Genomic DNA, 144,179 nt, shown 5'->3' with positions numbered 1-144,179 from the left:
GCTTATTTCCATAGGAAACCATTTAAGTATCTCATATAACATTGAATGACAGACAAATAGAACACAGTACTATGCAGTAGATATGTAAAGAAAAGAAAAATGAGAGAACAAAAAAAAGAGTCTAAACAGTAAGTAAGTAAGTAAGTAAGTATATACAAAGAAGGGGCAGGGGAGGGTAGGGTTGGGCTAGGTTATTTTTTTTTACCAGTTGCGAACGGCTGCTGCCTGTAAGTGTTTTTTCAGGGCAATTTTAAAGGATGCTAGTGATCCACACTCCTTTATGGCCTTCGGTAAGGCTTTCCACATTATGGTGGTATAGCAGAAAAAATAGTTTGACCCTTTGTTGGTTTTGACTCTGGGTTGAAAGTGATCTGTGGCGCTGCCTCTGGTGTTGTAATTATGGACATCCTTAATGTTTATAAAGTATTTTGACAGGTACTTGGGTATCATAGTGGTGTACGGGTAATTTCCCTTAGCTTGCCACAATTGTGTGCATTGCAATGCAATGATCAAAAGTGATCACATATTACACCCACATTCAGGGAAGAACATTTATGTCAAAAGTATTATCACTTGTAAAACTACGTTTTTGGTATAGCCTACTTGTTAAAATGTACTTGCAGCCTGTGCTATGTAGGGAAAACCAAAGGAGAACTTAAGATCAGGATTTCCGAACATAAAAGTAATATTAGGAACAGTGATGTGAAATCGCCTGTAGCAAGGCATTTCAACTCTGTGGGACATAAAATCTGTGACTTAAGGTTCCAGCGTATAGAGGTGGTTCACCCCCTTAAAAGAGGAGGGGATCGGAATAAAGTCCAATCCTCTTACATAGAGAGGCCTGGTGGATCCATACACTTCAAACTGAGCACCCGAAAGGCCTCAATGAAGAGCTGTTCAATTCCTAAATTACATTTTGATACTAGTGCTTCTATATGTCACTCTTGATAAAATGGAGCCTCTCTATGTAGTGTGGGATATATAAAAAACACTACAGTGTTTTTAAGTTTTAATGTTACATTTTCTATGTTTCTACTTGTACATTTTTTAACAGTCTGGGTCTGTCTTTATATAGGGGTCTTGTACCTGCACAGACTAGGGTTATGTGTCTGAAAGAAATGTAACAAATGTATGCCAATATGTATTTTGCTATTTGTCTCTTGTTTATTGTGACCCCGGGGTATGTAAAAACATGTATAAAGAAAAAATGAAGTAATGTGAACGAGCTGTATAATGAAGTGACTGATCTTTGTTTCACTCAGACTGACGTGGCACCAAGGTCCCCTTTATAAGAGACACAATGATGTTATGACTTCAGTTACACGCTGAGGAAAGGCCTGTTGGGCTGAAACGTCCATTTGTTTGCGGCTGCTGGGGGGAAAACCTTCAATAAAACAAGAAGAATTCATTCTAAAGTGAGTGCTGACGTCCTTGTTCCAAGCACACAGTAGCATAGCAACAGGGATTAAACATACACTATTGGGTCCTTGAGGGTTTTCCAAGGTCAGCTAAATGATTGGTAACTCTGAGAGTGTACACATTGAACCCAATCGACCCATCAGGGTCCGTTTGGTTCCATGTGTAACATTGAACCCAATCGACCCATCAGGGTCCGTTTGGTTCCATGTGTACACTCTCAGAGTTACGGGGGTCCATGACCTAATGTATATTATACCGGGGTCCTTGTGGTGAAAAGTTTGATAATTATTGACTTAAACCATTACAACTGCAGCTTGTTAACTGTTATTTTAACCATGCAGCTTATGCACTGTATAATTCACACCACCCATTCTGAACAACGAGGCTTTGTGAGTTTGAGAATTTGTGTTTGTGGGAGCAGCCTATTGTACAACAAAAATCACACCCAGTCTGAGGTGAGCGGTGCTATTTATGAGTTAATTTCATTGAGTGTCCAGGGAAGCTTGGCCGCTGTGACCCTGGGCGTACAACACACTGGACAAACAAGATGTTGGAGCTTAGCCCCCTCTAGGAGCACTACTCAAAAATGCCTAAAAAACATGAACATATCGCCCTAATGAGCCTAAACTGCAGTCACAGTAACAGTCATCTCCAAATTTGGACATGGTTTCAGATTCAGTCTGATCCAATTAAACTTATAATTACATTATAATAATAACATTTAAGTTGAAATACCTAAACTGAATGATACAAACATGTGTACTAAGTTGGCCAACAAAAGAAATCTGAAAAAAGACACACACTCATACTCTTACAGAGCCACACCCACATATTAAAACATGCTGCTAGTGACATTGCCACTTGGGTTCCCGTCATCACCATCACAGAGTCTGTAGGTTCAAATCCCCAGTGGAGCCTCTTGCATTACCAACACAAAGTGCAGTGTTTGGAGATTGTGATCTTTGAGGATGTTGAACGTGATGAGTACAGGATGTGTGTCCTCCCAGTGGGGGCCCCTCACTGGAAAGCTGAGCTAGTAGGGCCGGCAGAGTTTTGTAATTGGTAAAACGACTAAATTGGAGAAAAAGGGCAACTCTAAATAAATAAAAAATCACACCTAGTGTGAAGTGAGTGGTGCTATTTATGAGTTAATTTCATTAAGCGTCCCTCAAAGCTGGGCCAATGTGACCCTGGGCTGGGCGCTCAACAAACTGTCACAGGATAGGGGGTCAAATATCAGTATTGATACGATGGAAAAACACACAAAGCTACGTATTGGAGAGATAATCAGAATCGAGCGTGTCACATCATTATTACAAAGTAACATATATGGGTGAAATTATTAATTGGGTAGGAGGCTCATCATTGCAGTTAAAAGATTGAGAATTAGAGCATAGAAGAGATAATGTGCGTACAAATGTGTCTAATAAATTATAAAGAGTCATGAAATGTATGTCAACGTGAGTCCACTTTAAACACAGATCGGCTCAGTCTGTGCACACCTGCAGTTCTCACTCTCGATCACTTTGAGTGGGTGTAGTTAAATCCCCATGGTTTTCCCATGGGGATTTAACTGGAAAGCATACGTCAAACATCTTATTGGAACGGTTAGCACCACTCAAAAACACAGTTCAGTTCAGCCTGTGCAGTGGCAACATGCTCAGCTTGTATTCAGCAGTCTATAACTTCTGCTACTGTATAGAATCTGTTCAGGAGTCTGGAGGTGGTCTCGCTCCTGATGCTCCTGTATCATTTGCCTGGCCGTGGACGCAGCGGCGGTGTGACGAAAGGTTTAAAGCTTAAATCTTTGCTGCTGTATAACACTGTCCTCATATTGACTCTCCAGTCTCTTCAGAACCAGCGTTTACTGCTTTTCAAACGATCTGAGGCACCTCTCCTGTCCTCACCCTCGAGGCTCATCCAGAAATCCATCCAGAAGTTGGTACTGGAGTTGTCCGTTCGCCTTGGCCAAAGCCTCGGATCCTCCGGCCGGTTCCTGCCTCTCCTTCTCCCCACGTTCCTCCTGCTCTGAGCTGAGAGAGTCTTTGCTACTCGGCTCCCTGAGCTCCAGTTGGTTCTCCTGGACTCGCCCTCTCATGGCGAAAACCTCCATCTCTCTGTCCAGCTCCTCCCGTTCCTTCTCCCAGCTCTCCTGCTCTGTGCACAGGGTCTCCTCATTGCGCAGGTCCTCCCGGAGGCTGTCCAGCTGTCTCTGGAGCCGCCCGTTCCTCTCGGCCAGGGCCTCCACCTCGCCGGCCAGCTCCTGCCTCTCCTTCTCCCACCTCTTCTGCTCCATGCACAGAGCCGTCTTGGTCCTCAGCTCCTTGAGGTCCATCTTGTCCCGGAGCTGACCGTTCTTCTTGGCAAGGGTCTCGATCTCTCCGACCAGCTCGCCTTGTCGCTCCTCCCCCCGCTCCTCCAGCTCGGCGCACAGGCTCTCCTGGCCCCTCAGCTGCTCCCGGACGAGCTCCAGCTGGCCCCGGAGCTGCTGGTTCTCCTCGGCCAGGGTCTGGTTCTCGCCGGCCAGCCTTTTGAGCCCAGCGATCTCCTGGTCCTTGTCTTCCTGCAGGCGCCGCAGCTCGTCCAGGGTGCCGTTCATGGTCTGGAACTTGTCGGCCGACGTCTGCAGCTCGCGGATCAGCTGGGTCTTCTGCACGTCCCAGATCTGCTTCATGGCGAAGATCTTCTCCCTGGCGCTCTCCAGGTGGAGCTTGATGACCATGCAGGACTCTTCCTTGTTCACCACCATCTTTTAAAGACAACAGGAAGAGGGATCTCTCTCTCTCGCACGCTGAGCGCTGTCTGAGCTTCTGAGCGTGAAGCGGCGAGGTCGTTATAAATGCCTCGTGTGTGACGTAACACAGACGTATAGGAACAAACTTTGTCTCAAACCTTCACATTTCAAGGTCTCCCCTTAAAGGAGTAGTTCACCCCCAAAATGACTTTGTTTTTATTGATTATTCACACCATGGACACTTGAGATCAATAATATATATATATATATTTTTTTGTATTTGTCACATTCCTAAGTAGTAAATTTACCCCCATTGCTTCTGCATGAGGATACAAATGCATTTGGATCCCCATCCAGGATCAATGGGGGTACATTTATTGTAATGTTTGTCTTAGGAATGCGAAAAAACACCAAAAGTCTCCATGGTGTGAGTAATCAATAAAAACAAATTCATTTTGGGGGTGAACTACTCCTTAAACTCTGACACTTATATTATATTATGTGCAGCCGTTATAAAATAACAGGTAACCACATGCCTCTTGTGGCTTATTGCACCATTAACCACTTCAAGCCATTTTGCCCATTTGACAATAGCCAATCCACAAGCTCACAATGCTCACATCACAATGGTCACTACCAGATCTCCAGACAGAGGGAAAAAACCCCACCAGAGCTTAAAAAGCTTCCTGGAACTGATGCCAACATGATGGTGCACATAATGCATGCTCATCTCCAGATCACGTTGTGGAAGCTGCAGATCAGAGGGAGCCACCTCACAGAGACATCACTACGTTTGGGTGGGAGTTTACTAAAGCAGTGGTTCTCAACCTGTGGATCGGGACCTCAAGGGGGGTCCCCAAATTATTTTGGGGCGTCCCTAGATGATTAATTTAACATTGTTTTCTCACTCAACAGCAAACAAACCAAGGTTTAAACTTTAAGTGTATAGAGGGTATCTGCACATTTCTAATAATACCTTTACCATGAAATTATGAGAAGAGATCTGTTATTTTCACAATAGAACCGTGTTATACAAAATGTAACTCTTAGTGCTCATCAGGGTGTGGGGTGGATCCCCAGTTAAAATGTGATCGTTTTATTTTGGGGTCATGGCCTGAAAAGGTTGAGGACCACTGTACTAAAGGATGGGCTGTCATGCCCACTGTTTCCACCGAGGCAAGTGGCTCAGTTCAAGGTTCAAGTTTTTGGTCTCCCTCAGGAGAGATTTGTCTTGGAGACAGAGCCACATCTACATTGTACATAGACAAATTACAAATAACCAAAAACAGAAAAAGACATACTGCACCCACACCTCACGTACATTGCCTCTACTCAATCTATCGTTTAACATTTTAATAGACATAGGAACAAATGAGTGCTTATATCTATTGTAATGGCATTCTGGAGTTCTATATCTTCTGCCAGATGGCAGTAGTACTTACTCTCTGTTCAATACATGCAGGGGGTCAGACACTATGTTTCGAGCTTGTCTTAAAGGAGTAGTTCACCCCCAAAATGACTTTTTTCCATTGATTAGTCACGCCATGGAGACTAGAGTTCAATAATATTTTTAGTTTTTTGTCGCATTCCTAAGAAAAAAATTGATAACAATAAATTTACCCCCATTCGTTCCGGATGGGGACCCGTTTCGAAACGGGTCCCCATCCGGAATCAATGGGGGTAAATATACTCGAATCAAATTTGTGTCTTAGGAATGCGACAAAAACCCAAAAATATTATTGAACTCTAGTCTCCATGGCATGAGTAATCAATAGAAAAAAAGTCATTTTGGGGGTGAACTACTCCTTTAACACTCCTTGTTCATAGATGGCCTGGGGTGCGATCGGGGGGGTGGCCATACCCATGATCTTCCCTGCCGTATTCGCTAGCCTAGCTATTTGAGACTTATACTTAACAGTCAGGTTACCAAACCAGCTAGACATACCATATCTCAGAATGGATTCTATACTAGCCCTGTAGGGGGTCCGCTCACTATCCCGACGGGCCGCTGTTCTGACTAGCGTCGGCAGGTTAGTTACTCTTCACGGTTACTGAGGTTAAGTTTAGGGTTAGGGTTAGAGTTAGGGTTCGTTTTAGTGTCGTAATACCGGAGAAGGTCAACATAATATTCACACTGACTCCGAAAAGCCTAAATCCTCGAAGAAAGTGTAGGCGCTGATGTATCTTAGAACATATGGTTGTAACATGCATGTGCCAGCACAGATCCTGATCAATCTGCACTCCTAGATACTTATAGGAGGCGACCTGTTTGATGTTATGGTCATGAACACTGATCATACTGTGGTCTCCTATGGACCTGGGGTCTACTATGACCTCCTCTGTCTTGTTTATGTTTATTGTGGGCTTGCCTGAAAGGCGAGCACACGTATGTTATTGTTGCAGAGGAAACCATTACAGTACTTTTACTCCTCTAGTAATTTAAAAAACTTTAGTTATTAGCTCATTTCCCGCGATCCCCGTCGAAACCGTTGATTTCCCGCTGTACCACGCTGCGATGTCCGTAGATCCCGGAAATTTAATTAGCTTTAATCATTATGAAACAATTAAAAGTATGATCGCAGTATATAGCCGTTTCGGAGTCTTAGGCCCGCCTCCTAAGGGTCGATTCACACTCTAATAGTGAGCCTAACTAATTTCGGTTCGGCACTGGCCAGACCCAAATATGGGTCATCGTTCCCGGTTCGGGGGGGGGCGTCAACCGACTAAACTCGGCTCCACGGTGCTGTCGAAATGTTGTGACCTCCCGACTTAATTTCGGTACTCAGCGGTGTCTTCTCATTCATTCAGCCCGGCTTTACGTTCATATTCTCGGCTGTGAATCCAAGGAAACAGCGGTCGTTTGGGAGGGAGACACGCCGACTTCCAAATGATTGTGGACGCCGTGTATTGAGTGTTTCATAGCGAATACAGACAGTGCAGCTGGGTCTCGCTCTGGCTGCAGAGTGATGGCAGGCAGGCAGGCGCGCGCGCACGACACACACACACACACACACACACACACACACACACACACACACACACACACACACACACACACACACACACACACACAGCTTTGGTACATGTCTTGCTACTCGGCGACCGTTTTAAAGAGAAAAGAAAAGCATAGACACAACTTTGCTAATGTTCCGAGTTGCAAGAGAGGCGGCCGCGGCACGTCTATAATGTGAGCTTGTAGATTAAATGTTTTCGACAGAGCTCGAGCGTTTGTGAGAGTGAGTGAGAGAGAGAGAAGCAGAGCTGCCAACCCTCACGCAATGAGCGTGAGACTCACGCAAATGACCCTCTTCTCACGCTCTCACGCCACACATCGTATTTCTCACGCAGTCATATCACCAGCCGTCACAAAGTGGAAAACAACTGTGTCAACTCAAGTGTCACTGAGACATCCACTTCGGCCGCGATTTGAGCATTGAAGTAATGATTAGATGCGTCGCTGTGTGTGCGTGAGCGTCTGGTGTGAGGAACGCTGTGTGCACGTTCCTGCGCACATCATTCTCTACAGTAAGATCGACAGGCGACAGGACTCAGGAGGATCTACATTCTACAACATTAATTCAACACGTCCAAAATGCCCATTGCTTACTAGCAGGCAGTTTAAATGAGGAGGGACTTTTGGATGGATGCGTGTGCAAAAAGAACAGATCTTCAAGCAAAAGACGTGTTACTTGCAGCTTAATGTAAACATTTATCCATAATTTTCTCATCCTAGTAAAGCCAGATAAAAGTATCAAACTCCCTGTAAAATGCAACAGAATACAGGAAATAACATCTACTCTTTAAAAAAGACCCCCCACCAAAATGATCCACAGTAGGCTATTAACTACGTTTCTGCCTCAAAATTACATATCGAGGGTTAGATTTGGAGAATTAAATAACAACCACCCAGTGCAACATACTGCACCTGGTTGGTGTAATAGTGACTCCAAGGGTCGATAAAATTATAATAATAACCTAAATTATTGTAATATTTGTTGAACATATAGGCCTATATATTCTTTTTTTATATTTCTTTTGAGGCACCAAAGCCCCCCCCCCTCGCAAAAAAAGAAAAATCTCACTCTTAGGTTTTCCTGAAAGTTGGCAGCCCTGGAGAGAAGAGACCTATGGAAGAGACCCCGTGTCCCCGTCACTGGTGCTGCTGCCTGCTGGAGCTGCCTGCTACTCAATGGACGTGCAGCGCGAGGGCCAGTCAGATATGTATCCGCCCTGCAACGCTCATGTATCCGCCACACGTTGTCATGCCACGGACCTCCAATATTTACAAGCGACTTCGGCACTAGCCGTTAAGAAAGTATGTATGAACTCCCCCCGAACCTAAATAATTTCGGGTCGGGGGGCCCTCCCGAACTGAAATTAGTTAGGCTCCTTATTAGAGTGTGAAACGACCCTAACTGTATCCTGCCGTATTTCCGGTTCTGACCGGATCTAGGTTTCCGTATCCTGTCCTAGGCCCAATCGTAGCTTCCGTCCCAGGAGCAGCACGGTCATTTCATCGTCTTTTTTCACACGTTTTTTTATTTATTTGATAGCTGTTTGATTCTTGTGCCCGCCTGGAATATGATCCGCGCACATATCGTCTGCTATGTGCGCGAACGTGTCCACGTGTTACCATAGCGCACAGCTGGCCGTTTCCAATGTTTTCTTATGTAAATACTGGCGGAAACAGCAGGATACTGCCTGGCAACGGATTTGTCTATTCCAATGGATTTTTTTTCTTTCGAAAGCTGTCATCTTGTCTACCGGTCTACTACATGAGTCGCGCACAGATCACACTATGCGTGCACGTGCCCACGTTAAAAGGTAAGGAGAATTTGGCAGGAAAACACTACAGTATATACTGTACATTTCGGCCATTTGAAAATAGATGATCTACAAGCTCACAATGCGCCGCCATGCAACGCATTCCGTACATTTACTTGTAACAGAGTATTTATACATTGCAGTATAGATACTTATACTTAAGTGCACAATGTGAGTACTTTTTCCACCACTGCTCACGTCTACAATGATGATCAGGAAATGGACGTCCAGTTAGCTTTTCACCGAGACAAGAGACTTTCTCTGTCTCCCCGTCCTCTCCTCATGCACCCGCCACAACTCTAATTCCAAAGTTATTTCCCGAAATGGCCGCAGTTGATAAACCTCAAATATAACTATGTATTTTCGAAGAAATATGACTCAAATATATGTTTAAAACACTTTTATTTCATGGTGCTTACACTTCAAGGTTAATGTTGACAATGTTAATGTTAACTTAACAATAATGTTAGTGTTAATGTTGTTTAACAGCCCAGTGGGAGCAGATGGTCATTTTAAAAGTTACATTTAGGAATAATGAGCATGTGTTGCAGTTACCTTTGATGTCTATGTGGCTGATCTTGTTGCTATGCAGATAGAAAACTCCTTCAAGGATTTGTCGGGTAAATCTCCTCGTCTCCTTCTCTGTCAGAGACCCATAGGTTTTTATGTGCTCCAGTACAGAACCTGGAGAACAAAAGACTGTAGAATGAGCAAAGAAGAAAGAGAGACAGGGGGAGAGTCAGAGAGAGGTACCAAGGTGAAAATGTCTAATTGCGACCGTCAGGTCGCACTTACTATCAAAACCTCCACCGGCTGTCCGTCCGTCCGTCAGTCACACGTCACACTTTTGCCCTGCTCATATCTCCGCAACCGTTGCCCCGATCCATGCCAAATTTTGCACACACACTCCTTGCCTGCCAAACCACAACCTCCACCCAATTCTCACATGGCCCTCTTCTAGTGCCACCATGAGGCCGATTCTTGCAAAACACATTTTTGGACACTGCTCCTACAATTTTTGCCCTAAAATCACGCAAATCGGTACACAGTATGTCTACACTCATCTCATCAACATGGATCTGTCCCATTTAGCGCCACCTTCAGGACGATTTTTTAAACCACATTTTTGGACACTACAGATTTGGCCCTAAAATCACGCAAATCGCTACACAGTATGTCTACACTCATGTCATCAACATGGATCTGTCTCATATAGCGCCACCATCAGGCCGACTTTTTCAAACACATTTTTGGACACTGCTCCTACAAATTTTGCCCAAACATCACGCAAATCGGTACACACTTGCTCTACACTCATGTCATCAACATGGATCTGTCCCATTTAGCGCCACCTTCAGGCCGATTTTTTAAAACACATTTTTTGACACTACTCCTACAGATTTTGCCCTAAAATCACGCAAATCGCTACACAGTATGTCTACACTCATGTCATCAACATGGATCTGTCCCATATAGCGCCACCATCAGGCCGATTTTTCAAACATATTTTTGGACACTGCTCCTACAGATTTTGCCCTAAAATCACGCACATTTGTACACAGTATGTCTACACTCATCTCATCAACATGGATCTTGTCCCATATACTGTAGCGCCACCGTCAGGCCGTTTTTTTCAAACACATTTTTGGACACTACTCCTACAGATGTTGGACTAAAATCACGCTGTGTCCTGACGGTCGCTAATCTCCCGATTAGGGACTTACTGGTGTTTGTTGTGTTTCATGGTGATAGCTCTAATCTAGGAGTACTTTAAAATGTCTAATGTTTGTTGTGTATGTTTCATGGTGAGAGCTCTAATCTAGGAGTACTTTAGGGCACCTTGTGTTTAAGGCTCTGCAGGTAAGCTGTTTACAGGAAATAAAATGCCATGTGCATGAGCAACATGGCTTATGCTACCTGTGCTAACATTTGAAATATTAGCACAAATAATATCACTAAGTCACAGAACACAGATAGAGACGCACTGTCCAGCTCTGTCAACACAGAAAGAGAGATACACATCAACAAAACACTACTGTTACTAAGAACCAATAATAAATACTGATGTCATGATCTGAGCTGTTGTACTGGCATGGATCACATTTGTCTAAAGACACACGTTCACGGTTCATTATAAAGGGTGTTATAATGAACATCACAAAATGTTTACTTTTGTACTTGAAACACAGTGTTCATTACGTACCCCAGGTATATACTATATTATATACTATGTATTTCATAAACACCATCACGCACCCCAGACATACAGTAAACTCAACAAAGATGATGAGTTGGTTTCATTCGGGGAAATCGCGCTCTTTCGAACGCCCATCATTTCGACCGGAGGGTTAGCGACTCACTCCACGGAGGTTAGGTTTAGGGTGAGGGTTAGAGTCGGGTGTCGAAAAGATGACATGTAGTAACAGCGACACGCTCCCGTTTTGTACCTCGTCCCGCAGACAGCCGTAGTTCTGGACGATGCTCTCATGATGCAGGGCTTTCCACAACTCTAGCTCACACTGGAGAGCAGCCAGCATCTACAGACAGACCGACAGACAGACAGGCAGGCAGGCAAACCAAACAACAGGAGGCAGAGAGAGACAGACAGACAGTCAAAGAAAGAGGGTTGGAATGACACTGTATTTGGAGAGTGATGTATATATTTATAATTCACCTTGTCCTAAATTCTAGACAACCATAATACTACACACACATTATACAGTATGTAGCCAGGTGTTTATTAAAACAATAAGCCACGTGAGGCGAGTGGTTACCGGGGTAGTATACACCGGCTGAGAGGCGTTGGGAAACACGAGGCACAGCCGAGTGTTTCCGACATGTACCAGACACGTACCAATTAAAACTGTTCAATTTCACTAATAATACACAATAAGGTCTGCTCTGCAAGAAAGTATTTCCCGGCCAGGCTGCAGAAACAACATAGGTGCAGATAATTGGTGCACTGTGGAACACTGTGGAAAGAAATAACGCACCTGGGTTTGATATAAACTGATTCAAGGTGTGGGTTATAGTCTCATATACCACAGCAACCAACCAATCAGAATCAAGGAATGGAACTAGCCGTTTTAGAATGTTTTCTAGACGGTCTCTCTTCCTCACAGTTTTCTTCCTCCCAGTAAGCTGTGGTGTTCCTCAAGGTAGCATACTGAACGACATGGCATCTGCTTGCGACTGCAACCTGTTCCTGTTCGCGGATGATTCTGCTCTCCTAGTCTCGGGCAAGGACCACTTGCAGGTTGAAAAGACACTTAACTCTGAACTAAGCAAGATCTGCACATGGCTTAACGACAACAAATTATCAATTCACTTGGGAAAAACTGAGTCCATCCTCTTTGGAGGATGGACAAGGTCATAACGCGAAAAAACGAAAAATCTTACTTAGGATGTATCCTTGAAGCTAATCTTTCCAGCGAAAAGATGACTTCTAAAGTAATAAATAAAATCAACCAATGAACTCGTTTCCTACAGAGGATCGCCCCAATGGTCAATTTCAACACACTGAAGACCATAGCTGTTGCAATAATCCAGCCCCTCTTTGACTACGGAGTCCACGTATGGTATCGTGACGCCCCACAAGCCCTAAAAACTAAACTCCAAACAGCCCAAGATAAACTAATTAGGGTCCTGCTTAACCTTCCCTATCAGACTCACCTCACCGCTACTCACCAGTTAAGAGTGGGATGGCTCAGAGTTGATGACAGAGTACAGCAACTTGCAATGGGCCTGGTGTACAAGATACACTACACCACTATGATACCCAAGTACCTGTCTAAATACTTTATAAACGTCAAGGATGTCCATAATTACAACACCAGAGGCAGTGCCACAGATCACTTTCAACCTTGCCTGGTTAATAAACCAGACCGAACACAACAACACCCCCTGGCGGTAGTCGTGTTGTAGTACGGTCTGGCACCGATCCATTGAGATTCTATTTCCTCAAACAGTTTCAAGGGTTGGCCAATCAGGGTTGTATGCTTGGGGCACGTGGCTTCTGTAAGCTTGGGGCACGTGGTTTGGGGCAAACCCAAGAAATGAAAACTCTTCCTGAAATCCCAGACTCTCTTCCCAAAACGAAGTGTGTGATAGAGGCTGGCAACGCCAGGCAACTTTCAACCCAGAGTCAAAACCAACAAAGGGTCAAACTCGTTCTTCTCCTTTACCACCAAAATGTGGAAAGCCTTACCGAAGGCCATAAAGGAGTGTGGATCCCTAGCATCCTTTAAAATTGCCCTGAAAAACCACCTACAGGCAGCAGCCGTTCGCAACTGGTAAAGAAAACAATCCTAGCCCAGCCCTACCCTCCCCTGCCCCTTCTTTGTATATACTTACTGTTTGTTTAGACTTACTGTTTTCTTTTTTTTGGTTCTTTCATTTCATTTTCTTTACATATCTACTGCATAGTACTGTGTTCTATTCGTCTGTCATTCAATGTTATATGATATACTTTAATGGTTTCCTGTGGAAATAAGCTTAGTCTTTTCTAGGATCTCCTTTTAGTAGACCTTGTACCAGTGAACTGTACCGTTATGAAACTGTACCTTTTCCTATGTAAACTTCTAATAAAGTCTTCAATCAATCAATCAATCAATCAAAGAACACCTGTTTGGCAGCCATCTGGCGACCTGTGTCTTTGTCATAGCAGAGGTAGACCTCCCCAAACCACTCTGTCCCCAAACCTTCCCTTTTCCCAGTTCACAGCACCTGTGGAGCTGTGGAAACACTGACTCTGTCAAATCCACCTCTACTTAAAACTAACAAGAGGGGGAGGCATTATAGAGACTCCCAAGGGAAGACAGACACAAAATGTGGTACACTTTCTAACCACCTGCCCACTATACCAAGACATCCGAGACACATACTTCCCACAGATTACAAACACCCAAAGTGGGTTTGAAAACATGACCAACGACAAAAAACTCCCACATCTACTGGGAGAAATACAACAATGTGCAAACTCAGCAGCAAGATGTGTGAACTGTTGTGATAAAAGAAGGCTAGAGAATGGAATACAACCACCCTAAGGACTAACCAATGAACGGCATCCAGACCTACTGCACATACAGTATAAACAGAGCTGCACCTGCTACCTTTAAATGACAACAATTTTTTAGATTGTAATTAAAGAAAAGAAAATGTGAGTGTTAAAATGTTATACTGCTTTCTATCGTTTAGGGTTAGGGTTCTATCTAAAATATGTATAAAAAAAAAGAAAAAAAGAAAGAAAAAGAAAGTTAATTGTCCTTTAAAGAGGTTTTAAATTTGAGTTTGTTTCTTCTTTTCCTTTATTTGTATACAAATCATATTGAGAAAAAAAATTAAAATAAATGCTGTTATTTGTTCCCCCCCAAAAAAACGTCATAGGCCTACCCTGTATATACTAAGACACTATGTGACTCTGTTTACACAATACATAGGCCTACCCTGTATAGGCCTATACTAAAAGACACATTGTGACTCTGTTTACACAATGCTGTACCCCCTCCAACTGTAGGCCTATGTTCCTCTTTTTCAGCTGTTTTTACTATGTTTTGAAACTTGCTTTGGCGGAAGCGCGACTTGAACCCGAGGCTCCCCTCGCCATACAGACAGCCCGTTGAGCAACTTGGCAGAGCCGCAGCCATGCAGTCTCATCTCTTTTCAGCCTCAGCCCTCTTCGTTCGAAGATGAGCGCTACGCGAGGTAAAGTTTTCCCCCTGAGCCCGGTTGGCAGAACTGTTGTCTCTTGGCTGTAGATAGCAGCTACTAACTATGGACATAAACAATACTTTCTACTGGACTGGACGCTTCAAACCATAGACTATAGAAACAAGACGTCAGAACTCAGAACAGATCGCATCTCAACTTTGAGAGCAGAATGAAAGCGTAGCCCTGAAACATGACGGCCGTGATATGACATGCCCGTCGTGCTTCCACCTCAACCTAGTTTCTAGCGAGGTAAACAAAGTGCCCCGGCAGGCTAAACAAACGTTCAGATTGCAAAAATAAAGGGCTAATACAGTCTAGTTTGTGTCAGAATAGATGCCGCTCAACCAGAATTACATGCCACTCCCGTATTGTTAAATAAAAAAGCATTTTCATCCGATTCCTGTCTGTTTCCCCGATGTATTTTCGGACCGTTTATTTTCTCAGCGTCCATAGAAGGGGTTGGTGGGCGTGTGGAAAACCAGGAAATACAAAGATAAACAGGAAAAAACAATCTTTTTATTAAACAATACGGGACCGGCATGTAAATCTGGTTGAGCGGCATCTATTCTGACACAAATTAGCCTTGGTTAAGCACTTTATCTTTAAAATCTTAAGGTTTGTTAAGCCTGCCGGGGCTCTTTGTCTACCTCGCTAGAAGCATGGTTGAGGTGGAAACATGACGGTCATATGGCCGTCATGTTGTGCCACTTGGCAGAGCAGAGCAGCAGCCTCATCCCCTTTCTCTGCAAGATGAGCCGCGCTATGCGAAGTTAAGTTTTCCCCCTGAGCCCGGTTGAAAGAACTGTTGTCTCTTGGCTGTAGACAGCAGCTACTAACTATGGACATAAACAATACTTTCTACTGGACTGGACGCTTCAAACCATAGACTATAGAAACGTTAAAAGACGTCAGAACAGATCATCTCAACTTGAAAGAGCACAATGAAAGTGGGAAGAGACTCTTGTTGTCAGTCAGATGAATCGTGTCTCCTTTTGTTTCGAACTGGGCTGTGAATATAGCCTGTGTTGAACGCAGCTTTAATGTGCCTGTTTTAACACCATAACATGCGGTTGATATCACATTATTAACTTAATTACATGTTTAACCTACTTGTTTGTTTCCAGCGAAGTAGCCTATAATGCATGGAGCAGCAGACATGGATTCCAGGGTGTTTAAGCAGGCAGGCAGGCAGGCAGCCAGCCAGGCAGCCAGGCAGGCAGGCATAGGTACTGTAGGCTATTTCTTCAAGTGTAGACTCGAGTCTAGATAGATAGATACCTTGGCTTTATTATCCCAAGGGGGAAACTCAGTTGCCCAATGGTAGCACAGCAGTATACAGTTATAAAGTTACAGAGAAGTAAGAAAAAGGTAGGAAGAGACAAGAACAGTACTGTAACAGTAAAGAGGTGGTGCATCAAGAGAGGGGGACGAATAATATATAAATATAGGCCTATATATATACATAAAGTGTCTTAGGGCACAACTATCAATAGTACAGTGTCCACGGAGATCCAGAGTCCAAAGAGACCATAGCAATCAAGTTAGTGCAACAAGTATCTCACTGTCATTGTTAAACAAAGCAAAATACTGATAAAGTAAAAAAATCAGTGTGTCTAAAGAGCAACTTGTCAGTTTATACTAATGCCCTAACCAAGTTTACATTTTTGTTCAATAATGAATGTAGACAACAGGCCAAATGGGAATTTCATGAAGGGAGAAAAATACATTAAAATATAGCCAGTTTGAATGATTTAAAACTCATTCAAGTGATTTGTTTTGCTCAGTAACCAGAGGTCTCCCTGTCTCCCCAACAGAAGAAAATACATTGTCAGCGAGGTTGCCAATTTCATCCCATCGTTTCTACATCTTCAGTTGTATTTTATATTGTTCCTTTTAACTGGAACAATATTTTATATTGTTTGTCACTTTCAATGTCACTTGTGTGTTGTATCATGTAGTTCATAGATGAAATTGGCATCCAGACCTGAACATGTATGGTGTGTATGTATAAAACGTATGTATGTATAAAATGAATGAATGAATTTTATTTGTATAGTGCTTTTCTAAATATAGTTACTAAGTGCTTTACAGACATTGAAAAACAAGAGCAAACATTAGTAAAATGAAGCAAATAAAATAAAACAAAAGATTAAAACAAACAATTAAAACACCATACACTTAAGAATAACACTTTACATACAGATGTGTTTTTAAAAGCGACTTAAAAGAGGGCACTGACTCTGCTAGCCTAAGATCCAAGGGCAGGGCGTTCCAGAGCAGCAAAAGCCCGCCCCCCCGGGTGACACAGGAGGTGTTGGGGGGATCCAGGAGGGACTTATCCGAGGATCTGAGGGTGCGTGCGGGTTTATAAGGGTTCAGTAAGTCAGCAATGTAGCTGGGAGCCAGACCATGTAGGGCCTTAAAAGTAATCAATAAAATCTTAAAATCTATTCTGTAGCTCACAGGCAGCCAGGATGGGAGTAATATGTTCATGTTTCTTTGTTAGTCAGTAATCGAGCTGCCGAGTTCTGTACCATCTGGAGACGGGATAGTGTTTTTTTGTTGATGCCGGAGTAGAGAGAGTTACAGTAATCTGATCGTGATGAAATGAAAGCATATAGCTGTTTCCAGGTCTGCAGTGGAGAGAAATGATTTTATTTTAGCAATGTTTCTTATCTGAAAACATTGCTGAAAATGTACCGGTATGTATAAAACGATGGTTTAGTGATGAGTCATCACTTTTCACGGTTTTGTGGAGGCCATTTTTAGCACAAGGAATGTTTTTTTGTGTAAAACAAATGCTTGCAATGGATTCTGAATCATGACAAACCCCTAGTTAGACCCCTCACATCCTACTTAAAGCAGATTTTTTGCTGAGTATTTTCTTCCTGTAGTACAGTGTCGATGGGAGCCCAACTTGATTTGGCCGCTGTGGCGACTCGCCGACTCAGGCGCCCAAGCTAAATCATTAGAGCATGCCCTGGCCTACATTTGTGCAACATTTAGGGCCCCAGACTAGACCCTGAGCCATCCTAGACTAAACTTAACCCTGTCTTCTACCCTGATCCATCCTAGACTAAACTTAACCCTGTCTTCTACCCTGATCCATCCTAGACTAAACTTAACCGTCTTAGGTGGGTCATGGGCTTAAGGCAGAGAGCTAGTTGTATCCATTTGTTTTGGGAGTTCTAAAGCTTCGTTTTTTAGTGCTCTTGACTTTGATCCAGCTCAACTTCAATGAGCTAAACAGACAGTTTTTCAGTCTCTGAATCTTCATCTTCCAGGATCCAGCAGTACTTTGTGGAACACCTCAGAACTATAAGTGAGCTTCTTCTCAGATCCAACACACATCTCTGCTAAGATCCCCTACACTGTAGAGGACAGTCACAGTGATGCCTGCATCAATAATCCTACATCCTTCTATTGTAAAGATTACTGCTTAAAGCTCACTGGAAGGAAGAAAGAAATAAATAACGTAATTTCCTACTTAGGATGTATCCTTGAAGCTAATCTTTCCAATTTCAATACACTGAAGACCATAGCTGGTGCAATAATTCAGCCCCTCTTTGACTACGGAGTCCACGTATGGTATCGTGATGCCCCAAAAGCCCTGACAACTAAGCTCCAAACAGCCCAAAACAAACTAATTAGGGTCCTGCTTAACTTTCCCTATCAAACTCACCTCACCGCTACTCACCAGTTAAGAGTGGGGTGGCTCAGAGTAGATGACAGAGTACAGCAACTTGCAATGGGCCTGGTGTACAAGATACACTACACCACTAAGATACCCAAGTACCCAAGTACCTGACAAAATACTTTATAAACGTTAAGGACGTCCAGTCGTCCACAATTACAACACCAGAGACAGTGCCACAGATCATGTTCAACCCAGCGTCAACTCAAACAAAGGGTCAAACTCGTTCTTCTGCTATACCACAAAATGTGGAAAGCCTTTTTGTTGATTTGATTTTGTTCCTCGTCCCGCAGACAGCCGTAGTTCTGGACGATGCTCTCATGATGCAGGGCTTTCCAGATCTCTACCTCACCCTCCAGAGCAGCCAGCATCTACACACAGACAGACAGACAAAGAAAGAGGGTTGGAATGACACTGTAGAGTGATGTATATTTCTAATTCACCTTGTCCTAAATTCTAGATGACCACATACTGTAGACAGGTAATACTACACATTATACAGTATGTAGCCAGGTATTTATTTTAAACAGACGTGGGTTGTTTTCTGGACGGTTTCTCTCACCTCACTGCTTTCCTCACAGTTAGGATCAAAGAACACCTGTTTGGCAGCCATCTGGCGACCTGTGTCTTTGTTATAGCAGAGGTAGACCTCCCCAAACCACTCTGTCCCCAAACCTTCCCTTTTCCTAGTTCACAGCACCTGTGGAGCTGTGGAAACACTGTCAAATCCACCTCTACTTAAAACTAACAAGAGGGGGAGGCATTATAGAGACCAGGATTACTGAATGTTTTTATTTTGTAAGGGTACCTACCCTAGGGGAGGCGGGGAGAACATGCAAACCCCACACAGAAAGGCCCAACCCCACCTAGGGTGTGGGCACTGATGACGCGGAGGAGGGAACACGCCCCCAGCACCCACAACCTCCCCGATGGGAATCGGACCCAGATGTTATGTCTTCATATACAGTACTGTGCAAATATTAAATTAAATATTACAAATATTGTCAGATTTGGAATTGTGTTTATTTCTTTCAGACACATTTCTACATAAATGTAAATAAAACATATTATTATAACCATAACCATAACCATGAAACACGAGTTAAATGCTGCACTTTGTCGAAAAATATTTTTTTGTGGGACCCATTACATTGAAAACCTAACACTAACATCACCGATAACAACTGAATGACAGACAGAACACAGTACTATGCAGAAGATACGTTTTTATTAACACCCAAGGGGCCAAACTCGTTCAGTAACGAGATAAGGCCACTGGAGGTCGCTGTGCCAAAAGGAGTTGTCTCGTTCAGGAACGAGACAAAGGGTTAACTGTGCAGCGTGCTGCTGCGCACATGTTGTGTTGTCTGTGAAAGACCCTGGTCCATACGTCATAACGTGGCTCGCAGAGAGACAAAATGGATGGTCTAGGCTGCATTGATTTCTATTCTATGCTGAAACATAAAAAGGGCTTTATCTATGAATAAGGTGCAAAGAACGCCAGGGAAGCAGAGATCTTCCTGTTTTCACGGCGACACTTTACCGCGATGGTCAGCCCCGGTTTGGATTTTAGTTTCGCGAGCGTTTGTAAACAAATGGATTATCCTCCTCAATCGTCAGGGGACACTCACGTGCACACGCACGAAGCTTCCGAGGCTCTTCAAAATTAAAGTGTAAGTGAACGACGGCAGCAGCAACAGCTATAAATGTTAGAAACCTTGGCTTCTCATGTGTTAAAGGATAGGCTTTGTTTTCATTTACCAGCCTAATGTTTGAGAAACTGCTTTACAAAGACAAATGAGTCTTATTATCATCAGAGTAATCAAGGGTCTCTCCAGTCCTCCCCACAGCGGGGTCCTGGTGGCGCTCAGAGCGCTGCTCTTACGGAAAGCAGCGTCTATGAAGCCACACACCATGCACAGGCTGTGTGGAGGACCCCCAGAACCACAACACCACACACAGTCCCACACAGGCTGTCTGGAGGACCCCCAGAACCACAACACCACACACAGGCTGTATGGAGGACCCCCAGAACCACAACACCACGCACAGGCTGTATGGAGGACCCCCAGAACCACAACACCACACACAGGCTGTATGGAGGACCCCCAGAACCACAACACCACGCACAGGCTGTATGGAGGACCCCCAGAACCACAACACCACACAGCCCCACACAGGCTGTGTGGAGGACCCCCAGAACCACAACACCACGCACAGCCCCACACAGGCTGTCTGGAGGACCCCCAGAACCACAACACCACGCACAGCCCCGCACAGGCTGTCTGGAGGACCCCCAGAACCACAACACCACGCACAGCCCCACACAGGCTGTCTGGAGGACCCCCAGAACCACAACACCACACACAGCCCCGCACAGGCTGTATGGAGGACCCCCAGAACCACAACACCACGCACAGCCCCACACAGGCTGTCTGGAGGACCCCCAGAACCACAACACCACACACAGCCCCGCACAGGCTGTATGGAGGACCCCCAGAACCACAACACCACGCACAGCCCCACACAGGCTGTCTGGAGGACCCCCAGAACCACAACACCACGCACAGCCCCACACAGGCTGTCTGGAGGACCCCCAGAACCACAACACCACGCACAGCCCCACACAGGCTGTCTGGAGGACCCCCAGAACCACAACACCACGCACAGCCCCACACAGGCTGTCTGGAGGACCCCCAGAACCACAACACCACGCACAGCCCCACACAGGCTGTATGGAGGACCCCCAGAACCACAACACCCTGCTGGTTGAACACCAGGTACCTGTAGGGGTCCATGAGTCTGGTCTACACCTGCAAAACATGCATTACATTATAAACTACACTCTTTACTAACTGATGTCTACATGTTGTTGATGTCACATCACCAGTAAGACTCCCTAATCCAGGGTTGTCAACATTGGACTGTCAGAATCCAGGAGATTTATTTTTGGGGGGTGCGCGGAACTCCCCAACCGGGGTCTGGGGGGTCCTCTCCCCAAAACGTATTAATAGATATATTGTCCTGTGTTGTGTTGAATTTTGTGCATGTTTGATACATTTATCAGGCTTACTTTACTAGCATGTGTACAATTTCAGCCTAATATGCCAAATGTAGGTGTACAGATCTGATGACAGAAGCAAAGTAAGACATCTTTAATAATGATGTCTCATCTGTAAGTCATTACTTAAGTGAATATCTATATGATCTTGCATGCATTGCCCCCACCCCTAAACCGGGTCCCCCCCCAGAACATTTTTAACATAGTAGATTTAATCTCCTGTGTTCTGGTGAATTTTGTGCATGTTTGATACTTTTATCAGGCTTGCTTTACTAGCATGGGTACAATTTCAGCCTTAAAATGCCAAATGTTGGTGTACAGATTTGATGACTGAAGCAAAAGGACATCTTTAATAATGATTTCTCATCTTTAAGTCATTACTTAAGTGAATATCTGTATGATCTTTCTTGCATGCATTGCCCCCACCTCTAAAGCGGGGGGTCTGGGGGTCCTCCCCCAGAACTTTTTTAACATAGTAGATGTAATTTCCTGTGTTCTGGTGAATTTTGGGAGTTTGATACAAAATCCAGGAGAAATCCAGGAGATTTGCCAATCCAGGAGACTCCCAGGAGAGGGGTTCAAAATCCAGGAGACTCCTGGGAAATCCAGGAGAGTTGACAAGCCTGCCCTAATCGGGAGATAAGCGACTGTCAGGTGAGGTTGCATACACAAACTTTAGAACTTCTAAAGTTTAGAAGGCAGTCGTAGCCAATTAGGAGGGAATATGGGAAATGGGACAGATCCATGTAGATGACTTTAAAGATACTGTGTACCACTTTGCGTGATTTTAGGGCACAATCTGTAGGAGCAGTGTCCAAAAATGTGTTTTGCAAAAATGGGCCTCATGGTTGTGCTAGAAGAGGGCCATGTGAGAAATCAGGGCTGGAGGTTGTGGTTTGCCAACCAAGGAGTGTGTGTGAAAGTTTGACATGGATAAGGGGCAACAGTGGCGGAGATATGAATAGGGCAAAAGTGTGATGTGGTGTGGTGTGGTGTGACGTGACGGACAGACAGACAGACAGACTGACTGACGGTCGCAATCAAGAGGCGATCAAGAAATGATTACAGTACCATTCATATAAAGCCATGTATTGCCCATTAATGAATGGTTTTAATGAAGGCAAAATATGTTTAACTTTTGTCATCTTCAATTAATCTTAGATGGTGGTCAGCCACCAACTCACAGTCACTCACAACTGGCCAATAAAAAAAGACAGAATTTGTTGTCTCAAAATATAAAAAAATGCTCAATAGTGGGCTTGATAAAAGCCTGGACCAATAAGCAGGGTCGATAAGGTGCTCATTATCAATAAAATTTAAGTTCATTGTTTTGACTGTACTTCAGTGCCGTTTACATTTCTGACTAATACATTATTCATTCATCAAAAGCCTTGGTAGTGGTAATGGTGAAGACAGATCGTTACCTGCAGCTGAGCCTTCCTCAGTCGTCTGTAGAACTCATCATCCTCTCTGCCCCAGCCCCAGAAACGGTTTGACATGCCGTTACACACACACACACACACACACACACACACACACACACACACACACACACACACACACACACACACACACACACACACACACACACACACACACGGAATTGTTAGCCTCATAGCATAATTGCCACACACACACACACACACACACACACACACACACACACACACACACACACACACACACACACACACACACACACACACACACACACACACACACACACACACGGAATTGTTAGCCTCATAGCATAATTGCCAAAGTATTTTGTCTTTTTTTCCCACATTGACATTTCTGCCCAACTTTACTCTCCTAACACTGCTGCTTCATTGAGCCTTATTGGCTAACGTCCTCAGCCTATCAGAATGCTTGTTACATTCCAAAATAACTTCCTGCCTAAGTAGTAGTCAAAGAGTTGACTTAACATGCTTTTGGAATGTAACAGGCATTCTGATAAGCTGGGGCATTAGGCAATAAGTCACAGTGAAGCAGCAGTGTTAGGACAGGTGAGTTAGGGCACACCTATTAGGGCACACCTATGTTTTAATTCTACCTACTGTATGAGGGTGGGTTCTGACAATGCTTTTCAATGGGAATGGAGTGTTCTTTTTCGCAGAAATCCACAAATGGTAACAAACCACACTGTTCCATTGAGAAGCATGGGCAGAACCCACCCTCATCTATCATGTATGTGCATCCATTCTGTTCTCAACCAGAACACAGACCTCCTCTCTCCATATGTATACCTGTACCCATTTAGGCCTAGGATTATTAGGCTGCTTTAACTATTGAAAAATAGCAGATATACAAGCTCACAGCACGGCACCGAGTGCTGCGCTGCGAGCTTGTAGATCTGCTATTTTTGAAAAATCTTGAAAATTAGGATTTTGACCCGATTCTATAACTGTCTTTTGAATCCTTCTAAGACTTTTTGAAAATAACCTATATTTCTATGTCAGCAATCTGGCCAGCCATCGTCAAAGAAAAGGTCCTTTTCACTTATAGTCTGTTCTTGAGAGACTATGTCAGTGGCTCTCAAACCTTTTCATGTGAAGGAACCCCAAAATGATATGTATTTGGCCACGGACCCCCCATCTCAAAATATTTAGTTCCAGGGACCCCCCCAGAAGCAAAATTTGAGTTACAAACGTTCGCTTTGAAAATACATAGAGTCAAAGATTTGCACACATTTTCACGACTTTTTCAAAAATAGCAGATCTACAAGCTCGCTATTTTTCACTGGTTAAAGCATTCAATAATTCTAGGCCTGAATGGGTTAACGAATGCCCTGAAGATCTACAAGCCCAGTGAATTAATGCCCAATTGATCTATAAGCTCAGTAAATGAATGCCCTGATGATCTACAAGCTCATGATGAGAACTGGGATCTAACTAACCATGCTGAACCGTCTCTTGATGAGTACTAGGATGTAATGAATGATTACTGACCACGCTGAAGTGTAATGAATGACTTTTCTTTATACCACGATCAGTGTTGATTTCGTTGACTAAAACTATGACGAAAAAATGTTTGTCGACTAAAACGTTAGGGAGGGACTAGTGAAGAAGGTTGCTCTCAGGTGTTGCGTGTTGAAAATAGCAGATATACAAGCTCACAATGTGTCGCGCTGCGATGCGTTATGAGCTTGTAGATCTGCTATTTTCAGCACACAACCAAGTGTAAAATCAGTCATTACGATGCCATCAAGGCCTGCCAAAATGCATTTCAGTCAACTAAATCAACTGTAGATTTAGTCGCCTAAAATCTTATGTTATTTAGTCGACTAAAATTAGACTAAAACTAATACTTTTCAGGTGACTAAATTATGACTAAAACTAAATTACATTTTATTCAAAAGACATTGACTAAAAACTAAATCAAAATGTGCTGTCAAAAACAACACTGACCATGATTCTGTAACAGAGCGTGGAGAGAACATGTTATTCCAACCAGTTCCTTTCCCCTCCATCAGGCACCCGGATGGGCAGTATAAACCAGGATTACTGCATGTTTTTTGTGAGGGTACCTACCCTAGGAGACACGGGGAGAACATGCAAACTCCGCACAGAAAGGCCCTTTCGCCAACCCCACCCAGGGTGTGGGTGATGATGACGTGGAGGAGAGAACACGCCCCCAGCACCCACAGTGTCCCCCAGCGGGAATCGAACCCAGGACCTTCTAGCTGTGAGGTGACAGCACTACCGACTGTGCCACTGTGCCCCCTTAAATTGAATGATTACTAACCATGCTGAAGTGCTTCTTGGTGAGCAGTAGGATGTATTTCTAACTAATAGGGGTGTAACGAAACATTTTAACAGATACATGGACGATATTGGTTCCTTCATGGCGATACGATGCGATTCGATTCAATGATTTAAAATTGATATAGTAACTATTTAGCAAAGAAATTAAATCTGTGTAAAACGTGTAAGGCACAAATACTTATTTGCATTACAAAACAATTCGATACCGATTACCACATTTTAAAACAATACGATACGATACAAAGCCAAAACGGTAAGATATTTTGCTTTTGCAAACGATATAGTAGATCATTGCAAATTCAAATTGATTTTCGATTCAGTTACTACATAGTTACACCCCTACTAACTGACCATGCTGAAGTGCTTCTAGGTGATCAGTAGGATGTATTGATAACTAACCATACTGAAGTGTAGTGATCAGTAGGATGTATTGATAACTAACCATACTGAAGTGTAGTGATCAGTAGGATGTATTGATAACTAACCATACTGAAGTGCTTCTTGGTGATCAGTAGGATGTATTGATAACTAACCATACTGAAGTGTAGTGATCAGTAGAATGTATTGATAACTAACCATACTGAAGTGTAGTGATCAGTAGGATGTATTGATAACTAACCGTACTGAAGTGTAGTGATCAGTAGGATGTATTGATAACTAACCATACTGAAGTGTAGTGATCAGTAGGATGTATTGATAACTAACCATACTGAAGTGTAGTGATCAGTAGGATGTATTGATAACTAACCATGCTGAAGTGTAGTGATCAGTAGGATGTATTGATAACTAACCATACTGAAGTGTAGTGATCAGTAGGATGTATTGATAACTAACCATACTGAAGTGTAGTGATCAGTAGGATGTATTGATAACTAACCATACTGAAGTGTAGTGATCAGTAGGATGTATTGATAACCATACTGAAGTGTAGTGATCAGTAGGATGTATTGATAACTAACCATACTGAAGTGTAGTGATCAGTAGGATGTATTGATAACTAACCATACTGAAGTGTAGTGATCAGCAGGATGTATTGATAACTAACCATACTGAAGTGTAGTGATCAGCAGGATGTATTGATAACTAACCATACTGAAGTGTAGTGATCAGCAGGATGTATTGATAACTAACCATACTGTAGTGTAGTGATCAGTAGGATGTATTGATAACTAACCATACTGAAGTGCAGTGATCAGTAGGATGTATTGATAACTAACCATACTGAAGTGCTTCTTGGTGATCAGTAGGATGTATTGATAACTAACCATACTGTAGTGTAGTGATCAGTAGGATGTATTGATAACTAACCATACTGAAGTGCTTCTTGGTGATCAGTAGGATGTATTGATAACTAACCATACTGAAGTGTAGTGATCAGCAGGATGTATTGATAACTAACCATACTGAAGTGCAGTGATCAGTAGGATGTATTGATAACTAACCATACTGAAGTGCTTCTTGGTGATCAGTAGGATGTATTGATAACTAACCATACTGTAGTGTAGTGATCAGTAGGATGTATTGATAACTAACCATACTGAAGTGCAGTGATCAGTAGGATGTATTGATAACTAACCATACTGAAGTGCTTCTTGGTGATCAGTAGGATGTATTGATAACTAACCATACTGTAGTGTAGTGATCAGTAGGATGTATTGATAACTAACCATACTGAAGTGCTTCTTGGTGATCAGTAGGATGTATTGATAACTAACCATACTGTAGTGTAGTGATCAGTAGGATTTATTGATAACTAACCATACTGAAGTGCTTCTTGGTGATCAGTAGGATGTATTGATAACTAACCATGCTGAAGTGCTTCTTGGTGATCAGTAGGATGTATTGATAACTAACCATACTGAAGTGCTTCTTGGTGAGCAGTAGGATGCCTCCTACGTAGGTCTTGTAGTGGTAGAGGGGGTGCAGGTCAGGTGAGGCTACATGGAAGGGTCCCTTGCTGGGGAAGCCGTAGTCCAGAGCCTCGTTGAGGGGCAGCAGGTCCACATCATGCATGGCTACGTAGTCTGTGTCGTTGTGAGACTCCAGGAAGCCCACGTTGACCAGAGAGGCACGGTTAAACCTGACACAGAGACACCAAACAACAGCACAAATTAAACCAACCTGACAAATGTCTTCTAAATCCTAACAATTTTCTGAAACACTCGTGTAGCTATAATATCGGTGGTTTTATGAATTAGGCTGCAAGCTCCCATCTCAAAATATTATGTACCAGTAAGACGGCGAGAAGTGACAGAAATAACAGAGACTGGCACAATGTCCATATATGGGCATTCCCAGATATGGACTTAATTAATATTGATGACATCAAGGATGGTGGCCATTTATGGAGCGTGACATGAGGCGTGACGCACGCACATGATCTGCAGGTTTTTATACCAGTAAGACTCCCTAATCGGGAGATAAGCGACCGTTGGTCGCTTATCTCCACAAATAGGCCAAAAGTTTGTTTTACCAATTATCAAGACATACGGGCAGTTGACAGTTTGCCATGGTTACTCATTGAAGTTGAATCTCCATATATGGAGATAACCTACGCATCACACTAAGTCTGACCTCACCAGCCCATATTTGGGCATGAGCAACTTATGTCTCCATATATGGAGATATGATGACATCACACAGTCCTCAGCCGATGATGTGGCGTGATGTCATACAATACACAAACGAGCCCTACAGTATAAAGGGGCAATTCTTGCCAGGAAAGAAGCATTTCTTCGACTCAGACCTTATCGCCAGGGTTGGCTTATAGCAGCTGTCGGTAGATAATGCCGGTCTTATATAAGGGTCATTTGTGTACGGTGTGATTTGCCATGGTTACTCATTGAAGTTGAATCTCCATATATGGAGATAACCTACGCATCACACTAAGTCTGACCTCACCAGCCCATATTTGGGCATGAGCAACTTATGTCTCCATATATGGAGATATGATGACATCACACAGTCCTCAGCCGATGATGTGGCGTGATGTCATACAATACACAAACGAGCCCAGATATGAGCAGGGCAAAGGTGTGACGTGTGACGTGACGGACGGCCGGTGGAGGTTTTGATACTAAACTGCGACCTTACGGTCGCAATTAATGAGCTATGAGCTTGTAAATCTGCTATTTTTGAAAAGCCAATATTCAATAGCCATAGCCACTTTTCCAGGTCATCACAAACCTTAGTTTTATGTTTGGGCGGTTGGGCTGTTTTTATCCCAAGAAGTAGTTTTCTGTGCTAAATAAATGTTTGCAATGGATCCAGTATCATGAAAAACACCTAGCATGTAAAATGCAGATTTTTTCCCCCCTGCATAAGGTTAATGGTACGCCAACTTTCAGCAGCTGTGACGGATTCCCCCAGGGAAACTGAATGTGAATCTCTGTGAGATGTGTTACTAGACACCTTTACAAACACATTGGCGCAGAAACGTTTTGGTAAGGTATTTATTCTCAGATTTTCCTTTTTATATCGCTTGTCCACTGGTTTATTGTTTATTTGGATCCTCATTAGGTACTACCGTAGCAGCAGCTACCTGGTGTCCATGTTTTGTAAATTACATTACAAAACATTTGATTAACACGTTTTACAGTACAATATGAGAAGACAGTTAAAATACAACCAAATGCAAAAATTAGTGTGTGATGAGGTACCTGTAATGGTCCACCTGGTTGAGTGTGTGATGAGGGTACCTGTAATGGTCCACCTGGTTGAGTGTGTGGTGAGGGTACCTGTAATGGTCCACCTGGTTGATGACGTAGATCCTGTGTCTGATGCGTTTCCTGTTGAGGAAGGCGTGGATGAACGGTACGAACACCAGCAGCTCGTCAAAACGCTCCCTGAACGGAACGATGAGCGCCAGCCTGTGAGGACCCCAGGAGGGGTCGTCCACAGAGGACGCCCGATTCTCAGAGGAGGAAGGACAAGGCTGAGGAGGAGATCAAGATGAAAGAGTTAAAATCTGTATAGGCAGGAAAACATGTTAATCTGGGAAAAACCAAGTGAAATAATTATTTGGTACATGAATACAGAATGTCCTTCCATATTACACTTGATGTCTGTGAATTCATTTTATCGCCTATCAGAACGGACCTCTAGTACTTCTGTTTTTTATCTCCTTAGGTTTCTAGGTTTTTTAGTTGCATGGTCTACCTATGTTATTGTTTATATATATATATATATATATATATATATATATATATATATTGATATTCCTATGCATTTGTTATATTGTTGTTGATGTACTGACATATTATCTTGCTTATTATATTGATGTATTACCTGCTTATTGTAAGTCGCTTTGGATTTAAAGTGTCTGCTAAATGACTAAACTGTAAACTGTCCTCAAGTACTGCTGGTTTTATCTCCTTCCAGGGCCTCTAGTACTGATGGTTTTATCTCCTACCAGGACCTCTAGTACTGCTGGTTTTATCTCCTACCAGGACCTCTAGTACTGATGGTTTTATCTCCTAGTAGGACCTCTAGTACTGATGGTTTTATCTCCTACCAGGACCTCTAGTACTGCTGGTTTTATCTCCTAGTAGGACCTCTAGTACTGATGGTTTTATCTCCTACCAGGACCTCTAGTACTGATGGTTTTATCTCCTACCAGGACCTCTAGTACTGATGGTTTTATCTCCTACCAGGACCTCTAGTACTGCTGCTTTTATCTCCTACCAGGACCTCTAGTACTGATGGTTTTATCTCCTACCAGGACCTCTAGTACTGATGGTTTTATCTCCTACCAGGACCTCTAGTACTGCTGGTTTTATCTCCTAGTAGGACCTCTAGTACTGATGGTTTTATCTCCTACCAGGACCTCTAGTACTGATGGTTTTATCTCCTACCAGGACCTCTAGTACTGATGGTTTTATCTCCTACCAGGACCTCTAGTACTGATGGTTTTATCTCCTACCAGGACCTCTAGTACTGATGGTTTTAAGTCCTACCAGGACCTCTAGTACTGATGGTTTTATGTCCTACCAGGACCTCTAGTACTGATGGTTGTATCTCCTACCAGGACCTCTAGTACTGCTGCTTTTATCTCCTACCAGGACCTGCTGGTGCTACAGTACCTGTTGTGGTTGTATCTCCTACCAGGACCTGCTGGTGCTACAGTACCTGTGGTGCAGGTCTCTGCTGGTTTCCATCCATGTCTCCAGAGCAGCTGATCTGCAGCCAGAGCAGAGAGCAGAGCAGCAGGAACACACACACAGCAAACATCTGGTAGATGCTGCATCTCCTCAACATGAACCTGTGGAATACACACACCCAGCAAACATCTCAACATGAACCTGCAGAACACAACAGAAACACAACACAGCTTATCTCGACAGGTGCACTGAAATGTTGTTTGTGGAGCTTGGATGCTGATAGTAACGGAGAGGCGAAATGCACACCAAATTTTTGGGGCACATCATTAACGTCAAATTTTCAAACATCCTCAAAAACCTTCAGAAATAGTGAAAATAGCAAGACCTACAACAAGCTCGCAAACGTGTCTCGATGTGACAAGTTGTCAGCTTGTTGATCAGCTATTTGCTTCTTCTTCTTTTAAGACTTTTTTCAGGGTCCATGACATGTCAGTGTTATGTCACACTGACTTTGATTGATTGAAGACTTTATTAGAATTGCAGTAGATATAGTAAAAAAAGTAAATAAAAATAAAATAAACAGTGCAGAAAATATATACAGTACGTAAATACAAAGAGTGGTCAGGAGAGGCGGGGCTAGGTTTGTTATTGCCAGTTGCGAATGGCTGCCGCCTGTAAGTGGTTTTTCAGGGCGATTTTAAAGGATGCTAGGGAACCACACTCCTTTAAGGCCCTCCGTAGGGTGTTCCACATTTTGGAGTTTGACCCTTTGTTTGAGTTGACATTGGGTTGAAAGTGATCTGTGGCGCTGCCTCCGGTGTTGTAATTGTGGACGTCCTTAACCTTTATAAAGTATTTTACCAGGTACATGGGTATCTTAGTGGTGTAGTGTATCTTGTACACCAGGCCCATTGCACGTTGCTGTACTCTGTCATCTACTCTGAGCCACCCCACTCTTAACTGGTGAGTAGCGGTGAGGTGAGTCTGATAGGGAAGTAAGGTTGACACTGACCCTTCTCCCCTCTTTGGGTTAAGGGGACTTTTTTCTGCCATGCATTTCTATGGCAAAGAGTCAAGACTCTTTTTTTGTTTGTGTTAGTTATCCTTTTGATTATGGTGGGTCAGATGTACAAACATTACATGTTACATATCATGATCAATAAAGAAAGATATCAAACTCAAGCAGATGAGTTTCCGTCAGGCCATGCAGCAACCAGCTTCAAACAGGGTTAGGGTCAGGCTCTGTGTAATCTAGTTCAGATGACTAAAATTAAAATTCAAAAGACTACGACTAAAACAACATCAAAATAAAAACATCAACACTGAACAGTTGTCTGGCTATGTGAGACTAAGCTCTGTGCATAACTGTAGTTCCCCCCTTTTCCAGAAGGTGGCACAAACATATTGTTGCGGTGGGGTGAGAGCCTCATCAAGTTCAACAGCAGCACAGATCTAAAGGCTTGTAAATCTGCTATTTTAGCTACTTTTGTGTGACAGGGGTTAATAGCTGAACCAGGCAGGTTTAAGATTTTAAGAGGTGATTTGACACAAACACACTACATTCCCAAACCTCCGACTCACTTCTCCTCCAGATGAAGAACTTTTGAAGAGTCATTTCTTGAGAGACAACAAAACCAACACATTAGTTGAATTGTTTAGGTCAGGGGGGCTTCAACAGGGGGTCCTCAGAGTTATTACACGGGGACCCCTAGGGGGTACTCAGAGTTACTACAGGGGGGCTGCCAAATCTTTGTGTGATAGAAACTTTTTTTCTCTTTTACATTGACCACTTGAACCCTAGCATCACTATTCTTGGGGAAACGTTTGCAGAGAAATAGCAGATCTACAAGCTCTCAACGTGTCATTTCACTATTTTTGTTCACAAACAGTCTGGCAGAGACACCTGTCTGTCTTACATAGAGACTGATACTGTCTGTCTTACATAGAGACTGATACTGTCTGTATTACATAGAGACTGATACTGTCTGTATTACATAGAGACTGATACTGTCTGTATATTGTTATATTGCTGTTAATGTACTGACCTATTATCTTGTTTATTATTGCGATGTTGTATCTGCTTATTGTAAGTCGCTTTGGATTAAAAGCGTCTGCTAAATGCCTAAACTGTAAACTGTAAACTGTATTACATAGAGACTGATACTGTCTGTCTTACAGACACAGACAGACAGAACTAACATTTGCTTTATCTGTATTTCTAGTTTCTACATTGACGCTGTCATTTGATTTGAACTGGGTGCACTAAATGACATCTTATCTTATTATTTTGACAGAATATTGTTTCCCTAGTTCTACGCTGTCTCTCTGCATTCTATGAACATGTGTTTATGTGAGCGATCCGCGAAATAAATGGTGGCGGGTGTGTCTTTGTACATTGATACTCCTAGTAGTTGCAGTCATTCAGCACTGACCTGCTGTCCTCTTTGAAGTTGAGGATGGGCTTCCTTCTGAATGAATGCATCATCTTCACATGGAGTCACTGCTCTGCTCTGGAGGAAAACAACATGGAGTCACAGCTGAGATCTGGAGGAAAACAACAATAAAACAAGCTCAAAATAAAACTCTGTGCTTCTTCAAAAGGAAAGATAAATGTCTCTTCTCACGAGATTCCAACTGTGTTCATCCTCACATTTTTCTATTACATTATTTTATGATAGTTTTGACTTTAGAGAAAACTGCTGCGCCCTTGTTTGTCCTTTGTCTTGGTTTAACTGCAGGTGCAGAGGTCTGGAGGAAATGAAGGAAGGCTGGTAGAGGACTCGCACACTACATATATACTTAAGGAATACTCCTTAGACTGAGACTTAAATATAGTTTCTTTTATTTTTAGCCCATAGTGCTCATGGTGCTCAGTGCTTTACAGCACTGACGAAGGCCCCAGGACCGAAACGTTTGCTTTTTTTTATTTTTGCACTGAGCACCATGAGCACTATGGGCTAAAAATAAAATAAATTATATTTAAGTCTCAGTCTAAGGAGTATTCCTTAAGTATATATGTAGTGTGCGAGTCCTCTACCAGCCTTCCATGATAGTTTTGACAAAATGTCCACTATTCTAACTTTTATCTCTTCACATTACAATTGATTGAAGTGCAATTGATCTTGTTTGGTTAAAAAGGTAAAAGCACTATTCTGATAGTAATCAATGCTAGCATAGCCAGTTTGTTCAGTAACAGGGGTCTCTTTAATAATAAACACAAAATACATTTTCAGGTGGGTTGCCAATTTTAGCCAATCAGGAGAGACTACCGATTTTATCAGGTTATTTTTTCTAAATAATGTTTTAGTTCCAATTATGTCTGTTTATTTCTTTGTGTCATCACTTCAAATTTCACTTTAATCTGCATGCTGCCTGCGTTCTCTATTGTGATTGGATAAAATTGGTATCCTCACCTGTTTATTTAAGAGCTGGAGAGACATCACTGTGATGTCAGGGGAACCAATCTAACAGAATGGGTTTGCGGCTCTGACATCACGCTGTGGCTTCACTGTGATGTCACACTAACAGAATCCCTTTTATGCCCATATATGGAGATCCCTGATGTCATCAATATTAAGCCCATATCTAACAGGACTTCATATGGGAATTCCCATATATGGAGGCCACATCGGCCACACTAACAGAATCCATATATGGCCAAGACAGCCCATATCTGTGTGGCTGGTTCTACACACATGGATGCATGGGTAGCCTTACATTAAGACGCACCTGCAGTGGCTTCCGCATTCTGACTTGTCATCAATGCAGAAGCCACTACAGGGCGACTTAATGTAAGGCTAGATGTGTTGACATAATGCCCTCCATTGGATTTATTGATGGACTTTTATTGTGAAGAATTTGTGAACGCTGGACAGGAAGTGATTGTTGCCACTATTTAAGGCTGTCTTAATAAACCACCACCAGTTGTGTGTCGACTGGTTCCAGCAGAAGCTGATGCCTCCCTGTGTCTGTTCATTTGATGTATCCTCCGTATATCTTTTCTACCTCAGTATTTTTGGTATATATGCAGAACGCTGTAGTGCTTATCTGTTAACAGGTTATGGGCCACAGGTAGTACCACAAATATTTTCGAGGTGAAAAGTTTGTAGCCGTGCTAGGCTAACAGCATGGCCAGGTGGGCTGCTTCGAGTAGCCGTTGGACCCGGCTTGTTTTTGACGGAGATGAGGAGAAGTATGAACTTTGGGAGAAGAGATTTTTGGGGCATTTGTTGCTTCGAGGTTTGAAGAAAACCATCCTAAATCAACCCGAGACGGGTGAAGACAAGAAGGAAAATGCCTTGGCCTACGCTGAGCTGATTCAAGTTTTGGATGACAAAAGTGTGTCGCTTGTTATGCGGGAAGCGGCTGACGATGGACGCAGGGCGCTCAGAATCCTCCGAGAGTACTATGCAGGCAAAGAGCCGGTGCCTTTCCCCGAGTCCAGGACCAGGACCAAGTTCAGAGGTGAGGACATTGGGAGGAGGCATGCGGTGGCAGCGGAGGAGGGCGACTGCGCCATGGCGATTCAGACGCGGCCAAATGTGAAGAGGGCGGCTACAGGTGACCGGCGGCGGTGTTACCGGTGCAGTGTGAGAGGCCATATCGCAAAGATGTGTGATCGCCAGCAGCAGTGGTGCAGCCACTGCCACAGTTCCACACACCGGTATGCAGCCTGCAGAAGGAGACAGCAGCGGCGCCAGCGAGACGACATCCAGAGAGTCTCGGAGGGGTACAGCGGCAGCAGCCGCACCCGGGGCAGCGGGAGCGACGGCGGCAGCAGGAGCGACGGCGGCAGCAGTCGTGAGTACTCATTCCGAGTGAGTGACTGTGATGTCGGGCCAGTCGGGCTTCAACGAGGACATTGTGTTAAGAAGACGGGTCTGATGGTTGACACGAGAGTGACGTCTCACATCATGACAGACATTAAAAAGTTTAAGAGTTTCGAAAAGAGTTTCCAGCCAAAGGCTCATTGCATGGAACTGGCTGATGGTACGAGATGCATTGGAGTGGCTGAGTGCAGAGGTGATGCGCAGGTGACCATGATCGACAGCAGGGGGCAACGCCACACAGCCACTTTGAGGCAGGCCCTGTACATTCCTACATACCCACAAGACATGTTCTCTGTGCAGGCAGCAATCACCAGAGGTGCCTCGGTCACTTTCACGAAAGGTAAAAGTGTTTTGAAGTGCGGAGATGGAACGAAGTTCAACATCTATATGTGTGACAGACTATATTATTTGAACACGGTGAACAATGAGTGTGATGATGACCATGATGATGACTGGTGTAATGGTTGCTACAAAAATATGCAGAAGTGTGTGACCACACAACAGACACAGACAGACATGCCTGTTGATGATTTTGAGGTGCCGATGCAGACAAACAGGTCCAGGCAAAATCATTTAATTTACAAGACTGTAGTAGCTACACCTCAGACATGCCAGATGAAGTCAGGTGAAGCTAAAAGTAAAACCAGACGTTACCCACCTAGAGTGAGGAGGAAACCAGCTTATCCTTATCAGAATGACTATGCAACCGTAGACTACTGTTATGGGTTGGTGTCTAAGAGACGGTCTAGTATTGCAATAAATGAAGAAATTGAATCACTGAACGAGAAAGATGTGTTTGTAACCCGACTACCTGAGAGCAGGAAAGCAGTGGGGGGTAGCAACAGGATTGGGCACACTTGTTTGGGGAGAAAAAGAAAAAAAAAAGTGTTTGTTTGATTTGAGGTGACTTGATTATTTGAAAGTAACATGTATTTGATGATTGCAGTTAAAATGAAAACATGATGGATGTTAAAATGATGCGTATAGTTACGTTTGAATTGTATATTTATTGTGATTTTTAAAGAAAAGATGAATAGAAAAAAAAATGAATTTTTAAAGATGTTATGTTTGAATAGACATGCTTGCATTATTGGATATTTATTTATTGTGATACGAAAGAAAAACCCAATGTGAGGTCAAGTGGGGGTGTTGACATAATGCCCTCCATTGGATTTATTGATGGACTTTTATTGTGAAGAATTTGTGAACGCTGGACAGGAAGTGATTGTTGCCACTATTTAAGGCTGTCTTAATAAACCACCACCAGTTGTGTGTCGACTGGTTCCAGCAGAAGCTGATGCCTCCCTGTGTCTGTTCATTTGATGTATCCTCCGCTCCGTATATCTTTTCTACCTCAGTATTTTTGGTATATATGCAGAACGCTGTAGTGCTTATCTGTTAACAAGATGCATGGGCATAAAAGGCTATGATGTCAGATGTCATAGACATCATAGGACTTTCACATAACGAATAACTGAGTAAGCATGTTATGGATCTGGGTATCAGGGGTCTCAATATATGGGTAACTGGTCCGATATCACTGGCCAGATGGGAAAGAATTGTCTCGCATGTAACCCTTTAGGGCGAGGTCGCATGTCGCCCTGAGGCGTCTTACTAGTATTAATTAATAGATGATAATACATAATGCCATCCAACATGTCGGGTAGGTTCCTGTGTGTCCACGTAGCGTGATTGGAAATGACACCCGGGCTCCAGGGAAACCCCGCCGCGTCCACGTAGCATGTTGAGCTCTGCAGATTATTGATGAAACCAACCTTAAATCCTCGTAAATTCCTCCCGCGACGACATTTCTGCTCCGTCTGTTTCACACACAGTTAGAGCTGTCCATCCTCTGACAGAACATGGTTTAATTAAACTGAAATAAAAGTGTTATTTTATTCATTTCTCTCTGGAAAAAAACCTAGAAGTGATTTTTATTTTTTTCATCTCTTGCTGCGGTCCGTCCATCAAATGGCTCCGGGTAGGAAAGGTGTTTGAGCAAAGATGGTTCCGGGACGAGTTCACAACGGTGCGTCGCTGCTTTTGATTGATTGAAGACTTTATTGTCAGTTTGCATAGGAAAAGGTACAGTTTCATGACGGTACAGTTCACAGGTACAAGGTCTACTAAAAGGAGATCCATGAAAAGACTAAGCGTATTTCCTGTTGCTGTTGTTGTCCGGGTGGAAACATCATGTGTGACGTCAGTGGTGTCCGTGTAAAGTAACAAACTAAGTACATTTACTCAAGTACTGTGCTTACAGTACTTTTTGAAGTACTTCTACTGGAATATTTCCAATTTTCAATATGTTTACTTCTACTCCACTTGTTTATAGGCTATGAGATACTTTCCAAGTGCTTACTAGGATCTCCTTTTAGTTGACCTTGTACCAGTGAACTGTACCGTCATGAAAATGTACCTTTTCCTATAAAAACTTCTAATAAAGTCTTCAAACATATACATCTCAAAGGCAAATATTATAGCCTACTTTTACTCCACTATAGACCACTACAATTATTTGACAACTTTAGTTTTGTGATGACACAATGCAATATCACTTGGACAGTTCATTCTGTCTTCCTGAGGCCTCCTGCGATCTCTGTAGCCGCTGTCTGAGACATCTACTGTCTGGTGCGACATGGTCAGGCGGTGTTTCTCAATAAGTTTCCATATGTTTTTCTAATGTTTCTCAGAAAGACTGTTGCCACTTGTTTTTCTAGACATCTGCAGTTTACCAAATGTCTATGTGATGTGCGGTAGGCCTATTTGGTTACCTGAAGTTCACCAAAGTGTCATTTGATTGTAAAAAGCATCTGCCTTGTGACTGTCATTGTTGGGTGAGAGGCGTGCATGAGTGCATACTGTATTGCAGAATGCAAGCATCTCACTTCCTGCCATCTTATACTTAGGAGCCGTACGTGGCCCAGATATGTTTCCTGCACTGTGGTTGCACGCCTCTCCATCTCCTATTCAATCTACCTTGTATTTGTGAACCACAGCAAGCATTTACGCAGACAGTTTAACCAATGATGTTTCATAATATGTAACCTCCTTTTTAACCTTAACCCATGTGACTGCTACTGGGCTGCACCTTATAATATCTTGTCTGAGGGTAATAAAGCAGAACATATTGAACTCAAACACCGGTTTGTTGTTTCAGTCTGTTCTCCAACAATGCATTGTCTGTTTTCCTGCTGCAAATGACTTGTCACTCTTGTTTTCATAATTTCTCTCATCCACATTACCATATCAAACTCAAGGCATATAGCAGCGATTTTGCAACATTTATTAACTACCGGTAGTTAATAAATGTACATTTATAACCCTAACCCTGTACATTTTGATATTATAAAACATATATTAACCACTTCATGCCATTTTGCCTTTGACTTCATGCCAGTTTCTATACTGCAGTATTGATACTTTTACTTAATAAAAAAAGTGAGTAATGTTCCACCACTGCTCAAAAGAGAAATGTGATGATGTCTCCCCTCAAGCTACAGTGAAAATAATTGATCTAATTAGACTAAATGTTCAGTAATTCACCACATTCGATAGAAATACAAACAAATCAGCAATGTCCAAACAGTCGCTTATAGTTGTAAAAAATATATACGTTTATTATAAACATGGTTACAAGCAAATGCAAAATGTGGTTCATTTAGTCACACACAGGAGATTGAATAGTGAACGTAATCTGTTTGTTTATTTCTCGTAGAGCGAGGTGTAAAGAAACAGACGTGTTAAGGTGAGATTGCCATACTTAAAGACAGTCACCAAACGTTTAGTGCTGCAGGATATTACACTTTAAAGTTTACATTCTGTGTTAACTGAATATCTGGCTTTTCACCTATGAAAATCACTACTCCACACAGTTAGTAAAACCTAAAGCATAAAATAAAACAATTAAAACAGAACAGGGGGAGATTCCCTCTAGTCAAAGAGAAGAGGAAAGTGTGCCCAGTTGAATTTGCTTTTGTGGCGAGAGAGATAGAGATAGAGAGGGGAGAGAGAGAGAGAGAGAGAGAGAGAGAGAGAGATAGAGATAGAGAGGGGAGAGAGAGAGAGAGAGAGAGAGAGAGAGAGAGAGACAGAGACAGAGAGAGAGAGGGAGAAAAGGAGAGAAGGCAAAAAAACAAGTAACAGAGTTAAGAATCTATAAAACAAAATTAAAACTGAGTGAGGCTCTGAATTCTTATAGGCCTAGTTCATTTTAGCTGCCTTTCTTAATATGACAAAACATTCAGTCTCACCAGTCACCAACCTTTGATGTGTTCTGGTAAAGCTCAAAACAAAGAGTATAAAAATAAGGATGTTACAAAAAGGTAAAAAAGGATTAAACAATGCAATATATTCTAAGTTATTAACTGTAACTGTAACATAAACTCCTTTGGGCTGGCGTCCTGCCAGCAAGACGTCGTTCGGAGAGCTCGAGTCTGTTGTCCATGCGGGGCTTAAATCCCCCCCAGTTCATAGTTTGTGTTTGGGTGCTTGGAGTTTCTAAAAAGACATATTTAGCCACTTGTACGCATGCCTCCACCCACTGAAAGCAGTACATGAAAACATTTTAACACTCATCTTTTCTTTTCTCGAATTATAATCTAAAATATGAACCCTTGTTGTAAAATATTTCTGTCAGCTCCTTTGATCCTCTAGCATACTTTTAAGACAATCGCAGCTCAAATCAAAACACCTCATAGCTAGTTCTGAACTGTGTCACTGTAATAGCAATCTGGCTAGCCATCCTCAACGAAAAGGTTGATCCTTTTCACTTGAGCTCAGTTGTAACTCGAGCTCAGTTAGGCTGTTCTTGAGAGACTACTGTCTGTAATAGAGACAGGGTGAAGAAAAGGGATGAGAGAGTAAAACAGGTGTCCTAATTTCTTTGGTGGGTTTCTGGTCTGGCTGATTTGGCCAGGGATGTCAGGGGCCCCAAAGAAAAAGAATAAAACCATGCATAATAAAAGGGCCACTGGATGTAAGACCTGATGGGTCTAAGGAAACTCGCCTGGACAAAAGAAAACATATCACACAGGTTAGGATAAAAGGGGGCTAGGCCCAACATCTAGAAGAAAAAGGGAGGCTTTTTTCCCCTGGCATTTTCTCCTGTAGCACAGGATTTCATAAACTCTGATTTCATAAACTAGTTTTTACACGGAACCGTCTCTTTTGACTCCGGGGGCTTCTTCTCTTTTTCTTGATGTTCCTTTTCCTGGTATAAATAAAAACAAACATTTCTGTTCAATACACTGTTTATTTTTATTTTTTTATCAACTGAAAATTAAATGTATATATGAAATTATCCGCTGTTGTATGTTTGCTATGCAATGTTTTTGTCCTCAGCCAGTGATACATTTGCATAAAAGTTACAACTATTCTAAACTGCTTTATTTTTTTTATATATAATAAATTGCAAACAATTTTTAATACCTTTTCACAAGTAATATGGAATATAATATAGAATATAGAATATAGAAAGCTAGTTTATATACAGGTTGTGCATTATACGGTTATACAGTATAGGCCCAAATATTGGTGATTAACAGAGGATAATTATCTATGCAGAACGACTGCACTTTCTACCTGATGACCAATGACCCTAACATGACATATGGGGGCAGGTGATATAGACCAATGATCCTAACATAACATATGGGGGCAGGTGATATAGACCAATGACCCTAACATGACATATGGGGGCAGGTGATATAGACCAATGACCCTAACATGACATATGGGGGCAGGTGATATAGACCAATGACCCTAACATGACATATGGGGGCAGGTGATATAGACCAATGACCCTAGCATGACATACTGTATGGGGGCAGGTGATATAGACCAATGACCCTAGCATGACATATGGGGGCAGGTGATATAGACCAATGACCCTAACATGACATATGGGGGCAGGTGATATAGACCATTGACCCTAGCATGACATATGGGGGCAGGTGATATAGACCAATGATCCCAACATGACATATGGATGGCAGGTGATATAGACCAATGATCCTAACATGGCATATGGATGGCAGGTGATATAGACCAATGATCCTAACATGACATATGGGGGCAGGTGATATAGACCAATGATCCTAACATGACATATGGGGGCAGGTGATATAGACCAATGATCCTAACATGACATATGGAGGGCAGGTGATATAGACCAATGATCCTAACATGACATATGGATGGCAGGTGATATAGCCTACATTCCCAGCCCCCAGCAGTCGATGCAACTGTTGTGGTGACTGATGGTGACATATGAAGTTATGATATGAGCCTAATCTTTTATATATATACTTTTTTGTTATTATCATTTAAGTTATGGCTGCCATTGGTTGCTTGCTGTTGCGTGGATTCAGAAGGTCGCTGGTCAGTGTTGTGATTTGATGACATGTCATGTGTACTACTGTACTGTACTGTCCTGTACTGTACTGTTCTGTAGCTGGCAAGCTGGCTGTCTGTAAGTGCATCATCTGTATTAGACCCGGCATCAGGACTCAATGGCTTAAGGGGCCGTCCGTGAGCTTAAATTTGTTTTATCAGAATTCAGATTATGAAAATAAATCTTAATTCAGGCGTGGTTATCTGTTGTTGTGAGGCGAGGGGGGCGGAGTAATGCGTGCATATCATTATATTCTGAAGGAGCCACAGAGTGAGCTGTCCGCACTTGCTGTTAGCATTTCGGAAACCATAATTAAAACACTGCAGGTGGAAAAATGATAAAGATTCCGCCACTCCAGGTATATTTTACCAGTAAAAAAGTGCAAGTCTTTTACAAACAAGCTGTCTGAGCTGTTCTTGTAGATCTGTTATTTTTTTACTTTTACAAGTACATTTTGAATTCAGGGTAGTTTTCTTGTAACAGAGTGTTTCTACATTGCAGTATTGATACATCCAAGTCCAACATGTAACCAGTGTTTCCACCACTGAGTCGAACTGAACAGCCAGCCCCACAGTCGGGGAGGGAAAGGAGCAGCAGCTTCCAGCCGCAAAACAGCGTTCTCTCACGGGCCACGGCATGTAAACACGTGGTGTCGGCTCGGAACGAGACAACAAGCCATGGCTAAATTACTCAAATTGAATATATCCAACTAAAACCATTGAAAATACAATACAGTCCGACTAGTGAGAGAGAACCAGGAAACAGACAATCACTACACAGTGTGACTGTGGCTGCTTGAACCACTGAGCTTCTCTCTGGTCAGAAACATGTCATTGCTCCCTATCACAAGTGACTCATTTATATAATATACATTTATAGAAAAGCAGATTTTGGGTTTCATGACTCTTTAATGTTGCGAACATTATGCAAATGTGTGTTTCATCTTTTAGAGTATTTGCCAGTTTCACGGATGCTGGGGCCGGGGGGTCCGCGTGATGGGGCCTAGCCCCAGCAGTCCCCCTCATGCCCTTGTGCCATCGGGGCTGATTTGTATGCTTTTCTATGATTCCTCAACTGAGTTAGAATCACGCTAAGACACCCTACCCGACCCCAAAAAAGGGCAAAGTTGGAGCACGAAAGCTGATAGTTAGTGTACTGTACCACTGATCTAGGGTTAGGGTCTCTCTCTCTCTCTCTCTCTCTCTCTCTCTCTCTCTCTCTCTCTTTCTCTCTAAAGGAGTGTTTTAATAAGTGTTTATTTGTAAACATGTCTACGCCTCTGTTCACCTACTTGTGTCCGACTCCTCAAACGTCAGAGCTAGATCAGTCCTGTTGATCTTGGTCCATGTCGTGGAGGTTACTGGGGTACTTCTGCATGATCAGCTCAGTGACCGTTGGGGCAGTAGCTCCATCCAGAGGGCCCGCCTGGATCGGATCGATGCCTTCCAGAACCTGCTGCAGATGGGCCTTCAACTTGACTAAGTCATCAAACGTTAGAACCTTCATAGCGTTCAAGATCCCGTCCAAGGTTGATTCCTGGTACATACAGAGGATAATAATGATAATATCTCAGCTTCATTATCTTAAGCACTTTAACTCTGGGTTCCACATTTTGGGAATGTCAACATTTAAAAAACAATATATAAAAAATGTAAAACATCGAAAATAAATTCCAAGCTTGGTTAATGATTTTGGTTGTTAACGCCCTACCGAAGGCCTTAAAGGAGTGTGGTTCCCTAGCATCCTATAAAATCACCCTGAAAAACCACTTACAGGCGGCAACCATTCGCAACTGGCAATAACAAACCTAGCCCAGCCTCCCCTGACCCTTCTTTGTATTTACCTACTGTATATATTGTTTGCACTGTTTATTTTATTTGTATTTACTTTTTTTTTTTTTTTACTAATTTATATCTACTGCATAGTACTGTGTTCTATCTGTCTGTCATTCAATGTTATATGAGATACTTCAATGGTTTCCTATGAAAATAAGCTTAGTTTTTTCTAGGATCTCCTTTTAGTTGACCTTCGTCATCAAACTGTACCTTTTTCTATGCAAACTTCTAATAGTCTTCAATCAATCAATCAAAAGAGACTGAACACAAGCATAATGCCTCATTCACACTACAGATATATAGTTGAACGTTTTGCTTGGTAATTCAATGTAATCTCAATGGAAACCAGCTTTAAAGGCTGGGCGTGTCGGCTGTCCTTGGAAACCAGCCTTTAAAGCTGGTTTCCATTGAGATTACATTGAATTACCAAGCAAAATGTTCAACTATATATCTGTAGTGTGAATGAGGCATTAGAGTAAGTTATGTAGCCTACACCAGGGAAAACATGCAATGGTTCTAACATATTTGGACCAACAGGATCTATGAACAACATGCAGCCATATTGGAGAGAATTGGTCCTCTTCCTTACTTCCTACACAGGTGTTACCAATGATACTAATGAAGGCTCTGTTCCATTCTGCTCAAACAGAGTTAGTGTTACCAATGATGCTAATGAAGGCTCTGTTCCATTCTGCTCAAACAGAGGCAGTGTTACCAATGATGCTAATGAAGGCTCTGTTCCATTCTGCTCAAACAGAGTCAGTGTTACCAATGATACTAATGAAGGAAGGCTCTGTTCCATTCTGCTCAGAGTCAGTGTTACCAATGATGCTAATGAAGGCTCTGTTCCATTCTGCTCAAACAGAGTCAGTGTTACCAATGAAGAAAGGCTCTGTTCCATTCTGCTCAAACAGAGTCAGTGTTACCAATGATGCTAATAGTATAGCATGTTATAGTGATCAGATCAGACAGAAAGGGTTTTAGGGTAGATTTGATACATTTTTATGTATATGAAACACACAGACAGTAAACCTATGACTGTGACATGAAGCACTAACCTGCTCTGAGGGATCTCTTGTTTTTACAGCTGTTGAAAGAGATGAGATTTCTGCATTATATAAACAGTATAGACTGTTTAGTATAGTACACACACACACACACACACACACACACACACACACACACACACACACACACACACACACACACACACACACACACACACACACACTCTCTCCCGGAAGCGTCCGCTGCGATGAATCTACCACAAATGCCGACAAGGAGACCAAATGGTAGATTTGCGGGAGAACGGTTTCTATTTACTGTACTGCTCAGGGCTCAGATCTGGTCTAGAGCCCGCCTACTGGCCCGGTCATTTGCACACATTAACCCATTTAGGCCTGACCTAGGTTTTCTGAAAAACATCAAATATTATTACAAAATTACAAAAACAAATATGTTGCTAATACGGAACATGTACTGTACAACACAAAAGTGTGTTCCCGGCCTGATGTAGACCTAGGGTGGCCACCAGCAAGACCTCAGAAAGGAGGACACTTTTCCGGGGCGCGCTATATGGGACCCCCAAAATGATATGCCAATTTAGTCACGGACCCCCTTCTCAAAATATTTTGGGCCAGCCAGGGACCCACATATTATTCCAGATTTGTACACTTTTTGAAAAAACTAGATCAAGCTCATAGCTTGTAGATCGGCTATTTCAAATAGCCTATAGTGTAAAATAGGTTTAAAGTGGGTTAAACTAAGACTGGGCAGCCTACCTCCCTTATTTATGCACCCAAAGACCCTTCATGAATTATGTTATTTTATTTATGTATTTTTAAATTGTCCAATTAGAAATCGAATCCACGTGAGACGTGACTGGCATATTAAATTAATATAACAGAGAGAGGGGAAGAGAAGGGGAGACTTGTGGATATATGGTTACTGCTGCAGCTGCAGTTATTTTGTTAACAATTGGGGAACAGGCTAGGGATCCGACGGGTGGGAAAGAAGACGAGAGGAAAACCTTCAGCACATTGAGTCATTGCCTGTCACTCTATCAGTCAGTCAAAGCATGTCATTGCGTTCTACCTTCCCAGCTTCCCTTTGCTGACATCAACCCGTTACACACAGCAGTGCAAAGTGCATAATAATCATCAATTCTGTGCTTCTTTATTAACTTATTGACCTTTCTCCATTGTTGGCTAAATTTCGTTTCATTTCGGCGTCTTTGGGCAAACCTTGACGTCGGTTTGCATCTAACAAGCGTGGGAGGAGCGACTCTAGCGTCCAGTGTAACCGTTGGGAACGAGCACTAAACAAAATGCACTCACGCGACACGCTGCGGTGCGGTGTCGCGCTGTGACCGTGAGCTTGTATATCTGCTATTTTCCTATAGCCTACCAATGAATAGGCTGGCTGCAAGCTGTTTTAGACCAAAGAAACGTGAGAATTACCGTGATATGCAAATGTAAGCCAGCAGGCTGGCTGGCTGATAGTGGCACTGCACTGGCTGCGCAGAGTCAGACCTGTATTCCAAAAGCCGGACAATAATGCGTCCGGCCACAGGTTGAGCTGGGAGGAGGACAGCAGGGTCAAAAACCGGACTGTCCGGACAAAATCCGGACGTATGGCCACCCTATGTAGACCCGATTTGCAACCGCCTTGTTTAGTTCTCATTGGCTGTAGGAAGGGTGGGCGTCTATGGTGACTAGGTCTGACGTGCAACAGTGCAAGGAGGAAAAAGTCGGACCGAGGATACAGTCGGTCTAATCTTCTTAATTTAGATAAATATAATAAATATAACATCCACGCATGTATAGTTCCGGTAAAAAGAAAATAAGGATAATTGCCCGGCTGTTGCATAGTGTGCAACAGCAAGCTTCTACTGCCCACAAAAGGCACGTTTACAGATGTGACGTTATGGTTGTAGCTGGTCTCTATCTCTAACTATGTGTTTCTCCAGGTAAGACACATATTGTATTTTCCTATTATTATTAAGCTTATTTCTGTCACCACGCAGAACTGTTTTTAACCAAAAAAATAATAAAATAAACATGCATGCGAATCTGCGATGCATGCATGCATGCACTAACACAAACATGCACTCGTCTCCGACACAGACACACACACCGGTTCCTATCACATTTGGAAAACATAACGCTTATAACGTTTTGGAACAAGTGAGTAACACATTTGTGGGGGAAAAACTAAAAAGAAAACGTTTTTAGACTAATCTTTTTTGAGTCGCGGTAAGCATGAGTCCATAATCAAGTCGATCATCGATTTTATTTCACATGCCTAATATGTATAGCTTTGACTTAAAGAATAAAACAGAATAAACACTTACCTGGTTTCAGGTCCCATGAAAGGTCAACCCTGGGGGTAGAGGAGAGACAAAGTCAGGTCTGCATATTGTATTTAATGATATTTAATGAATAATGATATAACTAGAAAGGTGCAATTCGGGGATACTGCAAATGTCTACTGTTTCTGATTAATTCTGTCTTTTCACTTATATTACATATTGTGATTGTAATTCATGGGTTTATATAACTCCTGTCTGATCGGACATTATATTGTCCAATCAGAAAAGGGACAGAAAATGTCCACTGAACTCAATGAACAAAAAAAGGTTTACAAAAACAGGTTTACTTTAGGTGACATAAACGTTCTTGGACAAGCTCCACTCCGTCTCCTAGAGGATTGGAGGTCAAATCCAACACTTTCAGATGGGAGTTGGACTCCAGAGCTGAGACCAGATGAGAACAGCCTTCCTTTGTGATACTGCATCCTGACAGCCTACACGCACGCACGCACTCACACGCGGACACGCGCGCACACGCACACACACGCACACACACACACACACACACACACACACACACACACACACACACACACACACACACACACACACACACACACACACACACACACACAATACGATATTGTGACGACATTTGGCTTGTGATGACAATGACATCACAATACACAATATCTGTGATAATCAATATAATTGCAAGACATTTCAACTATGATACATCACAATATCTGTGTAAGTTAAGAAGGAAAAGACCTATAAAATGGAACAAAACAGTAATTATGTATTGATTAATAGAATTGAGATGGGTTGACCGGGGTCCATCAGGGCCCCATCAGAGACTTCTCAGTTTTCAATTTTAGAGCTTATCTGTGGTAACTACATGCCAAAAAAATGAAAATAAAACATTTTTGTGTATTTTTATATCAAAAGTCCATAAAAGGCTAAATCTTAATTATTTCCTGAAGTCCATGGGCCATACGAGTTGTCGGTATCAAAAAGGTGGCAAAGGTTACCATGCATTTTATAAAAGCTCTATATCTGTAGATTATATTTTGGTATGATAACCCTTTCTTAGACACAGCTAAATTGGTGTTATCAGCCTCTAGAGTTGGTGTCCCATTAACTTTACATTACAGAAAAAAAAAAAAATAAAAAATAAAAAAAATAATCTGTTTTAAGTAGCATATGAGGGGTCAAACTAGGGGGTTTTCATGATGCTGAATCCATTGCAAGCATCTGTTTTGCACAAAAAACATTCCTTGGGCTAAAAACTGTCCCACAAGAATATGGTTTAGTGATGAAAACTGATGAGTCATCACTTTTCACACTTTTGTGGGGGCTGTTTTAGCCCCAGGAATGTTTTTCGTGCAAAACAGCTGCTTGCAATGGATTCAGCATCATGAAAACCCCCTAGTTTGACCCCTCTTATGCTACTTAAAGCAGATTATTTTTTAGCTTTCTTTCCCCCTGTAATGTAAAGTTAATGGGACACCAACTCTAGCCATAGGCGGACTTTGCCATTTGCCCTAGGGGGGGCAGGCTTGAGCAGCAACATGCCAATTGTCAACCCCTCAACACTAACTTATCACACTGTCCAACTACTGTTATTCATTGTGTCCACCAGACCACTAGTGTACCAAATAAAACGTACAATTATGTGTGGTTAGAGCAGTGTCATTTTACAAATTGTGTTCATTATTAAGTAAAATAGCTACTTTCATTATTGGTAACACAGTTGCAGCTTACAAGATATGCCAATAAGAATAAACCATTTGATAATTTCAGCTATAATTTCTAAATGGCTACAAAACATTTTGTTTGATGGAGGACAATAATTATTGTAATTTAATTTATTTTAAGTAATTAACAATAAGGGAATATCAGTGAATAATAAATTTAAAAATAGATATTTTTACATTTGAAACCCCTCTTTAATTATTTATCAAGCCTAACACATAATCTTTGTGTACAGTTCGGATATTGCAGCTATGTTCAGGTATATTCATAGTCTAACAACCCCCATTCTTAGCAATGCTATCTTCAGAGAGAGAGAGAGAGGCTCTGATCACTTAACATTCCAATCAATCAACTTATTGTTGCCAGCTGGTCTCTGTGTGATGGGGAGAAACCAGTGACTATTAGTTGGTTAATTCTTTAAAAAATCATAACTCTTGACAGGAATGGGCTAGAGACTTACTTTTTTTTCCTAAATGCTCAGAAATGCCTGGGGGGTGCAGTGCACCCCCTGCACCCCCATAAAGTCCGCCTATGACTCTAGCGGCTGATAACACCAATTTAGCTGTGTCTAAGAAAGGGTTATCATACCAAAATATAATCTACAGATATAGAGCTTTTATAAAATGCATGGTAACCTTTGCCACCTTTTTGATACCGACAACTTGTATGGCCCATGGACTACTGTGAACAAAAACATGCTGCGTGATGACAGATCAGACTTTTTGAATATAAATGAACCTTGATTACAACCAGCTGTTTTATTCCCATTGCTGCACATTCCTCCTAACAAGCTACTTCGTTTTGAATGTCATTCAGGATGATGTCCAGACTGTGTATTAGTCATTGCAAACTTAATCAGCACACTAAAATATGTATCTGAAAACATCATACGTTAGAATAATAAGCAACTTGGTAACAAACATTCTGCCATCTGCAGGCTAATGAAGCTATACAAATGAAAACATTACGCATCACGTGACCGTCCCATCCCAAGGGCTGGTCCTTTCTGATTGGTTCAGAAACTCACTGGCTTGCGTTTCACACTGATACTTCAAAATAAAATGCCCCAAAAAGCCATTTGAAATAACTTCACTGAAAATAGACGATTTACAAGCTCAGTCACAACACGTTGCGTTGTGACACATTGTGAGCTTTTAGATTACATTCATGCTTTGGATTTTATAAACCCAGTATTGGAGTAAATGGGGATGCGAGGAATGGAACAAATGGAGCGGAACCAGCAAGGTTTGTAACTGATCTGTACTGTACCAGTCAGCAGTGTGTGTCAATGAATCTCTCCCAGTCAGTGAGCTGGTTACTGGTAGGCTACAACCAAACTTAATCGATAAGTTCAGTGAGTTGGTGTGTTGATTAAGGCTGGTTGTTCCCACAACTTCCCAGTGCTGAATGTCTGTTCCCCATCTTTTTATACAATTTCTCCTTAACATAAAACATGCATCTGCTGCACTTTTACAGTTCTACAGTGTAGCTACTGTTCTCATGCAGAGGTCTTGTGTGGTGGACGTACGACTGTATATCACAACAATTCAGCAATATATTCAGTAATACTGACCTCAGGGTCTCCAGTGTACAGTCTGGACTCCCCAGTCCAACACAGAGATGCTGAACGCCTTCATCATGTAGATTCTCATTATTGCTGAGATCCAGTTCTCTCAAGGTGGAGGAGCTGATGACTGATGCTAACTCCTCACAGCATCTCTCTGGCAGGTTACAGCCACTCAACCTGAACAAACAGTAGTGATTAAAACAATATGTTTATATTTTAAGAAAGACACATTACATAATACATACATGCCCACAAAAGCTTGAAATAACTGTTTTAGTATGTATTAGTAGTATTAGTTTTTTCTTATTATTATCACCTCGATCACAATATTTATTTTGCTTCTAATCCCTGTAGTGTAATGACAATAAAACCTTGATTCTCTTTATTATTCTTAAACCTCACATCAACACTTGCGCTGTTGATTGCCTCCATGTGGAACGTGAATGCGCGTTCCCGTCTACTGCACATGAACGCCCAGCATGGAGAGTCATAGACACAGAGGCAGGCTGGCTCGCTGGCAGTGGCTGGCGAAACTAACATGCTTAAAAAGTGTGTTTCAAGTAACCGATCAATTACTTTTTACAGACGGTCGGGACTACAGACGCATGTACTGTATCTACGTTTTTGATACAATACAGAAAAAAGCTTTCACTTCAATATGGAAAGAGTGAGGACTTTCACTTTCACTCTACTTAGAACTATGAGTGGAGACTGTAGAGGGGGAGAGAGAGGGGTGATGATCAGCAGTGGTGAAAGTGAGCCGGAACGGCCGGAACCCCCGTTCCGTTAAAACATTTGGGGCCGGAACGGAGTTCCGTTAAGAAAAGGAGAAGCCAGCTGTCAAAATCCCATGTTAAATAACCTGCCACAAACGCACGTCCAGGAAGAAAACAATAGCCTCTTAACATACAGATTACAGTGTAGTATGCTACACAAGTGTTACTAGTTAGACTATATTTTCTGATAAAGTGCTTCTAAATTATTCCCGTGGGTTTGTGTAGGTCAGTGTAATCGATTCTGTTTCAGTGTTTGACACGGATCGGGTAGAGTAGAGGTGGGACGTTCGTGAACGAATCGAGTCGTTTGAACGGCTCTTTGAAATGAACGATAGGATTCGGTTCACAGTAGGGAGCCGTTCTTTCGAATGAGCCAGTCTTTTGAACGGCTCTTTGAAAGGAACGGATCCCAGAGAGCCGGCTCACTTCAAAGAGCCATAAATCCCATCTCTAGGAGAGACTCGTCGTGTCTGTGGCACTGTGCCTGCCATGGTGCCTGCATGCGATGCAGCCTAGACCAAAGGCAGAATAGACCAAAATGATTCCATTCTGCATCTAGCTTAAATATTGGAAATACTCCAGTAAAGTAGGCTAAGCTATACTTAAAACCTGTACTTAAATACAGTACTTTAGTAAATGTACTTAGTTACTTTAGATAACTGGTTAATCATAATTTTAATAATAATATATTATATTATCTGGAATTTATATAAAGCTTTCAAACATGCTTTACATGTGTGTGGGGGCCTGGGGAGACAACAAATAAGAGAGCAAGATATGGTGACTAGACTAGGATAGAATAATGTTGCTCTCAGCATTTCTTTCTTTGTTGATGCTGCTACTGTATGTGTTTATGTGGATATACTAAACAAAATGTTGTTGTACAGTGACCATAAACATCTTATCTTATCTTAGGTGATTCTGCTTTTTTGTTTTTATGAGATACTTAAATGGTTTCCTGTGGAAATAAGCTTAGGCCTAGTCTTTTCACGGATCTCCTTTTAGTAGGCCTAGACCTTGTACCAGTGAACTGTACCGTCATGAAACTGTACCTTTTCCTATGCAAACTTCTAATAAAGTCTTCAATCAATCAATCAATCAATGCTAGCCCTGCATGTTTACCCTTCTGTATGGAACAATGAACAATATGAGGAGGCTTATTATAGATATTTCCTTTAGGATTTCAATCATGTTTCATGTTACAGTAAGTGTAATGCCGTTGCCTAATTCAGGTGTAGGACCTGTAGTGTTTTTATTGTGTGTATAACTATGCCAAAATGCAGTTTTCTATGCATTTCAGGGGTTTTGGGGGGTTAGAGCCTCCCAATTTTTTTCCGGCCGCGCAGCTTCGCCGCGCGGCCAATTTTGGGACAGTTCCGGCAAGAATTTCAAACCACTTTCACCACTGATGATCAGTGATCACACATTGTCACATGTGGAGAGTATATGTGATAGATCATCATAATAATAAATGTATTGGCTATAATTGTCGGCTATTTTCAGTTGTCGGCTATTTTCATAGTAACGAGTATATCAGTAAGACTCCCTAATCAGGAGATAAGCGAACGTCAGGTCACAGTATACACAAAGAGGCCTGTAAGTGGCATTGGTTCCACCCACAAGTTTGTACAACAAACGGTTGATGAGTAAAGCCAAATAAAGTTTCGGCCAATCAGAGGAGGGGGCGGGGCAAAGTTAAACTAATTAAGGTGAAGGACTGTTAATGAAGTTAATTGACACCGCCCACAAGTGTGTAAGACAAACAGTTAATGAGTAAAGCCTAATAAAGTTTGGGCCAATCAGAGGAGGGGGCGGGGCTAAGTTAAACCAATTAAGGTGAAGGACTCTTAATCAAGTCAATTGACACCACCCACAAGTTTGTAGGACAAACGGTTGATGAGTAAAGCCAAATAAAGTTCATAGGAGGGGGCGGGGCAAAGGTAAACCAATTAAGGTGAAGGACTCTTAATCAAGTCAATTAATACCACCCAGAAGTTTGTACGACAAACAGTTGATGAGTAAAGCCAAATAAAGTTTTGGCCAATGAGGGGAGGGGGCGTGGCAAAGTTAAACCAATGAAGGTGAAGGACTGTTGGAGCAGCAGGAGTCGGTGGTCCCCGGGAATTCCCCATGAGTAGCCCAATTGGGGTGTTGATTTGGTAATTTTTGCACTATTTGCCGGCGGTGGCAGGGGGTCCCTGGGGGTCTGTGGAGGTCCGGGGGTCCTGAAAGTTGTGGTTTGGCAGGCAAGGAGTGTGTGTGGAAAATTTCACATAGATAGGGGCAATGATGGCGGAGATATGAGTAGGGCAAAAGTGTGACGTGACAGACAGACTGACAGACGGACTAACTGACGGACAGACTGACAGACAGACAGCGGGTGGAGGTTTTGATAGTAAATGCGACCTGACGGTCGCAATTAAAGCATTCATTAAACTTTCAGTAGCTCAACTGTTACAGATGCGAATGGCCGCGGGTGCGTTCACAACACGTTGCGTTGTGACACATTGTGAGCTTTTAGACCAGTAAGACTCCCTAATCGGGAGATAAGCGACCGTCAGGTCGCAGCGTGATTTTAGGGAAAAATGTGTAGGAGCAGTGTCCAAAAATGTGTTTTAGATAGATAGATAGATAGATAGATAGATAGATAGCTTTATTGTCATTCAACATATACATGAAATGCATAAATGAACGAAATTTCGTTTCACTGGCTCCTAGTTAAAAGAAGTTAAAATACTAAAAACTAAAAACACTAGAAAACACCACTTAATCAATAAACACACAAATCAAATTCATGGATATGGCCCACAGGATTCTTAAGCATCATGGAGAAAGGTCAGGGGATATGCACTTTTAACGTGACTTTTTAGCCTTTTGAGCTTTTTCAGAGTTCACAAGTCTTATGGCTTGGGGGAAAAAACTCTTGGTGAATCTGGCCATTCTGCTTCCGATGCTGTGGTACCTTTTACCAGAGGGCAGGAGGTTGAACAGTCCCTGATGTGGGTGGATAGGGTCAGACATGATCTTATTTGCCTTTAAAAGACAGCGATTTTGGGCAATGTCCTTGATGGAAGGCAGTGTAGTCCCGATAATCCTCTCTGCTGTCCTCACCACTCTCTGCACAGTTTTCCAGTCTGTCTCACTGCAGCTACCAGACCAGACAGAGATGCAGTTTGTCAGAATGCTCTCTATGGTAGCCCTGTAGAATGTGGTGAGGATGGGAGGGGGAAGTTGGGCTCTTCTCATCCGGCGCAGAAAGAACAGACGTTTCTGTCCTCTCTTCACAAGAGAGGCCGTGTTTGAGGACCATGTCAAGCTGTCTGTGATTTGTACCCCCAGAAACTTGGTGCTGCTCACTACCTCCACTGCGGTGTCATTTATGAGGAGTGGTGTGTGGCTGTGCTGGTTCCGTCGGAAGTCAACGATGATCTCCTTTGTCTTGTTGACATTCAGGACCAGGTTGTGTGTGTTGCACCAGCCCACCAGCTGTCTCACTTCCTCCCTGTATACATCCTCGTTGTCATCTTTGATGAGGCCCACAACTGTCGTGTCGTCCGCATATTTCACCATATGGTTAGTACTGAACCTCGCACAGCAGTCATGGGTCATCAGGGTGAACAGCAGTGGACTCAAAACACAGCCCTGGGGAGAGCCAGTGCTCAGGGAGATGGCGTTGGAGTTATTTTTCCCAACTCGCACAGATTGAGGTCTGTCTGTTAGGAAGTCCAGCAGCCAGTTACACAAAGGAGTGCCAAGGCCCAGGGGGTCCAGTTTGTCCACCAGTTGCTGAGGGATAATTGTGTTGAATGCTGAGCTAAAATCTAAGAACAGCAGACGCACAATGGTGTTCTTCCCCTCTAGATGTGCCAAGCTCCGGTGCAGGACAGAGGAAATGGCATCCTCTGTAGAGCGCTTTGCACGGTAGGCAAACTGGAATGGGTAAAATTTGGGGGGGAGTTTGGAGACTATATGTGCCTTTACCAGCCTCTCGAAGCACTTCATCGTTATTGGGGTGAGTGCAACTGGGCGGTAATCATTGAGAGATGTTATAATGGGCTTTTTTGGCACAGGAATTATTGTAGCAGCTTTGAAACATGAAGGGACAACAGCCTGGTTTAGTGAGATGTTAAAGACGTCTGTGAGGACCGGGGCCAACTGATCCGCACACTCCTTGAGCACCCGACCTGGAACGTTGTCGGGGCCCGTCGCCTTCCGGGCGTTGATACCTTTCAGGGTCCGCCGGACATCAGCTAGGTCCAGACTGAGTACCTTCTCATCTGGAAGAGGAATGGTTTTATGTTGTTTGTTGCTTCAAAGTGTGTAAAATAATTATTGAGCTCGTTGAGGAAGTCCTCATTGTCCTCACAGGGTGATGGTGCTCCCTTATAGCCTGTGATGGACTGAATGCCCTGCCACATGCGCCGAGAGTCTGTAGAGTCCTGGAAGAAACCTTCCATTTTCCGACTATAGGTACGCTTTGCAACTCTGATGGCACGGTTCAGGTTGGCTCTTGCTGTTCTGAGCTCCACACCTCCTCCTGCTTTAAAAGCACCCTCAGCAGTTCCCGTACCTCGCTGGTCATCCAAGGCTTCTCGTTGGCTCGTGTTGTGATGTTCTTGACAACACTAACATCCTCCGTACACTTGGAAATGTAGGCAGACACAGTAACAGCATACTCCCCCACATCAGTCCGTTGTCCCTCTGTTGCTGCCTGTCCCAGTCTGTACACTCAAAACAGTCTTGTAGTGCATCCATGGCACCCTCAGGCCAGACCCTCACCTGCTTCACAGCAGGTTTTGTCCTAGTGAGCATGGGCCTATATGCAGGGACCAGCATCACAGAACAGTGGTCTGAAGAGCCAAGATGGGAACGGGGGGCTGCTCTAAAAGCACACTTGATGTTAGTGTAAACTCGATCCAGTGTGTTTTTGCCCCTAGTTGGAAAGTCCACATACTGATAGAACTGAGGGAGAACTGTCTTCATGTTAGCCTGGTTAAAATCCCCAGCCACAATAAAGATCCCCTCTGTATGTGTGGTTTGCAGCTCACTGATGGAACGATATAGTACATTAAGTGCCTCTTTTATGTTTTCACTGGGTGGAATGTACACTGCTGTTATTACAATATTTGTAATTTCTCTTGGTAAATAAAAGGGTCTACATTTTATAGTCAAAAACTCAATGTCAGAAGAGCAATGACTAGCGACCACTGTGGCATTATTGCACCATCTATTGTAAGTGTAAATGCACACCCCGCCCCCTCGGGATTTACCAGTGAGAGCACAGTTCCTGTCGGCCAGATGGTGGCGCTATATGGGACAGATCTATGTTGATGACATGAGTGTAGACATGCTGTGTACCGATTTGTGTGATTTTAGGGCAAAATCTGTAGGAGCAGTGTCTAAAAATGTGTTTTAAAAAATCGGCCTGAAGGTGGCGCTATATGGGACAGATCCATGTTGATGAGATGAGTGTAGACATACTGTGTACCGATTTGTGTGATTTTAGGGCAAAATCTGTAGGAGCAGTGTCTAAAAATGTGTTTGAAAAAATCGGCCTGATGGTGGCGCTATATGGGACAGATCCATGTTGATGACATGAGTGTAGACATACTGTGTACCGATTTGCGTGATTTTAGGGCAAAATCTGTAGGAGCAGTGTCCAAAAATGTGTTTGGGCGGAGATACACCTAAACCTAACCTTAACCCTAACATCAGTAAAACTAACGGTGGTGAATTCTAACCTGCTGAAATGCTAACCTGCTGACACTGGTGAATGCTAACCTGGTGAAATGCTAACCTGCTGACGCTGGTGAATGCTAACCTGGTGAATGTTAAACTGGTCGGACAACGGGGCTTAACCCAGTTGCTTTTTGATACACTGGGACTGAAAGACCTGCAAAAAGACTCTCCCTCTTCCCAGTACTGAATGTCTGTTCCCCATCTTTTTATACAGTTTCTCCTTAACATAAAACATGCATCTGCTGCACTTTTACAGTTCTACAGTGTAGCTACTGTTCTCATGCAGAGGTCTTGTGTGGTGGACGTACGACTGTATATCACAACAATTCAGCAATATATTCAGTAATACTGACCTGAGGGTCTCCAGTGTACAGTCTGGACTCCCCAGTCCAACACAGAGATGCTGAACGCCTTCATCATGTAGATTCTCATTATTGCTGAGATCCAGTTCTCTCAAGGTGGAGGAGCTGATGACTGATGCTAACTCCTCACAGCATCTCTCTGACAGGTTACAGCCACTCAACCTGAACAAACAGTAGTGATTAACAATATGTTTATATTTTAAGAAAGACACATTACATAATACATACATGCCCACAAAAGCTTTAAATAACTGTTTTAGTATGTATTAGTAGTATTAGTTTTTTCTTATTATTATCACCTCGATCACAATATTGCATTTTGCTTCTAATCCCTGTAGTGTAATGACAATAAAACCTTGATTCTCTTTATTATTCTTAAACCTCACATCAACACTTGCGCTGTTGATTGCCTCCATGTGGAACGTGAATGCGCGTTCCCGTCTACTGCACATGAACGCCCAGCATGGAGAGTCATAGACACAGAGGCAGGCTGGCTCGCTGGCAGTGGCTGGCGAAACTAACATGCTTAAAAAGTGTGTTTCAACCAGGGCAAGAATTTCATGGAGGCCATGGCCGCCGTTGCCCCTCAGTTTGGCCTTTGTGCCCAAAAAAAATGGACAACACCAAAGGCCAAGTGGCCAAGAAAAAGGCTTTCACTTCAATATGGAAAGAGTGAGGACTTTCACTTTCACTCTACTTAGAACTGCTGCTTGCAGCGAGTGGAGACTGGAGAGGGGGAGAGAGAGGGGTGATGATCAGTGATCACACATTGTCACATGTGGAGAGTATAGATGTTAGATCATCATAATAATAAACATTATTGGCTATTGTCGGCTATTTTCAGTTGTCTGCTATTTTCACAGTAACGGGTAACGATCATACATATATTTCCCCTTCTTCACTGTCGCTGACACGGACAAACATACAGACGTAGATGACACAGATGACACTGCACAGTGACTAGGAGAGGCCGCTGCAGACGCCGAGGTCGGTCGCACCGCCATGATCCCTTGCTGCACAGATGCGACCGGCCACGGGTGCGTTCAAGAGTATCGAAACAAGGTATCGTTCACTTCATACCATTTAAAGTATCGACTTCCCTAGTGTTGATTAACATTTCAGATGCCAAAAACGTCCAGGAACGTGATAAGAATTACCGCGGTGCAGCGCCACGGTCCCGTTATCACATCCAGGGATGTGTTAGCTGGTTACCATGGTAACCAGGTAAACAGGTGATGCGCCGCGGCTGGTGAGTGAAAATAAAGTCATATCACATGATGCTTCGTGAAAGCACCTTCTGCTTGACTTCACTTCCTCATTCACATCCATTCTATCTGTGCTCGTAACATTTCTTTTCCTCCCTTTGTTTATCCCCCATTACTTGTTTGGTCAAGACGGAGCCATTTTCTATGGACTATATCTCACTCATGCATCACCATTTCTTCTCTGTGTGAAAGACAAGACATTGAACGGCTGTGAACGGAAAATCAGATAAAAACAATAGGAAAGATACACAAGGTTAATCTACATTAGTTATGACAAAACTATGGCATCCTGTTGTTCCCAGTACTGTGTCGGTTCCCCATCTAAAATAAAACAGCACATTTACAGTTCTACAGTACAATAAAACAACAATTCAGGAATATATTCAGTAATACTGACCTCAGGGTCTTAAGTGTACAGTCTGGACTTCCCAGTCCACCACAGAGATGCCTAACGCCTTTATCCTGTAGGTCGTTATTGCTGAGATCCAGTTCTCTCAACCAGGAGGAGCTGATGACTGATGCTAACTCCTCACAGCATCTCTCTGACAGGTTACAGCCCCTCAACCTGAACAAACAGTAGTGATTAAAACAATATGTTTGTATATTAAGAAAGAAACATTGCATAATACATACATGCCCACAAAAGCTTTAAATAACCGTAGCCTATCAGTATGTATTGGTAAAGTATTCCTTATATTTGTATAATTTAATAATTATGTCAGAATCAAATGTTTAAGATCACAATCCAAGTTGAAGTCCGAATAAAATACATAGTCAGCGATGTTAAAGGTATGCAACATTCTAGTTTTATTCATATCATCACTTTAACCGTTAAGTTCTGTTCAGATTCACTACACCTTCGTTCTGTTCGGGTCATTTTGACCCGGTGGATATTTGGTTTAAAAAAAACAACACTAATATTAATTTTAACTTAACTTAACAAATCATCATGATACATTGACTTTGACTCAATACCAAACAATTCATATGATATATTTGGTAAATGTTTGCATTTCTGATTTGCTATATCACATTAAACACTGAAAGAGCTAGGCGTTTTTACTGATTTAGCTGAAATCCATGTAAAAAAAACTACTTCATTTAATACTGGGCAATATTGCTCATGCTTATAGGAAGGGGGGGGAGGGTTCGGAATGGGGCTTCGGAAGGGGGGTGTTAGAAGTGGGGGTGACTGTGTGTCTGTGTTTTGGCATAATACTGTGTATTTCTGTGCTTCCGGGTCAAAATGACCCGAACAGCACTTAAGGTTCAAAAAATATGAGGGGGGTGTAGCATGGGTGTAGTGCAAAAATATTTTTTTTACATGTTCATCTCAGAAGAATCTTTAAGGCCAGTGAGTTTCAGGTGGAAACATTTTCAACTTCTACCTTTTTTTTTTACAAATGAAAATGTAAAACGGGTCAAAATGACCCGAACAGCACTTAAGGGTTAAGTCTGTTTATAGTACAACTCTATAAGCACGCACGCACGCACGCACGCACGCACGCACGCACGCACGCACGCACGCACGCACGCACGCACGCACGCACGCACACACACACACACACACACACACACACACACACACACACACACACACACACACACACACACACACACACACACACACACAGAGAGAGAGAGACACACAGAGAGGCAGAGAGACAGAGACAGAGAGACAGATGTAGGTGGGGTTAGCACAGCTCAAAATAGCAGATCTGCAAGCCCACTAGTACATTACTTAACATGGTTAAATATCGATTTTCTTTCCTATTACAAAAAGACAACATAATATGCTGTATATTAAATGTATCCAGTTATCAGTTCACTTACACAGCTCTGTTGGAGGCTTTGACCAGTGGCAGCAGCCCCAGAAGAGCCTCTTCTGAAGCTTGGTATTTCCTCAGGTCAAACACATGCAGATCATTTCCTGCTGACAGCAACATGGCAGCAATAGTTGACCACTGAGCAGGAGAGAGTTTCTCTGTGGAGAGACGTCCTGAACTCAGGAGCTGTTGGATCTCCTCTTCTAGAGAATGATCATTGAGCTCATTCAGACAGTGGAACAGATTGATGCTTCTCTCTGGAGAGGGATTCTCCCTGATCTTCTTCTTGATGTACTTGACAGTTTTCTGATTGGTCTGATCGCTACTTCCTGTCTCTCCCAACAGAATGATGCTCTCTGGAGATGGATTCACATCGACTGATTCCTGATTCTTCTTGGTGTACTTGACTGTTTCTTGATTGGCCTGTGATCTACTTCCTGTCTCTCCCAACAGTGTTTGTAAGAGACTCTGATTGGTCTCCAATGAGAGGCCCAGCAGGAAACGGAGGAACAAGTCCCAGTGTCCATGTTCACTCTGTATGGCCATGTCTACAGCACTCCGGTAGAGGTGATAAATCTCTGGTTTGCCTCTATATAGCTTGGACCATATGGAGGTTGACAGTAGGTTGACACCATCTTTGATGAATCGGACATAGACGTAAAGAGCAGCCAGAAACTCCTGAACACTCAGATGAACAAAGCAGAACACCTCTTTCTTTTCCCACCCCCCCTTCACCTGTTTAAACATCAACAATCCTGAGTACACAGCAGCATCTCTGATATGAATGCCACACTCATTCAGGTCTTCTTCATTGAAGATCAGGTTGCCTTCCTTCAGCTGTTCAAAAGCCAGTTTTCCCAGAGACAGAATGGCCCTTGTATTCTTCTCTGGATGTGTCTGATCTTTGTCATGATACTTCACATTGGTCTGTTCAGACTGAACATCCATGAAACGGAGGTACATCTCAGTCAGTGTCTTTGGCAGTGATATTTTCATCGCTTTTTTCAACATGTTCTCCAGAATTGAACCAATGATCCAACAGAAAACTGGGATGTGACACATGATGTGGAGCCTTCGTGATGTTTTGATGTGTGAGGTGACTGTTCTGGCCTTGTTCTCATCATCACTGAATCTCTTCATGAAGTATGCATCCTTCTGAACGTCTGTGAACCCTCTGACCTCTGTCACCCTGTCAACATAATCTCTAGGGATCCGAGTGGCTGCTGCAGGTCGTGTGGTTATCCAGATGCGAGCAGAGGGAAGCAGGTGACCACTGATGAGGTTTGCCAATAACACGTCCACTGATGTTGGCTGCGTTTCATCAATCCAGATGTTATTTTCCTGGAACCGTAGAGGAGCCCGAAACTCATTTAGACCATCAAAGATGAACAGAACTTTGGAACTGTTGAAGCTGGAGATTCCTGCTTCTTTGATTTCACCAAAAAAGTGATGAATTAGTTCCACCAGGCTGTAATTCTTCTTCACTTTTAACATCAAATTCAGCTCTCGGAAAGTGAATGGAAACACAAAATGGAAAATGTCGTTGGCTTTGTCTTCTGCCCAGTCCAGAGCATACTTCTGAGTTAAGACTGTTTTGCCAATACCAGCCACTCCCTTTGTTATCACTGTTCTGATTGGTTTATTTTGTCCAGGTAAAGACTTAAAGGTGTCTTCTAATTTGATTGGTATTTCTAGTCCAGCTGGTTTCCTGGATGCTGTTTCAATCTGTCTGATCTCATGTTCTTTATTGACCTCTCCACTGTCTCCATCTGTGATGTAGAGCTCTGTGTAGATCTTATTCAGAAGTGTTTTTGGTCCTTCCTTTGTCCACTCCAACAAACACTCAAATTTCTGCTTCAGCTTTGACTTGAGTTGTTGACACACAGGATCAGGAGTTTCTAAATGACCAAAGAACAGAGCATGTTATGGTAGATGTGGTCCTCCAATGAGAGGTCTTGGTCATTCTAATGTTTCTGCTGCTGTAGCCACTGAGCTATGGAAAAGCAGTTTGATCTCACATTATCTAAATTGTTGACAAGGATTAACCACTCAAGCCGTGCATAATTTGTCATTACTACGAACAACCTAAATACACGATCTACCAGCTCACAACTAATCGCTGAGCTACGTTAAAGTATTCTGTTTGACGTCTGATCTAGGAAATATAGCTGATATACAAGCTCACAACATGTTGAACAACACCTTGTGAGCTCGTAGATCTTTCCTATCTTTTCTTTTTTCAATCAAAGACATATTGTTACCTACTGTATATTGTGTTATAGAAAATATAGACACAATTTTTGTGTTTAGAGACATTAGACAAGTTGTAACAAAAGAGAAACATCCTGTACATACCATGTTCTGGTGGATGACTGTCTGGTGATGGAAAAACTCTTAGAGGATAGTCTATGACACACACACACACACACACACACACACACACACACACACACACACACACACACACACACACACACACACACACACACACACACACACACACACACACACACACACACACACACACACTATTAATTCAGTCTATCTAGAATGTGAAAGTAATAATATTACAATCAAATTGCACATCGGCAGCCTTTTTTTTAAATCAGTGAAAAGATTATTTGTTTGTTTTAATTTTCTGTACAGGCATAACCAAAATGACACGGAATGAGTGCTGCCGCCAAAACCTTCATTGCTCCTTAATCCATGCACCGTAGGTTGCTATTCTGGTCAAAAATAAATAATCCTTTAGTTGACCTTGGTGATAACCCTTAGAGACATACTTTCTCCAGATAATGTATTATCTACAATACAACCCAAATATGTAATTTCTTTTTGAGCTTCATTCATTTCTCCATCACCCAGCTTCATATCTAAAACCCTGCTTCATTCATGCTGGTGTGTGAACTTTCTAGTCTGGGGCCTTAATGATTTAGCTAGAGCACCCGACAGAGTCAACGACCTTCGGGGTCGCCACAGCGGCCAAATCAAGTTGGGCTTCCATTGACTTTCTAAACACTATACCATAGGAGGAAAAGAATCTGCTTCAAGTAGGATGTGAGAGGTCCAAGTTAGACCTCTCACATCCTACTTGAAGCAGATTCTTTTCCTCCTGTAGTATAGTGTTTAGAAAGTCAATGGGTTTGTCATGATGCTGAATCCATTGCATTTGTTTTGCACAAAAAACCTTCCTTGGGCTAAAAAATGCCCCACAAAACGATGGTTTAGTGATGAGTTTGTGGGCGTTTTTGGGGGCAATTTTTAGCACAAGGAAAGTTTTTTTGTGCAAAACAAATGCTTGCAATGGATTCAGCATCATGACAAACCCCTAGTTTGACCCCTCACATCCTACTTAAAGAGGTGGTGCCATGATTTCCCCCCCTATAAAACATGATTATCAGGTATTATGATTATACTAGGAGGAAGATTTTTTTCCAAAAAAAGTATACAGAAAGAGTTCAAATTGGGTTTTTATGTGGCCACACCCCCAGTTCATTAAGTATGCATGGATGGCATGGTGGGTGGTGACCCAGCTGATATAGCCACACCCCACAGTGTTGGGTGAATGGCAATTGGGGAGGAGTTGATACTGTGACACACTTAGTATCTGTGTTTTTTGACTGACACTTTTGACCACAAGGGGCAGCCTCCAAGAGAAAACAAACAAATACTAAGAGAATACATCATTTCTCAAAAAAAAAAACACATCAGGGGGTCTAATGAAGTACTTTCAACCTCCTAGACACATGAAAAACAGAAAAAGTACAAAACTATGGCACCACCTCTTTAAAGCAGATTTGTTTCTGGGTATTTTCCTCCTGTATAGAAAGTCAATGGGAGCCCAACTTGATTTGGCTGCTGTGGCGACCCTAAAGGTCGCCGACTCGGGCGCCCTAGCTAAATCATTAGAGCATGGCCTGGGCTACATCTGTGCAAAATTTGGCACCTTTATACTGATAGCACACAACAACCCTAAGGCCCCCGACTATTCCTTTTGCCTTCACTGTTGTCGTGGTTGGTTGTTGAAAACAAAGACGAGGATTAATGTGATAATTAAAATGCAATAGCACAAAGTGGTCATAGTTCCAATTAAGTATTATTATTATAATTACCCTTATTATTGAATATAAAAAATATAATAATAATTTAGAGGCCATGCAACATGTGATTACAATGTTGTATAGTATTTTCTATTTCTTTTAATTGGGAGTTTACCCTCTTTACTTATTTAAATTCTCTTGCAGTGGAAAACTAAAGGTTACGTATGTAATCCTGGTTCTTTTACCTCTGTAAGTGAGACACTCACGATGGGATATCAGCGCATAGTGAGTGTCTCACAATGATAGGGAACTCTTAAGGGAAGCACAGAGTTCTCCTTGAAGCTGATCTACAAGCTCACAAAATGTCGCGGACACGACGCGTTGTGAGCTTGTAGATCGGTTATTTTCTGTCACGACCACACATGCTCTGGGACTGACAATCACTGTCATGGCAGCCCAGGCTGATCAGTCTCGTCTGTAGCAAAAAGTAAAAATACATGTCTACTGACCAAAACAAAGACAGTTTTAAGATGTTGAAAACCTACTTTCCTTACAACACTCGGAGCCCCCCACCTCACATCTAAAATGAACCCCTCATTCAGCACTCCCCTCACCTTCCCCCTCCCCTGGTTAGCAAACAACAGAAATAGCCATTCAAAGCAATTCTTCCCTAAGCAATAACCCCGGCGTTCACGCTACGAAGGTGCGCTATGTGTGTTCTGCGCGTTCCACACTCTTCCACACTTTTTACCGCATCCATTTTAGACAAACGGCTGAGGCGCTAGAGGCCCGAATGTCTATACGAGAAATTAAAAAAAAAACAAAAAAAAAAAACAAGAACAATGACTCGAAACCGATCAGCACTTCTGGTTCCGGTTCAAAGGGTATGATCCACTAGTAGAGATTTCAGCGAGAATTGATAGCATATGAGTTTTTTTATAACCACATTAATACAAAAAACACTTAATACGCTTTTGGCACATAGCCTCATTATAAATAAAGACAATTAATACGCTTTTGGCATTAAGAGAGTAATGTAATTCACCCTTTGTCAAGTCCCGCCCGTTGTCCCGCCCCTCTTCACACCCATTGGTTGCTGTGTCTTGGTGGGACACTCGGTGGGACACTCCATCCACTACCATTTTAATTCGGTTGCTTCGTATTGTTATTCTATGCGTTCAATTCTAATTTCAAACTTGGTTTCAGTAAAATGTAGCTGCTCAGTGGCAGTATGGTGACTCAGCATGTTTTTAAATGCTTTTATTTCTCCAAAAATTATGTTTCAGCAAATTCAACATAAAAAAGGCGGAACCAGGGCGGGACAAGGCAGATAGAGCCTGCTGGTTGGTCAGTCAGGGACCAACCAGAAGGCTAACAAAGGGTGAATTATGGTAATCGATTTTCATTTTGGACACCTTTTTACATCCCTACTGTCTTGGCCATACAGTATATGGATTCTGTTAGTGTGGTATGTGGCCAATGTGGCCTCCATTATGGGCATTCCCATATTAAGTCCTGTGAGATATTGGCTTAATATTGATGACATCAGGGATCTCCATATATGGGCATAAAAGGGATTCTGTTCACAGTGATGTCAGAGTGACAAACTCATAGACTGTAAAAAAGCACACACGGACGGAGACATGATGTGCCGTTTCTCATACTAAACTGCGACCTTCGGTCGCAATTATTATTATGAAATTAGTAGGAGGTTCAACTGCTTAAATAAAGTTCTCAAACTCACCTTCAGGAGATGAAAACATCTTCCTTATACGACCTGAGAAGAAATTCAAACACAGTGACATGACATGACATGACATGACATGACATACAGTAACATTAGCTGTTCGAAGGCACAGCTAGTCTACCTCCACATATAAAACAGTGGGCCTCATTCACCAACGGTTCTTACAAAGACATTTCTTCTTAGACCCACTTATGAAGTTTTTAAGAAGATTTTGGCATACACCAATGTTTTCTTAGCCTCAGTCTCCGTTTTTCTTTTTTTCTAGTTCAGTGCCAGGTATTTTGGTGTATCGCGCGCGTGCACATTGCCGTGCGTGGTCTCTGATTGCTTGCGGTGATTTCTACACCCGTGGTCTCGTGCGTGGTCTCTGATTGCTTGCGGTGATTTCTACACCCTACACATGTGAGCGTGTAGAAGTGTTAACTCAAAATCTATTATGTTTTTCACTGCCAGACTTCTCGTACCTTTTAATGTGGGCGCGAGCGCGTCCATCGATCGTGCACGATGGATGGTGTGCACCAGGCCGTGTGCACACTGTTCACAGCTTTCAAACAAAAAGATCTGATTGAAAAATTAGCCATCTATTGCCGAGATTGCTTTAGCTGAGTTTACAGCTAAAGCTGTGTTTACAGCTAAAGCCAACTTGCCAACCGCTGGAAACGGAAATGGCCGGGGAACAGAAATGGGACCGGAAGCACTTTTCTGGGGGCGATTAGCCTGATGTGCGTTAAATGGTGATTATACTTTTAATTGTTTTATAGCGATTAAAACATTAAATTCTCTGGTTCCTCGGGCCTGGCAGAGAAAGACAACAGCTTTTTTTCTCTGGATCCTCTTGAACCTCGGGTTGGGGCAGTAAATGAGTTAAGTAAGAACAGAATCTACGCACACTTAAGAGCACTCTTAGGATGGCCTTTTAGTTCTGTGTGACTTTTAGTTCTCTCATTCGGAGTTTACGGCCGTGAAGCCCGTAAATTTCTCTATGTCTTTCACTGCTGGCTTCTCCTACCGTTAACGTAGGCTCTCATCCAGTTCCCATCGTGCGTGATCGGACACTGCTATGCGTCGTGTGTTCGCGTATTTCCATCAGCTTCTCAAATCCTTTTAAATTTTTACAATTGATCAATTGTAAAAATTGTAAGCCGCGGAGTTTAAACAGTAAGGTAACGGGCCAAAATAGACGACGGACCATCGGCTTCCGGTTTAGGGGCTCAATGCTAACGGGTCCGCCCAATAATGTGTCCGTGTAGAAACCGATCACGGAGCATTAGTTCCGGCCTATTTTAGTTTCGCTTCGATAAAAAAATGTTTTTTAATTATTTTTTATTACATTTACGGGTTCTACGGGCATGGCAGAGAAGGGGTACAAAGGGGTATTTTTGTGGCAGAGTTTGAGTTAAGTGTGCCATGTTTGTGCAAAAATAATTTATTCTTGAAGTTTCTTCAATTCTACAGTTGTATAATGTATAATAATATAGGGTTTAAATTACAACAATTTATTTTCCCATATCTTTAGACAGTCGTTCTCAAAGTGTGGTATGGGGACCCATCATCATAAGAACATAGTTATTATGAACAATTCTGCCTTCATAAGAACGTTTCATGAATCTTTCACGCCTTCACGTAGGAATTCGCTTTCTTACTTACAAAGTTATGGGCGAATGAGGCCCAATACTTTTATAAACATACATTTCAAGAACAAAAAAACTGCAACAGATTCCATCTACGTATGTGTGTATGCGTGTGTGTGTGTGTGTGTGTGTGTGTGCGCGCGCACACGTGTGTGCGTGTGTGTGTTGGGGGAAATTGCTTCTTGCCCAGTCGCCCTTTTGTAACTTGTATGTTTCTTGTATGTATTAAGTAACACGCCTAAGGGTGACTGGGCAAGAAGCAATTTCCCCCGACACACGCACGCATGCACTAGAGATGGAACCCTAACCCGCAGGGCGGGTTGAGTTGGGTCAAGACATTTACACTTTATTTGCGGGCGGTTTGGGGTGGTTCAAATAATGTATAATGTGCAGCAAGGGTCAGTAGCAGGACACTGCCAAAGACACCAGGAGCTTCCAGCCAGCAAATTGGTACTGTGGGAGCCAACACATGGGCACCGGTCGCGAGGACGTCCCACAAGAACATACGTGGACATACTCAAGGAAGACGTAGGGACACAGAACACCAATGAGCTGGCCAGATGTATGGAGAACCGAGATGACTGGAAACAACGATGGAGGGCTCGTCTGAGGACGACCTAGATAGCAAGGGTCCTTCCCTATGCTCTCCAGCCACGGTGTCTAGAAAGGTCCTCTGCATACAGTCAGTAACATGTAATTCTAATTTAGTCCATTGTACTTCCTGTAAGTAGACTTAAAAATAAAACCAGTTGCCTAATCATATTATGGGAGGATCTTATTTTGAAATGGATCATTTTGAAATGCTTCTGCTTGTTGTTATTGGCTACTTGGCGCAGCCTACATCTGCAGCTCAGATGTAAACAGAAAACACATGGATTATATACAAGATTTTGACTAAAGTTCATATTTATGAGATGAAAACCATGCTCCTGTGACTAAAACAAAGGTACACCGTTTGAAAGTGTGTTAAACCTCCGCAGCATTAAGTGAGTGGACTGTTTAATTATCTTCTGCTGGCTTGGCTACTGTAGTGCAGCTGCGATGAGGGACTACAGCTGTTGCTCTGATAAAAAGTTGAAGGCGGTGCACTTAAACCTGTCGGTCTTTTCTATTTATAGATATTAATTTTGTCTTTTGTGTGTTGTGCTCCGTGTGTATAGACCTATTAGAGCCCTGCAGGCCACAGAGCACAGCTAAAGGTCTGTACATACTGTCTTACATAGTCTGTACATACTGTCTTAAACAGTCTGTACATACTGTCTTACACATACATAACCCCCCCAACTGAAATTAGGATTAATCCTTTTCAGTAGTTGCAAGAGATGTCATTTTGTAGTTGAACCGGACCTTTCCGACGCAACTTTCAGTGGTCGGTGACAGTATGGACTTCCCTTGAGAGTGTAGCGGATGCGCGCAGCAGTGAATGGAAGCCAAGCACAAACATAATTAATTAAATAATAAGGAGGCCCGGGCCCCACGTTTCGGGCCTGTGCAGGGCTCTAAGAACTATACAGGAGTGTTGTCAATTAAAATGGTGCACTGCAGTATGTAATGTGCTCTAAATCAGCACTGATTTAGAGCACATGGTGCCATTCTGTTTTTGCACCATTGGGTTTGGCTGCCTTTCTGCAATGGACAGAATAAAATCCACATTCAAAGACATATTTAATGACGGGCCGGGCAGATTGTGAAAATGTATGCGGTGGTGCGGGCGGGCTGGGGTGAGTCAAATAATTAAAGCTGTACTGTGGAAGCTGCTCAACTAGTGGTCAGTAGCGGTATTGCTTTTTTCGGCCGGAGTCGCCCGTTCCGGTGGTCCGCGGACCACCGCGGCCGTCGCGAGCACCTCCGCCTTGCCGATACGATTCCGTAGAGCCGTCTCCCATCATTTTTAGACCAGAATTGAGGGAGTAGCAAGCAAGATTCCTTCACCAATGTAAACACAGTTGCTGAGGGAAGCTACTTCCTTTAGAGACAGCAAGACTCGCTGTGATTGACCGGTGGTGTATGATCGGCGCTGTGATTGGCCGGTAGTGTATCATGTGGGAGATGACATCATTTTGCCGGGAAATTCTCCCCCCCTCACAACTCATTGAAAACATATAAAGAGAAGGCTTCAGAAGCTGAAAATAACAGAGTGGGGGTTCTAAAACTTTAGCGATTTAACAGTTAGGACAATTTTAAGATTTGTTTTATAAAAAAAGTTACATGGTATAACTTTAATATGTGCATGATCCGCAAGTCATAAAAAAATCCGACCTGTGCATCACTAACCCACACACACACACACACCCACACACCCACACAGACACACAGACACACACACACACACACACACACACACACACACACACACACACACACACACACACACACACACAGATCAGCTAAACAACTGAGCTGGCTGTGAAAGGCACAGCCAAGACAACTGACGGTCGCAACAAACGATTGAGTGCATGGATTCCACATATCTCTAAAGTATGCCATATTCCAGCATGTATAGATACACCCACATACAGCACCCATACTGTACAGCATATAACATTAAAGGCAGTGCAATGTCTGACCAACTAATGTTGTATGTTATGTGTAACTCAAAACCAGTAGAGAAACTTACCACGATATAACAGCAGCACCAAACCAACTACATTGATAACGCCTGCAACGATAACACCTTCCAAAAGGCCTGCTGTGCGTGTAGGTTCAGGTGGAGGTCCTGAGGAGAAAAAAAAAGGTTTGATTTATTTTCAATTCAAGAAAGATAGTTCTGCATTTTGTTGACAAATTGGTTAAATAATGGACATTATGTTAAACACACTCAAGGTACTCAAGGCAACGTAGTATTTTCTGAAAAACAGGAAAATTAAACATACTGTAAAACCTGATGCTTGGCTCGGTATCATTTTTAGAAAGAAGGATGATTTTAGTGTGAAGGTCCTGTTTGCATTACTTATTTGCAATGTAAATTACAATATACATTTTCTTTTTAATTTCAATGCTCTGCTGTATGTTTCCAAAATAAATGAATGAATATTAATAGTGACAATAGCAGATCTACCAGATTAAAATGTGATGCGTATGTAGATCAGCTATTTTCACTATTTTAGCAATAAGGCTTAAATGGTTCATTTCTATGAATTGAATACACAGCACCGCAATGGAAATAAGCCCTCAGAGGTGTCTGTGTTAATCCTTTTAGCACCATTGTATAATCGTACCACTGTACTATTTGCAAACTGTTAATAAAGCATTAAATAAATCAACCGATCAAATCTACCTTCCAAGAAATTTAATGTAGTTAAGTTTTTTTCTTCTTGAAATGTAGTCGAGTAAAAGTCACAAGTATCCGAAAATACAAGTACTCAATAAAGTACAGATTTAAGAGCATTATTTACTAGGGTTTAAGATTTTTTATTTAGCTCTTTACTCAGATTTTAATCCTGGGAAACTTCGGACCTTATCCCTGGCTTCAAAAATTCCCGTGAATTCCTGTTAAAAAATAAAAATAATAATAGTTTTTATTAAAACCATGGAATGCCTTTAACCAAGTTGCAATTCATCATAGATCCTGTCGGCGGCGGCAGCTGATCTGCAAGCTGATCACAATAGGCCTGGGGCCAATTCTGATATCTTCAAAAATTGGTACCACCCAAAGTGACCGTACATCTTTTACATTTTTTACTTCCTACATGTCTCTAGTTTACATTTTGGCCCCAAAAAACAATGGTTTAGTGATGAAAAGTGATGACTCATCACTTTTCATCAGTTTCATCAGTTTTGTGTGCGTTTTCTGGGGCCATTTGTAGCCCAAAGAATGTTTGTTGTGCAAAACCAATGCTTGCAATGGATTCAGCATCATGACAAACCCCTAGTTAGACCCCTCACATCCTACTTAAATACCCAGAAAAGAAAAAGAAATCTGGGTATTTTCCTCCTGTATAGAAAGTCGATGGGAGACCGACTCTAGCGGCTGATAACATCAATTAAGCTGGGTCTCAGAAAGGGTTATCATACCAAAATGTAAACTAGAGACATGTAGGAAGTCAAAAATGTAAAAAATGTACGGTCACCTTGGGTGGTACCAATTTGTGAAGATATCAGAATTGGCCCCATGCCTACAATGCATCATAGATGAAACTATGTGAGCTTGCAGATCGGCTATTTGAACACACTCGCACGACAAACTATAATCAAGCTTTAATGAGAGATGCCTTTGTTGGACAAGGCCTTGTCCAACAAAGGCATCCCTCAAAAACAACCTCTGGGACGACGGGTCCCGAAGCCTTTTCCCGGGCGTGAAATTAAGTGTGCTCTACCCGGCATTAAACCCTATTGTGTATCAGCTACTGTCCACCACTAGCAAAATCACACACACACACACACACACACACACACACACACACACACACACACACACACACACACACACACACACACACACACACACAGTGTTACACACACACACACACACACACACAGTGTTAGGAGCCTAAATATGTCAAATGGTCAACACTGCAGACTGTAACATAGTGATTCAGTGTGTTCACATGATGTAGTAAACTACATACCTTCATGATAAAGACTGTAACAGTGATTCAATGTGTTCACATGGTGTAGTAAACTACATACCTTCATGATAAAGACTGTAACAGTGATTCAATGTGTTCACATGATGTAGTAAACTACATACCTTCATGATAAAGACTGTAACAGTGATTCAATGTGTTCACATGATGAAGTAAACTACATACCTTCATGATAAAGACTGTAACAGTGATTCAATGTGTTCACATGTTGTAGTAAACTACATACCTTCATGATAAAGACTGTAACAGTGATTCAATGTGTTCACATGATGAAGTAAACTACACACCTTCATAAAGCAGGTTGGGTCCAGGATCACTCCGCTCCATGCTGAACTCATTCTTCACTTCACAAGTTAATGTTTTAACTTTCCAATCTTCATTCATGGTGACAATCAGCCGGTTAGAGTTTGGTCCAGAGTCAGACACCATCCATTCCCCTTCATCTTTCTTCCAGTGATAGGTGACCAGACCTGACTCTGTGACGTCCCCAAGCAAGATACAGTCCACTTCACAGCTGGTGGAGTTGGAATCACAAGGTATCCTGGTGACCACTGGCTTTGGAACTTTCTCTGTTGAGCAAACACAATGAATATAACTTAGTGCTGATGCTCCAGACTGCTGTGAAAACAAAGCACATGTTGGCTGGTAATCTTCCTAGTTAAGGATTATGGCGCAGGTATATTTATACCATAGATAACCAATTAACCCATCTGCCGCCGTTGACAGTCCTCACCGTCATTGAAAGGGTTAATACCATGGCGCCGTTGACGGTGAGGACTGTGAATCTTACTGTATATACAGTAAAGATATTATTACTTACTTAATGTCGCTCCGGTCCCGCTCGCATCGGTAATGTCGGCGATTTGTTTACAACGCACGTTGGGCGTGCACGCGAAGTGAAGCTCCTCAATGTTAAGTCAATGGAGAGGCCCATAAAGAAACTTCATTTAAACAAAATAGCCATTTTGAGACATTTTGCAGCAGATCTAAATGTAAACAAGGCACAAGGCAGGGCGCAGCCATCTTTCCTCTTCTTGTCCCACACTGTCATGTGACTAGATGACGTAATCGTTGCCGTCAAGTGATAATCCAAAAAAACAAAAACAACCCCCTTCCAGCCCTTCAAAATAATAGCGGCGGCCTATGGAGGAAACCGCGTGGCACCGAGGCACCAAGCAACCTTCAGATTAAGAGGCACTAATTGTGTTAATAGCCCGGTGGCAAACTGCCGCCGGGTCTCATATATCCACCGGGCAGAGATGGGGACTCCAGTTGAAGACTCGACTCGCGAGTCAACTCGAGTGGCAGTTTTGGAGACTCGTCACTCGACTCGGACTTGCCACTCAAAGACTCCAGACTCGACTCGGACTCGAGCTCATAAGACTCGTGGGCAATCATGAGCTATTCTACTTCAGTTAACTTGGCATTTGTTTAATAATTTGATAAGATGATAGGATTTTCCGTGAGACAGTGCTTTTCTAGCGTCGGGTTTTCACTTTTTTCTCTCCGGTGCGCTGTTCTCTTCATCTTACAGTGGTGCTATAGGTCAGGATTCTTAAATGCTTTGTTTTTGTATATAGACTATTCCTACTCTGACTGTCGCTCGTGCGTCTTTGGATATGTTTCCAAAAGAACAGATCTATAAACTCTAGACGCGTCATGACACAGTGGATTAATAACTTGCAACTCAGATTTGTTGGGTAGGCAATGCACACGTGTTATGTGTCGAGCCATCTATGTAGTTGGTTTGCGATAAAGTTGCAGCTCTGTTTTGGACCATTGCACGAAGAGATGGATATTAAATGAAAAAGGTTCACTTTTCGAACGGGACATATTGGACATATACAATATGCGTTACTCCTGAGTCCTGGGAAGAAGAATTGTGGAACTTCAACAGCCAACGTGAGTACATTGTGCCTTTCCTGAAACTGGCTACCTTAGACCATAATGCAAGGCTATTTTACTTTACTGTCTGTATGATTGTGACTGGGGTGGGGGTTGTTGTTGAGCGCAGTATAGGCTGAGTTCTTTTCGTGGCCCCGGCTAGTCCCGCGGCAACCGGGAGGCTAGATCATTATAAAAAAAAAAAAATATATATATATATATATATATATATATATATATATATATATATATTAATGCTGAAACGGTTTTTGAACCGATATCGAACCGTTCGATACGGGGGTCTCGGTTCGGTACGCGCTACGTACCGAACGACCGAACGATAATTAATTAATTATATATCAGCAGCCCGCAGCTGCTGCTGCTCCTCTCTCTCACACACACACACACACAGAGAGAGAGAGAGAGAGAGAGACGTGCATGGCTGCAGTGCACTCAGCTGCACCCTATGAGCTGCACTGACCAGATGAGAGACAGGCTGTTTTTTGGGGGGGGATTTCTTTTCACGGGTGAAGCTCGTGTGAATCATAACTCGGTTACACTTGGATGGAGAAGATGTATTGCATTCTTTCTTGGCTATGGAGAAACATAATAGCACTCTTACGCACCGAGAGGATATCTCTCTCTCTCTCTCACACACACACACACACACACACACACACACACACACACACACACACACACACACACACACACACACACACACACACACACACACACACACACACACACGCATAGACTGTAAAATATAGGGGGTCCCAGGCATGTCCACAGTGTGTGATGTTGTCTCACTTGTCTGACTCTGACTGACGAATATGCGAGCAGGCGATACGGTAGCACCCTCTCCTCTCAAAGTGGCGTCAGTTCAGAAAAAGGTAAGGTATGGCAACATGACTAGACACCAGTCATGTTGCCATACCTCAGCAACAGGCACGATGAAAAGTACATTTTTATTATTTCCCCTGTAGCCAAGGTATGGCAGCTGCACCCCTGCCATACCCAATTGACGCCCCTGCCTTCTCACTGAGCCAGTTTAGCGAGAGACATGCAGAGGAATCTGTTGCCACATCTGATTATTATAAGCCACATTGACGTTGGGCTTGTTTTTATGTAAAGTTGCTAATTAAAAATGGCGGTTGTGGTTGTGAGCTTGCAGATCGGATCAGCTATTTTCAAATAGCCAACATATATAGGTTTAAAGTGTCCATATGGCCTATATTCACTTCCCTTGGGTTTGTTTTCATAGACCTGGTTGCTTATTCCTCTCGCAAAATCTGGCAACAATCCTATTTTGATAATGGGGTTTATAGAGAGAACTTTAGGTTATTTACAATAACCTCCCTTTAGTTTGATGTTTTGCTAAGAATGCACAGCAGAAAATGAGTTAAGTGTAACTCCATTAGGTGCATTTGTTTTACATGCTGCTAAGAATACACCATGGAACAGTGGTTCTCAAACCTGTTCATATCAGGAACCCTCAAATGAATATGTATTTGGCAGTGGACTAACATCTGAAAATATCTTGTGATTTGTTAGAATGAACAAAAATATTTAAACATTGTTAGATTTTTGAAAAAGATCTACAACCTAGATTAAAGTGGTTAAGCTGATTTTGATACTATATACTGTATATAATAATAATATATATATTCTAGGGCTGGGGACCCCCTGCCCTAGAATATGGGTGTTGTTGAAAGTTGAAAATGAGTTTGAATACATTTAAGGGAAAAAAACTGGGGTATTTTATAATTTTTTTGTATCGAAAAAATATCGAACCGTGACCACAAAATATCGATCCAAATCGAACCGTGAATTTTGTGTATCGTTGCAGGCCTAATATATATATATATATGTGTATATGTATATAAAGACTTGTGACTCGACTCGAACTCGTGATGAAAGAGACTCGACTCGGACTCCTCCCACAAAGACTCGTGACTCGACTCGGACTCGTCCCCCAAAGACTCTTAACTCGACTCGACTGGTGATCACGAGACTCGTGGACATGTCTGCCACCGGGGGTCTGACCCTATTTTGCGCAATAAACTCCTGTTTCAAATAAGCGCCAGGTTCGTTTAAGCGCCTGGGCCATTATTTGCAATTTATTTTAACTTTACGGTAATTTATGTTGAATGGTGGTAGTGCGCCGAAAATAGCTAATCTACAAGCTCACAGGGAGTCACAGCGCCTGTGGATGGACACTTCTTATTAAGCCAAATGTATGGTGCCCAGTGCAGCGCTGCGCATGACGCACTGTGCGTCGGGGAACACATTGCCAAAGGTAACCAAAAAAAAGAAAAATAGTCTGCTGCTCTCTGCGCAGCATCATTCATTATTATCATTACTGTCTGAAAAGTTGCTACAATGCAAAGTTTGCGTGAGTACTTTAATGGCAAAGCGTTGTGATGGAGAAATCACAATAAACACTGGATCAGAATCACTCATTACCTACTGCCTGCTGCCTCTGTGATGTTATCCAGTCCACATTGAAGAATTAATCCATTATTTTGAGGTGAGAACAATTAAGGGAATGCAGAATAGGCTTAACTTTGCTGAGAATGCAATACCATAATAGTTTAATGTAGAGGAGAGCAGAGCTGTTCAGTGGTCTGCGAGTCCAGTCAGACCAGCACCAGTCTTTGCTGTCATGTTCTAATTGATTATTTTCGAGAAAGATTCCCAAAGTATAAACATTTTTAAAAGGCTTTCATATACTCTCGATATTTTTCAAATGAGGTTTGGCCAAATAAGATCAAAATGTTCTATTTTCTGGGTGTTCATAACAATTAGGCTACATTAATAATAACTAGAAGCAGTGCTCTTCCGAGCACAGGTCTCCACCAGGCCAGGCGGCCTGTTATAGCCCCACCATGAGGCTGATTTGAAAGGTTTGAAGTGGCATTTCTTCCTCGGCCAAGTGGGAATGTGCGTGCACAATTTCACAAAAATTGCACGCTGTGTTTGTGATTTGAGGCATTTTGTTCAAAACTGACCAATCTTATCAAATTTTGAAAGCCAATCTCAGCCAATCAGGATGGAATATGGACAATCAGAGAGATCCATGTCGATCACATGCCTGTAGAGATACTGTCTACCGATTTGCGCGATTTTTGGACAAAATCTGTAGGAGTACTGGCCAAAAGGTAGTTTTGCACAAATTGGCCTCCTGGTGGCGCTAGAACAGGCCCATGTTAAAAATGTGGGGCAGAGGTTCTGAATTGGCTTCCAGGGAGAGTGTGCTCAGTTGGCAGCGACGGACGGACGGACGGACGGACGGACGGACAGGGGCGAAAACATACTCTTCCTCATGCCTTAGGCTGGTGGAGACAATAATAACACTTATTATTATTACCCTTATTAATTTTGGATTATTATTTATTACCATTATATAGTTTGAGAAAAAAATAACCAAATAATGGTGCCAAAATAAATAAAAGCCTGTTACCAATAGCCGCCTAGTCTCTTTTAAGCGCCCGGGTTCCACATCGATTTTGCGAAAAAAATGCCCGGGCTACTAATTGGTTATTTACGGTATTCATTTTCTATAGAAGCAGTGGGTGGTTAGTGGCATCTTTAAAGGTTGTATGGTTTACTTTTCTCACAATCATCACACGGACCAGACAGGACACCGCTAGAGGGATTCATATTTTTAACACAGCTTGCATTTTATCAACACACCCGCCAGCTTCAATGTGATTCACTGCTTTTTCCCCCTTCATTATGTATACCACTATGATAGTATGATCTTTGATAATCCACATACTGTACTCCTTAATGAAGAAAAAGAGCAATTTAATTGCTTTTTGAACATCAAGAAAGACTAAAATGTTAGGGAGGGACTAGTGGAAAAGGGCGCGGAAAAGGGCATTTGCATTTCGTTCACCATACTAAAAAACAGCATTCATGGAGAGGGCACTTTTTACAGATGGTTAAAAGGGCAGGGGCTCAAGCCCCCTTTGATATCTATGTGTGCACGTGCCACTGTGTGCCGAGTCGTGGCTCGCAACATTATGATGTCAGACTCAGAGCGCTTCAGAGCGAGTAAAACATGAAACTTTGTGGATATACGTTGATATAATTACATTTCTGTTAGGCCTATCGATATGAAAATACACATGATAGATGATACATTGTTTCTTTTTTCACATTTTCTTTCTGGACCCCCCCACCCCCACACATGCTTATTAACCTACAATTCATGATATGATAGATCCATGATGACACGTGACCTTCATAGACACAGTTCATACTCACTCATCTGTTTAACCATATAAGTATTTCTCAGCAGTCGACCGTTGATGTGCACAAAGTATTCTCCACCGTCTTCTATGGTCATATTGTTGATGACCAACTGTCCAGTTTCTTTATCCAGTTCTGTGCGTGTTTTAAATGTCCCATAGTAATCCACATCAGGACCAAGGACCTGATCCCATTCTGCTGCTTTATTGGGTCCATGTTTCCACAGGATGCTAGTGATGGGTTCAGTAACAGAGCTGGGATCTGGAAGCAGGCGAAGGACTCCTTGTGGTGGAATGTAAATCACATCTTGTTGAGCTGTGAAGAGAAGATTATTTCAGTCAATTTTGATATTTAAAGCCGTCAGCAACAGAGTCTTCTGACTGGGATTTATTATTTAGCAGTATTTTTTTTTCCCCACTTGAGCAAAGGAAAGGAACTCACTTGAGTTCAGGAAAATAACCAATCTACAAGCTCACTGCGATAAATACGACTGTGGTTGTACTGGCCGACGGCCGGCTCATAAATGTAGCCCGGTGCTTTGGTAAGGCCTCTGGGTGTTTAAATAATTTTATATAATACGGCCCCCCGGACGATCAAAAGGCCGAAATAAAGCCAAACTAGTTTGGGATCCGCACAAGAAGAGTTAAATAGCTCTATATTGTGACAGTAATCATTGAGTGTGTATTCACTAACAGTGTTACATAGCTCTATATTGTGGCAGTAATCATTGCTATAGAGCAGGGGTCCTCAATAGGCGGACCGCGGTCCATGTCCGGACCGCGAGGCACCGCCGACCAGACCCAGGACGAATTATAGTAAAAAAAAAAAAAAAAAAAAAAGAAAAGTGGAAAAATATCTCCACGTTTTCGTTTCCACTTCTCATTGTATTCATTCACTTTCATTGCATGCGCTGAGTGTGTGTGTGAGAGAGAGAGAGAGAGAGAGAGAGAGAGAGAGAGAGAGAGAGACAACAACGCGCTGATTGGCTGATGCCGGGCGACAGGGTATTATGGGCTGACATCTCTATGACAACGATGCGCTTATAGGCTGTTGCCACAGACCACGGAAGTCTTCGGAGCAGCAGCAACAGCTGTAGCTTCAGCCACCAACAACGCAACTAGTTATAAATCAGTGGGGTTTCATTCACGCAAAACATCATCAACGTGAATACGTTTGCAGGATTGTAATCTTATCTCCAGAGACCAGAGTTTGTCGCGACGTGTCACGGCCCGACGGCCCGTGACGGCTGCCTCTTTCTGCATGGATGTTGTTCTCCCATGGTTCTCTCCACCGGGGGAAATGGATGTGCTGTGTGGCAGCGCGCCACATCCAGTTGGGGTTACCGTGCGGCACTTAACGTGCGTCGATACCGCGACGCGACGATGCACAGCCGTCCGCGTTCAGTGTGTGCTCCCCTGTCTCTGACGCGCGACACCTTGTTTTCATATCGATATTCACGTTGCGACACAAGCATAAATTATTCGAAGATTTAAAAGAAACCAGAGCACTAGCGTAAAATATCTCTGCTCCAGAACATTCTGTTCTCCCTGCTTTAATGGGTTGTTTCTCTTCAATCAAGTAAGGCCCCCAAATGATTTTGGAGGAGTCCCCAGCCCAGATGACAGTGAAGTCATAATTTAACTCTTTGAGTGCCCCCTTTTTCACCACTAGAGGGCCCCAATGACCAGAGAATTCTACTTAGACAGTGCTGGTATATGCACAAGCCCTGCAGCCATGACATGCCTGAACACTTTCCTTTGTGCATGTACAGGAAGAGTAGTGATGTGTCGGTCATGAATGACCCGTTCAAATGAACGGATCTTTATGGTGAACGAGATCGAACGGGTCACCATCCGGAAAAGAGCCGTTCAACCGTTCACGGCGTTCAGTTGCAAATGCGACGAGAGAGAGAGAGAGAGAGAGAGAGAGAGAGAGAGAGAGACGGTTCATTCAACGTATCTCACAAGAGAAGACAGACCCGACAGACCGTTCCGTCCCTCCTTTCCACCGTTCCTCTTTCCTTAGACACTGTAGTGGGCTGGAGGCGGGCTCTCCCTCAGAGAAGCAGGACTGTGTGTGCGTGGGGGTGTGGAACAGAAATCAGGGACCTACAGTTACGGAGCAGCAGCCTCCGACCGCGAGAAGAGTTGTGACTGATGATTGATTGACCGAGACCGACTGACTGACTGCGAGTGAAAAGGGTGTTATCGTTCATTCTTTGAACGGGATGTTCTAATTACTAGCCTGATTACTAGCCTACGCTACGAGACTGCAGACTGACTGACTGACTACTGTATTAAGTTTGCAAAAAAAGCGGTACAGTTCTATACAAAAGAATGCTAGAAGATACGCCATAGAAAACACTATGGGATTAATCTATCCTACAAGTAGCCTATAGTAACACATCTCATCTCATACAATGGACCATTGAGCCAGTGTCATGTTAATTCATGAAGTGTGAACGCAATGCTAATGGTAAAGGGATAATCGTTCATTCTCTGAAAGGGTGAAATGTTAATTTGCGCTTTATGTTGGCTGTTTTATAACGATAGAGCGTGTCAATCAATACATCATCTTCGTCAGGTCTGCACGTTCACATTATAGGCAGCAGGCAGGCCAGGCATGAGTCTGTCATCTGACCGAAACAGTCAGGCAGAGAGGAAAGAGCCGTGTGTTTTTGACTGCTTGTGCTTCACTGACTGACTGACTGACTGACTGACTGACTGACTGACTGAACTCGACTGATTATCGGTCACGGCTCCGAACTAGAATGATGTGACGACCGGCTCAACGCCGGCTCCAATAACCCCCCCCCCCCCCCCCCCCCCCGCTTCCCGAAAGTTGTGAACGACCGATTGAACGATAATGACCGAATCTATCTTGTGAACGAACGAACAATGATTCGGTTCACGGAAATGAACGAAAATTCCCACCACTGAGGAAGAGGATGAAGTTAGCTTGAAGTTAGCTATTGGCTACCAAGCATTTTAGAAGATCTATTTTCTGCAATTTAGCCACGATTAAACCTTGCACACCTCATGCATGGGAAAAAAACAGAGAAGAATGAGCTCTAAAAAATCCAATGCAATCCTGGATTGCATTGGAGTGGATTTGTGCAGTTTGTTCACAGCTTTCAAACAAAAAAATCCGATTGGAAATCCGTTCAGGCATTCTTGAGATAATAGCCATTATGTTTTACATGTTATGTAAACAAAAATGGCTGCCCTGTATGTTAGATGGGGTTGTATGGGGGTGGAACATGCAAAATCGCGATTGAAATCATGTTCACCAGATTTGATGGGGTCCAAAAAAAAAATTTCAAAAAAAAATTTTTCAATTTTTTTTTTTTTTTTTTTTAAAGCCGAACTAGTTCGGGATCGGCACTCTGCGATACGATAATAAAGCCGAACTAGTTCGGGATTGGCACTCAATGAGTTAAGGACCCTTTTAATAAAGAAATAAACAGGAAAAGACCATTACTGCATCAACAAACTACAAAAAAATAAAAAATAATAAAAAAAACACATCAGCCATTGTAAAAAAATAAATAAGAAAGGGATCCCTAATTATGTAAGATGAACAATAATGAGGGCAAGTGGCCATGACCTGAGGGCAAGTAGAACATGACCTGTACTTTCCAGACGGACAAGTGCCTCTGAGACCATGGTGTCAACCCCTGGTTGGTACTTTTTTGTATCTTAGCCTACTATTTAAGATTGACCGACATAATAAGAATAAGCGAATATAAATATATTTAAATATATATATATATATATATATTAATTGTTTTATTTTTTCCCTGGACCCGGACCTGTTTCAAAAAAATATTTGTGGACCTTCAAGATTTGTATTTGAGGACCCCTGCTATAGAGTGTTTGTTCAGTAACAGTGTTAAATAGCTCTATATTGTGACAGTAATCATCGCTATAGAGTTTTTGTTCAGTAACAGTGTTAAATAGCTCTATATTGTGACAGTAATCATTGCTATAGAGTGTTTGTTCAGTAACAGTGTTAAATAGCTCTGTATTGTGACAGTAATCATTGCTATAGAGTGTTCATTAACAGTGTTAAATAGCTCTATATTGTGACAGTAATCATTGCTATATAGTGTTTGTTCAGTAACAGTGTTAAATAGCTCTATATTGTGACAGTAATCATTGCTATAGAGTGTTCAGTAACAGTGTTAAATAGCTCTATATTGTGACAGTAATCATTGTTATAGAGTGTTTGTTCAGTAACAGTGTTAAATAGCTCTATATTGTGACAGTAATCATTGCTATAGAGTGTTTGTTCAGTAACAGATAAGAGTTAAATAGCTCTATATTGTGTGTGACCGAACACAGCTGAGGGCTAGTCAGTGAACATTTTTTTCATTTTCATTTTTTCATTTCATTTGAAAGCTGGGAATCATAGCTACAAAATGATATATTGGTTGTGAAGATTGACCCAAAAGTTTTGTAGATATGGCTTATAGAGTTATGCCATGCAGAAATAGTACTTTTGAGATATTCAAGTTTTAAATGCATTTCTAACCTGCAATGACCTGACTCATGGGGAAGTAGAGAGCAATCTTCAATTCAAAGAAGCTTTATTGACATGAGAACACAAACGTTTACATACAGTACATTCTAACTTGGAGAACTTGGCTATTTGTACTTTACTTTAGTAAATCCAATTTCCAATATTTTAACTTCTACTCCACTAGGCCTACATTTATTTCAAAACTTTAGTTATTGCTTTGTAGATTTTGATTTTAATAGTCCAAAACATGCATTAACCACTTCAGCTGTTATTGTAGCCTATACACATTTTGGCCATTTGAAAATAGCTCACATTGTGAGCTTGTAGATCTGCTATTTTAAAAATATATGTATTTAATACCAGACTTCTACTTAAACAGAGTATATCTAAATTGCAGTGGGCATATACTTTTACTTAAGTAAATAAGAAAAGTAAAGTATTTCTTCCTATAGTGGCACAAAGTTCTATGGGGCATCCGTTTTCGTCAGTCCATGTTCTTCTACGGGAAGCTACGTGCGCAACACCAGAACTCGTGACCTATCGAAATTGGTCAGCTAACTGTGCTAAAAAGTGCTTTATGTAACATCAGTGTTTGTGTTTGTATTTGTGTAACTTCAGTCAGAAGGATAATCTGACGGTTCTGACCTGATAATAAACCACAATCCACAGGCTTAGCCGCCTCGCGTTGTGAGCTTGTAGAAGAGCAACAATAGTTGGGTCGCGTTTTATTCCATGCAGCGCCGGAGGAGACAGAAACGCCGCTGTAGGCAAGCACCGTCGGAGCCGCCCCCCGCGAATCACCCCCCCCCCCCCTCCCCCGCGCGAATCGGCCCGCATCGCCGGTGGGTTTTCTAATCGAAACGTTAACATGGGACATTTAACATAGGGCGCTTCACAAAGTAAAGTGTCCATAACCAATAGGTTTGCTAAGTGTTGTAATCATTAACAAAAACGATTAACCAACTCCTCAAATGAAATAAGAAAAGTCCAATCTCTCTCCATTAAACACACAAATAGTGGAGGCAGTAAGACACATTTTACTTCAAGTCATGATGCAAAGGTCCCCTTTGGTATGGAAGTACCTTAGGGCCATTGGAAAGAATTTATCCAAAGAGACAAGTTAGATCACCCTTCATTTTCTTTTTATAGCCATTTTAAAAATGGCCGCCAACAATAAACCACTATTACACCAGACCCCATATCTTTGCTTCTGTTAGAGCTATAATAATAATATTGGTGTCAAAGTGTACATTTTTGGGGTCTAGGAATTCAATTAAATAGGTTTCAAAGCAAAAAACCCAATACTTCACTGATTAACATGACAGCGGGGGGTAAAATATGCAAATTTCATGAAAAATAACACGTTTTAACAGGGTAAACTACCCCCCCACCCCTCCCCCTAAACTTTGATTCACTTTTCCTTTGGTATGGAAGTACCTTAGGGCCATAGGAAACTATTTATCCAAAGAGACAATTTAGATCACCTTTCATTTTCTATCTATAGCCATTTTAAAAATGGCCGCCAACAATAAACCACTATTACACCAGACCCCAACTTTGCTTCTGTTAGAGCTAAAATAATAATATTGGTGTCAAAGTGTACATTTTTGGGGTCTAGGAATTCAACTAAACAGGTTTCAATGCAAAAAAAACAATACTTCACTAATTAACATGACAGCGGGGGTAAAATATGCAAATTTCATGAAAAAGAATACGTTTTAACAGGGTAACGTACACCCCCACCCCTCCCCCTAAACTTTGATTTACTTTTCCTTTGGTATGGAAGTACCTTGGGGCCATAGGAAAAACAAATCCAAAGAGACAAGTTAGATCACCCTTCATTTTCTATTTATAGCCATTTTAAAAATGGCAGACGACAATAAACCACTATTACTCCAGAACCCATAGCTACAATAATACAGTCTGTCTTGCACTTCCAATGGAGCGCATCACTGCTTGGTGGCATGTGATCAAAGTAGCTTCCTTTGTGAAGGAAGAGGGAGAGTCGAGCATTAGCAGTGATGTTAATAGGTTTTCAAAGTAATGGGTCCCGGGACCCACAGGTGGTCATTCGAATGAGTCCCAGAAAAAAATTATGGGTCCCCAATTTGGGTCCCCATTTTATTTATTTTTTGCATTGTGAGCTTTTAGATCGGCTATTTATATTTGCCTCTATCTTATATTATTTTACAATTAGGCTAATGTTTGGACATTTTTGATAGTATAGTTTTAGCTTGTTGATTACTTTGGTGCAATAATGTTCTTTTTTTTTCTTTTCTTGAGGTAATAAAAAGGTAACTTATAAGTACAATTTAAGGTACTTTTACTTTACTGGAGTATTTCCAATTTTCATTACTTTTACTTCTACTCCACTACATCTCAGAGGCAAATATTGTACTTATTCCACTACAATTACTTGAAAACTTTACTAGTTACTTTGAAAAGTATAGCCTACATAACCACTTCAGCCATGGCTATTTTCAAAGGATATTATTTGGTAACATGTGATACAGAATAATTGTGCATAATGAGTACTTTTACTTTTAGTCCTAAAGTGTAGCCTATACTTTTACTCAAGTACATTTTGAATTCCGGACTTTTAACTTGCAGTAGAAGATACTTTTACTTAAGTAAAACATTTGAGTATTCTTCTGTGTATGGAGACCACTCGACGTAATACTATGAGAAAGTGGAGCGCTCCGGAGAACTGCTGTTGTAAATCACAGATAATTAGTTTCTCCGCTTTGAAAATCAGACGTCTTTTTATGACTTAATGAGTTTATGACCCTCTGCCAGCCTCACTGACTGTGCCAGAGAGCAGCCACGGCAGTAGCTTTAGCATGTAGCTAAACGTAGCAGCATCACATCAGAGTGACAGAGAGAGCACGTTCATTCATGCTGCTGCAGTGCAGAGTGCGGTGGCTCCGCTGCATGCAGAAAGAGACAGACAGACGGCAGGCAGTTTCTGGCGAGGATATTAATGAAACGAAATGCTGTTTGCGACACGTTCATTCCGCAGGGACCCTGACCGCGACGCTGTTGTTTTGCCAGTGTAGAGACGTCACGTTTCTGCGCCGTCAGTTGCACACGTTCTGTGGGGGAACCCCTTCTGGTGTATCACCTAACATGCTGTGCCACTATGATCAGAGAGCGGCCCGGTGCTACGCTAAAACTCAGGCACCCATTGAATTCTGTGACCATCTATGGGCGCACAGAATGGCGTCGGTGGACGATAGAACGCACTGTTGTTAGTTCTATCGTCTGTTTTAAGACTTTCTACGCGGATTTCATTTGTGTTAACGTAGGGTAAAGTAACATGCCTTCACCCATGAATAATGGTGGCGTCTGTGGACTTTTTAAAATATATATTTTTTCGCGACGTGGTAAATTATTTTAACCTGGATGCGTCCGTGGGACCCCAGGGCAATGACGTGAATGCGTCTCTAGGCAACGTGAATGCGTCAGAGACGCGGGACGCGCACGTAATGACGTCACTGCATTAGGATACAGTCCTAATGTCATCCCCGGAAACAGGAGAGTGTTTTCTGCTGGTGTTTCAGTCCGAGTGTATCAAAGGGTGCGTTCGGAAATGTGCACTGGGTCTGGTTAGGGTTAGTTTTAGGCATAGTTTTACTGAGGTTAGGGTTAGGGTTGGGTTTAGGCATAGTTTTACTGAGGTTAGGATTAGGGTTGGGTTTAGGCACTCACTACACTGAGCACACACCCGGTGCGCATTTCCGAACGCACCCTTTGATATGCTCGGACTGAAACACCAGCAGAAAACACTCTCCCCCCCCGGAAACACCATACAGCTTCTGTAGAGATTTCTGGAGAATGGGTGTGTGGGTGGAGATCATCTCAGTTGTGGGGCTAGGGCCAGAGAGCAGCTGAAGAGGTAAGGTGAGTTCAGGCAAGGACTGCCACGGGCTGTCTTCTTGCCCTTGCCAAAGGCTGTGTTGCTCCCCATTAAAGCATGGAATGCTGGCAGTGCCATTGCCTTGGATGGTCCAAGACTGTGAGCAATGGCATGTGCTGGAAGATACCTGGTAAGAGAAAAAATATCCAAAAGAAGGGGAATATCATAGACAAATTCGCTTCAGTCTGGGAGAACACCAGATCCCATCAGTCATTGAGAAGCCGGTGATGAGCCTTGGAAATGTCTTCAACCGCACTCTGAATGACAGAGATTCCATCAAGGCAACCAGTGCTGACCTGGAGGGGGCTCCCTGGAAGATTCAAGGCCTGTGTTTACCAGCATGAAATGCACCCAAAAATCCTCTGGCCTCTACTCATCTATGATGGCTGAATGAAGATGGCTGTGGCCGCAGCCTAAGCAAAATCAGGCTGTACAGGAAGACCAATAAACTCAGGCTCTGTTTCAGCTCAGTCAGGGAGGAGTTTGTGGCACGGGCACAGGAATATCTGCAGTGCACATCCTGAGCACCCAGGTACCCTACATATCCTGAATATATCCTGAGCAGCTGCTCCAAGGCGCTGGGTGAGGCCTGAGGGCCGGTTTCTATTGAGGAACGACCAGGTCCTGAAATCCATCGCTTAAAGGACCAGGTCACCTCTGGGACAACCAGATCTTATTTTATTGTTGTGTGGGACACGATCAACACAATCCTGAGTTATTTTTTGTGTTCAATCTGTGTTTTTAGATATTTTAGTATTTCAGCCGATTTCAGCATGCTACAACTGGTCATATGATGCAAAATGCATCATATGACCAGTTGTAGCATGCTGAAATACTAACATATCTAAAAATCCAGATTGAACACAAAAAATAATTCAGGATTGTGTTGATCGTGTCCCACACAACAATAAAATAAGATCTGGTTGTCCCAGAGGTGACCTGGTCCTTTAGCAATCAGCAAGGGCATCAAGGGCATCCAATACTCCCAAGCCACAGCTAAGGCCATTCACTGTGTCAAGGAAGGGAAAAGGTCAGAGAAAACACCAAAGAACTGCTCTGCTGGTTTGCTCTCCACAGCCCGAGACTGAGTGATGACAGTTGACCTGGAGAGGCAGCTGAAAATTCCACCACACATCTCCCTGTCCAGATTGAGACCTGACATCTAGCAGTCTGGAATTTGCCAGTCACTCCCTAAGCACAGCTACGCCACTGTGCAGTTGCCAACAAAGAAGAGCCATAGGCAACATTGGGGATGCAGCAGAAAAAGACTCCAGATTAAGAGGGGAGAGCAGTGGGGACAGAAGCATGCCACTTGGATACATAACGAGGTCTGATCAGCTTCAGTCGGGTCGCCTGAGGAGGCTGACTCTTGCAGGACCCAAAACACCCAGTGACTCCAGGAAACAACACTGATGATGTGTCCAAGTTTTCATCAGTAAATGATTTGTTAACTATTAATGAAATGTGATTAATTATTTCACCTCCATTTTGAAGGTAATGAGAAAACTATTGTTTTTTTGGGGATTATTTTACCCCAGAAATGATATCTCTATCAGAAGCAAAGATATAGGCTGTGTTGTATTGCTGTAAGTGTAAATGATGGCTGCCATTTTTTTAAAATGTGTATATTTCAGAAATGAAGGGTGATCTAATCTCTTTGGATAATTTCTTTCCTATTACCCTAAGGTAGCCTACTTCATTGCCAAAGGGGAGAAAAGGGAACATTACCCTGTTAAAACTAATTTTTCTTTGCATATTTTACTCCTGTTGAAACATATTGTTTTTTTCATTGAAACCTGTTTAGTTGAATTCCTAGACCCCAAAAATGTACACTTTGACACCAATATTATTATTATAGCTCTAACAGAAGCAAAGTTGGGGTCTGGTGTATAGTGGTTTATTGTTGGCGGCCATTTTTAAAATGGCTATAGATAGAAAATGAAGGGTGATCTAAATTGTCTTTTTGGATAAATTGTTTCCTATGGCCACAAGGTACTTCCATACCAAAGGAAAATTGAATCAAAGTTTAGGGGGAGGGGTGGGGGGGTAAGTTACCCTGTTAAAACATATTCTTTTTCATGAAATTTGCATATTTTACCCCCCGCTGTCATGTTAACTCTTTTAGTGCCAGCCATTTTTCTAATTGGGTGGGTAGCAAGTGCCAGGCATTTTCTTACCATTTTGGCCCAACTTTGCAGAGCCACAGAGAATCCAAAAATAGTCATATATGAGCAAACTTTTTTTTTTTTTTTAAGATTCAGGTTTGTACTTTCAGCCGCAAAAGACAGTGATCGTTTATATTGTATACTTTTTTAGTTATCGGCCGCAGAGCGCAAAGCGTTTTGCCTAGGGATGGGCCGAAAGCAAAATTCTTGGCCGAAACCGAATACCGAATACTGGAAACATTCCACCGAATACCGAATACCGAATAGCCGAATAATACATGTATATAATTTATTTTGTATAATAAATGTTTGTACCATTGCTGTACCTTTGTTGTAAAGCTACCTGATTATGGCAAACCCTAACTTAAATAATAATCACCATATGGTTCCATAAAACATTTATTTCTCACTTTTGAATGCACACATAACAAAATAAAATATTTTCTCTTTGCAATGTTAGCATAAAACAAAGTCAAAATAGTGCAACTATTTCTGTAGTATCCTACAGAGATAAAAGTGCATCAGAACAAGGTGCTTAAAACTGCAGAATGATCTAGGCCTACAACAAAATATTATTGTAAACACAAGGGCTGTAACAGCCAGGCCTTCAACAACAAATGCACATACTGTATGTTGCAAAATGATCTAGGGCCCAGGTGTCCTCAAATACAAATCTTGAAGGTCCAGAAATATTTTTTTGAAACAGGTCCAGGTCCGAAAAAAAGGCGAAGGCGAAATAAGGCGGATACATTTATACAGTATGTACTGTATGTATGTATGTTTATTATAATCATTAGAATTGTTTATTTTAATTATTATTATTATTATTTGGAACTTTGGAAATCTCAGTTGGAACTGTTACCCCTGCTACCTGATGCTGGATAAGCGGTTGAAGATGGATGGATGGATGAATGGATAATTATTTATGCATGTAGAGTAGGCTACATTATTTACATTTATTGTGTAGCAATAAAACACTGGCTTATAGTTTAATTATTGGAAACTAAAGAGCATAAATGCAATATTAGGCTTATCGTTCAGAATGGAAAATAAAGTGGAACTTAGCGTGAGGGGGAGAGGATTACTTGACATTCAGTTAGTTGACACACGTACTGCACAAGCCAGACTGACTGTGCTGATTGACTATGTCAAATGACCAGTCAAATCAGGGTCAACGAGTCATAGTTATTAACCTAACACAGCCTAGGATAGCTGGCAATAATATGCGACGACACATCACATTGTTAAAGACGCATGATCACGCATCGCGAGTTTCGCGACCATTTCTCGTCTAATGCAAGCAGTTGGAGCCTTACATCGTGGATATTAATGTGTTGCTGTTGTCCTCTCCAATTGAACAGCCAAAGGTAGAAGATCTCTAAGTTATTAATCCAGTGGGAGCAATGGTTTCCAAGAGGTTTTAGCAACTTTTTTAAGGCAGCGAGCGGCATGAGTGTGTGGAGAGGAGAGGAGAGGGGGGGGAGCAGCATGGAGAGCAGACTGCGTCGGAGACTCGGAGGGAAGGAAAACCTTTGATCTACAAGCCCACAGCACGTTGCACCCGCGACGCTTTGTGGGCTTGCAAATTGGCGTAGGGGTGTGTCTTGTGAGCCTGTGTATGTGTTTGAGCGAATGAGCACAATCAGCACATACACACCCACGCACACACAAACACACATCACACACAGTCAGTCCGATCGTCAGATACAACTGTGCGGAGATTTCTCAGAAATGTGCCGCGGTCCGGACATGGACTGCGGTCCGCCTATTGAGGACCCCTGACCCTGTCCTTCACACTATTCGGTGCTCAACTATTCGGTTTTAAAAGCTATCCAGCCGAAAACCGAAAATGCATTTTTAGCCATTTTCGGCCGAAAATTTTCGGTGCCGAATATTCGGCCTCATCCCTAGTTTTGCCCCAAAATGTCCCCTGGGAATTAGAAAAGGAGATACAGCCATTTGAAAAAAAAAGAAGTTTATGACGCTGAAATCATGGGGATTTCTGAGCCGTTTTCAACATGCAGCACACCGTTGGAAAGTGGAGAAAGTTTTCTCTAACGCTGGCGAACATGAGTTTGTAATATTGTATACTTTTGTCGTAATCTGCAAAAGAGTGTGAAGAGGTAGGACTTTTTGACACAAGGTTTTGCTACACTCTGTACAACTAAAAGGGTTCCACCAGATGTCAGTGTTGACTGACTATAACTTTATCATTGCACTGTGTGCAGTCCAGCAGGGGGCATCAACGCTTCACTCACTGTGACACACACACACACACACACACACACACACACACACACACACACACACACACACACACACACACACACACACACACACACACACACACACACACGCCTTCTACAAAGATAGATAAGACAGACACACGCACACACACACGCACACACACGCACGCACACACACACACACACACACACACACACACGCACACGCACACACATATATATGTACATACATATACATATATTTGACTGTCAAAAACAGACATACTTCAGGTGAGCACACACATGCCCACACACGCCCACACACACACACACACGCCCACACACACACACACACGCCCACACGCCCACACCCACACACACACACACACACACACACACACACACACACACACACACACACACACACACACGCACAATATACTTTCAACTCTTGAGAGAAATATGCTTTTTTTCATCTCCTGTAGGGCCTCCATCTCACCCTGACATGACACATATATTTTATCCTCTGTACTGTTCAAATAAACCATCAATTTACCACTAATTTAGCACTAAGAATATTGAACTGTGTTATTTTCAGACCAGATTTGAACTCATAACCTTGCGACCTATAGTTCATGTATCTACCAATGTAGCTACATGAACTCGAACTTGACATTGTCTTAGTAAAGTTGGACTCTGAGAATGCGAGAGAGAGAAATTATCTGCTGGTGAATGCACCAACATTGCAAAATGTAGCTACGACAAACATTTGTATAGCGATGTTGGGTTCTCAGAAAAGCACTATATAATATTGATATATTTTCATTGTTGAGATTTGAACCCAATAATGGTTGTCGGGCTTGTTTGATATACATACGACCAACCACACAAGCCAGGAAACCATTCACATGTCTAAGTGACATGTCATATATGAACACACATGATGCAGATCTTCGTGTGCATGTATTACATATTACAGTTTCATATTTATGACAGACTAGCTCAGTCGATAGTGCACTCACCTCTGATACGGGAGGTTGTGGGTTCAAGTCTGGTGAAACTATAATTATACCAATTGTATAATGGGAATTGCTGAGCATCAGTGAACCCAAGAAAGACAACATCATGGTTTATCTCACTTAGTTTGAGTTTTAGTCATTCACGTCATATATAAAACACAAATAATGCAGATCTGTGTATATCTATTACATGTTAGAATCAATATGACTCATTAGCTCAGTTGATAGATTCCTTGCCTCTCATATCGAAGGTCATAAGTTCGAGTCTGGTAAAAAAAATATCTTATTAGACTGGCCTTGCCTGGGCCAGTCCTGAACCCTTCTTGAGCTCCAAGCTCTTGTGAGCTTGGATGGCAAAGAGAGCAGAACAGACATTTGCATTTATTTCACAATAGTAAAAACTGCTGCACCTCTTCCTATCTGGGCTTTGAGAATTCAGTGTATGAATAACAGTGGTTGCTGAGTGTAAATGCATTTTGAGGAAAAGAAAAATTATACCATTTGTTCGAAAAGTGCACCCTGTATATATATATATATATATGTAACGGAGATGATCTGAACTTCCCCACCCGGCTTCGTACCCGGGTCTCCCACGCGAAAGTCCAATAACTTAACCACTAGACCAAAGAGACATCTTTTGTGATCTGGGGGAGATACTAGACTTTTGAGGCTTCAAGGCTGGGGCTGCCTTTACCATTTTCAGGTCTACAAGCTCACAACGCGTCGCGGCGCGTTGTGAGCTTGTAGATCGGCTATTTTACAAGATTGATCAATGATATTTTCTACAAGCTCACAACGCGTTGCGCGAGGCTACTAAATGGTAAATGGTGCATTTATATAGCGATTTTATCCAAAGCGCTTTTATATAGATTGTGCATTACATTCACCCATTCACGGCGCACACATTCATACACCGGTGGCAGAGGAAACCATGCAAGGCAGTGAAGGCCCAACCTACTCAAGGCAAACTTCAAATAAAGTCTTCAATCAATCAATCAAAACCAGGAGCAACTAGGGGTTCAGAGTCTTGCCCAAGGACTCTTCGACATTAACTCAGGGGGAACCCGGATTCGAACTGGGAACCCTTCGGGAACCCTTTGTGTTCTAATAACGGTTTCTCCACCCCTGAGCTATGCCGCCCCTGCTACTTAGTTCTGACAAAGCCAAAATAGCAGATCTACAAGCTCACGTTGTGTTAGTGATAGGCAATCTCGTTCATTTCAGTGAACGGATCATTTCACGTTCCCCTGTGTTCTATTTGTCTGTCATTCAATGTTATATGAGATACTTCAATGGTTTCCAGTGGAAATAAGCTTAGGCTTTTCATGGATCACCAGTGAACTGTACCGTCATGAAACTGTACCTTTTCCTATGCAAACTTCTAATAAAGTCTTCAATCAATCAATCAATCAAACCCCCCTGCCAGCCAGGGGGGGAGGGGCGGGAGGGGACGGGTGAACCACGTAGGCTAGGGGTTTGAACATTTCATTTCATTTCATTTATTTTTGTTTCGCACATGTAGTGTACATTACAGTTATATTATATTTATACTCAGAATTTCAATATTTTACAGTACACACACATGAACGAAAAGGAGCAAGCAGAAGAATAAATTCTTATAAATACCTGCCCCCTATTCAAAAAAATATATATAATGATCGGCATATACAGCCTGCATGTTCATGCCTTGAGAAGTGTAATCCAATCTGAACCAAACAAAAAACAACAAAAGCAAAAAAACAACGATGCTGCCACCTGGCAGTCAGATGAACATATTACGTCTCAGGACATAGTCCCCCCTATGTCCTCCTCCTCAGGCTCATGACAAACAATCTATTTTGTCTTTGAATGAATGTCATCACCTTCATAGTCTATAGTCATTGTCTAATACAGTTAGAAGAAAAAGAATAGCTAGGTTGACGCGATACTTGACCCTCGTCAACCATGCGGTTTTTATACAAGTTTGTATAAAAAAAACGTGCGATTGAATTCAACAGGATCAATAGTCTCAATAGCTCTGGTCCATAGCGTTAGCGATAACAGCGTGCAGTGCTGTGCTACAATGATTATTATGCTATTCAGTCAGTTAGTAAACTTTTTGGTTACCACCGCGCTCCCTTTAGATCAACATGTAGGAGGAGAATGGATCGCACACAGTGAAGAAGCACACACTGAAGAAGGCTTACAGTCGAAACGTTTGTTTCTCATCCATGCAAATGGAACAATAAAGAAAACATCAACTCTTGCCACTGTGCGATCCATCCTCCTCCTTCTACATTCAGTCAGTTAGAAACCCACTTGTGTTAGTAGTGTACCTGTCCTGTATCCATATGCATGCGGGAGGAACCAGCTTCAACGGCCGTAGCGTAGATGATATCCGAGCTGATCGTGAAATCCACAGACGAGCAAAATTCCGGGGGTCCGCAGCCAACTACGGGCAGGTATTCCGACACATAAAACTAACCCTAACCCCCAAGTTGGCCCAACCCTAACCTCAGTGACCGGCGAACGCGACCACGACGCCTTGGTTCTTCAACAAGCAATCTGAGTTCACACGCAGTGCCCAGGGGTGGGGGCTGCTGCCAGCAGTGGCGTCAGTTCAGCAAAAGCTAAGGTATGGCAACATGACTGGTGTCTTGCATGCACGGTCGCGTGCCCTCACGCGCATGCAAGACAACAGTCATGTTGCCATACCTTAGCAACAGACACAATGAAAAGTACATTTTATTATTTCCCCTGTAGCCAAGGGATGGCAGCTGCCATAACTTGCCATACCCAATTGACACCTCTCATACCCAATTGACACCTCTGGCTGTCAGAGCCGAAAGCCGTGCTGTGCTGCGTGCACCACAGAAATCAACCATACATTTGTATAATATACAATAAAGTTTCCAGTGGAAATTTTCCAGTGGAAATAAGCTTAGGCTTTTCATGGATCACCAGTGAACTGTACCGTCATGAAACTGTACCTTTTCCTATGCAAACTTCTAATAAAGTCTTCAATCAATCAATCAATCAAACCCCCCTGCCAGCCAGGGGGGGAGGGGCGGGAGGGGACGGGTGAACCACGTAGGCTAGGGGTTTGAACATTTCATTTCATTTCATTTATTTTTGTTTCGCACATGTAGTGTACATTACAGTTATATTATATTTATACTCAGAATTTCAATATTTTACAGTACACACACATGAACGAAAAGGAGCAAGCAGAAGAATAAATTCTTATAAATACCTGCCCCCTATTCAAAAAAATATATATAATGATCGGCATATACAGCCTGCATGTTCATGCCTTGAGAAGTGTAATCCAATCTGAACCAAACAAAAAACAACAAAAGCAAAAAAACAACGATGCTGCCACCTGGCAGTCAGATGAACATATTACGTCTCAGGACATAGTCCCCCCTATGTCCTCCTCCTCAGGCTCATGACAAACAATCTATTTTGTCTTTGAATGAATGTCATCACCTTCATAGTCTATAGTCATTGTCTAATACAGTTAGAAGAAAAAGAATAGCTAGGTTGACGCGATACTTGACCCTCGTCAACCATGCGGTTTTTATACAAGTTTGTATAAAAAAAACGTGCGATTGAATTCAACAGGATCAATAGTCTCAATAGCTCTGGTCCATAGCGTTAGCGATAACAGCGTGCAGTGCTGTGCTACAATGATTATTATGCTATTCAGTCAGTTAGTAAACTTTTTGGTTACCACCGCGCTCCCTTTAGATCAACATGTAGGAGGAGAATGGATCGCACACAGTGAAGAAGCACACACTGAAGAAGGCTTACAGTCGAAACGTTTGTTTCTCATCCATGCAAATGGAACAATAAAGAAAACATCAACTCTTGCCACTGTGCGATCCATCCTCCTCCTTCTACATTCAGTCAGTTAGAAACCCACTTGTGTTAGTAGTGTACCTGTCCTGTATCCATATGCATGCGGGAGGAACCAGCTTCAACGGCCGTAGCGTAGATGATATCCGAGCTGATCGTGAAATCCACAGACGAGCAAAATTCCGGGGGTCCGCAGCCAACTACGGGCAGGTATTCCGACACATAAAACTAACCCTAACCCCCAAGTTGGCCCAACCCTAACCTCAGTGACCGGCGAACGCGACCACGACGCCTTGGTTCTTCAACAAGCAATCTGAGTTCACACGCAGTGCCCAGGGGTGGGGGCTGCTGCCAGCAGTGGCGTCAGTTCAGCAAAAGCTAAGGTATGGCAACATGACTGGTGTCTTGCATGCACGGTCGCGTGCCCTCACGCGCATGCAAGACAACAGTCATGTTGCCATACCTTAGCAACAGACACAATGAAAAGTACATTTTATTATTTCCCCTGTAGCCAAGGGATGGCAGCTGCCATAACTTGCCATACCCAATTGACACCTCTCATACCCAATTGACACCTCTGGCTGTCAGAGCCGAAAGCCGTGCTGTGCTGCGTGCACCACAGAAATCAACCATACATTTGTATAATATACAATAAAAGGCAGAGAAATGGGCAGTTATCCTTGATTTTATAGAGGATTCTAAGTGATCACTTGCTCACTGGATGTCCTAGGCACATGGACAACATCGCAAAACAACGGATCTTTGTCAGATTAAAGATCAAAATGTGATTTTTCCAAAAAAAAAAAAAAAAAAAAAAACGAACATTTTCGGTTTTGGCATTTCTTAATACGTTTTAAAAAACCGAACATTTTCGGTTTTGGCACTAGATGAGTTAATTAGTGAAGTATTGTTTTTTTTGCATTGAAACCTGTTTAGTTGAATTCCTAGACCCCAAAAATGTACACTTTGACACCAACATTATTATTATAGCTCTAACAGAAGCAAAGTTGGGGTCTGGTGTATAGTGGTTTATTGTTGGCGGCCATTTTTAAAATGGCTATAGATAGAAAATGAAGGGTGATCTAAATTGTCTCTTTGGATAAATTGTTTCCTATGGCCACAAGGTACTTCCATACCAAAGGAAAATTGAATCAAAGTTTAGGGGGAGGGGTGGGGGGTAAGTTACCCTGTTAAAACGTATTCTTTTTTCATGAAATTTGCATATTTGACCCCCCGCTGTCATGTTAATTAGTGAAGTATTGGGGTTTTTGCATTGAAACCTGTTTAGTTGAATTCCTAGACCCCAAAAATGTACACTTTGACACAAATATTATTATTATAGCTCTAACAGAAGCAAAGTTGGGGTCTGGTCACGTGTAATAGTGGTTTATTGTTGGCGGCCATTTTTAAAATGGCTATAGATAGAAAATGAAGAGTGATCTAAATTGTCTCTTTGGATAAATAGTTTCCTATGGCCCTAAGGTACTTCCATACCAAAGGAAAAGTTTATCAAAGTTTAGGGGGAGGGGTGGGGGGGTAAGTTACCCTGTTAAAACGTGTTATTTTTCATGAAATTTGCATATTTTACCCCCCGCTGTCATGTTAATTAGTGAAGTATTGTTTTTTTTGCATTGACACCTGTTTAGTTGAGTTCCTAGACCCCAAAAATGTACACTTTGACACCAATATTATTATTATAGCTCTAACAGAAGCAAAGATATGGGGTCTGGTGTATTGGGGATTATTGTCTGCGGCCATTTTTAGAATGGCTATAAATAGAAAATGAAGGGTGATCTAACTTGTCTCTTTGGATAAATTCTTTCCTATGGCCCTCAGGTACTTCCATACCAAAGGGGACCTTTGCATCATGACTTGAAGTTTACAGCTTATTTTTCGGCCTTACTGCCTCCACTAAAAGGTTAAGTCAGCACTCAGCACAGCCGCATTGTGCATATAACCACACAAGCACATGACACACAAACTGTGTGCAGCCAGCAGCAGTCAGCAATCAACCACAGCAGCAAATAAAACAAATAATAATGGGCAGCTGCCAGCCAGGCTTACCTTTCAGAAATGAACACGGCAGGCATTACTGTAAAATGAGCCTCTGAAAATCCTCTTGTATAATCATCCTTGCGGGTTGCGGCTGCACTTGGTTTTGGGCAGAGCAGTATAATCATTCTAGGGCTCTGGTTTTGGGTAAATTCATTCCTCTAACTCTGTGTGCCCTTCTCTGGTCCTGCCTGGTAGTGTATTCTCTCCAGCGCTGCTGTCATTGTCAACAGTTTCTTGAGCAGAACATGACGGTGAACACCGTGGATTCACAGCCTGATTATCTGTATAGTTAGTCTTTTTGACATGTTTGCTATTTATATTCATTCGCTATTACTACCTGTCAGTGCTTCTTCCTGTTTACTTCAGTTCAGACTTGGCGGGTGGGTGTGTGTTTACCAGGGCAGGGCTGCTGCTTGGCCATTACGTGGGCGCCTCTCCCTCCCCCGAGGCGGCTTCAGATGCAGTGATTGGCACATTTATTAGCTGCACGCAGGTTGGCCAACACTGCCGCTGCCTGTTTTTCTTTTTTTTGTCTTTCTTCCCTCCCTCGCTCGTCCCTCGCTCGCCCTCGCTCGTCCCTCGCTCGCCCTCTCTCTCTCTCTCTCTCTCTCTCTCACTCTCTCTCTCTTTTTTTTCCCCCGACGCATTTTCGCCGCCTTTATAAAGTGCCGCTCTAGGCAGCTGCCTAGTTCGCCTCTATATACGCGCCGGCCCTGATTCCATGTTTACACCATGCCTACATTAGCCTGCAGCTAGCGCTTAGCTAGCGTTAGCATTAGCCGTTAGCCACTAATAGACATCCAGAATAGTCTAATAAGTCAACTTTCCGACGTTGAGGGAACGATTGCATTCCATGTGTCCTTCTGATGGATTTTTCCCCCTGGCTGTCATTCCTGTCAATGTTTTATTTCTTTTTCCACCACTGGTATATCAATAAACGAGAACTACTATTCTATCTCTTTCTCATAATGCCCAAATGTAATCCTTTGTTCTGCTGTCATAAGCCCACGATTGCTAATAGTCTTCAGGTGTTAATGGTCAGTTTCGAAATAATTCACACACAGTAACTGTGTGAATTACTGCTCGAAACTGGACATTAACACCTAAAATAGCTAACTGTAGCTATGCTAAGTGCTTTGTGTAACTTGGGTCTCAGTGTTTGTGTAACTTCGTGAAGGATCATCTGACTCTGATAATAAACCACAATCAACAGGCTTAACCGCCTCGCATTGTGAGCTTGTAGATTTTCATAGATTGGCAAAAATAGAGTTGGATCACGTTTTATTCCAGTTGTTTATACGATGAATACATTAGCCTGCAGCTAGTGCTAGCTAGCGTTAGCCGTTAGCCACTAATAGACAGTCATCCAGAATAGTCTAATAATCAACTTTCCAATGGCGAGTGACCGATTGCATTCCATGTGTCCTTCTGATAGATTTTTTCCCCTGGCTGTCATTCCTGTCAATGTTTTATTGTCCAAAAAAACGCTCTGAACGTTAAAACTAGATTAGTTTACGAGGACACTGATCTATTCAATGCTAAGCTAACTCAACGACAAAGGGCCGCACCGTTTGCGGAAGTATAATGGCTATAGGGAATAATGAAGTCAGCTGCGGTGGGACACATTGCTATAGAGTGTTTGTTCAGTAACAGAGTTAAATAGCTCTATATTGTGACAGTAATCATTGCTATAGAGTGTTTGTTCAGTAACAGTGTTAAATAGCTCTATATTGTGACAGTAATCATTGCTATAGAGTGTTTGTTCAGTAACAGAGTTAAATAGCTCTATATGTGTCCCAGCACAGCTGGCGGCTAGTCATTGGATTTTTATTCATTTTCATTTTTTCATTTCATTTGAAAGCTGGGGATCATAGCTACAAAATGATATATTGGTTGTGGAGATTGACCCAACAGTTTTGAAGATATGGCTTATAGAATGATGCCATGCTAAAATACTACTTCTGAGATATTTACCTTTTAAATATAATTCTAACCTTCAATGACGTGACTCCACCACATGGGGAAGTAGAGAGGCACAATTCAATTCAAAATGCTTTATTGGCATGAGAACACAAACGTTTACATACACTCTAACTTAGAGAACTTGGCTATTTCTACTTTACTTTAGTAAATCCAATTTCCAATACTTTTACTTCTACTCCACTACATCTCGGTTCCAAATATTGTACTTTTACTCCACTACAATTTTTGAAAACTTTAGTTACTAATTACTTTGCAGATATAAATTATAATATTATAAAACATGCACGGACCACTTTAGCCCTATTTTATACCTTGGTAATTTGACATGCTCACATGCTCACAACACGTCGCGATGCGACGTGTTGTGAGCATGTAGATCGGCTATTTTTTCCACCAATGGTATATCAATAAACGAGGCGTTCTATCCTCGGTATTAAAACTACTATTCTATCTCTCTCATAATGCCCAAATGTAATCCTTTGTTCTGCTGTCATAACCCCACGTTTGCCAATAGTCTTCAGGTGTTAATGGTCAGTTACGAAATAATTCACACACAGTTACTGTGTGTGAATTATTTCGTAACCGTAGCCCTTTGTAGCCAAATGCGGTAATATCGGAACTCCATTACTTAGCGATGCAAACCACAGTATTTATCCCGTTCATTCAATGCCACGTGTGTTCCAAATGAACAATTATTAACCACGTAATGTTGTTATACATCTAACATCTAACAATAGATAACTGTAGCTATGCTAATTGCTACCGGAAGTGACACAACATTCTATAGGGCACCCAGTCCCACGTTGCTCTGTGGGAATGCGCTTCTATATACGTGTGCAACACCAGAACTCGTGCCCTATCGAAATTGGTCATCTAACTAAGCTAACTACTAAGTGCTTCATGTTACATGAGTGTTTGTGTAACTTCAGTCAGAAGGATAATCTGACCTGATAATAAAACACAATCTACAGGCTTAACCGCCTCACGTTGTGAGCTTGTAAATAGAGTTGGGTCACGTTTTATTTGTTTATACGATGCCTGCGTTAGCCTGCAGCTAGCGCTAGCTAACGCTAGCTAGCGTTAGCCGTTAGCCACTCATAGCCAGTCATCCAGAATAGTCTACTCTAAAGTCAACTTTCCGACGGCGAGTGAACGATTGCATTCCATCCATGTTTTCTTGGCTGTCAATTTATTGTCCAAAAAAAACAAACGCTCTGAACGTTAAAACTAGATAGTTTACGACGACATGTTCTATTCAATGCTAAGCTAACTCAGTGACAAAGGGTTAGGATACATCGCATACGTCACAGACGCCTCCAGGCAGGAACGGATCATTTTCACCCGCGTAGAAGAAGAAACAGCGGAAGTGAACGGCGGAAGAATAATAAATAAAATAATACACTAAATCATTATAACAACATTACGTGGTTAATTGCGGCCCTTAGGTCGCAGTTTAGTATCAAAACCTCCACCGGCCGTCCGTTCGTCGGTCACACGTCACACCTTTGCCCTGCTCATATCTCCGCATCAGTATGACATCACACTGCTGACATCAGTATGACATCACACCGTACACAAATGACCCTTATATAAGACCGGCAAGAAACAGTGGTCTAAAACAGTGGTTGCTATGGTAACCAGTTGGTTGCTAAGGTAAAAAAACATGGTTGCTATGGTAAACAGTTAGTCCCCCCAGGAATCCGCGATTCCGCGATCACGGAATTTTTCGCGGAAATCGAAGCCCTCCGCGGATATCAGAGCCTCCCGCGGATATCATAGTAGTCCGCAGAATAGGACAAGACGAGGAGCAGAATATTACATTTTACATGTAGTTTTCATCTCGGCCGCTAGATGTCGCGGTGATATAGACGGACAAGACTCACAGCCTAGCCGGTCCTCGTGCCGGATACGGAAACGGAAATGGCTTTGTTTGCCGTGGCATGCATTCATGTGCTGTGACTCGTGTGTGTGGTGACGATACCAGAGCGGATGGTGCTGATTTTTAATGGACTAGGAACTAGGCACATCGTCTGACTGTTTATATTGGCTCACAAGCCTCAAATGGTGAGAAAGACGCACTCACGTATGCTATACATGGACCACCCGCGGATTTCTCGGCCATTCGCAGACTTTTCTGACGTCCGTAGAATAACGGTCGCGAGTGGCAGCAGAGCGGCGGGAGTAGTCATTACTACTATTATAAAACGATGTGTACATGGTCTGGCCAGTGGCCACCCCAGAGCCTGGGGGAATAGCTTAGCTTCCCTCCTGCTGGTTGCACTGACGCTGTATTGGTCCGGTCCCACATTCGTTCCTGACAGAAACTGTGTCCTGAACTATAGTTCCTCTATGTCTATGGTCCTGGCAATAATGCAGAAGAGAATAAATAAATATTACACCCATACTAGGTAGTAGGTAGGCTATCCTCTAAAATGTGGTTACTATGGGCAGGGTTTGCATGACAATATAGTCTTTGCAACAGAAAGTAATTATTAAAAACAATAACAATTAAAAAAAAAAGAATAGATTTAATATTAGATTTATATTCTCAAAAATGATTATTTGATTATTCTAACCACTAATTAAAATTAATTGTAGCTATTTCATGAAGGGTTTTACTTGATTATTAGAACTATATCATTTTTAGCTTGATAACTGGTCATTTTAGGTTGTTTTTTAATGTCCGCGGAATCAAGAATTGTTCACCACAGAATTCCGCAGAATCAGGATTGTTCTCCGCGGAATTAAGAATTTTTCTCCGCGGATTCCTGGGGGGACTAAACAGTTGGTTGCTAGGGTAAACAGTTGGTTGCTAGGGTAAGAAAACATGGTTGCTATGGTAAACAATTGGTTGCTAGGGTAAACAGTTGGTTGCTAGGGTAAAACAACATGGTTGCTGTGGTAAACAGTTGGTTGCTAGGGTAAACAGTTGGTTGCTAAGGTAAAAAACATGGTTGCTATGGTAAACAGTTGGTTAGTAGGGTAAACAGTTGGTTGCTAGGGTAAAAAACCATGGTTGCTATGGTAAACAGTTGGTTGCTAAGAGTGTAATAATTGGTAAAACAAACTTTTGGCCTATTTGTGGAGATTATCTCCCGATTAGGGAGTCTTACTGGTAATTGTTCATTTGGAACACACGTGGCATTAAATTAATGGGATAAATACTGTGGTTTGCATCGCTAAGTAATGGAGTCCCGATATTACCGCATTTGACTACAAACGGCGAACAAAGGCTGGCTAGTTAGCATTTTAGCTAATATCAACTGGGAGGACTAACAGAATTATGTACCGATCTCTCACATTAATTAAAAAAAGTCTTATTTACATGCAGAGTTAAGCTCTGGCGTTTAAGTGAAATGTAGCCTAGATATTATGAGATGCTGTTGTGGCATTATCTTTTTAGAGAGAAAAAAAAAAACGTCATATTGGCTGTAGGGAATAATGACACTTCCCGAGATGACTGGCTCCCAGCCAAATTGGGACACATATTGTGACAGTAATCATTGCTATAGAGTGTTTGTTCAGTAACAGAGTTAAATAGCTCTATATTGTGACAGTAATCATTGCTATAGAGTGTTTGTTCAGTAACAGAGTTAAATAGCTCTATATTGTGACAGTAATCATTGCTATAGAGTGTTTGTTCAGTAACAGAGTTAAATAGCTCTATATTGTGACAGTAATCATTGCTATAGAGTGTGTGTTCAGTAACAGTGTTAAATAGCTCTATATTGTGACAGTAATCATTGCTATAGAGTGTGTGTTCAGTAACAGTGTTAAATAGCTCTATATTGTGACAGTAATCATTGCTATAGAGTGTGTGTTCAGTACCAGTGTTAAATAGCTCTATATTGTGACAGTAATCATTGCTATAGAGCAGGGCTACTCAACTTAGGATGGCTCAAGGGCCACTCAGCAAAATACCAAAAGTCCAAAGGGCCGCAAACTAAAAATGACGGTCCCATTTTGGACATTTACAATGATTTTGTAACACACTTCATGACAAGTCTAATATAATTAAGGAAACGCACAGAAAACAGCCACATTTCCATCTATAATAAGCCAGGCCCAACCTCATTGAACCAAAAGATTGTCATGGATGGAATGAAGAAATTATCGAATTTGATCAAATTGGGCTTTATTCACAAAATGTGAAGAGAAAATTAACAAAACTGGTTCAATCGTTTTGTAACCGCCCCTGTGTATGGGTATGCAAGGCTAGTGAACTTTGGCAATGTAAAGGTATGTTTTCTCATGCCAATAACGGTCCTTTTCATTAATAGGACGGATTTAAAATAGACGTTTATACTTATTATTCAATCATTCAAACCCCAGCATCCCTATTCTTGGGGGACATTCACCAAAAATAGCCGATCCACAAGCTCACCACAAAATGCATTGTAAGCTTGTAGTTATGTTTCCATACAACAACAACTCTTAACCAAAAATAGCCGATCTACAAGCTCACAATGCATCTTGTGGTGAGCTTGTAGATCGGCTATTTTTGGTGAATGTCCCCCAAGAATAGGGATGCTGGGGTTTGAGTGATTGAATAATAAGTATAAACGTCTATTTATTTTTAATCCGTCCTATTAATGAAAAGGAGCATTATTGGCATGAGAAAACGTCCCCATTTGGGGTACAAGCATAGCTCCCTGGCTGCTACGATCTGTTGGAATGTGTGCACTGTCTGTCGGTGCTGACTGGCCGAGTCGCGGAGGTAGAGACAAGCACAGACAAGGACTACGTCTTCACTAGCCTAAAACATGACGGTCGCGAGCGTTCATATCGCACGACCGTCATGCGTCTCCACTCCAGTGAGCCCGACTGTGGTTGTCTGCTGCAAAATCTCCGCAGATTTGTCTGTCTGACCGTCTCGTTGTACAATAGATCTAGTGTAGCCAACAGCATCTCCGCACAGCTGTCTGTGGTGTGCTCTCTGTGCATTGACTGCATTCGCTTCCTGACTACGGAGTCCACCGAGGCTCAAACATCACCGCATTTTGCGTTGCGCGTTAACTTTGACAGGCTTAGAAAAATCATATTTTTATTGGCATGATCATGACGGGCCGCACAGACATGCGGAAAGGGCCGCATGCGGCCCGCGGGCCGCGGGTTGAGTAGCGCTGCTATAGAGTGTGTGTTCAGTATAGTGTTAAATAGCTCTATATTGTGACAGTAATCATTGCTATAGAGTGTTTGTTCAGTAACAGTGTTAAATAGCTCTATATGGGATGGGGGATGAAGGGTAAATGACAGCTTTCTGTTTTCTCATCCATGTTTTGAATATTAAATCTTACCAACAAGGAGCTCGATCAAACTGCTTTTGTGCTTGTATGGAACGTCCGGGGTTATTGCAGTACACCTGTAGGTCCCCTCGTCTGAGAGCCTCGCCCTGATCAGCTTCAGTGAGATGTTACCATGAGTCAACTTTTCTTCAAACAGGGATGTCCTCTGTTTGTACAACAGGTTGGTATATTTGAACACGTGACGTCCATTTTGGAGACGGTACACATATTCTGGCTTCAGGTCAGGTCTGGCCCAATCCACCGTCTGGTCCTCCACGTCCACTGGTGGATCAATGTGACATGGAAGGATGACATCATCCCCCACTCTGAAGAGCACGGGCTGAGGAGACCCGATGACCTGAGGTTGTCCTTAAAACAAAACAAAATGATTCATTAGATACTGCAGTTGTACAGTATGCTGTGCACATGTACACACTAGGGCATTCACGAATAGTGATTTTTAGTATTCAAATTATTCAACCTCAAAGTATCCGAATAGCCCAATATTCGACAAAAAAAAAAAAGAAAATATATATTTTTTCTCATCCAATAAAAATGAGCCATTCTCGGCCACTCATTGACACGCTGTTGCAAGTCTTGAACAAAACAGGCGAGTGAAGGGTTAACCACTGGAGGCGGGACAGACCTGAAGGTTAGTGAAATACGATTGGCTCTTGACCGTGGCATTTACAAATGAGCCGCGACCTGATTGGACTAAGCGGTCAGTATGTTTGTGTGCGCTCAGTGCGTTAATGTATGACCCCTATGGCCCTCGCGAAAATGTCTTTTATATATAAATCTGTGTATATAAAAAATATATTTCCACACAAATCTGGTTGTTACATCAACATTGTTCATGTGAATATGTTTTTTTATGCTTAAAGGAGTAGTTCGCCGGTTTTCAACCAAGTCTGTGTTCTTTTAGTCAGCTACGTTCATGCTAAAATGCGTCTATTTCCTTACATTACTGTTCTGTGGCCGCTAGGGGTCCATCGTCTAGCTACGTCATAGACTATTTTGGCCAATGGAAAGCCTGGGTTCCCGAAGCTATGACGTAGCTAGACGATGGTCCGTAAGCTACTGAAACTACAATGGGATTTGACCCGGTGCGGTTGCCGTAGCCCCCCCTCAACACTAGCTAGCATTAACACAACAACAACAAACAGTATGGTTGTTTCAGACACGTTTTCTACTGACATAGGGACTTGCTGGCAGAATCTTCGTTAGAACTACTTTTTATATGAACTGGAGTAGGCTATACATTAGATTAGAAGAAGAAAAAAAAACAGCGACGGGAACCAGAGAGAAAAGACGTGCGTCTGCCAGCTGGGACTCCACTACGCTAACATCATACAGACACACTGTTGTATGACCATTCTCTGCACCCAAGTTATTCTGCCCACCATTGTTGGGCAGAATACTACTACTTCTTGCTGCTAGGATCCCTAAATTGAACTGGAGGAGACAACCGAAACACAATGGTATGTTTCATTCATGTATAACTTGTTTGTGTATGTCATCATCAATGTGTCCTGGCATACACGTTCTTATTTTAATCCCAATTACTGAATGTAAAGCCTGTACGTTTTCTTTAGAATATGTATGATGGCACTGATTTTACTAGTATTTCACATTAGGAGTCCACTAGTACTGTGGTTCTCAAACCTTTTATTTTCTAGTACCTCCTACGTGTCCATTTGGTTCCATTTGTACACTCTGACAGAGATGGAAAAAGGACAAAGATACTTGAGTAAAAGTAGGCTATCAATACTGCAATATAGAAACGTTCTGTAAGAAGTAAAAGTACTGGCATCAAAATATACTTTAAAAGTACAAAATGTTTGAAAATGGCAGATCCACAAACTCACAACACATCGCATCAACGCATTGTGAGCTTGTAGATCATCTATTTTCAGATAGCCTGGGTAAGTGGGTATAAAATAGGGCTAAAGTTGATTAATTAGGTTTTATAATATAATCATTTATGTGCAAAGTAACTGACATTTTCAAATAATTGTAATGGAGTACAAGTACTATAAAGTACAAGTACAGAAAGCTGGAAATATTCAAAGTACAAATACAGTACAAAGTACAACATTTTACAAGTACTGCTTACACCACTGCTCTCAAAAAATAGAGAGCACTAGTAGGCTACTATTTAGGTCTAGCAGATCTGTCTCTGGTAATATTTAGTATTTGTATGTGCATGACAAAAATGTACACCAGGGGTAGGTAACCTTAGGCACGAGTGCCAACATTGGCACAGGGGAGGGTGGGCACACTAGCAGAAGTGTGAGACAGGATTTTTATTTCAAATATATATTTTAAACATGGTCAATTAAATGAAGTCACCTAATTTGCAGCAAATTACATCCTGCACAACTCTGACTGGGGAGGGAGTCTGGGAGATAAGTGACTAATTGCTAAGCTGGTATGGCGATGAACCCTTTGTGAGTGACAGAGACAATGCAACATGTTACAGTCTTTTCTTCTTCTCACTGCAGGCACTGCAGTATCGTTTGGAGTGTCCTGGAGAGTCGTCGCAAGTGGAGAGTCGACGTCTTCTTACCCTGGCATCATTATATTGTATTATACATAACAAATGCATAGAGATGTGAAAATATCTGATCCTTCCCTTGTCATAATATATAATAAAATAGATTCAATACATTTGATTTTCCTTCTTTTCTGTTTTTACTGTATTGAGTGCTGTGTGAACCTGCTATTTGTAACGCAGTAAACACAGTACAATCAAATTGTCGATTGTAGCCTGTGCAGTTTAACAAACACAGTGGCAAGTACTTCTGTTTCAGAGCATTACTGTAGTCCAGTGGTTCTCAACCTTTGAGTCTGGGAGTTTGAGCTTGTAGATCGGCTAGTTTCACAATATTTATCTGTGGAACGGAAACAAGCGGATGTAATACTGTACCTCAACTCCTACAGTCTAAGTGCTTATCAGGGTGGGGGTCCCCAGTTCAGTTGCTTTGGGGGTCACGGCTTGAAAAGGTTAAGAACCACTGCTCTAGTCCAGCAAATAATGGGTGATAAAGGCAGGCATAAAAAAATACTTGAATGACATCTAAAATATGACAGTTTGCAAGGATTAAACCAAAAAAGCTCATGACAATGTAATAGCCTATATTGTTTTTATTCACAATGTGATTCTTTGTTCGCCTGTAGTATGCCTTTTTGGTGTGTGGAGTCCACCTGAAATTGAAACAGTTATTGTTCTAAGAGTTTGTGCTGTCATACAAAGGACAGGTAGAATGGAATGGATGTATCTTTACAGAAGGAAGGTAGCTTCATAGATACTACTGACAAAGACAGACAAAATGTGTTGACTGCAAGCATGCCTCGTTCTCTCATGCCAGTGTAGGATGAGTAGGATCTCTGCATGTATTAAGGTACGTGTATGAACATATAAATGTACACAACATGCACTTCAAATAGCACAGGTAAGGGTCAGTCTAAATAGTATATAATATATCAAAAACAGTTTTACATTGAAAGTATACACACAATGCCAGGTCTACAAATGAACCTGGCATAGGTTCCATACCATGTTATCTAAATTACATTTTAACCTTTGCATAAGCCTGCAAGGGCTAAGGTGGAGTCTGGGACCTGTGTAGCTCACTAGCTCTGGTCCATAGCGTTAGTGGAGTTCTCCCTAACTTCGCTCCGGCTTGGCAAAACCGGAAAGCCGTCTCGTCTGGTCAGAAAATAACAAAAACTGTTTCGCCCCTCACCAAACCAAAGGTATCAGTGGGGTGTTGAAAGCTTACTCTACTTAGTGAACGCAATCTGAGCCCCCACCACACGCTTAAAATATATTTCTAGGGCGAAATGAAAAACAGATGGAGACATAATTTCTATTTTTTTACTATTTGTCCTCGCCATCACATTGCCAGCTCAGTACTTCCGCACAGGTTAGAGGACCACATTAACAGAGCATTAGTCTCGTTGGGTGTTATTCAGCTCTACGACGTTGGAACCATAAAGAGTGTCTCCATCCGGTGGAATATTCATCATTTCACCCTTGAAATGTATTAAGTGTGCGTGGTGGGGGCCCAGACTGCATCTACCAAGGCGAGTAAACTTTCACTCCCCACTGATACCTTTGGTTTGGTGAGGGGCGAAACAGTTTTTGTTATTTTGGGACCAGACGAGACGGCTTTCCAGTTTTGCCAAGCCGGAGCCGAAGGTAGAGGAACATAACGTTAGGGAGAACTCCACTAACGCTATGGACCAGAGCTAGGACCTGTGGAGCGTTGTCCTGGATGGATTAGGGAAGGTTTGAACAGCTTCCTTGTTAGCTGATATAATTTAGCAGAAACTTAGTCTGCAGAAGGGCACGCTTCTTGATAAAGTATAATTATTTTGCTCCCTAGTCCTACGAATTGGAACAATTATTCTCACACTATTCTCATCTTGTTTCCCAATTTGACTTATTTCAATAACAAGCTCACAATACTCTCCGGCCATCAAATGACAGTCTATCAATTCTCAACAGAGGCAAAACTAAATTTGCAAGAGGGGTTAGAGTAGTGTTAGTAGTCTAATATTTTTTAAACAAGATCATTTCGATGTATGCATCAAGATTGTGTGTGCTGCCAGGTTGGAACTGTAAGTTCCACTTCTTCCGCATCTCTTCTGAAGGCGATGTAGACAGGACTGCGATGTAGGACAGGAAGCGCAGAATCGCATGCATTTGAGCACTGTGGAAGGCTTCAACAGCACCTGTATGAACATAAATGTAAACAACATGCACATCACGTAATACAGGTGAGGATACAATAAATATAATTGAAAAAGGAAGACTGAGGTGCAAGTTCGTTCTACAGTTTGGGAGCCAGAAGTGAGAAGAGTCTGGGCCGTGTAGTTCTGGTCCAGAGCGTCAGCGATTCTCACTGATGCTCTGACAGGCGGGTGACTCAAAGACTAGACAAGGATTTCTTGTTTGAGGGCTCAACTTCAGTCAAAATAAACTAAACTACTTTGCTACTCACCTAACCAAAGGTAGTTTTGCGTTGTTGAAAGTCTATTCTCCTCGGTGGGAAACCTCTCAGCACCCCACCCACTCTGTAAAATACATTATTTTTGTCATGAAATAAAATGCATCCACGTCAAGCCACCGCAGACAACCTGGAAATAAGCGGCGGTCAGAGTTGGATGCGTTTTATTTCATCACAAAAATAATGTATTTTACAGAGTGGGTGGGGTTGAGAGGCTTCCCACCGTGGAGAATAGACTTTCAACAACACAAAACTACCTTTGGTTAAGTGAGTAGTAAAGTAGTTTAGTTTATTGACCTAAGTTGAGCCCTCGTAGGGGTATAGAAATCCTGGTCTAGTCTTTGAGTCAGCCGCTTGTCAGAGTGTCAGTGAGAATCGCTGACACTCTGGACCAGAGCTAGGACATGGTTGTCCCGGATGTTTTAGGGTTCTGACATGTTCCCTGTGTTAGCTGATCTAATTTAGAAATTTAGCAGACACTTATATCTGCAGAAGGGCTGCACGATTCTTGTAAATGATTATTTTTCTCCCTAGGAATTGGAAAATTATTCTCACACTTTTATTTTATTTCCCAATTTGACTTATTAAAATAACAAGCTCATGACTTATTGTACAGAGCAGGCAAGGCAACATTAGAGTTGAAAGAGGCTTTAGAGTAGTCTAATATTGAAAAATTAGATCACATTGCTGTATGAATCGAGAGAGTAAATAATATTCCTGGGAGTTCCTAGTAAGCTGCTTCTTCTACGGCATCTCCAGGGGTTGACACTAAGGTCTCAGAGGCACTTGCCCATCGGGCAAGTACAGGTCATGTTCTACTTGCCCAAAGGTAATGCCCACTTGCCCGAAAAGTAAATCGTCCATTATAAAATGATAGGTACGATTTTAATTACCGCAATTTAACACTTAATTCTTTACTTTCTGGGGCTGTGCGATAAAATGTCATACCTCAATACCTCCGAATCCAAATACTTTAGCTATGATTGAATATGTCTATGGTTTCACACTTGTTATTTTATATTTTTTAATGTAGCAACAGTAAAAACAGCACATTATAGGTAAATTGTGCTCTTATTTTACATTCCACAGACCAGAAGACACAGCGCACTGGCCACGTTCAGGTGTTTAGACAGATATCTCGTGTTGTGTTTATAGACATTTGTGTCCCCTCTCAAATGAGCGCACTTGCCCTGTCGGGCAACCTGAAAGCCAACTTCACCTGCCCTGACGTTTTATTTACCTGCCGGGGGCAGGTGTGCAAGCCTTAGTGTCAATGCCTGATCTCTTCATTCAAAGGGCGATGTAGACAGTTGTACCGCTGTCTTCCCGCAGGACTGCTATGGACATCATCTTGGACGGTGGATTATGTGATGTGTCAGCACCTTATGCAATTATAGACAAAGAGGAGGAAAAAAGTTTCAGGGTAAACAGATTTTTTACAATGACATTTCAAAATGTTGCCATAGCTTTTACCCCATTTCTAGTAATCACACCATGCAATAATGAGAATCCTAAACCAGTTTGCTAAAAAAAGAACAGATCTATAAGCTAACAACAGTAACACTGCATTTTACCTTCTTTCAAGTAATGTTGGGGGGTTGCTCTCGGGCACAAACCTCTTATCTCCATATTTAAACAGTTTTTTGTTTGTAAGTTTAAACCCTACTTTATACTACAGTGTAGTACAAAAGAATAAAAAGTAACTGGCAAAAGTGCTGGATGATTACAATTCAGGCATTTAGCAGATTTTAATCCAAAGCGATTTACAATAAGCAGGTAATATAATAATCAATATAATAGGATAATGTCAGTACATCAACAACAATATAACAAATGCATAGGAATATCAATCTAGAAAAACAATAACATTTAGACCACGCACCTAATCAGTAAAAAAAACAAAAAGCAATGCGATCTAGCTTCATGTATGGTCAATGAGGGAAGGGGAGTGTTACAGTACTGCTATGTGTTTTAGTGGAGTTATGTGGATTCAGTTTGTTTATGAGTTTGTCTGAATAAAATATATTCTAGTGATTCACACACTTCACAGTTGTAAGTACCCAACGTTTGGTTGCCTACACTAGGAATCAGAGGGTATTATCATCATCATCATCATAATCATTTATTATAGCTCACTTTACATCATAATTACTGTGCAGCCACTGGGGGAGGGGTTGTTTGTCGATTCATATACATTATAATACAGTCCCCTCTGTTGACTATTATCTCACCACTTGTGGGTGCCCCGCACATTTACATTAATGTTGGAACCGCACTGCTGTTACTGGCTAAAGAGTAGCATCGCTAGCAATAACAATAGCCTAAAGGTAGTCCTACCTCTTGAAAGAATACACCTTGATATGAAGCCTCTCCACCCATTAGATGGATGATTCTAAAGACAAGAGATGACAACACAATAAGTGTTACAAACATGAATCAAGTTGCAACCTTTGCTTGTACATTATACATTATGTTTCGTAGAGTGGCATTTTAATTCCAAACATACAGTACATACCTATGTTCTGCTTCTTTTTACAAGGCACAGTTCAGCAGTTGTCCATTCACCGTATTTGGGGGAATACAGATGGAACCGCGTTCTCCTTTATTGTGGTCTTTGTTTTCTTAGCTTTGCATTGTGTCCATCAATCCTGCCATTACATCTCTGTGCAGCAGCACCCGGGGCTCGCTCCGTCGCTCGGCTTCATTCAATCATCACACCACGGTAAAACAACAATGCCATGTTGTTTCACCGACACAGTTGCACACGTTTCAAAACTTCTACAACTGCTCAGCATCACTGCGGTCATAACATCCCATCTTCTTACTACGTGACTTCCAACCAACAGCAACAGCACAAACAAACTAAAACAGCATGAACGCAGCGAGGATGTTATCATGGTTACGCTGTTAGCTTAGCTTTGGCTCTCGTCTCTCTCCAAGCGCTGCTTGCGCAAAGGATTATGGGTGCTGTAGGAGGTGCTGTAGGAAGTGAGGTCATAGCTTCGCGTTTCCAAAAAAATGTAAATGTACATCCAAAATAAAATTCTTTTTTGTTTTCCAAGTTCGAATATCATATTATGGGATTACAAAAGCCCTTGAAAACGACCGGAGCTCCCCTTTAATTATTGAAATGGCTAAAACACTAAAATTAGTGCTCTCTGGGTCTCCTGGTGAGAGGGATCTTGGCTCTCCCCACCTAACAGGGCTCTAAACCAGGGAGGAGAAGCACAAAGACAGGTTGTTCCATCCTGACACAGAGGAGAAATGACCATTCCACAGCATTTCTGAAACTATTCATTTCAACAATATATATATTTTTCCTTCAAATCACTTACTTACACCAACATCGTTCATAAGAAGTTGTTTTTTATCTTTATTTATTGAAATTATAACCCTGGGTTTCACCCTTCACTCATCTCAGTGCAACCCTTCAGGCCGGGAAGCATTTTTGGGTTGTTGTTAATAGGGTTGGGGACGGTAACCGCCGTACCGCCGTACCGCGGTATACCGAGGCCTACCGCGGTGTCAGGGTCCTTACCGCGGTCAAAAAAGAAAGAAAAAAATAGTCTATTTTTTTATTGAAAACAAGCGAGTTTTAAAACGGGGGAGAAGCGAGGACTGCATGCGCTCCATGCCGCTCTGCTCTGGGCCGCGTACCACAGGTTTGGAAGCCACATACGTCACTCGACTCGGAGACACAGTCTACACACAGCAGCAGCCTCGTAGTAGGGAGCACGGAGAAGCGTAAACTTTCTCTGACTGTAATCCACACAACACAAGTATGTTAATACATACCTTGTGTTGTGGCAGTAGTACCTTGTGGCATTTTCTTTTTTATTCATACGGATTACAGGCAGAGCGCGGACCGCGTGGACTAAAACCGAAAATGAAACTATATTTTACTTTTCCCAGCGCGTCGCGCCGACTCGCCCGTTGTGCCCCGTCGCTGATTTTATAACCTTTTCTGTCAAGTCTTGTCACTAAAACCTTTATATATCAGCACTCAATCGCTGCGATTTCAGACGTGAGTTAAAGGTCCATGAAACACAAAATCACTTTTTCTATAAATATATATTATATCAATGAGTCACTTGTGATGGGGGGCAATGATATGGTTCATTTTGTCCATATGCTTGTGGATTCAGAGCTTTCTGCTGTCTCTGTAGCTTTTTCTGTGTTCTCCCATTGTCAGGGTAGAAAAGAAATATTTCGCGCCACTCATTAAATATTTGCTCACTGTGTACCATTAGTACAGTGTGACGTGGCTTATCTAATTAATTATGTTTGTTTTATATAGATTTGTATCAATGGGGGGCGTGGTTTCACTGTAGGCTGCTTACATCCAGAGAGCAGAGCAGGGACTGCAGCTGCTGTCTCGACCGTGGGGCAGGGCTGTTGATGTTAGACTCAGTGGTGGAAAGTAACACTTGTTACATGTTGGAAGTATATTAATACTGCGATGTAGAAACCCTCTGTTACAAGTAAACGTCCAGGATTCAAAATGTACTCGTAAAAGTAAAAAATAGCCGATCTACAAGCTCACAACGCGTCGCGAAAGCGGTGCGGCTATTTTTCGTGCATGGACGCTAGGCTAGCGCTGATAGCTATTTTCTGTATGTGTGTAGTGTAGCCTGTGTGTGTGTGTGTGTGTGTGTGTGTCGTGACAGCGCGCACACACACACACACAACGTCCACACACGAAAAATAGCAGATCTACAAGCTCACAACGCGTCGCTTTCAAGACGCGTTGTGAGCTTGTAGATCGGCTATGCAGCCGAGCTAAATCAGCTAATAGCCGTAGCAGCAGCAGCTTCTCATGTAAACACGTTGGTTTCGGCTATTTTGTGACTGCGTAGTGTGTGTGTATGTGTGTGTGCGTGCGCGCACTGTCACCACACACAAACACGTGTCACACGCACACACACGCACCAACGTAAACCAACGTGTTTACATGAGAAGCTACTGCTGCTACGGCTATTAGCTGATTTCGCTCGGCTACATAGCCAATCTACAAGCTCACAACGCGTCTCGAAAGCGACGCCTTGTGAGCTTGTAGATCTGCTATGTTTCGTGTGTGTGTGTGCGCGCGCACTGTCACGACACACACACACACACACACACACACAGGCTACACTACACACATACAGAAAATAGCTATCAGCGCTAGCCTAGCGTCCATTCTTCTTCGGTTCCGAGGTAACCAGTCCAGAGCTGGAGAAAGTTAGTCCATGGATAAAAGCTCAGAGAGCTTGTTTGTAAAATACTTGCACATTTTATTTGGTTATAGAACATAGAGTTGCTGAATCTTTATACTTTTTACACCTCCAATGGCTGGTTTTAAAAAATGTTTCCGAAATGGAAACAGCAACAGTGTACTGTCCACTGCTGACAGCTTCGCTCTGTCTCTCTCTGATAGAACACGCATTACTCCGCAGCCTCCCCCCACAACGGCAGATAACCACGCCTACATTTTAGAAATCTTTTCATATTCTCAAGTTGATAAAACAAATAAAGAGGCGGGGTTTCTTATCCCTTTAATCACTGTACACGATCTGACTACCCGTCTCCGTCTCTCTTCTGGTTTGTTCACACACAGCAGTGTCACTCATTGACTGCCAAGGCACGAGTTTCACGAGTTATTACAGTACTCCCAGGCTGCCACAGCCCGAGTTTCCCGAGTTGGAAGCCATTTTGAAAAAAAAAAAAATTCAAAAATGTTTTTTATAAAAAAAATTCTAAAAATGCCTCAAATGTATTAGGCATGATCGCAATTGCGAAATTGCATGTTTAGCCCCATAACAAACACATCTTTCAAAATGTCAAAAATGGCTGTTTTGTCTGACTTTGAAGGCTTGTATCTCATGAATGCCTGAACGGATTTCCAAGCGGATTTTTTTGTTTGAAAGCTGTTAAAAAGTACTACACATATGGTGCATATATGGTGCATGGGCGTGCACGATCCGTGCACTAAAAATTGATCCGTGCACTAGAAATTTAGGAACGTGGCATCCTGGTACTTGGCGGCCATCTTGAAAAGGGCATTCAATATTAAAAGCCCAAGTAGCTACCGTTACTATGGTAACCCGACAGTGCAGATCTAAAAGCTCAGAACGCGTCTCGGATGCGACGTGTTGTGAGCTTGTAGATCTGTTCCTTTCAAAGCCAGACCCGCTGTGCTGTACGGGGAAGTATAACTCGGGCAGTCAGGCTGTGGAGAGGCGACTTTTGGGAAGACGATTGCAATATTTTGGCTTATTGCCGAACCTTAATTAATAGATACGGGGGTAGGGATGGCCAACGGTTAACCGTTACCGTTAAACCGATAAGAAATTGGTTACCGGTAAGCACTAACGGTTCATTTTGACCAATAAAAAAAGAAAAGAAAAGGGAAATCAACCCATGTGTCACACCAAAAGCCCCGTACACCAATATCTACGCAACATCAAGTCACCAACCATGCAACTATACGCGCTGTGGTCACACATTTCTGGACACCAATGTCTGTGTAACATCCATGCATTCATGCAACTGCGAGTCCGCAACGCTGCTGTACACGCTGACTTGTTCATCAGGAAACAAATGCTCCCTCGTCGATTGGATTTTACAAAACAGACCCCCGTCGTCACATTGAATCCCGTTTAAGAAGAGCTTAAAACACAACTTTCTAATGTTACATGTTGATGACGTGAGGAACGCTAAAGTCGTCTTGGTTACATATTTGGCTATGCGAAAATAACAAAGCTCAGAGTCGCAAATTCAATGATCACTGCATCAGCATACACAAAACACGGGCGAGAGAGAAGAAAATGAATGAAATGGACATCACGTTTAGCCGATTCAACCATTCCAAAAGTCATACAATTGGAAGTTAATGCTCTACATGCGGCTACATGCGAGCGTCTCCGCCGTCTCGCTGCTGCTGTTTTGTTAGGCGACTGCCAGGGAGTGCACAGAATTTTAGAGAGTCATGGGCTGACATTTCTAAAAGGGCCTTTTCAGACGGATAAAAGTTAAGGGCTCAAGCCCCTTTTGCTGTATGTGCGCACGTGCCTGGCGAGCGCATCACATAAGACTGATCACTCATTTCAATCCCACCGTTTCTTTGCAAAAACACATTTCTTTTAGAAAACATTTGTATTCTTGTTTCTCCCAGTTTTATTGTTTTTAATGTGTAAATATAGCACTTTATTATGGGGGAAACGTGTGTAGGCCTATTTTCCTTTTTTAAATCGCTAAAATACCGCATTTTTTAACACATTTCCTTAACGGTTAATTAACTGATAAGACCTGACGGTTATCGGTTAAGAAAAAAATCACCATTTGGCCATCCCTATACGGGTGTGCGGTAATTACCGCAATACCGGCGGTAAATGGGAAGACGGTAACCGTGATAACAAAATGTCGATACCGAGCCACCCCTAGTTGTTAATATGTACAGTATGTAATTTTTGATAAATATTTGAAGTTTTTCAGAAAACTTAGAAAGCCTTTTTAGAATCGGCCTTAAATCTAAATGGGTTAAATATATGTGTGAAAGTTGTAGACATACTAATACATTTAGATCATCATGTGATATATTTTTCAGATTGAGATTGTGAAGGGGTCAGGAGTCTTCTGCAAAAGATGTGCATGCAGCCACTCCCACAGCAATGGTGCGATCGCCCACAAAACTGATGAAACTGATGAAAAGTGATGACTCATCACTTTTCATCACTAAACCATCGTTTTCTGGGGCCATTTGTAGCCCAAGGAATGTTTTTTGTGCAAAACAAATGCTTGCAATGGATTCAGCATCATGACAAACCCCTAGTTAGACCCCTCGCATCCTACTTAAATACTCAGAAAAGAAAAAGAAATCTGGGTATTTTCCTCCTGTATAGAAAGTCGATGGGAGATCAACTAAGCTGGGTCTCAGAAAGGGTTATCATACCAAAATGTAAACTAGAGACATGTAGGAAGTCAAAAATGTAATAATCAAACCTCGGTTCGAAGTGAAGCGGTGAACTTTTATTCTGTGTGTTCTAGAGTTATGAACTCTGTGATCTATACATCTATACAGTTATGGACTCTGTGATCTATTCATTCTTTATATATTCTGAATTCTACATTCTTTATATATTCTGAATGAATAGAATGGAGGGCCGAATTATCATGTGAAGCTTGACCAATCCGCAAAGTATCCATTCATCACCCCGGGAGGGACACTACACACATATTCTGGACGTACGGGACAGATAAAACCTGTTCATTCTGAACTGAAATGGCCATATATGGACATGGGACACACATTTTGCTTTTTGAAAAAGCCAATTCATTCTGGACTGATATTCTGGACGTACGGGACAGAAAAAACCTGTTAATTCTGGACTGGAGTGACCATATATGGACATGAGGTGACATACATTTTGTTTTTGAAAAAACCTGTTCATTCTGGACTGAAATGACCATATATGGGCGTGGGACACACAAAGCCACTCATTGGAAGCGGTTTTCACCGCTTCAAAAAATGTACGGTCACCTTGGGTGGTACCAATTTGTGAAGATATCAGAATTGGCCCCAGGCCTAACGACAAATATGCCTTAATACATATAACTGTCCTCTATAACTACAATGTAAAATTAAAAAGCTAATCTTTCACTATAGACAGGTTTCTTGTTTACAAACATTGAGACTAAATGCACAGCTGACTGTATCATGTAATCAATTCCGTCCAATCCCCAAACCTGTTGTTTTGGGGAGCGCTGGTTTCATTGGCTAATTTTGGTACGGAACCTGCGCACGCATCTATTTTTGTCAGTGTAACGTGGACCAGAAACCCGTCTATTGAGTGAAAGATTAGCTATTTCTAGAAAGAAATACAATATTTAAGGTGTTTTTAAATTTACATTGTAGTTAGAGGACAATTATAATGTATTAAGGCATATTTGTCGTATTAGGGATCCTTTTAATGTGCAACATTGTTTTCTCACTCAACAGTTAACAAACCAAAGTGTATAGCCTAAAGCAGTGGTTCTTAACCTTTTCAGGCTGTGACCCCCAAAATAATCATATTTTAACTGGGGACCCCCCACCCTGACGAGCACTAAGAGCTGAGGCATTACATTTTGTATAACACGGTTCAAACACGTAGATCATCGTGTTCCCAACGTGAGGCGTTAAGCATGTAGATCTGCTATTTTCACAATTTATTTTCACAATTTTCAAATATTTGACAATTTGGCAAATTTATCATTTTAGAGGTATTAAAAATGCCTTAAATTGACACTTTAGAAATATACACGTAAACTTTATGTTGGTTTGTTGAGAAAACAATGTCGCACATCTGGGGACCTCCCAAATGGGGGTCCCGACCCACAGGTTGAGAACCACTAGCCTCTAAAGTAACATTTAATACCTCTAAAATTACAAATGAAACATTGGCCAAATTGTCAAATATTCGAGGGAAAAAAAATCTATCCCACAGCCCCCACACCAGCTCCCCCACAGGAATGTACCTGTCCGGTTAAAACAAAAGAACTATAGGCAACATGCATACATGCAAATAGGCTATGGGAGCGCTTCGCCTCCCAAACGGTTATTTTCAATGTCTCCCACAGCCCCCCCACAGGAATGTGGGGGACTGGTGTTTTCTCCTCAAATAAAGCCGTACGTGTTAATTTTGGCTTGATCTCGCGGGGTGCTGCAGCCCTTCATACCCCACAGACTCGGCGCCTATGAATTAGCTACTATTACAAATTGTAGTGAATCTAGTGATAGATCTCGGCTTAGGCCTACACATTCGAAGAAAAAGTGCTCATGTGCTTGAAAAGTTTGGTTACCACTGCGCTATAGCAACAACCAACAATTGTGACATGTGTTGTATTACAATTATCTTTACCAACCTGTGACAGAAGCAGTGTAACATTCGGTCCAAAACATGTAGAGATAAATCACCATCCATGACTTCAGAGTCCACAGAGTGACTTGGAAGGAACGATGAGAGACAGAGCGAGCCGACATCTTGTCTCTTCCTGCTCCTCCGTGGAGAGTTAACATGGCATTAAACTTTGCTTCTGGAATACTTTCGATTTCATCAGAGGGTTTCCTTGGATTTCTACATCCACCGAGCGATAGACCGGGATGAGCTTATTTTGCAGGTTATTGATCCGGTCTGCGTCTAAAACCGGATACGGAAACGGTGTGAATGTGTAAATGAAGTACAAATTGCCGGATACGGAGGGTGGGCTCAGATCACACTGGTCAGGTTGGAATGGAAACCTCCTGAACCTCTGAGTTATACCTCCCTGGTTTGTGGGGCTACAGCGACATCTACTGGGATGGTACAGTACAGCAATGTAAATGTAATGATAATGTCATTATCATAATGAGCGTGCACGCCTGTGTGTCAGGGTTTCCAACGCTCCTGAATCTGAGCACGAGTCTCGAGAATTTTGACCTCATCTCCGACTCCTGCCATGCACATGAATTGTAATTTCTCCTGTATTTGGTATCAAACTCCCAAAAGATCACCAGGAAATTACATCTACTATGTTTATTGTTTAAATGTTCCTGGGGGAGGACCAGTAGCCTGGCGGGGCCTGACGTCATACTCTTACTTAGGATGTATCCTTGAAGCTAATCTTTCCAGCGGAAAGATGCATGACTTCTAAAGTAATAAATAAAATCAACCAACAAACTCGTTTCCTACAGAGGATCGCCCCAATGGTCAATTTCAACACACTGAAGACCATAGCTGGTGCAATAATCCAGCCCCTCTTTGACTACGGAGTCCACGTATGGCATCGTGACGCCCCACAAGCCCTAAAAACTAAACTCCAAACAGCCCAAAATAAACTAATTAGGGTCCTGCTTAACCTTCCCTATCAGACTCACCTCACCGCTACTCACCAGTTAAGAGTGGGGTGGCTCAGAGTAGATGACAGAGTAGGCTACAGCAACTTGCAATGGGCCTGGTGTACAATACCCAAGTACCTGTCAAAATACTTTATAAACGTTAAGGATGTCCATAATTACAACACCAGAGGCAGCGCCACAGATCACTTTCAACTCAGAGTAAAAAAAAAAAAAAAAAAAACGATTTCTGTGAGTTACTGGAGGAGAGCCTAGCACCGGTGGACAATGTTGAAAAATACATTATTGGGGATTGGAACATAGACATGCTTTGTAAAGAAGCTCCTCTCTTCAAAAAGTTCAATAAGTTATGTAATCAACAGGGTTTCACTCAGCTCATCACCAAGCCAACTAGGGTTACAGATAACTCTCAAACCACCATAGATCTCATTGTAACCACAGACAAATCTAAAGTCTCCGCGAGTGGGACTATTGAATGTGGTGGTCTAAGTGACCATGATATCATTTACTGCACCCGTAAAATACATAAGTAAAGCTGACGGCCACAAAACAGTTGAAGCTAGAAACCTCAAAACCTACTCTAGCGAAGCCTTTAATCTCAAACTGGAGAAATCAGACTGGTCCCCAGTACTAGCTAGCACTCAGGTCGATGAAGCCTGGCTGGGCTTTAAATCCGTTTTCAACACTACCCTAGACGAAGTGGCTCCTTTGCGTAGGGTCAGGGTTAAAGCCCGCTCACAGCCATGGTGGAATTCGGATATCTGTGAATCAATAAAACACAGAGAAAGAAAATACTCTGAGAAACGCAAATGTAATCAAAAACAAAAAAAAGGCCCCAATAAACACCTTGCAGCCAAACTCCAAATAGTCAGTTTAGAGGCTAATAAACTGAGAAACCGGACAACCTCCTTAATCCTTTCTGCCAAAAAAAAAAACTACTTGGATGAGAAAGTTGAGGAAAACATCCACAAACCATGAGACCTAGCTATTTAAAACCCAGCTAGGCTGTGGCGCTAAACTTAGATACATAGCCAGTGTAGTGATGCGCGGGAGCGGGGATTGAACCCGGGAACTCCCACTCCCCAGTCCAACGCACAACCAGTCGTGCCAATAGGGCTGAGCCCGATTAGCAGGGCTGTTGTCGCTGGTTCATGGCTGGTACTAACTGTGGGGGCTATAATCACCCCCCTGATCTTTGGAGCGCGCTTTGGAGCGCGCCCTCGCGCTTCACACTTCACGCCGCGGACCGCCGCACACGACGTGGATCTGTCCCTCACGCGAGGATATCACGCTCCTCATCCTGCTCACAGCGCCAGACCAGCAACATATCCATCCAAACTCCCATCACCCTCCTCACTGCCAGTCGTGATGTAGCCAAAAATCTCAACATCTACTTCACCTCCATGGCCAAAAATCTGGTCAATAAACTTCCCGCTCCATCTGGGCTGTTTGGTGTTAGGCACATCTTGAAATTCTACAGGAACCTTGGGGTATGCAAAGACAACTTTAAACTTGCCACGGTGACAACTGATGAAGTGTTTAAAAAACTGCGCACCCTACCTCAATTCAAGGCCGCTGGCCATGACAAAATCGCCCCCAAATTTCTCATACTCAGCTGCCACCATTGCCCCAATCATTACCCACATTATTAATCTATCTATCAAGCAGGGTTATGTCCCCCAGGACTTCAAATTAGCTAAGGTAACCCCCCTGCACAAAAAAGGCAGTAAACTTGACCCTGGCAACTACAGGCCAATCTCAATCCTTAGTTCCATCTCTAAGGTAATGGAAAAAATTGTCTATGAACAGGTGGCTAAATATCTTTGAAGAGAATAAACTGATCTACGAGTTCCAGTCTGGCTTCAGAGAGTCCCATTCCACAGATACATGCCTCATCTATTTGAATGATTACATCAAACGTGAAATTCACGATGGCAAATATTGCGGCATGGTCATGCTGGACCTCCAGAAGGCATTTTACACCGTTGATCATTCTATTCTGATTGAAAAACTCAAAGCTATTGGTCTTGACAGCACAGCAGTGAGATGGATGCACTCTTACTTGGTGGGGAGGGAACAGATGGTGGAAGTCAACGGAACCCTGCCCCCCCCCCTCCCAGTAAACTGTGGTGTACCTCAAGGGAGTATACTAGGACCACTGTTGTTCTTAATATACGTAAACGACATGTCATCTGCTTGTGACTGCAATCTGTTTCTGTTCGCGGATGACTCGGCTCTCCTAGTCTCAGGCAGAGACATATTGCAGGTTGAAAAGGCCCTTAACTGTGAACTAAACATGATCTGCACCTGGCTCAATGACAACAGACTCTCAATTCACCTAGGTAAAACTGAATGTATCCTCTTTGGATCTAGTCAGAAACTTAGCCTAGTTGAGAACTTCACAATTAAAGTAGGTGACACTGTGATAGAAAGAAAAAAACACATCTGCTACCTGGGTTGCATCCTGGAGGCTAACCTATCCAGTGAAAAAATGACTACCAAGGTAATCAATAAAGTCAACCAACGAATTTGTTTCTTGCAAAGGGTTGCCCCGCTGATCAATATTAAATCCCGAAAGACACTAGGAGGTGCTCTTATTGGGCCCCTCATTGATTACGGAGTCCTTGTCTGGTATCGCGATGCCCCAGCTGCCTTAAAGTTAAAGCTCCAAACAGCCCAAAACAAACTAATTAGGGTTGTGCTTGGTCTCCCTCCTCAGACCCACCTTACCGATCATCACCACTAAAGCGTGGGGTGGCTCAAAGTAGCTGACAGAGTACAGCATCTTGCAATGGGCCTGGTGTACAAGATACACTACACCTCCAAGATACCCATGTACCTGACAAACTACTTCTTAAAGGTCAAGGATGTTCACGATCACAACACCAGAGGCAGCTCCACTAATCATCATCAACGTAGATTTAACAATAAACAACTCCTGCTATACCATCAACATGTGGAACGCCCTTCCACAAGCCTTAAAGGAGAGCAAATCCCTAGCCTCCTTCAAAATTGGTATGAAAAGTCACCTTCAGACAGCTGCTACCCGTGACTTGTAAATAGACTAAGCCCCCCCCCCCCCCGTTCTTTTTTCTGAAACTGATATTATCCTAGATAAAGTACTATGTTCTATCCGTCTGTCTTTCAATGTTATATGAGATACTTAAAGTGTGGTTCCTGTGGAAATAAGCCTCGGCTTTCTAGGATCTCCTTTTAGTTGACCTTGTACCAGTGATTTGTACTGTCATGAAACTGTACTTTATTTCTATTGCAAACTTCTAATAAATTCTTCAATCAATAAAAAAAAGGGTCAAACTCGTTCTTCTGCCATACCACCAAAATGTGGAAAGCCTTACTGAAGGCCATAAAGGAGTGTGGATCACTAGCATCCTTTAAAATTGCCCTGAAAAACCACTTACAGGCAGCAGCCGTTCGCAACTGGTAAAAAAACAAACCTAGCCCAGCCCTACCATCCCCTGCCCCTTCTTTGTATATACCTTCTGTTTGTTTACACTTACTGTTTTCTTTTTTTTGTTCTTTCATTTTATCTACTGCATAATACTGTGTTCTATTCGTCTGTCATTCAATGTTATATGAGATACTTAAATGGTTTCCTGTGGAAATAAGCTTAGTCTTTTCATGGATCTCCTTTTAGTAGACCTTGTACCAGTGAACTGTACCGTCATGAAACTGTACCTTTTCCTATGCAAACTTCTAATAAAGTCTTCAATCAATCAATCAATACTACGGAATGCAGGTCACTTCGCCAAAAATCCAACTCGCCAAATCAACTTGCTAGGACACCTCGCCAATGAGCAGGCGTGTCAACATTGGACTGTCAGTCCAGGAGAATCAAGGAGATTTATTTTTAGGGGGTGCGCGGAACTCCCCAACCGGGGTCTGGTGGTCCTCCCCCCAAAACTTCTTAACAGATATATATTTCCCTGTGTTCTGTTGAATTTTGTGCATGTTTGATACTTTTATCAGGCTTGCTTTACTAGCATGGGTACAATTCCAGCCTTAAAATGCCAAATGTAGGTGTACAGATTTGATGACAGAAGCAAAGTAATATTTAACATAGTAGATGTAATTGCAAATCATCCTGGCAAATCCAGGAGCATTGACAAGCCTGCCCAATGAGCATGGACAATTTGGGTAAGATGAACCACTTTTTGCTTATGTTGCCCTGGAAGCAAGAAAAAATTATTAGATGGCAGTAAATTCAAAACATCTAGACATATTTCAGGATGTCTGTGGTAATTTGTCCATGTGTGTCCCTATGGAGTGAAATAAAATATTTAAGGTGTTTATTTTATTTAGGCTAAAATGTTAGTTAGGCAATTATAATGTATGAAGGCATTAGGCAATTATAATGCAATTATAATGCATATTGCCTCTGGGCCCAACAGCTTATTAGCCAGGGATCCTTTTAACACATATATACAGTGCCTATCCCGAACATGTTCGGCTTTATTTCAGTCCAATACAACTTCTTTTTAATTATTTTACTTACCCTGAGCTGCTTGTAGAGCCGTGGGTGGTCCTGGCTCGTCCTACGCTAGCCAGCTAGCCATTTTACATGGTCCGACGATATATTCCATTAAAAATGGTTTAAAATACATTTTTGAGCCCCCCAATGTTCACCGAATGTTCAGCACCGCTTCCGGAACGTAGTCCAGTGTGCCAGTGAACATGTTCGGCGTTTTTTAATGAAATTAATAAAATGATCCGAGGCCTTCTGAAGCCTGGCCTAAATTTTCAATCCAGTGGCTGATATCCAATCGCCCCCGGCCGGCCGTTATTGAGAAACGTTGCCGCGAATCGCCGCCGAATCCAATGAAAAACCACATCTTTGAAGGGCCATATCTCTGGATTGTGTTTTTAGGGATGCGCACCGAGGTTTATTTACGGCGAAATCGCCTAAAAATGATCTTTAAAATGACAAAATGCTAATGGCTATTCTGTAGCCCTTTTCATCCGGGACCTTTCCATGACGTGCACGAACGCGAGCACGCGCGTCACTGCAACGTGAGCCCCCGGATGCTAATGCAGTCGCCTATGGGAGAAAGTCTGGCATTCTAACGGTGCCATCTAGGGGCTGGCACTGGAAGCGTTAACAGTACTTCTAAATATAGTATATAGTATAAAATATAGTACTTTGGTAAATACACACTTAAGTTGTACTTTGGACTCTGTTATAATGTAATTTTGACCACAGTACTATTTTGGAAAATAAATATTATGCGCCCACATGTCCCTAGTGCACAGTTGTCCAGGTGCCCATGTGTCCTTAGTGCCCAGTTGTCCAGGTGCCCATATGTCCTTAGTGCCCAGTTGTCCAGGTGCCCATATGTCCTTAGTGCCCAGTTGTCCAGGTGCCCACATGTCCCTACAGCCCAGTTGTCCAGGTGCCCACCTCTCCAGGTGCCCACGTGTCCCTAGTGCCCAGTTGGTTTTGGTGCCCAATATTATTGAAGCTTAGAATGCCTGTTGATGAAATAAAAACTACTAGAGAACATATAAAATGGTTCTAGCAGGTGAGCAACACACACCGCGATTGTGTGCGTGTCCATCGTGCACGATCATGCACGATTCGCACGCACACCGTGGTCAGCTCACAAACACAAAATATCCCAGTATAAACCATGCTTGTGTTGCTGAGGCGGCTGCAGTGTTGCGTAACAAGGAAGTAAAAGCATGGGAGAGTTGCACAATGCACATAGAACCTTGTAGTACAGAAACAGACCCAGGACCAGCAGAAGGCAGACTCCAGACCCAACCAGAGGATAGACATACAGTATGGAGAATCAGGGGAAGAGGGGTTGGTTGAAGCACTGTCTGAACGAGACACAAGTTCCTCTTAAACACACATTTATAGAGCTGTGAATCACTTTAAATGTCAATCATTTAAATTAGCACATGTGCTGTGCATTAGCACATATGTGCTGTGCTAATTTAAATGAACTAATGTGTCCATGTGCTATATTTTATCGTCTGAATTCTCTCTCATTCACTGCCAGAGAAAATACATAAATAATCCAGCTCCTGCCAGCAAAATCAGCATTTTCCTTATAGTCCAGGGGAGTTTTTTCCCGCAAAAGATATCTAAAAAATTACTTTTTATATAAAAAGTTGAACGGTTAAATTGTTGATCAGGCAGTTGACCGGCAGGGACTGAGTTGACATTACATTTGTTTTGCCTCACACTAGCCCTGTAAGCGTGCAGCTACCAGTCACTCATAGTAGTGACTCTCTATAAATGTCAATACTGCTGCATTTGTGGTTGGAAAGTGTTCTATGTGCTTAGCCCCATATGACCTCACCCTCCGCTGCTCGGAGCACAACAGTATGCAGCGACGGGTGAGGTTCTATATGGGGCTACTATATGTGCTCTCTGAACACGTGAAGGATGTGAGCAAGGCCTGGGCTTCCTTTGTTTGAGCCGTGTGGTTTTAAAAAAAAAACCTTTGTACTCTTAGAAGAGACAAAGCAAAGAGACTTTGTGGCTCGATATGTACCCTGACATTGTGGTCAGATATAGTTTCTAGAAGCTGCTCACATTACTTAGAAAAACACGAGAAAAACTAACCGTTCTTTTCTCCTCCATTTAAATTAATATATTGTAAACTATTATGTGATATAAAGGACACTGTTCATGTCTTTTTAAACAACTCTAATTCAACTTTAAGTGATATTGTGAAACATAAATCTCATTTGGCCTCATCATACCTTCTGTAGACCTACACGACAACCCACCAATATTGGTGACGCATGTCTCATGAGTCGACAGTAAAGTGCATTTGTCTTGTCAGTCATCATGTGCTTTGGCGCACACACACACACACACACACACACACACACACACACACACACACACACACACACACACACACACACACACACACACACACACACACACACACACACACACACACACACACACACACACACACACACACACACACACACACACACACACACACACACACACCCCTGTACTGGGTCTGGGGTGTTGTCAGATTGGCCTGACCTCAGTGACCTCTGTGTGAGAAGTGGAGTATCTCTGCACTGGGTACAACCTGTAGCAGTTTCTAAGAACACTATTACCTGTTAATAATAACCTGTTTGATCTCTGTAAGGGCTAATGTTATTATAGAACATCATTTATCACCAGTCAATGCACAGAGGTACCTTGTAATGTTACAGCAGCAAAAACAACAACAACACTGGACAGGTTTAAAACTTCAAGGAAAGCTAGCTTGGCTTCCTGATGCAGATCACACTGTACAATATTCAAACATGATGCAGTTGATGAGGATATAGTCTCTCGATGACAGACTTCTATGCTCTGCAGACTAGCATAGAAGTCTGTCATCGAGAGGCACTGAACAGAATTTTGCCTATGCCTTCCCTACTGTCCTCACCAACATCAACAACAACAACAACATCTGGTAGCCGGCCATCTCAAAGAAAAGGTCGATCCTTTTCACTTGAAAATTCTGTTCAGTGTCTGTGATAATTGGCAGTCGCAATATATGGAGGAGGCGATGCTTCCTGTACGTGTACGTGTGCGTGTGCGTGTGCGTGTGTGTGTGTGTGTATTTTGTAAATCTGGCTAGATGTCCTTCTGCACTGTACGTACTGTTCAGTCTAGTTGACAAAGATCATTGTCCATTGTTAGTTTGCGTTTGCATTTATAGTTTATTTGTAAGAGAAATACAGAGAAACATTGCCAGTTGCAGAAGCATAATTTACAACACCAGTAAGGGTTTTATTCATTTGTGTATAGTTTTTAATCTCGCTAAAATAAAGGGTTTATAATTATTTTTTAATTTATTTAAATTTTAATTTATTTAAATAATTACATTTTTCTCAAAGGATTTTTGTTTTTACATTGTGGATACTCTAGTGTCTTCAGTAACAATCCAAGTTTACAAAAGTTCTCAAAATGATTTTAAGTAGAAAAACAAAAAATAAAATAACCTCTATGGGTATTATATATTTTAGAAAAACAAAGTGAGTAAATATATTTTGGTCATTTTAAACAGATAATGCATCAAGTCATTAAAACCACATTATAGTTTAAAATCATAAAATCAGTTCCTACATGATTATTTTAACTGATTTTGAATTATTTTAACTGATTTGATCACGATGCTATATTTTATATGTCACATTCCTAAGAAAAAAAAATGATTTTAGTAAATTTACCCCCTTTGACTCCGGATGGAGACGCAAATGCATAGCCAATCAGAGGCAGGTACAGGGCAGGTCTAAGGGAGGAGCTTTGCTGAATTGCAGTGCAGAAATGAATAATGCTGTGCTCTTCTGATTGGCTACACAGCTACCTCCATGATGACAGCATTGTTGCCTCTCCTCCTCCTGGCATTGGCTGCTGCAGCTGAGAGAGAGAGAGAGAGAGAGAGAGAGAGAGAGAGAGAGAGAGAGACACACAGACAGATAGACAGACAGACAGACAGACAGACAGACAGACAGACAGACAGACAGACAGACAGAGAGGTTAATATTATCAATTATACAGAATAATCTCTTCATAAGTAGCTACAACTGCTCTGCCAACAAGTGAAGTTATTAAGACCCTATAACAGTTTATTATTTGTATGTGTAAATGTCACAATCAGAATTTGATTTACGAAGTGTGTTTGCACAGGATTGTAAAAAAAAGAAAAAGTACAGTGCCCCCACATACACCAGCTATGTTAAGCAGTGCATGTTATTGGTGCATAGCCTGGAAATCAGCCGAATCTGACAGTGCAAAAATTAAAACAAATGAATGAGCAATTACAACTGTGTTGGTTCACTTGGTTGTAAACAACAACGATACTTGCACTGCACTTAGGGCCGTTTAGCACTGGGCGTATAGGGTGTTAGAACCACAGTGGGATTGTTTGATGGACACAGGTTAAGATGTGTTTATATAACTCACCTCTAGCTCTAGCTCTGTCTCTCAGGATAGAGAAGGTTTTATAGAACTCACCTCTAGCTCTGTCGTTCAGGATAGAGAGGGTTTAATAGAACTCACCTCTAGCTCTAGCTCTGTCGTTCAGGATAGAGAAGGTTTTATAGAACTCACCTCTAGCTCTAGCTCTGTCGTTCAGGATAGAGAAGGTTTTATAGAACTCACCTCTAGCTCTGTCTCTCAGTAGAAGGTTTTATAGAACTCACCTCTAGCTCTAGCTCTGTCGTTCAGGATAGAGAAGTAGAGCAGAGTTGACACAAAGTAAGGAGTGAACACCAGCAGCTTAATGATCACTTGCTTCCAAGTGATGAGAGGTTCTTCTGACTCTGAGGTGGAAGATGGATATGTAAAGAGAACAATGGCTTTCAGTTTCCAGACACTGGTCTATCTTGGTGATAATTATAATATTATCAAATGATCTGTCAAAGTTTCAAGACTCACTTGTCACGTCCATCCAGATCTCTGGAGAATGTCCAAGGCCAGGGATGGAACACTTGTAGAATCCTTCATCAGACTTGGAGACATGGAGGATGGTCATCTGTCCTGTAGACTCAGACCTGAAGAGGGAGCCGTTTCTATAGAAGTCAGCTGGACCTGGGAGGTTGGAGGATGGTTTACCAGTGGTCTGGTCTTTGGACAGGCAGCGCAGTGTGACATCACTTCCCTCTGGCACAGGATGTACAGGACCATCTAGGATCACATTTCCATCTAGAAGCAACAACAGTGATTTATGAACATCTATAGAACCAACATGTTGAGTTATGAACATCTATAGAACCAACATGTTGACTTATGAACATCTATAGAACCAACATAGCATTACATTCATGCAGTGCAGCAGGTGCTCTGAGCCTTTCATCAGACATCCTCAGTTATAGAGCTGATCGGTCCTTATCAAGAAATAACACACAGCTGGTTTCAGCGATTGACCAATCAGAATCAAGCATTCAACCAAGCTGTTGAAGGACAATGGAGGACAATGGATCAGCGTTCACGTCGCGTCCTCCGTCAGTACCCGGGCCCGCCCGGGGAAACTAATGATCCTTCCAGCAGACTAAATTCTAAGAGACGACGCCTGAGAGCCAAGTCAAAGAATCCTAGTCACAGTCCTAAAGCCGAAAGCAAACAGCCCCAAGAGCACCTTGCGGTAGGACCTGCCCTTCGCATACTACAACTAAACGTTGAAGGCCTTTCTGCAGCCAAGCGAAGCCTTATCGAAGTCCTCGCCTTCCAACACTCGATTGATGTTATCTGCCTCCAAGAGACTCACATTGGCACAGAGGAAGCTGGCCGCTACACCATCAATGGCTTTGACCTCCTGTGCTACAGTCCACATGCCAAACATGGACGTGCCACCTATGTGCGCACTGACATAGTCGAAGCAAACCACCTGACAACAACACAGTTCTCAGATACCATAACCATTGGTGGCTTCCATATTGTCAATGTGTACAAGCCCCCTAGTGCCGACTGGGATCTGCAGGTCTTACCCACCCTACCCCACCCAGCCATCTATGTGGGGGACTTTAACAGCCATCACCCTGACTGGGGATACCCAGTAGTGGATAGTGATGGGGAGGCACTTTCAGACTGGGCATCTAGAAATGACCTTGTTCTGATACATGACCCCAAACAAAGAGGAACCTTCCACTCTGCCAGGTGGAAGAAGGACTACTCTCCTGACCTGTGCTGGGTCAGCTCTTTGAATGGAACGCCCTATCCTGCACAGATCCTCATCCTTGACGATTTTCCACACAGTCAACACCGGCCCCTGCTTGTACACATTGGCCTACAACTCCCAGTCATAAACAGCCCAAGGAAGATGCGTTGGAACTTCCGCAAAGCCAACTGGAAGAAATACAGGGAAATCTTGGACCGGAGTGTTGTCACCATCCCACTCCACACCATCACTGTAGATGAAGCATACAACCGCTTCTGCAGCGCCATCTACAAAGCTGCCCACAATGCAATTCCACGAGGCTACCGACCCCTCTACGTCCCATGTCTGGACGGAGAAAGTGCTGCTCTCCTACAATCCTACAAAACATCAGGGGACCCAGAGATAGCAGACCATCTCATTGAATCGCTAAGTACAGCCCGGCGAAAGAAATGGGAGGAGACAGTAGCTGACCTGAGTCTCACCCACTCTAGCAGGAAATGTTGGAGCCTCATCCGCCGTCTAGGAGCTGCACAGAAGCCCCCTTGCCAAAGCCGAGCATCTGTAACTCCCAACCAAGTTGCATCCCACCTACTGACTATTGCAAAAGCAACCCAAGACAAACACACCAGAAGAGCAGTTACAACTGAGCTAAAGAAACAACAAAAAACGCTCATAGAGGAAGGAAACCCTGAGCCTTTTGAGGTTGCTGAACTGGAGAAAGTCCTGCAGGGCCTGAAATGTGGAAAGGCATATGACATATGACAACATCTCTCCAGAGTTCATGAAACATCTTGGCCCCTGAGCCCTAACCTGGCTGACAAAATTCTACACCAGGATCATACAGACAAATCTGATCCCAAAGAAATGGCGGACAGCAAAAGTTATTGCCATACCAAAACCTGGCAAAGACCACAAACTACCAGCAAGCTACCGCCCAATCTCCCTACTCAGCGTTCCTTTCAAAATCATGGAACGCCTAATACTGCAACGTATTTCTCCAGGAGTAGAGGAGATTCTTTGTGTGGATCAGGCAGGTTTCCGCAAGGACCGCAGCACTGGAGAACAAGTACTGGCCCTAACCACCTTCATCGAAAATGGTTTCGAGAGCAGACTGAAGACAGGGGCTGTGTTCCTCGACCTCACAGCCGCATATGATACGGTCTGGCACAAAGGCCTTCTACTGAAACTCACAATGGCGATCCCTGCCTGGGCAACAGCAATAATAAAAACTCTGCTGACCAATCGGAGGTTCAGAGTTCACCTCGGTCAGAACACGAGCGCATGGAGAACACAGAAAAATGGACTCCCACAAGGCTCAGTTCTAGCTCCAACCCTGTTCAACCTCTACACAAACGACCTACCCACCACCAAATCCCGCAAATTCATCTATGCAGATGACATCTGTCTGGCATTCCAAGCACCAGACTTCGAGCCACTGGAACGGGTGCTTACGGAAGACCTTGCTAAACTGGACCAGTTCTGCAAAACCTGGCGCCTAAAACCAAGCCCAGCAAAAACTGTTTCCAGTGTGTTCCACCTCCACAATGCAAAAGCTGCCAGAGCATTAAACATCCATCTGAGTGGACTGAAACTGAAGCATGCCCCTAATCCAACCTACCTTGGAGTGACCCTTGACAGGACCCTATCCTTCAAGGAACACCTAAAGGGGACGGCAGCTAAGGTGAAGTCTAGAAACAATCTGCTCTGCAAGCTCGCTGGTGCAAAATGGGGGGCGGCAGCCTCCACCCTGCGCACATCAGCACAGGCCCTTGCATACTCTGCAGCAGAATATTGTGCCCCTGTCTGGTCAAGGTCATCCCACACACACCTTGTGGACACCCAGCTCAACACTACCATGAGAACCATAACCGGGACAATTCGCTCCACACCACTCCCCTGGCTCCCTGTCCTATCAAACATAGCCCCTCCACATATCCGGCGAGCAGCACTTACTCAAAGGATGCTTCAAAAGGCCAAAGACTCTCCCCATCTACCAATCCACGCAGACATATACAACCCACCCACTGCTCGTCTTCCATCTAGACGACCAATTTGGAAGAACCCCCCACCAGCTGACTTCACCATCCAATCAGCTTGGGAAAAGGAATGGGAGTCCAAGGAGGTCCCAAACAAACATCTGGTGTCAAACCCCAACCAACAGGTTCCTGGCACCAACCTCCCAAGGAGACAGTGGTCTACACTCAATCGTTTCAGGACTGGACATGGCCCCTGCTTGGCCAGCCTTCACAGATGGGGCAGCAGCCCAAGCCCACTGTGTGCTTGTGGAGAGGAGCAAACTATGGAGCACATCATAGAAGCCTGCCCTCTCCAGAGACTGGAAGGAGGATTAGTCATCCTCCATACAGCAGACCAGGAGGCAACTGCTTGGCTTAAGGACTTTGCATTCGCTAAATAAAAACCAAGCTGTGTAAAACATATGTATAATTTCACTACACAGCTGTCATTCAGTGGAACAACAATCAAAATAAGCCTGTAGGACAGGGCTGGATCTAGCCTTTAGTAGTAGGTGGGGCAGCAAGAAATGATAGGGGGGTCACCCAAAAAAATGGGGGGATCAAACCCCCTAAAACACCCGAAATGCATAAAAAACAAAGCATTTTGGCACACTTATACCTATAACACGCATTACAAACAACAGGTCTTACACCTATCTCTCTCTGTCTCTATATATTCTAGTACAGATGGACTGATTGCAAAATTCTTGGCCGGTACCGATCCACCTAACCCTGCCAAAACCGATTTTCCGATACCGATTTCTTTAGCTATGAACTAGAAAATAGGGTTGCTCCAATACCCTTTTTTTCAGGCCAAGTAGGCCTACAAGACATACTTCAATTTGAGTACCAATAAGCTAGAAGAACACTAATGCCAAATCAATCACAAAAGTACAATATCCAAAATCACAGACAATATCCAGTCTAATATGATATGGATATAATATTGATGCCAGCTGATCATTCACTGTAAGGCCTAAAGTTAAAAATACATACTACTGTATATATTGTATAATTGCTGTGCCATTGCTTCTGTCTGTGTCACTGTTAGAGCTGCATGATTAAGGCAAAACCTTTATTTTAAAATTATTGGTATACATTGAGATCATTTATTTCAAATATTATTAATAATATTATTATTGAATAAATATTTTTTAACAAGCAAAACGATTGTCTTAAAAGCTAAAATAAATAAGGTTGCATTCATTGTCTTCAAGGTGAGAAATTTACCTTGTGTCACAGTAGTCTGACTCTAGTCTATTCCTTCCTTTCAAATATTTAAGGGCAAAATATTACCTCATGACCCTGGCTGTATCTGTTGTTTTGGGTTGTAAAACCTCTGTAAGGGACTTAAAATGTTACATAATACATTTCTGTTGCTTAATGTACTTTGTGAAACTATCGGAGGATACTATAACGACCTTTAACATGCTTCACCTGGACATGCATTAATTAATCCAGCGTGTGGACAGACACACAACGACACCACGCAAAGTGAACTGACTTTTTTTTTCCAACAACAGAGAAACGGGAGGTGGTTTTCCTTTGAAACTGGCTAAAATAAAGGGACATTTATAGGATGGCTTTTTCTGTCGCTTGCAACAGCTTTTGCAATGCTGTTGCTTTCTGTTAAATGAAAGTGAAAGTAAACTCCTTCTGCATGGACCGTCTGGACTGGAGGCAGGAAAGCCTTGCGATGCTTTTTTTTTCCTTCTTCTTTGAGACTACATTGACACAGGATTATGGAATACTGTATATCCTTACATTGCAAAGGTAATCAGCATCATCTGTATTCTGTTGTAGGCTGCCACTAAGTTGACTGGCTGCTATTTGCTAATGTTTAAATTAGTCCAGAGCATCATGCTGTGCACCGGAATTTATGTCAGTGACTGTCCGGTCACCGATGTGGCCGGTTTGATATCATACCGGCCGATTTTTGATTTTTGCATGCCATCATGTTTGGTGGGGCAGACAGGGCATTTAGGGGGGCATTGCCCCCCTCTTGCCTATGCCTAGATCCGGCCCCGCTGTAGGAGTATGTGTCATGCCAAAATACCTCCCGTCTTCCCTCCCCTGAACACCGGGTCAATTGTGTTCGTATAGACACTCGACAAAGCATCTATACGGATTTTAACCCACAAACTCTGCGGTGTTGAGAACCAATGGGCAGGCACTTTGTTAATGAGCTTTTGGATTTGTCAAGAGAAATACAGCTTTTAACATGAACGTTAAAAACTGTTAGGATACATAACAGTAATACCCAAAGAGCGGTATCAATAAGGAAATAAGATGTTGACACTAGGATGTTAATGTGTTTACTATAGTACATTAAATACTATATTATCATTGCCTTTGTGAATAGCAGAAAATACTGCTTTTAACACTTAACAAGGGGCGCTTAAGCGTGGGTACACAGGACCGGCCAACGCACTTGAAATCTTTAAATGTTTGAATGTAAAAAAAAAAAAAAAAAAAGTCAGGATACAGTAATAAATAATGAATAAATGCATTATTGCCAGTCAAATATTATTCTGATTATCCTCTTATCAAGGTAAATACAATAACACAATAGTGCTAGACATAGACACAATGTGACCATGTGTTTTAACATGTCAATACGGTATCTAGATTATAAGGATCTTCTGTACTGTAATGATATTGATTGTACCAGAGACGGTAATGTTGATGGATGGGCTGACTTCTCCTGATTCAGACTGACACCAGTAAACTCCTCCATCCTGATCATACAGGGTTACAGGATTACAGGATGCTCCCCCTCCTACACACAATGACAATGAAAAGAAAGAGATCAGTTATCAATGGTGCATTCATATGCTTTTTATCCAAAGCACCCATAGATTGTCCATTACATTCACCCATTCACACACACATTCATACACCGATGGCAGAGGAAACCATGCAAGGCACCAACCTGCTCATCAGGAGCAGCTAGGGGTTCAGAGTCTTGTTCAAGGACTCTTCCACACTAACTCTGGGGGACCCGGGATCGAACTGGGCCACTCTGTTCTTTACCGGCCACTCTACCCCTGAGCCACTACCCCACTGCATCTCTCTCTCTCTCTCTCTCTCTCTCTCTCTCTCTACCTCTGGGTCCAAAGTCAGTGCCACAGGTTCCAGTCTCCCCATCACTGCTCTGTCGTCTCACAGACCATCCCACAGTAGGGTCTCCGTCCTCACAGGTCAGTGAGATGGACTCATATTGAAAGAACTGGGCTCTTTCAGGAGAGACTCTGATAGACACTGGAAGTAGAGAGGGGGAAGACAGGGAGAAATAACAAAACACATGGATGAGAGGGAGAAATACAAGCAGTTATGATGTGTTGTGAATGTGATCAGCTGCATATGCGAACATTTGATAAGAAAACAACTGTGATACATCTGACTGAATGTAATGCCTCGTCTGTGGAAGTCTGTTGAGGATGTCTGCACACCATCGTTGTCATGTTTTAAAGTGGGGTAATGCAATGCAATGAAGTTGCCTCACCTTCTGGCTGAACAGGTCCACAACAGAGGAGGAGATACACCACTGTAGAGAGAGAGAGAGAGAGAGAGAGAGAGAGAGAGAGAGAGAGAGTGAGAGTGAAAGGGGAGGGGCGGGGAGAGGGGGAGGGAGAAGGAGAAGGAGAGACAGAGAGTGTCAGTGTCTGTCCTGTGTGTGTGTGTGTGTGTGTGTGTGTGTGTGTGTGTGTGTGTGTGTGTGTGTGTGTGTGTGTGTGTGTGTGTGTGTGTGTGTGGTGTCAGTTCCATCAGGTGTGTCTTGGCTCCGCCCCTCATGGTTTGTAAATTCCACTTTTTTTTTTTATTAATCTCACATTCTATCCCTATAGTTCATTATTTAATGATCTCTGCCTGAAGGTCCAAGACTATGATTTTGCTCTGTCCGTCTTTTGTCTGTGAACAGTTTTGTTGCAAAGTAACTCTGCTCTGTTTACACATTTATTTATTCCCATTTAGTTCTTTATATTATTATAATTACTATTACAGTAGGCCTACTATGTTGTTTTGTTTTGATGTTTTGTTCCACCTTTGCTTGGGCAATGTAAACCCATTCTCATGTCAATAAATCCCCTTTGAATTGAATGGAACAAAAAGTTTGTGGCCCTTCGGGCTGCTCACGTCTAGAAATTGCACCCGCTTCGTGGGCGCTCACAGCTACATTGCAGCAGTGATCCAACTGATATGGCCATATATGGAGATCTGTATATGTCAGTCCTTGCAAACTTGTCCACATGTCCCTAGTACCCAGTTGTCCAGGTGCCCATCTCTCCAAGTGCCCACATGTCCCTAGTACCCAGTTGTCCAGGTGCCCACCTCTCCAAGTGCCCACATGCCCGAGTGCCCAGTTTTCCAGGTGCCAACTTCTCCAAGTGCCCACATGTACCTCGTGCCCAGTTGTCCAGGTGCCCACCTCTCCAAGTGCCCACATGTACCTAGTGCCCAGTTGTCCAAGTGCCCACCTCTCCAAGTGCCCACATGTGCACAGATGGTTTTGGGTGCCAGTTGTCCAAGTGCTCACATGTCCCTAGTGCTGTGTTTTCCAGGTGCACATATGTCCCTAGTGACTGTCTGTCTGTATGTCGTTCTGTCCATCCATACATCCCTCCCTCCCTATTAAAAAAAAGAACTTGCCTACAGCAAAATACCTATGCCCGGTCTGCACCGCCTACATGCCAAAAAGTCTATAAATGAAGTGAAGAAATGTGTAAACGTTGTCCCAAAGTGTAGTAGGCCTACCTCTATATTTAAAGTTATACTGTGTAAGTTGCTAAACTAGTGGTCAGCAGCGGTATTGCTTTTTTCGGCCGTTTTTCGCCCAGAGTCACTCACGGACCACCGCCGCGGACCACCGGAGCGGCGCCGCAAACCCCCGCGACCGATACAAATCCGTGGAGGGGTAGAACGCATCTTTTCTGGCCAGGATTTGGGGATTAAGAGGTTAAGAATCCTTCACCATGGTAAACACTGTAGCTGAGCGAGGCTACTTCCTGAAGACGCGGCAGATAAGCTGTGATTGGCCGGTAGTGTATCATGTGTGTATGATTCGCGATGTGATTGGCCAACGTATACAGATGGCGCAGATGACGCTATTTTTCCGCGCAAACCGGACCCCGGCAAGGATCATAGAAAACATATAAAGAGAAGGCTTTAGAAGCTGAAAATAACGGAGTGGGTGTTCTAAAACTTTAGCGATTTAACAGTTAGGACAATTTTAAGATTAGTTTTATAAAAAAAGTTACATGGTATAACTTTAAGGGAGAAAAGGCATTAAATAGTTAGCACCAGCGGCTCCTTCTTAAGGCTTGATTAAAATAACAATTATCAAATTAATTAAATAATAATTAAATCATTCGTTAAATCCATCCATCCATCCCTCCCTCTCTATTAAAAAATCACACCCAATGTGAAGTGAGCGGTGGTTGTGCTTGCATAACGTCTTCAATTGGTAATTGGTGATGTAATACAGGCTACACGAACGCACACTGCTATGGCAAAACGCTGAGGAAAAGTGGCTACAGACACACGCACAGCCACTCTTAGGAGCTCAAAAATCAAACCTCGGTTCGAAGTGAAGCGGTGGATTTCTATTCTATGTGTTCTAGAGCTATGAGCTAAGATCTATACTTTCTATGTGCTTTAGTTCTATATTTTTACGAATGAATGGTTTTATCTGGAGGGCCAAATGTGAAGCTTGACGAGTCCTCACATCGGGACGCACAAGACGGACAAAGCCACTTCTTGGAAGCGGTTATCACCGCTTAAAAAAAAAAAAGAACTTGCCTACAGCAAAATACATATGCCCTGTCCTGCACCGCCTACATGCCAAAAAGGCCCTGACTGTGTGGGGCCCCAGGAAGCCACCTAGGCCCAGCCTATAGGCCAACATTAGTTGGCCTATAGGCTGTGTTTGTTTAAACAATTTGTGATTATGAGAAGTAGAGACACATCTGAAGGTGGAAAAGTAGATGGTCAGCGAGGCAGACGCATTATAGATTTTTGTATTATAGGTTTTTTAGACAATTGAACAACTGCTGGGTGCGGACTGCAGAGTTAGTAGAATTGCGAAAAGACACAGACGGACAGACAGTATTTGGCTGGTACGCATTCTGATTAAGGTAGTGAGACAGAACTGAACATAAGGCTGAGGGAGCATTTAGGTTCTGATTTGGAATGGGGGTTCATCGGACTGAGGGAATACTGTATATGCAGACCAGGGTTCACACTTCACACACATATTTACCCACGAATTTCCAAACCATTCCAAAGTATAGGACTGAGGCCGATTCTAAAAACGCCTTCTAAATCCTGACCCAAGTTTTCAGGAAAAAACATTATTCAATTTTATTTTTTAAATGATATGTACATATATACTGTACATAGCAACAATAACCCCAAAAGGGATTCCCGTCCTAAACTGGTTAACCTGAATTCCAGCCTATATAGCAAATGATTGAGTGTCTTACTGTATGCCTAAAGACAGTGTAGCACAAGTAACGCATTGAATATGGTATACTAGAGGAGACATGGGTTCCACCACGGACCACGCACGGAAACGGTGTCCACTTTTGTCCTCCGCACCTTGATTTGATTTGGGCCAGTCAATCTAAGCCAAAAAAGGCCCAACCTAAAATAAATTGCAATAGTAATGTGATATAGTTTTTACTGGTCCTACCCTCCTACATCATTCAATATATACTGTATATTCTATATTAAATGTTGTGAGCCTGGTTTATAGATTTTCCCACGGCGGTGCCAGAAGGTCCGTACACACCAGCGAATTAGCGAATCGTCGCGAATAAGCGAACCAAAAAGGCAAAGTATTCGCGATTCGCCTTTTTCCATACACACCAAAAAGCGATGCGAATATGCGTATAATATTTGCATAATTCGGTGCCACAGGAGAAAGGAGAAGAAAGGAGAGAACGAGAGAGAGAGAGGAGAACGGAGACGGGGAGACAAATAAAACAATGGAAACTACATCCTCAAGCGATGATGACCTGGCCGTGGTTGTTAGCCTATTAAATAAGAAAAAGAAAAAGAAATAAAAAGAATGGTGCACACAACCCATCACATTACAGCAGAGACGACAACACGCGTTCACCGTTCCCCCTCTGCTCAGCTCCGGGGGGAATAGCACACTCGCCCGTTCCCCCAGACAGGCAGCTCGCAGCAGCAGCAGTGGTGTAAAGTAACTAAAAGTACATTTACTTGAGTAGCCTGTAGCCTACTTGTAGGTATTCGTAGCCTACTTGAGAGTCCAATTTACAGTATTTTCCTTCTACTCCACTACATTTCGGATCCTATTGTATTTAATACCCAGCAATTTATTTGAGTCTTTTTGCAGATAGCCAACCATGCTTTTACCAGTAAGACATTCCAGCCAAGCCCAGCCCAGCCCAGCCCAGCCCAGCCCAGCCCAGCCCAGTACAGTACAGTACAGTACAGTACAGTACAGTACAGTACAGTAGCAACTACTGAAACTCTAACAGGCTCAATGGTTGGACAGTTAGACAGTACAGTAGTCAGGGAATATTACATAAATCTTGGAATAAATAGCTAGAAATAGACATTTCGTCTCCAAAGTTTTTGTAAAGGTGTCCAGTAACATGGAAAGAAAAAGGGGGAAAAAAAGGTTTCTAGCCCCAACCTTAACCCATGACAGCTGCTGACATTTGGGGTTCCCATGACCTTATGCAGAGTAAATAGTTTAATTTTACTTTAAAGTTGTACCATGTAACTTTTTTTATAAAACAAATCTTAAAATTGTCCTAACTGTTAAATCGCTAAAGTTTTAGAACACCCACTCCGTTATTTTCAGCTTCTGAAGCCTTCTCTTTATATGTTTTCTTCTTAGCAGTGACAGGGGCGGGATTTCGCGCCAAAATGACGTAATCTGCATCATCTGTATACGTTGTGTATACGTTGCCCAATCACATCGCCGATCATGCACACATGGTACACTACCGGCCAATCACAGCTTATCTGCTCTGGTCTCCAGGAAGCGCCTCCGCTTGGCTACAGTGTTTACCATGGTGAAGGATTTTAACCTCTTAATCCACAAATCCTGGCCAGAAAATTACGTTCTACCATGCGTTCTACCCGTCCACGGATTACTATCGGTCGCGGTGGTTTGCTGGCGCCGCTCCGGTGGTCCGCGGCGGTGGTCCGCGACGACTCCGGCCGAAAAACGGCCGAAAAAAGCAATACCGCTACTGACCACTAGTTGAGCAACTTACACAGTATAGCTTTAAGTAGCATGTGAGGCTCACATGTGAGCAGTCAAATCACTAATGGTACCCCCATAGTGCACGACTACATTGAGAACAGGTCATATCTGATGACTGTACACACTAAAAACTCATGGGTCATTTCTTGACCCAAATCATGGGTCATTTGTGTTAGGTCAAATTTCGGGGTCATTTCTCAGAGCCACAACCCTTCCTTGAGTTATTGGGATATTATTTTGACCCAATTCCAGGGTTGTTCGAGTTAGATAATATTTATCTGGGGGTGACCCGTTTTTGGGGTTAGTGGTAACCCCTATACTTGGGTCAGTTGTCTAGCTTTGGGCCAATCAGGGGACAGGCACCATAAACCTGTTTGCAAAGCATGCTGGGAAAAGCATTTTTCTAGGTTTCCAGAGACATTTTCTAAGCTGTTGGGAGCTAAAAATGCTAAATATGTCATATCCATGTGTCTGTCTCGGCAAGCTGTCTGTCATATGTCTGAATTTGATTTGTCAATATTTGAGCCTAAACCCTAACCGTAAGTGCTTGGCTGCTAGCTTAGGGTTGAGCTCCCTCCCCAACAGCTTGTCTGAAAGAGAAGAACTCATAGTAATTCTGAGATTATTTTTGTGTATCTTCTCTAAATTATTCTGATTATAGTATTATCAACATTGTTGCATAATATATATTATGCACTTTTATGTTGATATTACCAATCTTTGAACAAATCATCTGAGAAGAAACCCTGAAACATTTCTGATGTTATGTTAATGACAGATAATATTGACATTGTCATTCTAAAGACCATGCATAAGTAGGTTGTATTCATTTAGCCCACTCAACCCCAAAACTTGGGTCATATTGACTACAATCTTGGGTCATTTTAAACAAATAATTTGGTTATTTATTTGACCCAATTTATGGGTCAATATTCATAACCAAATTTCTTGAGTTAAAATAACCAAACTGGGCATTGGTCCCTATTTGACCCGTGAGTTGGATCAAAAATGACCCAAGTTGAGTTGTTTTTGACCCAGCAGTTTTTAGAGTGTATGTCAAAGAATACCCTAGAAAACCTAGGTAGCACAGAAATGCTCTAATTTGTGTGACGCTTGAAGGAAGGCCCCAAATTTCAACCCCTGAATTTAACTTGATCCACTAAGTATATACTGTATATACTTAATATGTTATTATAATTTTAATATGACATTTGGATGACCCTAAGGATAATAAAAAAATAATAATAAAAAGATTACTATTGCAATTTATTTTTGGCTCAAACAACAGATTGACTGGACTATGTGTCCTGTATAGAGCTTTTCTCAGAGCGCTGTCATGTAGCCACAGTGTCGCTGTGTGAAGCCGTGCCCCTGACACCACAGCTATGGTTGCCGTTCTGATAAATCAGTCTATAAATTAAGTGAAGAAATGTGTAAACCTTGTCCCAAAGTGTAGTAGGCCTACCTCTATATTTAAGGGAAAACAGACATGTAGCCTGTCTAGTCTAACTGCATTTGTATTTGAGAATTTGTTTCGAAGTAATTACTAAAAGGTGTAATAAAAAGACAGTTAAATACAAGTTGCACCAGTGGCTCCTTCTTAGGGCTGGGACTTGATTCAAATAACAATTATTAAATTAATTATATAATAATGTAATAATTAATTAAATTAATTATCGTCTTTGTAAATAATTAATCAAAATTAATCGCATGTTTAATCGCATATAAATATTTGACCTGAGAAGAAATTTATTTCAATTAAAACGCATTTTGTGTGAGTTTTTTTAATAAAAATTTCCCATCTACTGCCGGGCCAATTAAATACGCGGTCTTATCGGCGGCTTCTCCCTTTGCGTGCGCTGGGGTTTGTTGACTGTTGGTTGGTGCACCCGTATGATCGGTACGCCTGTCCAGTGAGACAAGAGGTGCCTATAGGTAATTTTAGAGCTGCATTCAGTCCATCAACAGAGAAGTAATAATTACCTTCTTAGGTAACAAAAGTGATTTCTGTCACATTTAATAAACTGATAGTCAAATCAAATAAAGATTGAAACACTGAAATAATATACTCACATGATACAAGGTACGTTGGTGCAAACGTCATGGTGAAGAACTGCATGAAACTGACAGACAGACTGACTGACATACAAACTGACTGAAGACCCCTCTACTCTGTGTGACAAAAAAACACCCATTTCCTGCTTGGTAAGCCGCTCAGCCACCACACGCACGCACACACACACACACACACACACACACACACACACACACACACACACACACACACACACACACACAC

At 42.4% G+C, this 144,179-nt stretch overlaps 2 protein-coding genes across 3 annotated transcripts; both read right to left on the bottom strand.

Annotated features, from left to right (window-relative positions):
* Positions 1–17,827: 17,827 nt before the first annotated feature.
* LOC308301443 (beta-1,4-galactosyltransferase 7-like) lies at positions 17,828–36,974 on the bottom strand. Of its 2 annotated transcripts, none has more exons than XM_080745435.1 (7): positions 36,909–36,974; positions 32,737–32,848; positions 30,333–30,465; positions 28,943–29,139; positions 27,065–27,285; positions 22,866–22,954; positions 17,828–18,751 (listed from the first exon to the last, which is right to left on the bottom strand). In XM_080745435.1, the coding sequence occupies exons 2-7, from the start codon at positions 32,787–32,789 to the stop codon at positions 18,581–18,583; spliced, it is 864 nt and encodes a 287-aa protein (XP_080601561.1). In that variant the 5' UTR covers positions 32,790–32,848; positions 36,909–36,974; the 3' UTR covers positions 17,828–18,580. The 2 variants fall into 2 exon arrangements, with proteins under 2 accessions (XP_080601561.1, XP_080601560.1); XM_080745434.1 differs by having other exon boundaries at positions 18,695–18,751; positions 22,866–22,911; positions 27,060–27,285.
* An 18,294-nt stretch (positions 36,975–55,268) lies between these two features.
* Positions 55,269–130,650, bottom strand: LOC308301880 (NACHT, LRR and PYD domains-containing protein 3-like; the record flags this gene model as incomplete). The annotated part of the gene is made up of 13 exons (XM_080746030.1): positions 55,269–55,412; positions 55,550–55,586; positions 56,863–57,033; positions 59,970–61,860; positions 62,318–62,368; positions 65,747–65,779; positions 69,998–70,096; positions 72,254–72,535; positions 78,123–78,422; positions 105,126–105,482; positions 120,011–120,139; positions 130,167–130,286; positions 130,518–130,650. The coding sequence occupies 13 exons, from the start codon at positions 130,648–130,650 to the stop codon at positions 55,269–55,271; spliced, it is 3,747 nt and encodes a 1,248-aa protein (XP_080602156.1).
* Positions 130,651–144,179: the final 13,529 nt, after the last annotated feature.

This window comes from Nannobrachium achirus (genome assembly GCF_963921795.1).
Source record: "Nannobrachium achirus genome assembly, chromosome: 17".
Classification (NCBI taxonomy): Eukaryota; Metazoa; Chordata; class Actinopteri; order Myctophiformes; family Myctophidae; genus Nannobrachium; species Nannobrachium achirus.
The sequence above is the reverse complement of the archived record's forward strand: the minus strand, read 5'-3'. Positions and strand labels throughout refer to the sequence as shown.

Coding starts and splice junctions, on each gene's coding strand:
- LOC308301443 (XM_080745435.1), bottom strand. CDS start 32,789: ATGATGCATTCATTCAGAAGGAAGCCCATCCTCAACTTCAAAGAGGAC. Junction 30,466..32,736: donor AACTTCAAAGAGGACAGCAG/GTCAGTGCTGAA, acceptor TGTATTCCACAG/GTTCATGTTGAGGAGATGCA. Junction 29,140..30,332: donor AGCAGAGACCTGCACCACAG/GTACTGTAGCAC, acceptor TCTCCTCCTCAG/CCTTGTCCTTCCTCCTCTGA.